Genomic DNA, 144,179 nt, shown 5'->3' with positions numbered 1-144,179 from the left:
TCTATGCCACCAGATAAAATCTTGAATGCACTAATTATCACATCAAACAAGAGGAAAACTTTCAACGCACAAATTCCACCCGTGCTTTCTACAATTTTGTAAACAACAAACTAAAAGACTCAAGGTCCATCCCACCCCTGAAAGGACCTAATGGCAAAGACTGCAACAATGACACTACCAAAGCAAACCTCTTTAACACATTCTTTGGCTCCGTATTTGTAAACAGCAATGGATCATGCCCAGTACTTCCTAGTCAACCACAGAAAACTACAATGATCTAATATATACTGATTTTACAGAAGACATTGTTGAAAAAGCACTGCGCAATCTAAAACTATCCCTATCTATTGGACCGGATGGAATATGTGCCTACTTTTTAAAAAAGCTATCCACTGCCATAGCCGAACCTTGAGGCATAATCTTTGAAAAATCTTTCCGGACCAGTTCCTTGCCTAACCTATGGTCACAAGCCACAGTCATCCCCATCTTCAAAAAGGGAGACCCCAGCCTAGTTGAAAATTACAGACCAATCTCCTTATGCTGCATCACCTGTAAAGTTATGGAATCAATTATTAATCAATCCATTATCCTCCACTTAGAGACAAACAACCTACTCTCTAATAAACAATTTGGTTTCAGATAAAAACTATCCTGTAATCTGCAACTCTTACACTGCAAAAACATATGGACTACACAACTCGATCAGGGCAAAGCAATAGACGCAATCTACATAGACTTCTGTAAAGCCTTTGATTCAGTGGTACACAACAAACTACTACTAAAATTAAAATTGTATGGTATCTCTGGACACCTACATAACTGGATAGAAGCATTGCTGTCAAACAGACAACAAATGGTCAAAATTGGGAGCATCCTATCAAATTCTGTACCTGTCAACAGTGGTGTCCCCCAAGGCAGTGTTTTTGGACCAACTCTCTTCATACTCTACATAAATGACCTCTGTGATCATATTAAGAGCAACTGTGTTCTCTTTGCTGATTCAACACCACAGACAATACTACTACCCTTCAAAAAGACCTTGACTATGTATCAGAATGGTCAATCAAATGGCAACTTCAAATCTCAACAAATGAATGCTGTCTTACATATTGGCAGAAAAAATCAGAAAATAAAATACAAGCTAAATAGTCAAGACCTTGTTGAGGATCCAAACTCTGTCAAGGACCTTGGAGTACTCATCTCTAATGATCTAAGTGCTAGAGCCCACTGTAACTACATAGCCAAAAAGGCATTAAGAGTTGTTAATCTAATCCTACGTAGCTTGTTTTCTGGTAATATCACACTATCAACTAGAGCATACAAAACATTTGCTAGACCTATACTTGAATACAGCTCATCAGTTTGGAACCCATACCATGTATCTGATATTAACACAATTGAAAAAGTCCAGAAATATTTCACAAGAAGAGTTGTCCGCTCCTCTACTCATTGCAGAATACCTTATCCACCAGACTTGAAACTCTAGACCTAGAAAACCTAGAACTACACCGCCTCCAGTCCAATCTAAATATAATATATAAAATCATACATTGCAATGTCCTACCTGCAAATGAATACTTCAGCTTCAATCATAACAATACAAGATCACACAAGAGATACAAACTCAAGGTTAACCGCACCAAACTTGACTGCAGAAAATACGACTTCAGCAACAGAGTGGTCAATGTTTGGAATACTCTACCTGACTCTGTGGTTTCTTCCCCAAACCCCAAAAACTTTAACCTTAGACTGTCTACTATTGACCTCACCCCCTTCCTAAGAGGCCTGTAGGGGGCGTGCATAAGCGTACCAATCGTGCCTACCGTCCCTGTCCTATTGCTTCTTTTTATTTTTCTTATAAGTATCTATCTCATGTATTCAAAACTATAGTTATTCTTATACCTGTATCTTGTAAGCGATTGACAAATCAAATAAATACTAAAAATACTAATACTAAACTTGCCAAGGCCAACTCGCTGCGGGACCAGAATTGCATTAATATCAAAGAAATGGTGGAATAGTATCATGAAAGAAAGGATGCAAAAGGAGGGACAGAATGAAATGTGAATGACAAAAATTAAAATATTTTTTTTATTTATTTTTAAAAATTAAATTGAATTGTTAAATTGTTCTGCAGCAAGTTTCTCCCATGGCAAGTTGGCCATGGTGAGTTTTCCCATTCCATTGAAGGAATCCCTTTTTCACTTTTTAGCCTAGTTACCTTTCATGTGGGTCTACTCAATAAAGCAAGCAGTGTTATATCACCTCTGTGAAATATCCCTGTCAAATAAGTTTGCTTGATACCTACATTATGGCATTTCCAACAGTTCCTTTTTGTCCTTTATTTTTTCAGGCTACACACAGGCTATTATATGTACCTTGTGGCTTCACCTTAACTTTATCATAGGCTGTTTTATTCATAAAATGGTAGATGACCTTCAACTGGGAGATAGACAAGGTATTATATTCAGCGGAAAAAAAATAATGGAGCATACCTACAAGATGAGGAATTCATGGCTATATCAGAGCAGGCATGGTTGTGGTCACTAACTACAAGTGGTCAACAGTGTGAGATAGTTCTAAAACACAAATATGGGATGCTTCAAGAAGAAATACTGTGTCAAAGACACATGAAATTCTCCCTTAGTAAGATTATTAGACTACAGTATGAGATTCTAAGTGCCACATTTCCATAAGAATATTGACAGTGAGAAGGTGCGGACAACTAAAGTGATACAGAAACTTAAAGTCTTACCCTATAAGGACAGATTGGCTGAGGGGCTAAAAAACCTGGAGAAAGGGAAGACTAATATAAGTGTTTGGTTGTATAAAAAAGGTCTTACTGGGAAGATTGTGAAGAACTATTTTCCATTGCCAGAGAAACTAGGACTGGAAGCAATAGGCAAACATTTTAGATACCTAGATTTCTTCCTTATTTAAACATAAGGGGGAACTTACTGATTATGAATCTGTACAACAGTGGAATAGTCTCCTAATAAAAATAATGGGTTTTCCATCTCTGGAGGGTTTTAGGAAGATGTCCAGTAAACATGAATTAATAACTTAAGTTCTCTGGATAATTACAGGTAAGTCAAAACACGATTTATTTAATTAATCTGATAAATAACAAAAAGGAGGAGGCATTGCAAGAATCATCTGGAAATATTGGTTATCGTTTTTTTCCTCTTAATTTGTGAATTTAAACCGTTGATGTTAATGGAAATCAATTTGATTTCTTCCGCCATCTTACTCTGTAGTTGTTTCTTGTTGAAGCTTATTTGCTCTCGTTTGGTGTCTCGTTCTTATGCCTTCTTTTTCCACTTCTTCCTGTTCTTTGGATTTGCATATCCTGCACTGCATGAGGACTGGGTGTTTTTTAATACAACACCCCTCAACTTGGACAGATTTATATTTTAATGTGAATGAATTTAATTTATATTTACATCCAACTGTTAAAACTCTGAGAACTATAGAACCTTATGTTTCGTTTAATGTGTGTCTTAGGAGAGATGTATATAAAAGGGCAGATTTGTTTTCACCAAAATAAATATCAAAAGTGGATGAAGAAATAGGTTATAAAAAAACAATTTGCTTATTCATTGTGCAACTCTGCAAAATGCAAGGAGTTAATCTTCATGCTGTCTACACTTCCAAACAACTCTTTTGATTCAGTGAATCAAAAAAATAAATGTGAACACATTCACATCCTGATGCAATTGCATTTGAAATTATCTATAATGTAGGAAAAGCTTCAGATATTCAACTAATAGATGATTTTGTTCAAGTGTTTCTTTTAGTATCTCGGAGATTAAAATATCCCTAGATGGAGGCAGAAGAAAGCCAGCAAGCTTTAAAATATATTTAAGTACTATCTCTACAACCCTGATCGGATCTGTAGTTTCTGTTTTCAGGCACCACTTAGAGACAGGAAGAGTTATGAGCTTAGAGATTTCATCTCAATATAAGTTTATACTGTGACTTCATAAATCACACAGTGACATGCGTCTTTTCCACCTCAATTGCACATTTATTTGCCTGAAATGATATGATGATGAAATGCCTAAGGAATGGAATGATACAATGAAGTACATTTCTTAGAGTAATGATCACAGCATGTAGGGGAATCATACCTGTATTAACTCAATGATCAAATACCAATCTCTGTATTTTTAGGGGGAGATGAGAAACATTCAGACTTACTGTACCTTTATGCAAGGCCTGCCAAGCCTTACACATAGCCCATCACTGGATTTACTGTAGTGCGTGACAAAAGCATTCAAAGTGTGAAATGTTGCCCTCCGTGTCATAAAAAAATCACCGTTGTCCATTCGTTTGATTCGGTAGTGCTTCACAGTTGCTCCATCCCGAACTAAGAAAATAAAAGGATACAAAAATGCCATCCCTTGTTTTTCCAATGCCTACAAAGAAATCAGAGAAGGCTGTTGTGTAGTCCCCCTCCACGATGGCTTATAAAAACTGAGTCCTTCAAGTGAGCTTCTACATCAGGGGTGTCTAACTCGATTTCATTGAAGGCCGCATCAGGGTTATGTTTGACCTCAGGGGACCGAGGTGGGCATGGCCAGAGTGGGCATGGTCAGCTTGACATCACTTGTGTCGGGGGCACCTGTGGCAGCCCAAGCGCTCTCAGAGCGAAAATGGGCTCCCGAGCTCCGTTTTTGGCTGCAACGGCCTACTGCAACCCTCTGCCAGTGAAAACAGGGTAATTGGATTTTAATAGCTCTAATGCTCTAAATCTAAGTAGCCAGATAAAAAGGCCAGGTATACAGGTAATAAATATAACTAAATAAAGTAAATAAGTACAAATGTGTTTATGTTTTTAAAAGTCCACCCAAAAGTTAGAGAAAGGGTTAAAATGGCACTGCTCTTCTCTCTAGAGCACAAAAGCTGATCCCCTACTTAGCATGGGTTAAGCTCTTCTAAGGGTTTTCTTATAGACCTTGTTTCAGGTTGGTCATTAACCAAAATAAAGTTATCACTCACTGCATAACTGCCTTGTTCCACAAAAAATTGAAAAGAAAGAAGCCAAATGTGGCATCATGGTGCAGAGAAAAAGAAGAGATCAATAGTATGTCACTGTGTATAAATAATTTTATTCATATAGGATATTATTCACAGATATAAATATAAATGTATCAATTGCTACACATTATCCTTACAATTTTCACTGACTGATGTGGAGAACAGCATCCCTGTTTTTTAACTCAGATTGGATGCATAAGTTATATATTTAACATATGCAGGGTTTCACAATAATTCTACATTAATTGAATTCTTAACCCTGCTTTCTTTAAACTGATTATTTTATCAGGAAAGCCTTGATTATCTACTATTGTTTCTAATTATCAATATATATGTTTTAAAAGAAAGTCAGGAGTAATTTCTTTGTATTTCTTTATCTTTTCATTCTGCACCTTTGGCTTTGCTTTCTCTTTAATTCTTTACTTTTTTTCTCTTTTCCATCTTATTAATTTGTGTTCGTTTTTGTCTTTAGTTTCAAAAATCTAATAAAGTTATCTGAAAACTGAAACTGAAAACAAGGGAAAATATGCCTTGAACGTGCAACTTCCATCATCTGCCACAAGAGGGTGCATGTCATGAAAAGCTATTTTTGTACTTTTAAAGTTTATTTCCAGTTTTCAAATGCACATTCTACATCAATAAAATAGGGTTAGTGAAAAGCATTGAATTATAGCGTCTTTTATTGCATATCACACTTACATAGACTTCATGCTGCTAGAATCAGGATAAGCAATATTATACAAAGCACAGAAAAAGGATAATAGTAAGCCAAAGAAATTAAAGAGATGACGTCAGAAAACAAAAGAAAATATACTTAAGCTGAGTGTTTATTGTATATTATTTCTCTCCAAAGAGCCAGTTAAGGTGTTGGTTAAGGCATTAGGCTAGAAACAAAGAATCTGTAAATTCTAATCCCATGAAAACAATTGGGTGTAGGCCAGTCATTCTTTCTCAACCTTAGGAAGCGGTTAAGGGATAACCATTTTCAAAACACCTAGCTAAAGAAATCTGCCAGGAATTGTCCAGGAAGTCTCCAAGAGTCAACAGTGACTTGAAGGTATTCTCACCAAAGATCTTCCTAACCTTGCAAACCATCCTTGTTTCCATACACTTCTTCCTATCTTCTATTTTTTTTTCTTAAACTTGTTACTTCTGTTATTTGTCATTTTAGCCACACCAAGCCCAACTAGGATCTCTAATCCATACATAGGCTGTCTTGCAAGCCAACATAAGTGACCTGCATTCTGTCTAATATAGGCAATAAACTAACAAAAACTCATGATGTATTATCCATATTCCCTATATTCTATAGGTTTGGAAAGAAACTATAAATATTTTAAACATATTGATTTTATTCAGAGTAATTTCAAAGCAACTGTTGTTACTATTTTATGGTGAGGGTGATGTTAGAGAAAAGCATCAAATTTGCCAATAAAAATATATTCCTGGTTTTTTTTACATTTTTATTGGACTGATTATTTATTAAAGTCTTGAGTCAAGACTGATTCCTGGTGAATAAATGTGGACACAACTGTTGTTTTCTTTCTGTTTTGCTGTTTCTGCTGTACGGAAATAGTTTACCATTGCCTTTTTCATAGATTAAAAAAACAATCTAACCTTCAGCAACAATTACATGTAGATTAAAAGGTTCCTGAGATGAATCAATTTATAAAGCTTCACTTGCAAGGGTGTCAAGAGGGAAGAAGTCTTGCTGGAATGGAAATATTTTCATCAAGAAAGCAGGGCTACAATACCTGGGCTGTAATCTTATGGACAACCACTAGATGTCAGTAAATCTTAACCCTCTGCTGCCATATAATGATTATCTGGATTTGGGGGACAAAAATCCTTGTAGAAAGGAAAGCAAAGGGTTGGGATATATTTTGGGAAAATATTTTGGGTTAAGGTTGGGATAAACAAACTTTTCTGTAATTTGGCTTCCCTGTCCCAAATGATTCTAGGAAGGATCACAAAGCTTATGAGGTAACCTTTTTTTTTCTTTAAAAGAACCCAAAAGCAGTTCTGCTAAAAGCACCCTCTGCTAAAAACCTAAGGAATAGCAATAGCACTTAGACTTATATACTGCTTTACAGTGTTTTACAGCCCTCTCTAAGCAGTTTATAGAGTCAGCCTATTGCCCCCAACATTCTGGCTCCTCATTTTACCGACCTCAGAAGGATGAAAGGCTGAGTCAACCTTGAACCTGGTGAGATTTGAACTGCCAAATTGTAGGCAGCCAGCAGGCAGCAGAAGTAGCCTGCAGTACTGCACTCTAACCATTGTGCCACCGAATAACAATCTTCAAATGCTTCTCAAAAGTATTCATTCCTAGGCATTCAAATCTGTATGCATGTTTGCTTCTAAAGAATGACCCCCTCACCAGATAAAAAATGTGTATGATCATCAACAACAGCTGCCAGTTTATTTAAACCAAACTAAGGAAAATTTAATTTAATTTAATTTAACAACATTTCTAGGACAGAAAAAGTGGAGGGTACCTGAAAGGGAAAATTCACCCTTTTGACTTTCACTCTCTCGGATTAGGAAGGCTCCTGTCTCATTCTCATGATAAAGGAGGTGTTTCTCGGCATCTGCTCGTTTAATAGCCCCAAAAAACCACCTAAAAGAGAAAGAAGTGGGTACAACTAAATTAGTAGTTAGAACTAGATTTACAAGAATAATCATATGTTAAAGCAAAGGACCAGATCTGAACAAATTATTTATCTATAAAGAATCATCTTAATAGTAATGATACAGACAGGAGGTCCTTCCTCGTACAGGCTGGGAACAGCACAAATGAATATGCAGCAGTATTTTAGAAACACATCTGATCCCAGTTTTTCTCAGCCTCGGGAAGTTTAAGATAAGTGGATTTCAAATCCTCAGCCAGCCTCAACTTGTTCAAGACCCATATCTTAAATGTTGCCAAAGTTGAGAAACACCGTGGAACACTGTCTTATTCGGTGTGCATCAGTGTCACATCAGCTATATAAAAATTACTCTTCCTCCAAAATACAAATTAACTAATGAGTAAAAGAGCCTAGAAGTAGACACTCATGCCCTACAAGCTCCTTGATCTAATTTCAAAAACTAATGCCAGATATTCACGCCTCAAAAAAAAAAAAAAAAAAAACACCTTTCCCTTCACAGTATTTTGGACATTTTTGAAACTTTTTCTAGGGTCAGGATATTATAAGAAAGGCATACTGAGCTCTTGCTTTAATAATCCGTGTTGTTCTGCTGTTTTCCCAGTTTATGGATGCTGACTGAACTATAAGTAGGTTAGTGAAAATTCTCTTGGAAAGTAAATCACTGCAATAAAGCTGATAAAATGATCAATCCCTCTGTAGCTTCAAGAGATCACGAAAGCTAGTTATTTTGTTGAAAGATAACTTTAAATTAAAATAAGGAATTAAAGGAATTAAAGGTGGAAAAGAAGACAACTTAACTCTGCGTTATCCTAGTCTGGTTATAGAACAATGCATGCCTAAACAGAATTACTTTTAATTAAAAGAAATTAGTAGAAAGGATTACAAGAAGATTTTTAATTGTTTTAGAGTAAATATATTTAGTTTTGCACAAGTTTTTTTTTAAATGAGTTTTCTCACCGAGCTATGCTAAAATTTAACATTTATGATAGCCTTTATTCACAAAAGAACATTGGGATTTCCAACAGTATCTAACCTTTGTAATTTTGTAAAGTACAATTTCCTTTGCTATGCTAAATAACAATCCAATGAAATAGCATCAGTCTAAAGCTGAAGTTTTAAAGCTCCAATGAATAGGAAAAAACACCAATGAAAATTAAAGAAATTGGAGGAAGGGGAGTTGACCAGAAGGGAAAAAATGATGGACCGATTTATGGCTTTTGCTTATTGGAATAGAATAATGGGTAAGATGGGGCAATTAAGGGAGGACAGAGGATAAAGGAATTATGATTTATTGTTCCAGCTGTTAACGAAGATGGTGTCAATTTTGAGAGAAACTGATCCAATTCACAAGTAGCAACTGAACAGATTACCAAAATATTTTGGCAAGTTACTAGGAATAATGAGGTCTGCATGTGAGATATTCCTTGTCAAAAAATAATTAGACTCTTAACAATAGTCTCTGTTGTTGGATTTTAGTTTCTGGCATCTCAAGATGGAGAGACAGGCAATTTTATTTTTGAAGTATCTTGAATAATTATTTTGTCCTGTGCTACAACTTTCCTTCTCTTTTGACCTCCTTAAAAATAAACTCTTTTTGTGCTGATCTTTTCTATTTTTTGTAGGGCTATTGCTTGGGGAAGTTTTTAATTCTTTTAGACACTTTCTGTGTGTTTTAATAATGATCTCAAAAGACTGATTTTTTTCATTGGAATTTTTCATGGAACATTAATTTTAATATATTTTAAATTGGCTTTCCTTATCGTATGGTTCTGGTTTAATGATCAGTTTCCATAAGTTATCAGAAAAAAATAAGAATTTAAGTCCTCTTTTCAGTTAATAAGGAATCCGAAGGAGGGGGATTGAGAGAGGGGGGAGGGGAAGGGAGAGGGGGGAGGAGTAGATGGGAAAGGGAGGGAGAAAGGCATGGGGGGGGCAGAAAACAAGTGTCCATGTACGTTTCTGGATTTTTCTCATTTTATTTTAGTCCTGCCTATCTTGAGATCCCAATGTACTAACCTTGTGAGAAGGAAGACCTATCAAAAAAGTAATTGGCCACCCAGCCTAGAGGGGAAAAAAGGATGATTAGCTTTTTAAAAGATTAAAACATACTAGCGGGAGCCAATCTAGTTTTACATTGTTTCCTTATGCACATAATTATAGGATTGTGTGTGTTGTATATGCTTCTCTTTCAACACACACATTCACGCACACATTTTTGATGTTCCATCATACAACTGTGTCTCCCCTGCTCCAATGTAGACAAAATATGCATATTTTTCAGGACTTTGAGTTCCTGTACATTGAGTCTCTATATCCATAATGGCAAACCTATGGCACAAGTGCCAGAAGTGGCACACAGAGTGAAAGGTCACCTGGAAGAGCCCCACTGCGCATGTGCGTGCACCACCCGCCTGACAGCTGATTGTTGGGTATCTGGCATGCATGGGGGGGTGGAGGTGCACAGGAGATGCGTGCGCATGCACAGAGTTGCACGGGGCACGTGCGGAGGATCTTGTGTACATGCGCAGAGATGCTCTGTGCACATGGGGGGCTCACACACACATGTGCAGGGGGCGTAGGGGGCGCATGCATTGCCTTCTGGGTGCTGGCGTGTGAGCACGTGTGCAATTTTTAGCAAGGAAGCCCCAAAAGGTTAGCCACCACTGCTATGTATGCCTGACAAAGAAGACATAATAGAAGTATTCTATGATATGACATTGAATTTCTTCTACTGTTGTAAGTTGGCTGCCTTTAGAATGGGAGGAGTCATTGAAAGCCTTAGATTAGGTACCATTGTTCTGCTTTGAAACTAACTTTAGGAAAAGAGCAGCTGATTATTTTGACCGAAACTTGAGTGTGTAGGAATTCAGGTATTTGGGGGGGGGGGAAGAGTTCCAGGTTCCAGTCCTTCCCTAGAGATGCTCACAGGATGACTTTGGGCTAGTCAGTCTCTCTTAGCTAAACCCACCTCATGGGCATACAAATGCAAGGGAAAATAGAAGTTGGGAATGTTTTGTATATTTCTTGAGGCCCTGAACAAAAGAAAGGCAGAATATAAATCTAACATATAAACAACCATCTGGCTTGGTTACCATGTAGTGTATTCTTAAGGAATGTTCAGAACTATGGACTTGTGTAAAACCAACAAAAAAGTAGTGGACAGGAGTGAACAGGTTCAAATTAAATCAAGACAAGACAGAGGTGTTATTGGTAAAAGGAAAATTGACAAACTGGAATTGTAGTTCCATCTGATTTGGTTGCTGTGTAGTGTGTTCTTAAGGAATGTTCAGAACTGTTCACTCACGTAAAACCAACTGACAATGCCAAATAGTGAACAATACAAAGATTTTATTCTATTGATGAAAGAGTTGCCCTGGTTGTCAATTGTTTTTTAGACTTTTTTTTTCAAGAGGGGGTGCTGATTTTTACTCTTACCAAACTAAATAGCTTGTGGTCTAGTGTCTGAGGGACTACCTATCTTGATATGAACCAGCCTGGATGTTAAAATGAGCAAGAGAGTCTCTTTATATATAGTCGGACTTTCTCAAGTCCATTTGTTATGATCATGCTTTCAAACTATGCTTTCTTTGTCCTTTTAGTGAAAAAGTCCAGACTTTCCTCATAAGCTAGGTTCTTATGATTTAAGAGAATTAGTACCATGCTTTCTGAAAATAACCTATGTTTTGCCTAAATAATCATTGACACAGGGCAGGTCAGTTGCATTCATTGAGAAAAATAGAAGGCTATTGAAAATGAACAGCTAGGCAGGAGGTTCAAATGGCTGTTGCTAGGAATATAAGTCACCTAACAGTTGGGTTGGAAATATATAAACCAGGATAGACATTTTAATACTGTCTCTTTAAGGGAATGCTAAAATTGTAATTGGGTGTGGTTCCTCAAACGGCCATAAGATGGAGCCAGAAACCTGGGTTGTTAGTTCTGGAGAGTATTGCCGTTCCTGCATTTCCCTATTGACTGTTGCTGATCATCATTATTCTTGGATTGATGTGAGTCTGTTACTGAACTGTTTTTGATACTGGACTTTGTTATTGGATTATCCCTGGACTAAAAACTGACTGCTATAACCGTGTATGACTTGGACTGCTTGTTGGACTTTGCTTAACTGTTTACTGGAAGTAAAAACCTACATTTTACTATACAGTGTAGCTGTGTGCTGGTTGTGTGTTATTCCTCACCACTCTCACTACGTCTCCCTGTGTGCACTCATTCGCCTAACGGGGAATTACCTCAACAGCTGTAGACTTCATTGCTGATAAGCATGGATGCCTTTGAGGACAAGCTCAGCCTTAGCAGATGTTTACCTACTGAATTTCAAACCATTTTGTAAAACCAGGATGATTAGGAGACTGGAGGCTAAAACATATAAAGAACGTTGCTGGAACTGGGCATGGCTAGTCTAGTGAAGAAGATGACCAGGGGAGACATGATAGCAGTGTTTCAATATCTGAGGGACTGCCACAGAGAGGAGGGGGTTCAAGCTATTTTCCAAAGCACCTGAATGCCAGACAAGAAATAATGGATGGAAACTGAACAAGGACAGATTCAACCTTGAAATAAAAAGAAATTTTATGACAGTGGGAGCAATCAGCCAATGGAACAGCTTGCCTTCAAAAGTTGTGGAAACTTTCACTGGAAGCTTTTAAGAAGAGGCTGGACTGCCCTCTGTCAAAAATGGTGTAGGGTCTCCTGCTTGGGTGGTGGGGTTAGATTAGATGACCTATGAAGTCCCTTCCAACTTTGTAAATTTGTCAACCTGTTAATTTCTCTCTTTCCTCTCTTTACTGTGCAACAGCTACTCCTTTTCCTCACCACAAAAATTCTAATTCCTTCTTCTTGATTTCTTCTTCTTGTTCACTATTTGTGCCTGAAGAAGAGAAAGGAACATATTTGTGTAATATATTTTCATGCTTTTGTTCATTGTGTATGGCTGGTATATGGGGATGGGAATCAGTTCACTTTATAAATTGAGTTCGTACAGGCAACTTGTTTTAATCAGTTAGGAATTCATAGGATTAATGTTTGGGGAGTATGATTTCCTTCCAGCACATAACTTGTACATAAATGCATAGATACCCTCACATTTATTGGGTAGAATTATTTTCAGATGGAATTTGCAATGTTAGATTGACAAGGTTGAAACGCTGGGAATTGCAAGTGACTTTTTCTGTCTTCTTTCTTTATACTCATCTTAAATGCTTAAAGGTTGCTGTCCTCCATTGTTGTTTTATTACATTGCAATGTAATTGTTTATGTTTATGTTTTTCTGGTTAACTCCCTTGAGGGTCCTCTGAAGAGGAAAATGGGCTACAAATCTGGTCAAATTAATAAAATAGTTAATCAATAAAACTCTATATAGTGCTAGGTGGACTGTACTAAATATGTCTGCAATCCAAGTCATGAGGTAATCCATGTTTCACAGATAGGAATAATGAGGTCAAAATGTTAATTCTATGAGTCAAACCTTCCTGAGAGTAACCTATGAAAAAGCCAAAGGGGCATCAACAAATTTAGATTATAGCAGAAACATGAACACAAATCTGATTCCAAGGTGAAGCCCTTGCGATAACAATGATAAACCCTTGCAATAACAATGATTTGTTTCTTTAATCAAGCAGTTGAGTGAGTACTGTTGATGGGGTGAGGTGAGGAATGAGGAAATACTAAAGGATTAAATGAAAATAGAAGATTACTGGTTTCATCCTTAGTACAGTAAGTGGTTTCTAACTTCCTGTCATCTTATGATTTAAAGATACTTTGTGGTGAACAAACTGCAACACACCTTTTTGTTTTATTTATAATATTATAAAGCTGACATTTAGAAAAGGGAAGATGTATCATAATCTTGACAGAGAAAGGAATGTTTAGGATTCTTTAGCTTAAAAAAAATAAAACTTGGAGGGACACAATTGAGGTATACAACATGGTCAGGGAAATACTTTTCTCCTTCTCTCAAAACACTAAGACTTGAAGTCATTCAGTGAAGCTGACTGAAAAGAGAAACCCTTCTTCAGACAACACATAGCTAGCCTGTTGAATTCATTCTTGTGACAGCCACAAACCTGGATAGTTGTAGTAGCAGACTTGATATATTCAAGGGGAATAGGTCTATCAAGAACAATTAGAGTGTGTGGTCTTCTGGATGGAAGAAGCTTCTCTCTAAAGGCCAGTTGCAGGAAAACTACAGAAGGAAAGGATGTCCTGTATGGAAGGATCCCAGAAACATCTGGTAGGCCACTGTGAGAAACAAAAGGCTGAACTCTAAATGGAACTTGACTTGCAGTGTGACTCTTGTGTTCTCATCACAGGCCAGCCTCATTCTACACAGTAAATGGAATAATACTATAGATAGATTATGCTAGTCTATGATAACAGATAACAGATAATCAGAGTTGGAAGGGATCTTGTAGGTCATCTTGTCCAACCCCCTGCCCAAGCGGGAGACCCTACACCATTTCTGACAAATGGCAGTCCAATCTCTTCTTGAAAGTCTCAATTGATGGCGCTCCCACAACTTCCGAAGGCAAGGTGTTCCGTTGGTTGATTGTTCTCACTGTCAGAAAGTTTCTCCTTATTTCCAGGTTAAATCTCTCCTTGTTCAGTTTCCATCCATTATTCCTTGTCTGGCCTACACGGGCTTTAGAAAATAGCTTGACCCCTTCTTCTCTGTGGCAGCCCCTCAAATATTGGAAGACTGCTATCATGTCTCCCCTGGTCCTTCTCTTTACTAGACTAGCCAAGCCCAGTTCCTGTAACCGTTCTTCATATGTTTTAGTCTCCAGTCCCCTAATCATCCTGGTTGCTCTTCTCTGTACTTTTTCTGGAGTCTCAACATTTTTTTTTTGTAATGTGGTGAACAAAACTGGATGCAGTACTCTAGGTGTGGTCTTACTAAGGCTTTATAGAGTGGTATTAGTACCTCCCTTGATCTTGATTGTATCCCTCTGTTGATACAATTTAGGATTGCATTAGCTTTTTTGGCTGCTACTGCACACTGCTGGCTCATATTTAGCTGGTTGTCCACTTAGACTCCAACATCCTTCTCACAGTTACTGCTATTGAGCCTGGTTTCACCCAGTCTATATGTGTACTTTTGGTTTTTCTTGCCTAAGTGTAGGACTTTACTTTTCTCTACATTGAATTTCATTTTGTTAGATAAGGCCCAGTGTTCTAGACTGTCACGATCCATCATAATACATATTTGATTTGGCTTGATTTAGGATCAAAAGAGAGAAGTTGGGTAATTGAAACATCTGCAAGCAAACAACCAAGCTCAGAAGGCACCAAGGACTTCACAGTTCAACCCTGAGCTACAAGTATTCTCTTCTATTGATAGAAGAGTCTAAATAGTTGCATTCTAATAAAATGAATGGCAAAATGAATGGCGGAAGATTGAGGGGACATCTACATTTATACTGAACATTGAACTGACTTTAAAGGTAACAGCAGGGTATGGAAAGAAAATCAGAACCAAACTATATATTTCATTTATTGTTGAGCAAGACAGAAATCTGTTTCAAAGAGTCAGCCACCAAACTAGCTGAATATAGTAAGATTATTTTGTTTTCATTATTCATAAAAGTAATGAAAAAGGGGTTCTTTTAAAATCTTTAAGACCAATTCAAAAGCTATTATATAGTAACCAAACTTACAAAATTTAGAAAGGGGGAGACCTTATCTCAGAACTCAGCAGAACTCTCTCTTCCTCCAGCCAATTACAGACTGAAATAATGCTCAGTGTAAATATTTCCAGGTTATGAAAGAACAGGTTGTAATTGTATTCTTCTTTTTCCTCTTTTCATCAGCTCTGTTAATATATAAACACCACATATTTCCCTCAATAAATCTTTGAATAGGATTCCACCCAAGAACTGTATTTTTAATGCTACGCTCTTTTATTTATTTATTTTTAGCTGAACCCATTCTTCTGACTCATCTTTTGTGCTTCTTTCAGATAAATACTTAACCAATTTAATGCAACTATTTGCCTCCTAAATAGTCAGTGATGCCAAGTGAAATGAGATGAGGGTTTTTTGGCATCTGGAAATTGACAAACAGGCACAGGAAAATGGGTATCTGCAGCTCCAGCTGCTTTGTTTAAATGATTAAAACTATATGATACTGTAATCTCAGTCCAGTTGGGGTGTATAATGATACACAACAAAAAAGGCAGGGGTTGCGTCACAGTGGCATGACATTGCTTTTGTACTGGCAGTTTGCCATGACTCTGCCTGGCAAAAATTGCTATGTGTCAAACAGGCCAATATTTGTTATTGATAAAACAGTCATTGCTGAACGACTACTCGTTCAATGACTGTTCAGAGTTAAAATGGTGCTGAATGAATGGGTCTTATGATGGAGCCTTGTAGTTGTGGCTATCACAATATCTACAATCACACAATCATGATTCAGGTGTTTGGCAGCCAGCTCACAATTGCAATGGTTGGAGCATTCTAGAGTCACACAATCACCATTTGCAATCTTCACTGCCACTTCTGAGAAGCAAAGTCAATGAAGAAGACAGCAGAAGATCACAAATAGCAATCATGTGTTAGTGGTATATATTCTCTAACTGTGACAATGGCAACTGGGAGTACCATAACTGCCTTAAGTCAATGCATTCTTCATGATTTACAATTATGTTGCTTAGCAATGGAGTTGCTAGTCCAGTTACCATCATGAAGTGAGGTCTGGCTGTACATAGAACAAGTAAGGAAAGTATGCAGTGTTTCTTCACTTCCTTAAGAACAGTTTCATGCAGGATCACATGACAATGAAGGAAGGAGAAGGGGGAGATTTGGAATGGAGCAATCAGCTGTATTCTAGGTCAATGATCCATTGATATCTTTTTCTGGATCTTTTTCCTCCACAGTCCCAAAATGAATCTCGCCTACATTTTTAATCTCTATCTTTCTTTTGCTTGTTTCTCCTTTCTCACCAAATGATGGACATATGGATGGAGAGACAAGAGTCCAAAACTTCAATACAATTTTGCTTAACCATCCCATTGTGATGAACAAAAATGCTAAATTAAATGATGCTGAATATGGAAAGAACATGGACCAATTATATCCTCATTCATGTGTCTAGCTCATCTCATATTTGTCAAAGGAGACAAATGTCTCCATAGTTACAGGCTTGGCACTGCAGGATCCTTTTCTGGAATAACAATTTGCACTTTGAATGGCTGAAGTTTCCAGATAGGCTATTGGTTCCTTGCATCATTTGTTTGTTCGTTCATTCATTCAGTTTTTATAGCCACTGGTCTTAGTCCAATTGACTCTGGGCTGCAAGCAATATCACAATGGGCTTCCCTTGAGAACTGAGTTTGTTTTGGTACTTGCATGGTATCTGGACACTGAAGCTTTCCAGCTGAAATCCTGCACCTGCATCCAGGTGATACAGCTGCTGACCTTCCTGTTCCAAATTAGTACAATAGCTTGGACCTAGGCTTCATTCCTCTCTGCCATTTGCCCTTGACCTTCAAATTGCATCCTCAATCTATTTCTAAGCTGCTTATTTTGACTCACCCAATTGTGACCTGATAATGCATTCCATTGGGATTGTGCCTTCTGGAAATAGCCATGCCTTCTACATGTTCTGCAACATGTAAAGGAGCAGACAAACCTGCATTCAAAAAGTTCTATGGATGCAGATTGTTATGAGAGTTCAGAACATGCTAAGATGGATACAGCTGATTACAAAATATCCACAAACAAAACACTAGCCACAGCTATCCAAAGTTTTATTTTCTAAGGATGCCTCTTGAATCTGTGTGGTGGTCCCAGAGACATTGCTGAAAATATAGATTAGGCTGAATGGTGAGTCTTTGCTTTGTATCATGATAAGTTTCCTTTTTTAAAAACACAATATATATTTAAAAATTAGCTAGAAGAAGGAGCAAGATAGGCATCAAGGAACATAATTGTTAGAGGTATCCCACGTTGTGCATGCTTTCCCTACCTTCTTCTGTGGACATCATCAAAACTGTAGGCATCATTCTCATTCTTATTTTTATCAGATAGCAACATCTGGTCTATTTCAACCAGCATTTCTTAACCATTTGGAAGAAAACTATACTGTATATATGAGCTACTGCAATATAGATATTCAGCTGAAAGAATCACAAAAGATATGAGTCGGAAGAATGTAAATAACTAACACAAAACCAAGAGCATAACACATATCTTTTTAGGTGGATTCATGCTGGGTTCACAGGGTATATTGACTTTGTATAGAAGTGACGAATAATGTTACTGGGCATATGGGAAATTGTACAATCCCAACTGCCAGTGCACATTTAGATTTTTATTGGCAATGGATTTTGGCTAATATTGTGATGTTTAATCTGTACTTATTGAATCTAAGTTTGCTGGTAATATCTAACACCTAATTTTCACTTATTATATGCCCATGCCCCAAAAATATTGACTTAGCATCTGAAATTTGATAAAGATTTGAGACAAAAGATCATCTGCATAAATTGACTAATATGGGAGCTAAGCTCCCATACCTCTGGTTTTATGCATTTCTGATTTTTGGATAATGTTGCATTTTGAGCAGGGGTGGGATTCAAATTTTGTAACAACTGGTTCTGTGGGTATGGTTGGGTAGGCTTGGCTAGGTGGGCATGGTCATGTGACTGGGTGGGCATGGCTTTTTTTCTTTTATTTTCTTTGTGGCAGAACACCCTCCCCCCATTTTCCCTCAGGGAAGCTTCCAGGGAGGGCAATTTTGCTCCCAGAAGGCTTCCCTGGGGCTCAGGAAGGAAAACAATGGAGCATCGAGGGGCACGCACAGCAACCCCCACACACTTTGTTTTGGGGCTTCCTGGGCCTCAGGGAAGCCTCCGGGGGGGGGCGTTTTTGCTTCCAGGAAGCTTCCCTGGGTCCCAGGAAGGAAAAAAAATGCAGGGGGCAGGGGGGAGCTGTGCCCCCCCTCCATTTTTGGCCTTCCTGGGCCTCAGGGAAGCCTCCTGAGAAAAGCAGTAAGTAAGCCAGGAGAATCCTGGCACAGCTGATCATAAGAACAGCTAATCATCAGGAGGGGAAAAAAGAAATACCTTAAGAAGTGACTAGGTGGGGAAGAAGGCAGTCAGCGATGTCGCGCATGCGTACAATGTTGTGCATGTGCGATAAGGACTGACTGGGCGGGGAGGAGAGGGGCAGGCAGAGAGGGGTGGGGCCAGCCAGGGGCACGATTTGCCAGTTGTCCGAACTGCGCAGAATCATAACAACCGGCTCTGTAGAACCAGTCCAAACCGGTAGAATCCCAACCCTGATTTTGAGTGAACCAGTTGTTGAACAAGGTAATGTAAATAACAGTGATCCTACAGTCTATATGGCTATCACCAGCATACACTTCAGCAAACATATGAAAAGGCTGAGTTCAGGTTCAAAGGGAAGATTAAATTTTTTACCCGAATTGTGATCTCAACCATTTTCTCCTGTATTTCCTAGATTGGACTGTTCCTCATTCTCAAGAGCTTTTTATAATAAATGATGATAATGTGAATGGTTGTATGGAGCAATATGATAACTAATAATAATGCACTCATAAAAACTTTATCCCTTTTCCCATAGTTTACGCCATTATTCTTATCTGTATGCTTTGGCAGTATCTTAATTTATTAATGACTAACTTGCAGCTAATTTACGCTCTTTGATTTGTGGACTTTGTTCTTTCATGGCCTGTAGCTGATAACAAGAAAGGACCCAGAGAAGCCCAGAGAAATGTGTTTCAAAATGTATTCTGAAGACTCAAAGTTTAAGAACTGGCTAAGAGGAGGTCAGAGTGGAAAAAAGCTGATCTCTCAAAAAAATTAACTAAGCCTTTTCCAGGAAAAGCATAAAGAGCTATTAAAGGAAGAAACTTTAAAACTGCCAAATGGATCATTTTGATTATTTAAATCAGGGGTCCCCAAACTTGGCAACTTTAAGACTTGTGGACTTCAACTCCCAGGATTCTCCAGGTAGCTATGAAGCTTAAAGTTACCAAGTTTGGAGACCTCTGATTTAAAAGCACGCTCAAAGCAGAAATTTTGATATTAAAAAACACTTCAAGTATTCAGACATAGGTAAGTCATGACTTCACCTTTTTTCATATCAAGTGCACTAGCTAGCTAGATAAAATTGTGAACCACAGAATTACAAGATCATGACTCATTCAGTTGAAGCAGCCAAATAAGAATTGCAAAAAAATAATTCTGTGCTTCTCAAGCAAGGGATCTAGAGAAAATTAATCATTACCACCCACCCAAGAGAACTATTTTTATCACAAAGTGGGTGAAGGCAGAAAACAAAAGGAAGAGAGTGGGAAGAGTAACACTGAGCAATTCCAAAAAAGAAGCAAAAAGAAAACCAACGTCTCTATTATTTTCATCTCCCATTCGCTATACTAAAAGTTTAATTTCTCTCTAAAAACACCAGTAAAAACAGATTGAATAGAAAGTCAATTCAAGATCTAAATGAGATGGTTTCATCTCAGAGCAAAAGTATTGACTGCACTGGGTCTTCTTGGAAAAAACACGCAATTATGCAGGTCACACAGAAGTTGCAAAAAAAAAAATCTAATAGATTCTTTGTCCTGTTATCCCATGTTATTTTCCTAGTGAATAGGAAGCACAGTGGCTCATGTGATTAGAGATTAGAGATTATGCTGGGTTTGAGATTAGCAAACCCACATTCAAGACCCATGTGCTGCCATGCGGGGGGAGGGGTGTGACCTCCCATCCTTCACTCCAGTTCCTGCTGGGGACATGAAAAAAGCCCCCAACTCAGCATCTCCCAGGCAACAGTGATGTCATTGACTAATCCTTTCAACCCTGGAGCACCTCAGTGTTCCACACACAAGTGCTCCACACACAAGTGCCCTAGTGAATACACATAGAATAGCAGCCTGACTGTGCTATACAAACTTTATTCTTTATATTCAAACAGTATTAACCACAGTTTACAGAATCATGGTTTATTGACTCAGTCATAGGCTAGGCCTAAATTAAGAATCAGTATTGTTCTCCAAGATGTTGCAGTTTAGTTACATTTATATCTCCTAAGAGTTGTAGGAGCACACTCACCGAATCAGTTGTTATACTGGTTGAATTGCATCCCTGATTAAGACCTTGGAAAAGGTAGTCAAATAGCAGTAGCACTTAGACTAAAATACTGCTTCATAGTGCTTTACAGCCTTCTCTAAGCAGTTTAGAGAGTCAGAATATGCCATGATGTGTGCATGTGTGTGTGTGTGTTGTACCTACAAAGATCAGAAATGTGTAAGACATGGTACTCCCTGTGATCCTCTATGGAAGCAAAAGTTGACATTTGAAGAAGCAGGATATTGTAAGCAGCTTTTGAACTTTGGAGTTGGAGAAGACTCCTAAGAATACTGTGGACAGCCAAGAAAAGAAACAAATGTATCATTAAACAAATAAACCCAAAGTTCCCAGTTGAGCCACAAATGATGAGGTTCAAATGATCCTACTTCAGACCTATTATGTGAAGACCTAGATCTCTGGAGAAGTCTCTAATGCAGAAAAGGATGACCAGCCACAAGGGGGATGGACTCAGTTACAGTAGTAATGGAGGTATTGTTGGAATTGCTGAAGGACCAAGTTAGGGATAAATCATCATGGAGGAGAAAAAAAAAACCTATGTGGTCAGTAAGAGTCAACATTTTTTGATGGCACATAATCAACAGAATTTACAATAAACTTATAGAAAACCTCCCATAGCTTCTGAGCTGAATCAATCATGGAATGCAACTGAATATAAGTGAGCATTTCAGTGACCATTCTTTCTTCAGAATAAGGTACAGATTTACTGCAAATTAAATAACATTATCTTATGGTGCCCCCTAACCTCTCTGTTGTAATCAGTGGTGTAATTCTGTGAAGTCTGCCTAATCATAATGAAGTCATTATTCTACCATGAGTCATTATCTTAATCTGAATTCACATGTTGCTCATTTTAATCAGTCAATTACATTCTTAATTCCTTGCTTACAATAATCAGATTTAGATTCTTAAATTTTTTAAAAGAGTCATCTCTCCTGTTATTTCATTTGATAGAAAAGCTTTTAGGCTAGTTTAAAATATCCAATTTGCAATGTGAGGTAAAGTACTCTGGGATAAATTGCTGATATCTTAAAGTAAAAGTTGACACTGTCTGCTATTGAAGAATTTAAACCAGCTTCTTTTTCTTTCTGACATTATGATGTAACCTTCCCTATGTTAGCATTCATGAGACATATACACACAAAAATTCTGCCTGATTAGCAAATTAAAGATCATAGGTGATTATTATTAGTTAATATGTGTTTGATTATGCTACTAATCAATCAACTCACCTGTTTATTAAAAGGTTAAAATTTACTACTATCTTCCAATATTTGATCTTTAGCCATAGCTATGTATTTGAATATTCTACTTTTCACTTTGCTCAGTTTTTAGAATATTTCATTTTCTCCAGGCACAGATAATTTAGCAATAGTTATTATACAGCTGAACAACTCTTGACACTATCTAGTTTTTGTATATGTCACCACAAACTGAATGAAAAAGTATTTTCCAGTAAGTCTTTTAATTGTCAGGTTAATATTAAACCACAAAGTTTAGTTTACTTTCTTTTAGAATTTAAGCTTGAACTGACATATTCAGTCTGATTCCAGTGGAGCCCATGGACTCCCTCTTTCCATTATCAATTGACATTTATAAACAGAATAGAACAGGAGATGTTAGCATGTTGTGAAGTAATTTCAAAGGATTACTTTTACTACTAAGACTAATTTTGGGCCTTTCATGGTACAATGGGCATCTTTGGAAATTAAAAGCAGGTTTGTGGTTTGGAAGTGATGTCCCAACCTAGGTAAAAATCATATAAAGAAAACAAGGAAACTGTAGCATAAGATTATCAAAGGGAATTGCTGAGACCTGATCCTTATCAACATTTTGGTTCTGGTATATTGGATTTGGTCACTGGCCACCACCACCATAGTGGCCATTTTATGAATGGAGAACTACAACTCTTAGTTTATAAAAGAGTAAGAAAAGAACCCAGAGGATGTTCTTAAAATTCCAGCTGCGCTCAAAAGTCTTCAAAAAATGAGGGCACTTGGAGAGATTTTGATTACTGTAATTCTATTTTGACAACTACCCCACCAGATCAAAATTAGATCTTAAGGCAAAAGTAATATAAAATATTTATGCTCTTTCCACATACCATTTTCCCAAACTTCAACATTTAATAATATTTAAACACTATATCCAGGCAAACCATGACACCCTTACCCCGCTGCTTTGCGATGATGCTTCAGAAATATTTTATCATCTTTTTTTTTACATATCTGTTTATATCTATACATTTTTCAGCTATCTTTCTTTCTGAAATTGAATTATGAATTCAATTCTAGTATTCCAGATACTCGTACTAGAATGATTTTTTACTTCCCGTATCATGACTAAAATCTTAATAAGAACTTAACTGATTCAAATAAGGTAAAATTGCTCATTCAAGTTGAAAGCATTGCTTGGTAGATAAAATATACATTGGATATCCAGCTGTATACTGTAGCATTCATTTTCCATATAGTAACTACCTGAGAAGTAGATTTCCAATTAGTGGTATTTGTTTCAAGTTGCTGAATTTTTATTGTTTTATAATGTTTGTTCAGTAGATTATGTTACTGCTGTTATCACCATGAGCCACTTTGGGGAAATGTAAATGTAAATTTGCATTAAAAACTTATGCAGTTATCCAAATTAAAATTGCTAGAATTTTATTTCACAAATGAAAAGAAAACACAACTTTAAAAGCGCCTCTGAAAATATGCAGAATGTTGTTGTTATTTTATCATCATCATCATCATCATCATCATCATCATCATCATCATCATAGCCCTCCATCTCAAATAAAAGTGACTTCTGGTGATATACAACAAAAGAATGCTTTTCCTTTGCTCAGAAACATTCTCACATTCACATATGTGATTGCATATCTCTGAAGTTACAAGTTTCAGCATTCCCTTTTTAAGAATCTGCCTGGGGCAACAATCCCATCACTCCATAAATTAATTTCAAACTTACCATTCCTTGTTTCCCATCTGCAGGTAGTCCTCCCTTAACAACCATTTGTTCAGCCACCGTTTGAAATTACAATGGCACTGAATGAATGGTATTTATGATCCGTCCTCAAAGTTACACACTTCAATGCTCCATGGTCACATGATTAAAACCTGGTTGCTTGGTAGCCTACCCGCACAACCACAGGGTGCAATTCAGCTCCACCCATTCCCCTGTCTCTCTGCATCTCTGCCATTTTGGATGCCCTGCCCTTGACTACCACAGCTGCTCTGTACACTGCCCCCCTTTGCCCTGCCCCCTGCTCTTCACCATCCCTGCCATCTCCCCCCATTGCTCCAGATGACTTTTTCTGTCTTCCTTGTCCTGCTGCTGACAACACTGTTGTGTAGGATAGCAGAGTAGTGGGGTACGGGCTGACTGAAAAGGCAGAAGACAGGCAGTGGGGAGTTGAAGCAGAGATGAGTGCAGCAAGACAGAAGAAATGTAAGATCCTGGCCTAATGACCGCAATCTACTGAAACTGGGTCCATGAATCAGAACAGAGCTGGAAGGGACCTTTCAGGTCTTCTAGTCCAACCCATTGCTCAAGCAGGAAACCTTATACCAGGTCAGATATGTGGTGTCCAGTCTTTTCTTAAAAACCTCCAGTGATGAGGCACCTACAACTTCTGAAGACAAGCTGTTACACTTAATAATTGTTCTCACAGTTAGGAAGTTTCTCCTTAATTCCAGGTTGCATCTCTCCTTGATTAGTTTCCCATCCATTGTTTCTTATCTATACCTGTACCTTTGGTTTTTCCTGCCTAGGTGTGAAACCTTGCTTTTCTCCACATTAAATTTCATGTTGTTGGATAGGGCTCATTGTTCAAGTCTGTCAAGATCTTTTTGGATCCTGAGCTATTCTTCTGGGGTGTTGGCTATTCCTGCCAGCTTAGTGCCATCTGCAAATTTGATGTGTTTCCTTTCTATTCCCTCTTCTAAGTCATTTATGAAGATATTGAAGAATGCTGGGCTTAAGTTGGAACCTGGTGGTACCCCACTGCTTACTTCCCTCCATGTAGATGAAACTGCCAACACTAAACAGTGAAGTCATGTTGATGTTTTAATTAATGATTACATCACTTAACAATAGAAATTCTAGTCCCAATTAGGGTTGTTAATTGAGAACTATCTGTACAAACTGATAATTAATGTAATTTTGATTTGGGCAGACTGTTTTTTTTCTGAGTTTGTATACTACTAGAATACTGTCAAGCATGAAAGACCAGGACCACAAGCAAAGTGCCAGTTAAACTGATTTATTATTACTCATACCTATGCACAAGAATCTACTCAACTAACAGATAGCACTATTTTATGCTAGATAAGGATCAACAGAATTCAAGAAGGATTGGGCTGTTTGTGGCTACATAGTGACTCTAAGCTGATTCATCTTTTGATTCCACCTCAGGTTCTGACACTACTTCTCCTCCACCTCCAATATAACCATCTCTATACAGTCTTTTATCTATAATTATCTCCGCTTGTACAGCTATGCTCTTCAAACAATTAATATTTCCTTTAATAATTGCATGCTTATTTTCTCTTTTCCCCTAAGTAGTCTATTCCCAAGTCTCAAAATTCTCTCCAGATAATAGCCCTTATAGCATTGAAATATTCTTTTCAATATGGTAGTTCTTTCCATGGGTAGACAAACAATTGTTATTATGGTTTTTCTTTTTCCTCCTGAAAGGAGAGGAAAGGAGACACGATTGATGCAGAAATGAAGTCTTATTTTTGCCTCACTAAAGCATGCTTGCAATATATTAAATTTCTTAAGAATGCTTACTTTCACAGATACCCCTTGTCACAATATAACATCAGTTTCCTTTCAACCTAACCGCTCAAATGTACTTGCAAAAAAAAAAAAAAAAATCAAATACCCACAGTATGCCCTGAAAATCATGGAGGGTGAAGGGAGGGAGGCTAGCAAATATGTAAGAAAATATATTAAGCCTTTTTTTCTCCTTCATCTTTTAGAAAACAAAGGAGGATTTGTTGTGAACCAGAATCCCTACCTGGACTCGGTTATTACCGCAGTCCAGCTGGACAGTATTTGTTGTCTATAATACATTGGCAGAGGGTTATTATCATGTTTAGGTAAAACAATTGTCACTAATACATCAATGGAAGGTGGTTTATTGTTTCTCTGATACTTGTTTTGTAGTACAGATTATTATAAAAAGAAATGAAGGATGAAGAAGGAGGGTCAAAGTTTTAATTTGGATTTTGATTAGGACTTTGATACCCCGAAGTGCTAATTTACATGCATTGTTAAAATAAATCTATTGCTAGAAAATTCAGGCTTTCCTTCCTTTCTGAGGACTACAGATAGTTATGATACTTAAAGTAAATATTACTGATGGGCTTGAAATAATATATACATTAAATCTATATCCATACCAATCTTATTTGGGTCATTAAAATAAGTCACATCACACAGCAAGAACCTATCTCTAGATAAGTTCATTGAAATATTAGCTGAGTGAGTGAGTGAGTGAGTAAAAAAAGGAAGGAATGAAGGAAGTTAGCTAGTTGCTGGGAAATGACACAACCCATCCATTTCAGAAGACTGAGATCATGAGGATGTGTTGTGATCTTGTTTTTTAACCAACTTTATTAAATTTCAAAAAGCGACAAATCCAAAATAACCACAAAGGGTATTAGGAAGGGAGGCGGAAATCAGGAGGAAAGATGTTAAAAAGTGACAAAAAATAGAATAAGATGATATTTTATGATATAGTTGTAGAGCTGTTTTCATTGTCATAATTGTATATTTTGTATTATATTTTTGTGTTTTTGTTTTACTGTAGCAATAGCACTTGGACTTATATCTTGCTTCACAGAGCTTTACAGCCCACTCTAAGCAGTTTATAGAGTTAGCATATTGCCCCCAACAATCTGGGTCCTCATTTTACTGACTTTGGAAGGAAGGCTGAGACAACCTTGAGCAGGTGAAAATTGAACTTTCAAACTGCTGGCAGCCAGCAGTCAGCAGAAGTAACCTGCAGTATTTCATTCTAACCACTGTGCCACCACAGCTATGTAGAGTAATTGGTTATATTATTATATACAGATTTATATCTTTACTGAATAAAATCTGAATAATATATGATCTTGTGAACCAGGTTGTGTAAAATAATCTTCCCTGGAAAAAAATGCATTCAGACATATTTAAAAAGAATCAAAAATATATTTTTAAAATATGTCCTTTGTGTTATTTTAAATTTGTAGATAAGTACCGGTAATTGAAAGCCATTACTTAAGAATAGCCCTGCTCTTTGCCTCAACTGGCCAAGTACTTTATAAGGCAATTCTACTTTTGACTGTACAATAAAACTTTACTTTTATAATAAGCTGAGTTAAAACTGAAAAATCATCATACTCTTTAAAAACTCTTATTAGTTATAATAATATTTCATGGTTCCAGTAGGTAGTTTTGAAAATTACATATAATAAATTACTTATGTTAGTAAAATCTTCAATCTCTGAATTGGCTAATATAGACAAAGATCTCCAAATCCCTAATAACTTGTCACTCAACCCTTGGAAAAATGGCATTCTTTCACCCTTCCTGTATTTTGGTACATGTTTCTACCTACAATAAAAACAGTGGAAGTTATTACTAGATTTCTAAAGCAGCAGGGTGGAAATTGCTTTTTTCTTGATGAAATGGCTAGATACACCCGGATCCCCAATCTACCCACATGAGGATAATACACAGAGCTAATATATAAATGCTAAACAAATGTGAAAGAAAATAATCCCTATTTTTTTCAACTTTTCAAGCCTGGTCAGGGTTTGTTTTCCAGTTGCAAATAATAGAAGACAATGGCATCAATAGCAGGATGCAAATACAGATGGTAACAGAGCTTTCTCTAGATTTGTCCTTGTCAATCTATTGAATAAAGTTCCCATATCCCCAGCCAATTCAAAGGAGAAGCTCCTAGAGGTCACCCACCTCAGCTACTGATATATTCAACATACAGCTAATAAAGTGTTTCTCTCTGTGAAATAAAGATCAGGGGCGATGAGAAGGAAGTGTTCCTTTCATGGAGAACAATTTTATAAATGCATAGTTCCCTTTCATATTGATTAAATGAATGAGAGTCTGAGATCCAAGAATGAGAGAGGGAGTGTCAAGGGCAAAGAACTATTTTCACATCGAAACACTTTGAAATTACTAATTTATTGCTCAAGCCTACGCACTAGTCAAACTAATGGTTTGCACCTGTGTAAAAATAAGGTTCAACATTGTTAAGTTTGGAGAATAATGGAGACCAGACATCTGACCAGTGACTTCAACTCTTTAATAACAGTAGATAGAACAGAACAGAGCAAGGCTATGGGCAGCAGTAACCCTTTTATAGGGTTGGCTGCTACCCTATTAACCAATAATATGTGCAACAAGTTCAACTAATACCCAATAAGAAGTGTCCTAATATTGGCCAATCAGGGACTTGTTATGGACCAATCCTTGTTCGTTGTTTAAGGACCAATCAGGTGTGCAGGCTTTCAAAACCCGCTTTGCATTTGGGCTTAGTTACTTTTTATTGATTCACAACAAACATAATGGTGAGATTCAATTTTTTTTTTACTACCAGTTCTGTGGGCATGGCTTGGTGGGCGTGGCAGGGGAAGGATACTGTAAATCTCCAGTCGGAGGTGGTATTTGCCAGTTCTTTAAACCAGCAGTTACCAACCGATGGGCTGTGGCCCACTAGTGGGCCATGAGAAAATTTTGGTGGGCCGCAGAGAAATCTCACTCCCAGAGTACCCCCACAAAGCAATTAATCCAGGCTGCGCAGAAACACAAGGCTGCGCCGCCCACATGGCCTGCGGGAACCCTCCCCACCCACTTGCTCCTTACCGGGTAAACTTGCCTGCTAAATTGCTATTTTTCCTTTTTCCGACCATCATCTGTTCTGCTGTGCTGGGAGGTTTCGATTAGCTAGGAAGCAGGAAATGGTTGGATTTCTTGCTTTCTAGCTAGTCTTTAGATCTTCGGCTCAGCACAGCCGAACCTCCCTTAGGACTGAAGGTTTGCTTGCAAGCAAATTCAGTGCAGACTCATGGCAAGCACATTTGAGAGACTGAGCTAGACAATGGCAGATAGATAGGTCACTGAATGATTCTGTGAGCAACTCAATCTGCCTGCTTTGCCTGATTTTGGGTAAAAGTTGCTCTTTTTTACAAAAAAAATCAATATTTATATCAATATTTATAATATTTACATACAAGCCATGCCCAGCCAGTCACATGACCACCAAGCCACACCCACAAATTAGACCACAGAACTGTTTAGTGGTCCCTGGGATCTAAAATTATGAGTTTGGTGGTCCCTGAGGTCCAAAAGGTTGTCGACCCCTGCTTTAAACTATTCAAAATTTCTGCTACCGGTTCTCCAGAACTGGTCAGAGCCTGCTGAATACCACTTCTGGTTCAATAGCATTCAAGAGGGGTTGTAACTTAGCTCTCTTGTGACTGTGTAGAGATTCTAAGCTGATTCCCCTTTGGACCCCTTCTCCTGCCTCTGCCAATCTCTCTCCTATGGGGAAAGACAGAAGATATACTGTAGTGGTAGATCCTACATAGACTACTCATGAATGACATAGTTTAATCAACTTCTTGGGTATGGGCTCTCTCATTCCTACATTTCATATTGCATGGAGTGATTCTTCAGCAGTATTTCTATCTCTAGCCAAGTAGCTGATTCTACACAGCTCTTGTTAGGAACATATACAGGTAATCCACAACTTGCAATCATGCGTTTAGCAATCATTCAAAGTTAGAACAGCACTGAAAAAGGTGGCTTATGAGTGGTTTTCACACGTACAATGATTATATCTTCTCCATGGTCACGTGATCAAAATTCAGCTGCTTGGCAACTGGCATGTACTTATGACAGTTGCAGTCTCCTGGGTCATGTGACCATCACTTGTAACCTTCCCAGCTGGCTTCCGACAAGCAAAGTCAATGATGGAAATCAGATTTGCTTAACTGTATAATTTACTACTGGGGAAAAAGGTCATAAATTGGGGTGCAACTCACTTAACAATCTTGCTGAGCAAGAGAAATGTTGGCCTCACTTGTGAGTGTAAGTTGAGAACTATCTGCACTGATGTAGGTACAGGTCTATAATTAGAATATTAAAATATTCTTTATTGGCCAAGTGTGATTGGAATTTGTCTCCAGTTCATAAGCTTTCAGTGTACCCACAAACAACATAAGGTTGACATATGATAAGACATAGATCATAAATCATAAGGTCATCATACATACATCGATGCAATCATACATTGTAAGATACAAACAACAAGTGATAACTACTCAATGCAAGAAGTCTCGCAAACAAAATGCATGAAATCCTCATCTTATTAGGCATGACCACATTCAACATTATATTTTTCTGTGAGACATGATTAAACGCATCTTTTCCAGACTCCGTTACCACAGTCAGAGAATATCGCGTTTATCGGTCAGATTGTGAAATCTGTAGAGGAGCTGGAGTTGTTATCTTCTACAAAAAATCCTTAAATCTAAAAACAATTCAAATTACACAGAAACTTGCTCTTCCAGAGGCCATTGTCTGTGAACTGTCATCAAATACCACAATTCGCGTCTTACTATGCTACTGAGCCCCTGATTATGACATAATTCATGCAAACACTGTGCTGCCTCTTGCCCACACCCTCTTATATTCCTTGGTTACCTCGATCTACCTCTTATAAATTGGACCCTAAATGAATGTACATTCGGACCCATACATGCAACTCTGTACAATGCTGTTACTACACTGGGACTGGATCAATTATAACTAACCATACTAGACTCAACAACCTCATCTTCTGCAACAGCTCAAACTCAATAGATGGCCTACAAATACAAGAATCCTTTTCAAACAATTTACGCCCTCACAAAGAAGATCATAATGATGGATCTTCAAAATACAACTTCAAAAAAGCCAACTATGATCTCATAGAAGCCAACCTATCATCTCTTGATTGGCACATTCTGTTCTCTAGCTGTAATACTACAGAAGACCATTATAATGCATTCTTATTTGAACTTCAAAGAGTCATTAAACTATATGTACCATTAGTAACCCCCCAAAACAAAACAAAAACAAATTACCCAATCAAAAAAAGAGATCGCTATGGCGTAAAAACAAAACTAGCTACATAACAAACTTTAAAAACCAATACAACACTTTATGCCAACAGATAAAGGAAGAATGCACAAATTACCACTGCAAGCAAGAGGAAAATCTCTTATGTACAAAATCCACCCGTGCCTTCTACAATTTTGTAAACACCAAACTTAAAGACTCAAGAACCATTCCACCCCTAAAAGGACCAAATGGGAAAGACTGCAAAGATGAAGCCATTAAGGCCAACCTCTTCAACACATTTTTCAGTTTAGTCTTTCAAACAGCAATGGCTCATGCCCCACATTTCCTAGTCGTACCACAACTAGCTGTAATGATCAACTACATATTGACTTTACAGAAGATAACGTGGAAAAGGCACTACATAACCTAAAATCATCCTTATCTATTGGCCCCGACGGATTATGTGCATACTTCTTCAAAAAGCTCTCCTCTGCCATAGCGGAACCCCTAAGCATTATATATGAGATATCATTCAGAACCAGCTCCTTACCGAACTTAGGGTCCTTAGCTACGGTCATCCCTATCTTCAAAAAAGGTGTCCCCAGCCTGGCTGAAAACTATAGACCAATCTCACTGTGTTGTGTCACGTACAAAGTCATGGAATCAATCATTAACCAATTCATCATCCTTACTTAGAGTCAAACAACCTAGCCTCCCAAAAACAATTTGGTTTCAGGAAAAAATTGTCCTACAATCTTCAATTCCTACACTGCAAAAAACATATGGACTACTCTACTTGACCAGGGTAAAGCTATAGATGCAATTTACATAGATTTCTGCAAAGCCTTTGATTCAGTGGTACATGAAAAACTACTGTTAAAACTATACTCTTACGGCATTTCCGGATCCCTTCATAAGTGGATTACTGCATTCCTGTCAAACAGGCAATAAATAGTAAAAATAGGTAGCACTATATTAAACCCTGCTCCAGTTAACAGCAGTGTCCCTCAAGGACCCACACTCTTTATATAAATGACCTTTGCGATCACCTTATAAGCAACTGTGTCCTCTTTGCGGATGACGTAAAACTATTCAACACCACCAACAATGCTACTGTCCTTCAAAGTGACCTTGATTATGTGTCTGAATGGTCAAACAATTGGCAACTCCAAATCTCGACCAACAAATGCTCTGTCCTACACATTGGTAAAAAAAATCAGTACACCAAATACAAACTAGGTGGATATGACCTCGTTGATGATCCTATCTCTATGAAGGACCTTGGAGTACTCATATCAAATGACCTAAGCACCAGAACTCATTGTAACAGCATTGCCAAAAAGGCATTAAGAGTTGTAAATTTAATCTTACGAAGCTTCTCCTCTGGAAATATCGAATTGCTAATTAGAGCATACAAAACTTTTACTAGACCAATACTCAAATACAGCTCATCAGTCTGGAATCCGCACTGTATATCAAACATTAATATAATTGAGCGAGTCCAGAAGTATTTCACAAGAAGAGTACTACACTCCTCTTCTTGCAACAGAATACCCTATATCACCAGGCTTGAGATTTTAGGCTTGGATAACCTTGAACTATGCTGCCTACGATTGAACTTAAGCGTAGCACACAAAATTATCTGCTACAATGTCCTACCAGTCAATGACTACTTCAGCTTCAACCACAACAATACAAGAGCATACAACAGATACAAACTCAATGTAAACCGCTCCAAACTTGATTGCAGAAAGTACGACTTCAGCAACAGAGTGGTCAATGCCTGGAATGCACTACCTGACTCTGTTGTTACATCCTCTAACCCTCACTCCTTTGACCTCACCCCATTCAAAAGAGGTCTGTAAGGAGTGTGCATAAATTCACAATCGTGCCTACCGTCCCTGTCTTATTGTCCCCATTTATTCGTACCTATTTCCTGTATTCCTACTCATATTTATACTTATACCTGTTAGCTTATAAGTGAGTGACAAATCAAAATAAATAAATAAAATAAATCATAAAATACCAATAGGAGAAGGTAGTAGGAAGGATAAGAAGATGAGAAAAACAATAGCAATACAGGCCTGGGTAAATATCTTTAGGCATAAGGCAGTGCTGTGGGAGTTAGTTGTTAAGCAGAGTTGTTTACCACGGGGAAACCAGAGATCATGAGTTCTAGTCTCATCTTAGGTATGAAAGTTAGTTGGGTGACTTTGGGCCAGTCATTCTTTCTCAGCCCAACCCACCTCACAGGGAAAACCAAAAGAGAAAGGAATATTATGTATGTTCACAGCCTTGACTTACTTATAAAGTAATAAAGACAGGATAAAAATCTAATAAATAAATCTGTTTGGGCTCTTGGCAGAAATTGCCTTGCTTAAGAGAGAAACAACACTGCACATATACTATCTCACAATATTGTATAGATATTATAAGCTAGGAAAGATACAACAGCTGTCCTTAAATAACATGATTTACTTTGTAACTTAATCATAAACATATCAAACAGTAATTTTATGTTTTTTAATTGCTGAGAACTCCTAAATCTCTGGAGCATTAGAAAAGATTTGTTTGGATATGAAATTCATCCATAAGCCCATCCTTCCTGTGAATTGCATGTCTTCGTTAACAGCTCTGAATAGCACTCATGAAATTGTGTGACTCCCCAGGTTTGCCCCTCAAGTTTAGATAAAGACAATAGCAAAGGAACTGTGTAAATAGGATGTTATGAGCTCCCTCAGCTACACAGGGGAATGAAAATCCGATGTTAGTGAAAAATATAGTCACACAATTTCATGAGTGCTACAGCTACTTCTGTAGCATTTTGTGAAAAAGAAGCACTTTATTGTTTAGCTACTCTGATGTGTGAAAAGACTAAGATACAGCCTTCTCCAGCTAGGCATTTGAGGTGCATGTTGCTTTACACCTCCCATAAAAACATCCATATTTTTTTTACATCCACATTGTGGTCCTCTTTATTACAAATGACAAGAGATGAATGAGTTTCAGATGTATCTTATTTATTATTCTGTAATTTTCTTGTCATGGATCAATTGCAATCGGTGCTAAGTTTTAAAGGGTCGTTTCTGAGATACATATGTGCTTGCATCAAACTCAAATCCTGATGGATGCATGGGGACCTCACATCCTTTATCTAACCAAAAATAACAAAGAGGTTTGCCATTGCCTTTGCTCAGGATTTTTTTTAACCTTCCCAGTCTCACCCAAAGTAGGACCCAGGGAATTCTCTGGACCAATACTGCTTAACCTCTGAACTGAGGTAAGATTGGACTGATAAGCCCATATCTGAGAGCTGGCAACATGCAGAAATGGTCATTATGTAAAGAGTATTACTTCCTTTCCAGGAATAAAAGACTGTGCTAAGAATAAAAAGTCATTATAAGCATTTTTTCCTAATGCATTTGTCTGCAGATGCTTCCATTGGCAGCAAACATTCCTGGAACAGCCTAGCAACACACACCTGGTATGTTTCTGATAACAGCAAGAACACCTAGCAGACTACTGATATCAACAAAATCTTGTTTATGTGAGGCACAGAACAGGTGTGTTGAATTAACTTCAGCCAAGTAGTTAAGCAAGAAGGCATTATTTCATATAATAATAATTAAAAACATTTATTTCTCATTTATTTTATTTTTAAAATGTACTAAAGTTGAACATACTTGCAAACAAATATTTTCCCAGGGAATCTTACAAAATCCTTAGAAACCAACATGTGGAGAACAAAAAAGGAAGGGGAGAAGAAGAGGAGGAAGAAAAAGAGCAAGAAAGATAGCATATACAAAAAGCAGTAAGTAATCTTTTGAAAAGCATTCAAATATATGCCAGGAGGAAACACATTAAAAAGTACAATTGTAGCATAGATTAAAAATTGGTATGAAAATCCCTGTTTTAACAGCGGCTAGAATTGTATTTGCTAAGAACTGGAAAAATGAAAAAATACCTATGCAGGAGGAAATTATTAAGAAAACCATGGACTGTGCCGAAATGAGTAAATTGACATTTGAAATTAGAGAACAAGAGGATAAACAATTTTATATGATATGGAATTTATTTTATCAATGGTTAGATAAAAAGACATGGTAAAGAAATAGACTAGTAAGCCTTACAATAAAAGTTAATAGATTGATATAGAATACAATATAAAATATATAACCATTGGATGAATGTATAAGATTAAATCATAATGAAAATTAGAATATCTCGTATAAAATGATGGAAAAATAGTCAAATGAATGTTTAATAATTGATATTATATAAGCACAAGCTAGATCGATAGGGTGAGAATTTATATAACTTGTGAGTAATGGTAAAAAAAGGATAGCACAAAAGATTGTAACCAACTGACACACTGTATGTATATAATTGAAAGATGGTTTTATGTTTTTATGTTTTGTTCGTATGTTTGTTGTAAAAAATAAAAACTTTGTTTAAAAAGAAAGTTGGTATGAAAATCCCTCAGAGATAGAATGTCTTTTCCTCAGAACATCAATTCTCAAAGTAAATTCCAATCCATCTCTCTAAGATAGTGTATATCAAACTTAGCTGGCAACATTAAGATGTATGGACTTCAACTCCCAGAATTCTGAGAGTCAACATCTACACACCCTATATTTGCCAATGTTCAGAAATGCTGCTCTAGAAAAGAATTCCAGAAACAAAGGAGCAACACTGAGAAGGCTCATTCGTGGATATCCATGACTTATGGCTTACATAACAGGAAGCCATAATAATCACAGGTTGCTGAAGATTGAGGCATGACCAATGAGCAGGATTTATGAAGTCTTAAAGCTCCAGACCTCCATTTGGCTTAGGGCTCACACATAGTATTGAAACATGTACTGTATAATGACAACAAATTATATTTATTTCCTTAAGATTTCAGTCTACCCATCTTTTTCTTTAGAAGGTAGCTTAAACTCAAGCAGCTAAACAGCTCCATATCTTTGTTCCAATGAAAATAGTAGAAACTCATAACTTCTAGTGGCTGGGGTTTTTTTGTTGTTAACTGATTGTATAAATGATTTTAATCCCAATTAAAAGCTGGGGAGTAATATGCTGCTCAAATTTAGCAGACTGGAGATAGTTCTTGACTTATGACTGCTCATGAATTTTAAAGCAAGAAGTTAATCTATTTCGTTTCTGTAACTCTATTGAAGAAAATTGGAAATTACTTTTCCCCTTTCTCTATGACTTTAGTTCTTATGCCACGACTTATGATACAATGCATTACTTTTTAATAATATTAAAAGACATTTGTTTTTATTTTAGTGTATAAAGTTGACTACACAGACATGCACAGCACCTAAATCCTCAAATGCCCTTAAAATCAGAGGAGACATGCACCAGTGAATCATATCCACTTCTTAAAACTCCCTGTAGTAAGACAATTTTGTTCAGCACATATTTCTTCATTCAATAATGAATGCAAATTGCAATAAGGAACTTAGAGCCCTGATTTATCTATGCATGCAAATAAAACCTCAAACTTTGTGGACTAAGGTAAACAAGGAGCAATCAAGCTGCAATTAAGTCTCACCAGTCTTCATTGCCAAACTAGTTTTCTAAATATTTGAATAATTAAAATAGCAATCCTAAAACTGAGGAGATCTGGAATGTTTCACTTTCTAAATGGCCTAGATATTGTATTCCCGCTTTAAAAGCCACTCAGTTTCGGCAGTATGCCTCCAAGTCACAGCTAAATAGAAAATTGCTCTGTTCATGCCTTTGGGTGATCCCGGGGCGACAATTAACTTTTTCAAGTTATGATGGCAGGAAAACAAAAACCAAAGAGTTTTGCAGCCCAGAAAGTCTGTTCAAGGAAGGAAAAATCCACACCTTCCAGAAGGGGTTCTCTTTATTGCTATCTAGGTACCTCAGTAGCTACTGTTAAATGAGGTGTGTAAGAGATTCCATTTGTCCTGTTTACTCCGTATTTCATCTCTAAAGCAGCAAAGAGTACATCTGCACATACCTATCCACACATAGTAATTCATTAAGAAATAAATTCTTTCTGAGAAAGGGAAACATTAATATTTAAAAAAAAACAAACCCAAAATCAATTTGTATATACGATTAATATAATACCAGTCCCAATCTCTGTTGAAAATAATGGATGAATTAGGTCTACACAAATGTCATGTTAGCCAAAAGCCCCACAACAACATTTGGCTGCTTCTGGTTTCTCAAAAGGGCATTCTCCATATATTTAGCTTCACATACATATGGCCATTTCCCCAAGACTATTTGTCTGTTTGGTGATTGCAATACAGTACATTATCTAGAAATCTACAGGCAATCCTCGACTTAGAACGGTTTGCTTAGTGACTGTTCAAAGTTACAATGGCACCGAAAAAAAGGACTTATGACCATTTCTCACACTTATGTCCATTGAAGCATGCTATAGTCACATGATCAAAATTCAGTCGCTTGGCAACCGACTCACGTCTATGACGGTTGCAGTGTCCCACCTTTTGCAACTTTCTGACAAGCAAAGCCAATGGGGAAGCCAGATTCACTTAACGATCGTGGCAAGAAAAGTCATAATATGGGGCAAAGCTCACTTCACAATGTTCTCACTTAGCAACATAAATTTTGGGCTCAATTGTGGTCGTAAGCTGAGGACTGCCTGTATTTCCTCTAGCTCCAGCTCTACCTCTATATCGGAACTTACGGTTCAGCTTCAATACTCTGGTCAGGAGCGACATAGTTAGCTGGGATATAGCCTTGCAGTTTTTGTCCAGGCCTGGCAAGACCATTCTCCACAAGCAGGTTTGCAAACCACCAGCCCTCCTGAGAGGTATCCAGCACTTCAAGCTTATCTCCAGGTTGAAAACTCAGATCATCCTCAGTCCGGGCTTGGTAAGGAAACAAGGCAATAAATCTGCAGCTCTGTTCTACCATTCTGAGTGGAGGTGTTATCACTGGTCCTACCGAAGAGCCATTTGTATCATCGCCTGTCGCCGTCTTACCTCCTGACCTGCAATCACAAACTTTGAAAAGCCAAAGCACGTAGGACTCCAGACTTGCACAATTCTTCTGGCAGCAGTTCCCCATGCTGTGGCTCCTCTTACTTGCTAGCTTCAATTTCTTCAATTTCTTTCTTTTTTCCCCCTCTCTCTCTCTTTCTCTGGTCCTCCCCGTTAAGCATTCACAAATCCTTGAAAGCTTTTTCTTTCATTATCTGTCATTTCCAAACTCATCCTTCGATCCCTTTGAACAAGATAAAAGCCAAGAGGCTTTGCTGGGATTGGGGAAGATCTTTTACTTGGACTTCTTTCCTCTCAATTTCTAAAAATAAGAAGTCTTCCCCAAGAGTTTCTTCCTCGTCTTGTGGCTACTCACTCAAGATTGAAACCTGAGTAATGAAAAGCAAATCTTCATCTTCGTGTCAGGGGAATTTTTCACTTCCTCTTCTGATCATTCAGAGAGACCTGAGCCATTCTCTTGGGAGCCAAAAAAAAAGCTAAAATAAGCAAACAGAAGCAGAACAGATTTTTTTTTCCAGCTAAATCTCCCTACCTTTCTTCCGCCTAATAACTCAAAGATATACTGTAGCTTACTGCAGAGAGACCAAAACCGTGTCACTCCTGGTAATGAATAACCAATCAGACTGCCCTTTTGTGTTAATAAGCTGAAATGTGGACAAACTTCTTTTGTACGAACTTCCTGGTTTCTCCTCTTTCTGCCTCTCTTTTATTACACAGAGAGTGGCGTATTTTCCCTTCTGTTCTGCATACCACAAATAAAACAATCTGCAAAATCATAGTACCATATAAATAAATGTGCTGTTATTATCATATTTGGAATGAATTCTCTTTTATATGATTGTATTGAATGTTTTAAAAACAAAATAAAAACTAATGCAAACTAACATAGAGTAAAAAAAAGAAAAAGAAATAAAAAAGAAAACTAAAAGTAGGAAAAAGTAAAAGAAAATATAAAAGAAAAAAGATACAAAGAAGTAGCTTTCAATTTTCTTTATAACAGGCATAAAATTACTTCTTACTCTCTGGTTACAGTGTACCCTTCTTCTTTCTATTCTAATTATCAAAACCATAAATCATACAGTATGTTCATTTTATAATAGGCTTCTAGTCAGCAATAAATGTGGTTTATTGGGGTTTTTTTTTCCTGACCAGGTAAGTCAGTTTAAACATCTTAGCAAGATCCAGCTCTCATTTTAACTAACCATTCCTCCTCTGTGGTCAATGCCCATTTTTTCTGTCCAGATCCATACAATAATCTCACTACAGTTATCATGTACAAAAACAAAGTTCCATGATATGCTTGCAATTGTTTGTCTGTCAATCACAAAAGAAAAAACTCTGGTTTTCAATTCTATAGTAATCTTTAAAATCCTCTGAATCAGTATATGTACTTGAATCCAGAATTTTCTAACTTTTTTACAAGTCCACCAAACATGGCAAAACATCTCTCTCTATTTCCAAAATAAATTTTAAGCACCTTTATACATTCTACTCAATTTCTCTGGTGACATATGCCATATTTCATTTTATAAAAATTCTATTTAAGATGATAACATAGTGTAAATTTCAATTCTTTCAGTCACATATTTTCCATTGTTTCATCTGTATATTATAACCAAAATTTTAGCCTACTTTATCAGACATTCATTTGCATACTTCTGTTTCAACTTTCAATATCCTCTGCCACCAGTTATTCTCTTGATTTTATTTTACATTCCCCCTTGACAAATTTCTAGTTCACAAATTAGCCAGTTGTACTTTCCTATTATTTCTCATCTACAATATGCTTTTTGTGCTGAGAGGCACAAAGGGGTTTTCAGGCACAATCTGGAGTTATATCTATTCCATATTCTCAATATGGCATGCCTAACATAATGGTTTTTAAAAAATAAACATTGACTTTGTTTTTGTTGTACCACAAATACCCATGCCACCCAAATCTCGGATCATATCTTTCTAACTATAGAAGTCTTTTGTTTCTCAGCAACACTTACTGTTTCATCCAAACTAACAGCAAACTGCAAAACACACATTGAAATCTGGTGAACCCTCTCTTTCTTTTGCTTCTTGTAGTACATTATACTGTATTTAACTCATGCTTTTTTCCCCTACAAACTTTAGATATAACTTCTGCCACTCTTTAAATGGTGTACCAGTTGTCAAAACAGTAACTTTTGAAATAAAAAGTCATACTATTCAAGACATTCATTTTTCATTACAAAAATTCTCCCCAGCGATGAAAATTGTTGTTCCTCCCATATTAACATATGTTTTTAACTTCATTCCATGTCTTAACATATTTTGAATTAACATACAATTTATATTTATCCTAAGGATACCCTCATATTTTACATTCTTTTCAAACTTAAAACTTAATTTGCTTATCAATTCTGTTTGATCTTCCATTTACATATTTTAGTTAGTATCTTCATCTTCTGTTTATTAATCTTAAAACTTGCTAAACACCATATTCCTTTAATGTGTCCATTCATATTTCAATTCATTTTAAGGAATCTTCTAGAACCAACACCATCATCTGCAATGTTTCTTTTTTAATCTTTACTCCCTCAGTTTTCTCATCTGTCCTATATCTGTATTCTATATAAACCAGAAAAGAACAGTCAGTATTCCTGTCTTGTTCCTTTTTGTATCTCACAAGCTTTGTTAGATCTCCATTAACAATCATTTGTGCTTTCTGTGAGGTAGATTGATCTCATCCATTTTATGAAGTTCTGTCCAAAATTCATATCTTCCAGAATCTTAAACAAGAAATCCCAGCTCAAATTGTCAAAGGCTTTTTCTACATCTAAGAAGATCAATACAGTTTGTTTTTTATTATGTACCAGAAGTGCTTGCATGATAGTCTTATTGATATTTCTTTCAAAATGATACTTGGAGGCTACATTCAGCATCTCATGACATACCTTTTCCAAAGTCACAGAGCCATTGTGCAGCTCATGGAAACCTCTTGCATTCTTGAAAGGCTTCATTTAGTATAACCTTCTTAAACTTTCTGCCACCAGGATAATAATAGAACTTAGACTTATATACCGCTTTACAGTACTTTACAGCCCGCTCTATGCTATTTAAAGTATCAGCCTATTGCCCCCAACAATTCCTTCCATCCACTCCTGTTCTAAATAATGACAGATATGGTTGGCAATGATAAAAGAAAACTCAGAAAACAAGTTAATTGAAAACAGAATTCAAGACAACATTAGTATCAAGCAGCAGAAAAAGGAGAAGAGACAAGATAATTTCTGCATGCCCACAATTACATCTATTATCTAAGAATATAGATCACTCAATGCCAGATATATGATGTAGTACACCTTAAGTAAGATCATAATATGGCTCTAATATCACAATTGTGGAGTATCCATTTATGTCAATTTTCCTGTAAAAATATCACTGCCCTGTTAAAATACATTTTAGCATCTAAATTATTTGCAGGTCAAAATTCCTCTACAGAATGATGGGCCTTTGGACTGAAAAGTGTCGCATTTTTAATAAATAATTGTGTCCACATCAAAATGTCCCATATTTTAGACATAGGTTGGTACTTAACAGAACTGGGATTTGTTCAATTTTCTATGTACGTAACCCACCGAGCAATTCATACATATGTGGTTGAAAAGGCGAAATATATATTTAAATGAAGATATGTGAGTTCCAAAATCTCCTCTACTGAATGCTGTTATAAACTGTATAAGTAGTTTTAGGATGCTTACACATAGTGGCTTTAAGACAGTTTGAAATCTCCTCTAGACCTCCCTATTTCCCTGAACCTCCCTATTCCCTTGACATTGACAGAAATTAGAAGCTGAATTGTTTTATGATCAACTCCAGAGTTGTGAACATAAACTCACTGCAAAACTAGTCTTTTTTTCTTGAAATACTTCCACTCTGAAGAACTTCAGAACAGTCTCTTCCTTCTTTGCTGGAAACTTTGATCTTTCTGATTCATTCTGCTTACTCTTTCAGAATCATGCCAACTTTAATGAATCGATTCTTTAAACAGTAGTTGATGTTTTAATGAGGTGGCAGGAAAGTGCTGTGTGCATGCAAGGTCCAAAGCATTTCTTTCAAATTATTTTTGAATTATATACAACCATACTACATATGTTTTATTTATGAAAAAACCAAGCATAGTAGACAGCAAAAAAAAAAAAAAGCCCTGTGCAGTCAAATCAACTGTGACTGCATAATATCTTTAGAAAGAACAAAGACTGAACTCTCTCTGAAACGTTTTTCTATCCTCATCAATAAAAAGCAGAAATCTTATTTTCAAAGACGAGAAGGAGGAATTGCAGTCTTTAGGGGACATTATTCTTTGTTAGTTAATTTGCTAAGCAGACCTCTCATTAGTTTACTGGAGTATACAATCCTTTCATAGTAACTAGAGCATCCAAATTCATAGCATTGTAAATACTCTTTCATTGTAGGGCATCAAAAAATCTGAGTCATTTTTTTTTTCACTCTGAAAACTTATTCCCCAAATCCTTATTAACATAATGAATAGATGTGATAAATCCTGTTTTCTGCTACTTGCATTGTGAATATGTTTCGAGATCAGTAGCAAGGCTAACAATACACATTACAATACACATGGAATTCCAGCTTATAATTGTTCAGAATCTTCAGACTCAAACACTAGAGACAGTTTTTTTCTCATCTAAAATCAGAAATATTTTATACCTATTCTTTTATTCAGCTAATAACTTGATTGTCTAAGATGCTTACATTACAACAGCATGTTTTCAGTGCTCTGAGAGGTTCATTTACAAGCAAGTATAAATTAATGAAATCATAGCAATAGCCTGGCTTTACAATATAATGAGATCTAGAACTGTTAACATGGTGTAAAACTTCAAAGCTATAGTTATACAATATTAGCTGCCACACTGTGTTGCCTTAAGGCTCGGCTACCCATTTGGTAATATTGGCAGAGTCGATGGCACTCCCACTAAGGTTCCTGCTGTTTACCTAGTTTAGTTTTTATCTCAGCCACTCTCTAATGAGCTGCACTTTTTGTTCCTCTTTCACTTTCCGAAAAGAAAAAAGAAAGAAAGAAAAATGTGCACTGAGCATCTATGTATCTCCAGATGGCCTTTGGAGAAGAGAAGGCCAGATAATTTTTGTACATTGGAGTACTATAGTTCTAATGTCTATGGAGATGCTCAGTCATCTGGGTCGTGGTTATCTCAAAGATGTTTTTTTCAAAAGGCAACTTGGCTTTCTTTGTTTTTCCTTGAAGAGTTCACTTCTCATCCAAGAAGCTTCTTCAGTTCTGAACAGTAAAGAATGAAAGGATGTATAGTCCTTGCAGTCATCTGGTTGTTAGCACTCTGAGAATCATTGAGAACACTTGGGGGTGTATCTGTGCCCTCAGGGTCACTTGAACAGCACAAATGGGTGTGGAACTTGCTTGGAACTATTGAAATAATTCATTCATTCAATTCAATTCAATTCTACTCTACTCCATTCCATGCCATTCCATTTTTCTGATTCAATTCTATTTGATTCTATCTAGCTACCATGTTTCTCCAACAATACGCCCCCCCATAGGAAGACCCAGTATGTTTTCTAGGCATAAAATGAAATTAAGCCCCTCCCCCCAAATTTAGGCCTATTTTAAAACATGTGAAATTGGGGGGGAAGGCGGGGGGAGAACTTGCCATTAGGAGTGCCCCGTGGGCAGCTACGCTTGCCATCAGTCGCTCCTAACAGCCATTCATGGCAGAGAGCAGAGGGCTCCCTACCCCCACCAAGCACCTTTGCTGGGTCAGCAGGCGGGTGGTGGGGATGTCTGTCAGCAGCGTTTCAGCCGCTTCTCAGGCCTCCATAGCTTCCACAGTTCCCACTGGTGCTGGCGCCTCTCTCGCCAGTGCTGCCTCGAACAACAGCGTCTGAGTCGCTCCCGCTTTCCCCCCATCCCCGTTACAACAGGAAAAAAAATATTTTGAGGTACCTGGGAGTGCCGCGCACTGTGTTTTGGTTTAATCCCGAGCAGCTGAGTGGGCGTGAGAAGAGCCGAGCGAGCGTCTCTGCTGCTGCTACCCTTGGTGCTCCAGCCTCAGGCTCTGCAAGCTTCCAAAAGTCCCAGTGTGCAGTCCGTTCCTGCATTTCAAGAGCACCCAGGCTGAGCTGCAGCTGTCCCTCTCTCGCCAGCGCCATCTCCAACAACAGTGGCAGCAGCGGCAGGAACCATAGAAGTTACGGAGACGGCTCCCCCATCCGAGAAGCAGCTGAAATGCTTCCATGGTTCCCACCGCTGCTGCCGCTGTTGTTGGAGACAGCGCTGGTGAGAGAGGGACAGCTGCAGCTCGGCCTGGGCGTGCTTGAAATGCAGGAACGGGCTGTGCACCGGGACTTTTGGAAACTTGCAGAGCTCGAGGCTGGAGCACCAAGGGTAGCAGCAGCAGAGACGCTCGCTTGGCTCTTCTCACGCCCACCCAGCCACTCGGGATTAAACCAAAACGCGGTGCACGGTGCTCCCAGGTACCTCAAAATGATTTTTTTTCCTGTTGTTATGGGTACGGGGGAAAAACGGAAGCAACTCAGATGCTATTGTTGGAGACGGCACTGGCGAGAGAGGTGCCAGCACCGGCGGGAACCGTGGAAGCTATGGAGGCCTGAGAAGCAGCTGAAACGCTGCCGGCGGACATCCCCACCTCCCACCTGCTGACCCAGGTCTGCAGCAAAGGCGCTTGGCGGGGATAGGGAGCCCTCCACACTCAGCCATGATTGGCCGTTAGGAGTGGCTGGTGGTGAAGATCTCTGATTGCGGGGCACCCTAGGCCAGGGTGCGCGGAGGGGAGAAATTAATTCACCCCCAAAAGATGCCCTAGCCATTTTTTCGGGGCTCAAAAAAAAATAAGACGCGGCCTTATTATATAAGAAACGTGGTAATATCATTCTAATGAGTGGTTCTACCTTTTGGGCAGTGGGGGAGCACCAGTACTTACAAGGATGTTGAATTGTGCCAAAATACGTATTTATTTATTTTATTTTATTTTAGATTTTTAACCCTGCCTTGAGTTATTTTTATAAATAACTCAAGGCAGGGAACATATAGGAAAAAATAGAAAAACCAAAATAGGAAAACCTCCTATTTTCCCCTGACTAGGGAAGGTCCATACATCTTAGAGTTGCCTTGTTGAGAAATACTGCTCTACTCAATTTGAAACTCCTTGTACAATTGCATTATCTATTGTTCATATGGAAGGCTTTCCCATTTGCCTTATATGTTGACATGGGATTATAGTTCTTTGATTATTCTTCTTGAACATAAGAACTGGGTGGCCTGAATTGCTACTTTAAACGAAACATAATTAAATGGATTATGCAAAAATGTAATAACTGTTAGCAATTCAAGAGTTCAGATTTCTATGTAGTGTTTACTGCTGTTAGCATTGTGCATATACTCTGCTGAAAATTATAGCATTTTAAGTTGTTTTAAATGCACAGTTTGTGGCTTATCGGTGTGCATTCTTTACAAACATTTTCCTGATAAAAGCCTGACATTACCTCTAATTCCAATAAACCCTATTCCATTTAACACAATATCAGCTTAGGTTGTTTACTTATACAAAATAACTATAATAATTAACACAGCTCTAAAACATGCTTTTCTTGACTAAGCAAGGGACAACAATTGCATAAACAAATTAGACGTTGGTTTAATGGAGGAAAAACCTTGAATGCATTTTTTAAATGTGTTGTCTGTATATGTGTGCCTAATTAAATCACAGTTCTAATATAGCTGAAACAGTTGCATTTCAGGAATATATAACACTTATTTGCACATTAATTGGCGCCATACTTTACAATAGTATTTGGGAAAGCAGTAATAAAATGGCTTCCTTTGCTATGTGAGACTCTTTTTAATTTGCATTTACTTTTTGAAATATCCTTGAGTAAATATCCATTATTATCAGGTTTACTTTTAGATGATGTTACGGAGAACACCGAACTGCATTTGCAAAATGAATACTAACCAATGCTACCAATTACCTAAGCCGGTTTGTATGTTCTGCATTTAAATCATTTAACCCACTGCCATTATAATGTAGCTGTAGAGAAGAGGGGAAAAGCAGAAGCAAGGCTATTTTATCATTTCTGCCAGCTGCCTTGGGCACTTTCCTAAATCTGACTTTGCCAGCAGCCATTCCATCATGAAACCTGTATAAGAATCATAACGTTCAGAACTGGGATTTCTTTTACTGTTCTTCTTTCTCCATCATCTTCTCCTTTGTGGACCAAATATTTCAGATTGTAATCCTATTGCAGAGACCACCTTTTCAAAATGTGTACACAGTGCTGGTATATAATAGAAATACTTTTAATTAATACATTCAAATTGCCTGGTTTGAAGGGTTCCGTCTTATGCCTCATTAAAAAAATCATTTATTTTCTCCAAGGCTAGAGAGGAACAAATCTGAATCTTCTTCTACTGGAATTGAGGGAGGCTACAGTTTACAAGGTGTATCGAATTAGTCCAGGTTAGGAAATCAACTTGGAATGGATCTAGGATTAGCTGTTCAAAGTTATGACAGAATATCCCCACCCCCACCCCAGAAAAGGTGCTTATGACCTCTTTCAAAGTAATGGCTGCTGCAGTTCCCCCGCCATTGTTCATCTTTACATTTGACTACAGGGATTCTGAAGTAAAAAAAAAAAAAACATCTTCCCCATCCATCCCACCGTGGTGGCACAGTGGTTAGAATGCAGTATTGCGGGCTACTTCTTCTGACTGCTATTTGACAGTTCCAATCTCACCAGGTTCAAGACTGACTGAGCTTTTCATCCTTCCAAGGTTGGTAAAATGAGGAGCCAGATTGTTGGGGGCAATAGGCTGAATCTGTAAACCACTTAGGGCTGTAAAAGCACCGTGAAGCAGCGTATAAGGTTAAGTGCTTTTGCTATTGCTATCCCTTAGGTTTTTAGCAGAGGGTGTTAAGGCAAGGGAGCCTAAAGTCAATCAGCAGAAATGACCAGCAAATGGAGGGGTGAGGACTATTTCTCATCTGGCCATCCAAAGGACTTCAAGGACTTGGCGTCCTCCTCACCCAGCTCCAGAGCCCAGCAACACCCAACTTGCCTTTTTGTTTTTGCAGAAGAACCCGGGTAATGCAATATGAGGTAATATGAAGCTCAGCTGCTGGCCTCTCCTAGCAGGTAGTACTTCTCATGAGACTCTCTAGGGAACTCTGTTTTTTAAAGGAGTCTCCAGAAACTCCACAAACATCTCATTTTGGGAGCCAGCTGACCCTGGGGAACCCTGAGGTACAAGGGAGCAGAGCACCAAGTGCCTCGGGGGGGGGGGGGATGGGCCTGGACCTGTGCTAATCCTCCATTGACCTCCCCCATCTCTGAAGCTCTCCATGCTTCACTTAATGATCCAATAACAATTGGATCAAGGAGATTAGAGATGGGGAAATATTAAGGGAGAAGTTTCACTTAATGGTCATCACCATATGCAACCATAATGAACAGACTCCATTATAAGTCAAAAGTAAAAGACCACCTGCATGTCCTTCTTGGAAAGCATCTAAAAACAAAACAAAGAATGAATGTAGGTGTTTCCTATTAATTTTAACTTTATAGGCAAACCGTATCAGGTGCAGCAACAAAGGGGGTGGTGACATTGTCCACACACTGCAGCAAGCAATGACTTGCTTAATCACTGTTTGTGGGTGCTATAAAGGAAATTGTGTTGTGCAAGGGTTAAGGGGATGCAGTGGCTCAGTGGCTAAGACACTGAGCTAGTCAATCAGAAAGGTCAGCAGTTTGGCGGTTCGAATCCGTAGCACCGCGAAACGGAGTGAGCTCCTGTTACTTATCCCAGCTTCTGCCAACCTAGCAGTTCAAAAGCATGTAAAAATGCAAGTAGAAAAATAGGGACCACTTTGGTGGGAAGGTAACAGCATTCTGTGCGCCTTCGGTGTTTAGTCATGCCAGACACATGACCATGGAGACATCTTTGGACAGTGCTGGTTCTTCAGCTTTGTAATGGAGATGAGTACTGGTCCCTAGAGCCAGAAACGACTAACACGTATGTGGGATGTGGGAACCTTTACCTTTATTATAGCTTGCTATTTTATTGCAGGAATTCCTCAGAACAGTTATTTGACTCCTATACTAATGTTACCTAGATTTGTTGTTTTAGTTACAAAATGGATTTCCTTCAGAGAGCTTGTTTAATTTAATGGATAAAAATGTAAGCTGCTGGATAAAAGGCTAGGCTATTGGAGGCCAGAAATTCCCCAAATTCAATTTTTGCCTAAGGCCTGAGTTGCTGATTATATATAAAGGTTCTGCATTTGTCCATGTAATTTTGCTTTTGACCTTTGAGATGACATAAATTATGGCTGTAGCGCAAACATAGAGTATATATTTCCCTCTTGCCATCCTCAATTCAGGTGTGTGTGTGTTTGTGTGTACACACACACACACACACACACACACACACAGAATCTTTCATGATTGTAAGCCATCCAGAGATACCTTGTGCTAAGATCCCAAATGTGCTTTTTCAAGAGGCAACTGGACTTCCTGATTTCCGGAAAGTCCAGTTGCTTCTTGAAAAAGCACCTTTGGGACAACCATGACTAAGAATCTGTATAGACACTTGTGGTAACATGGGTGGCCAATAAACTTTATAAATAAAATAAAAGAAACTAAAGTTTTGGCATCATAAGCAAAATAAGCTAGCTCATTTGAGTGTTCTAATATTCTTTTGAAGAAATTGGCTTTTTTTAGTTCTTTTTGTTCAGTTTCCAACAAACATTTATCACATCACAGAAGAAATACATCCCATTATCAGTCTTAAGGGTATTTAAGCTTTTGTCATTTATTCATTCATTCATTCAAATAATAATAATAACCTATTATATAAAGGTCTGTAATTGAAAACATATAATTAAGTATGTCATTGAATATATGACTCATAATTATATCTTTATCTCTGCCTCAAGTGAAATGTCAGAGGATTGGGGTTTTAATGTTTCATTAATTAGCCTAAAATGCATTTGCTGGATTTTATCCTGCAAAAAGTAGAGCGTAGCTAAAGTATGTAAACTATTTACAAAATGGTATTTGACCACTGATCTGTTTCTGAGTATCTGACTACTGTATCTGATCTGCAAAATCCAATCATTCTTTGCTGCCATCAAGTGGTAATCTGGGTTTTTGTAGCCCAGTTATGGTAGAGCTATTTAAATGCTGGGCTCAAGCTATTCCAGCAAGATTCATGTCCAGTTAGCGGCTGCCTGGCATGGAGTAATCAACAGAAGCATTATTCCTCATTGCATATGTTATTCTGACCAAGGCTTATGGAGACACTAATAAACACGTTAGTCCCAAAACCTTTTTCTTTATTTCAACGGCTGTGAATTTTAGTCATTCACAGCCTACGAGTCCCAAACAGTTTGTAAATAGTCCCATGGAAGTCTGCCAAAGTACTTCAAGATAAGTCTGACAAGCATGCACTTTTATTTTCCTTGAAATGCTGCCAACAACTAAATGTCCAATTAGTTATAGAAGGCCAAAATGGAACGAAAATTCAACATTGAGCTTCAGGTTTCAAACCGACCAGTACGAACAATGTTGCTTTCTGCAAAGATTCATGTCCTTTTGCTCCTCCTTTATGTCTTGTGGGAGGGCCAATTACCTCCAAGCCTTACTCCTGAGTCACCCCATTTATCTTAACTACTTGCCTTCTGGCAGCTCTGCGTATATGCAAACTGGGAACAGGCTCCCCTTGTTCCTCTGCCTCGCTGCTATCAGATTCTGGAGGCTATAGAGTCAGCACATAACTCCCAGATAGCCCTGGCCCCAGCTCTATATCAGACGCAGGATCCTCGTCCGATTCCTCCCCAGACTCCTGGACTGGCCTATGTTCCTCCCCACTATCCGACTCTGCTGCCGTCTCCGCAGGCTGCCTATGGACCACAACATATGTATTCTGCAGCTGAATAGCAGCAATATGAAGTTACTGTTGTATCGTAGATGTTTATTGTCCCATGTGGAGTTGCACTTCCCATGAAGGAAATGGTGTGCAATCTTGAGTTTCTCCTGGACCCTTGGCTCCTATTAGAATAGTGGTGGAAACCATGGTGGGGAGACCCTTTGATGTTTCAGGAGATTCCTCCAATTGCTTCCTTTCCTGGACCAGAATACGTTGAAGAGATCATGGCCATTTCTAAATTTATTTTCATCAATAATCAAGTACTATCAAATCATTTTATCCTGGATAAGGTTTATGGATAAGGTTTATCCAGGATAAAATGACTTGATAGTACTTAATTGATTACCAGGATTAATGAAAATAAATTTAGAAATGACATGGTTAAGATTTATCCAGGATGCTTCCAAACTGGCTCTTAAATATACCAACGACACAGCTATCACCATTGTAATTGAGCCTGGAGCTGCTGCCTATTTCTTCTACTCCTTTTCCCAGCATGATGGAATTCTCAGGGGAGATAGATCTTCACCTGATACCCAAATATAGTAATTTGAGCTTCATTGTTTGTACTTTTAACTCTGGATAGATTTGTTTGATGATCCATCCGTTTCTTGGCTGTCCATGGTATTATTAGGAGTCTTTTTTTCAATACTATAGTTCAAAAAGGTTGATATATTCTTGGTCCTGCTGCTTTAAAGTCCAACTATCCTTCCTTCCAATAATTACCCACAAGGAGCACCAGTGCCTACATGAATCTGATCTTTGTAGGTACAAGCACATCGCAATATTTGAGTATTTTTTCCAAGGCCTGCATTGCTACTCTAAAAAAAATAGCCAAGTGTTATTTTGTAGCATATTTCTTGACTGCTGGTTCCTTTGCTGTTGATAGTAAATTGTAAAAGGCAGAAGCTATTTAGCACTTAATTGTCAGTTCTAAAGGTGGTTGCTGCACTTGTTATCATTAATCTGGTTCAGTTTATATTTTAGACTGAATACTATTTTTACTGCACTTCTTGACTTTTATTATGACAGCTTGTGAATAATTTGCATTTTCAGCTATCAGACTAGTGTCATCACCATGGCAGAGGCTAACAACATTTCTTCCTCCAATTTTAATTTCCAGTTTCCCTCAATATATATTCAACACATAAACTGAACAAAGAGAATATACAGCTTTGTCTTACTCATTTGCCAAACTGGAGCCAGTCTGTTTCACCATAGTGAACTATGACTCTCTGACATGTGTACAGGTGTCAAATGAGAACAAGAAAATATTCCAAAGTTTCCACTTTCCAAAGGAGATTCTGAAGTTTGACTTGGTCAACACAACTGAAGAACTTTGTATAATCAGTAGATCTTTTTCTCTTTTTTTATTCGTTCTTTTTTTCTTTCTTTTTCTTTCTTCTTTTTTGCTTCTTCAGTTGTCTGGGCATCCTTCAGCAATATCTCGTGTACTTCTGGCTTTTCTAAAATCACTTTGAACTTCTGCCATTTCTTTTTCCATGTAGGGCCCTAATCTGTTAGATAACCCTAAAAATTATGTTGCTATGTGAAATTAAGGAAAATATGTGATAGATTGAACAATCTGCTAAATCTCTTTCTCTCTTTCTGAATTGATATATAGGCTAAGCTCTTCCACTTAGCCACTACTGTTCTCCAGATTTACTGGAAGTTTGGTTAGCTTTACTGATTCTTCTTCCATTGCTTGCCATATTTCTATGGATATTCCATCAATTCCTGTAGCCATTTAATTCATAATGATCAGAATGCTGATCTATCATCATCTTCTTAACACATTAATTCCTTAGAAAATCTAAGATACTTTAGAAGATATTCCCTATTTACAAGAATAAAGGTTCTTCTAAATATCTTCTGAAGTATCTTAGATTTTCTAGGAAGTTAAGATATTGACATCTCTACTGGACAGAATTTTAGTACTCTCATCATTTTTCTTTCAACTGCTTTGAATCAGTCACTACTGTCCACTGATGTTCCTTTAGAACACCAATTTAAGGTTGGAACCTATTTCTTAGACTGGAAATCATTTGGAATATTTTTCTGGTCCTGCTTCTATCTTTAATGTCTTTACAGGCATTAAAATCAGTTAAGATTTCTGTGGGCTCTGCCTGGTGATAGCCATGTATATAGCCATTGTTTTGGTTGTTTGAAAATTATGATGGCAATGAAGCACTAATAACTGAATTGACCAGGAACTAGTAAGCGGTTATATCTCATTTGTATTTCCTAGACCACACAGTCCAAGTACATTTTTCTGTTTCCTATTTCCAGTTTTAGCATTTCAGTCTCCAAATGCAAGAAGCACAACTTGTTGGATGTTTCTGTCAATTCCATTGTACACACAGTTGACATTGAAGACAACTTGGCACAAAATGCAGCTGCCTATCTGACTGCCAATATTAGTTGGTTAACTCAAGATCTGTTCTATAGCAGCTGCACTGCTTACCGATAGATTCTGGCCCCATTCAAGGTCCTGGTGGCCAACGTTACCTTCAAGTTATCTTCTGCAGGTAAAATTTACATTATATAATTTAGCAGAAAGTGTTCTGGGTGCCCAAAAGATTAGACTGTGTGACTGGACCCAGAAAACAATATTCTTAATGGCAGACCCCTCTCTGAACTTGAAGCATAGTTTTCTTGAAGTCTGTGTGGTCCCATCCTTCTGCCCTTCACAAATATGGCAGACAATCCTTTTCCAGAGGGCATTTAGACAATAAGATCTTACTTGGGGTAATGGTGTTTAATAGTTGACTGTTAACTGTTCTGTTGCAGAATGCATTTTATATATTGTAAGTCATTTACTCATATGAGTAACCGAGTAAATGTTTTGAGTTACTCATTAAATATGTGTCAATAAAAAATTAAATTTTAAATCTTCTACTCGCAACACGCAAGTCAAATAGCAAAATAAAAAGTTCATTCTAAGTGTACATCTTCATTTTTATTACTGTTGGATGATAGTATACTTCTGAATTTTGGTTGTGAATACGAACAAGAAGACACCAGTGGTCTACTTGGGTAAATTTGGCAGATAGGAACAAGCTAAGCTTCAAGGGTCTTGTTCCAATTTTCAACTACTCTGAAGTGGAAAAATGTGAGGTATAGCTTATCTGAAAGGTCTGTCATGAATAGAGGGCTATGCATCCCGCCCAATGCACCGTTTACTCCAGCAATGAACATTTAAATCCGGTTCTGCTTGCAAATGAAACCCTGACCAGCGTTTCAGCTACTTTCTCTTCCAGAACTCGCGGAGTTCGTGCTAGTTGGAAGTAATACGATCAGCTCAACTCTAGCTCTGAATGCCATCGCCGGATCTCTAGCTTCCAGGCCTTGGAGGAAAGGAAAGGTGAGGCGAAGCAAGACGAGAGATCAGCCTCTGCAGGAAACGGCCGCTGCCGTCGCATCACCAGTTATTCACGCAGAGCCGGAGCTGCAGTTTCCTCGCGGAACGCGGGAAGGAAACCGCGCGCTTGCTAGTTCCCGCCGCCACTGCCGCTGCCGCCATGGCCCAGTTCTTCTCGCTGGCCGATTGCGAAGTGATCGGCTTCGATCTGGATCACACGCTGTGTCGCTACAACCTGGTGGAGAGCGCCCGGGTGAGTGGCGCAGTTGGAAGGCAGGCCGCCCGGATTTAGCTCCGGCTAGGTTTTTTCGAATGGCTGCCACAGTCCAGCAACCCCTCCAACCCCGCGCAAGGCCATTGAGAAATAACCTTGGGGAAAGCCCGTACGATGATCGCTTGGTTGCAGGGGTTCGCAGAGGAAGCCTCGGACTGGCTCTGTGGCTACTCCAGGTTAGGAGGAGGAGGAGGAGGAGATCTAGGGTTCTAGCGAGCGTGGCCCAGCCCAAGGTTTGTACTGCGAGTAGCCCTGCCCGCTGCGAGCGGCGCTCTGACATCTTTTTGAGCGGCTGTGGTAAAGCCCGCAGCGGAGGAGGGGGGCCGACTAGCGTTATTTCAGGAAGCGGAAAAGGACGAAAGAGTTTTTGCCCGGCTTGAAAGCGGCCTTTCCAGGAGACCCAATAATTTGGGGGTGGGACACCTCCACTCCGGCTGCGTTCTGTCCAAAACGCATATTATGCCCGGAATTAAACTGCACCGTATGAAAAAGCAACGAGCTTAACTTCGGAATGCCTAGGATTGTGCTATTTATATTGCAAGCTTCTATGTACTTTCACCAAATAGTAACTCCTACCAAACCCGGTGGGATTTTTGTTGTTGGGAGTAGATACGCGTAGGCTTTTGATAATAGTCTTTCAAAATTGATGTTCTCTCGGAAATTGCATTATAGTTTATGACGTTTACTCCCAAGACAACATTGGCCTTCTACCAATGTCTCCAAACTGGTTTCTGAGTGTTACTACTGTACCTTGATTGGAAATTGTATATTCTTTTTTTTTTTACTTTTTATTTATGTTAGGGTAATAGGTTTTTATTTTTAATGCAAGATATTTAATGCAATGAATTACAGACACACTGCAAGTGTGGCAATGTTTTATATATAAAATTTTGGAAAAGAAGTTTAATTCGGTAAAATGGAAAACTTGTCTTTTTGCCAGTCTCTTCCTTCCTCTTTTTGTTAAGTTGGTACATAAATGTCCAGACAAGCTGAACTATATCTTTCTTCATGTAGTGCTCAAGTGTCTCTCTGCAATAGAAGTTCAACCCCTCTTCTGTTCTTAGATAAGGCTAAGGATGGGTAGCTTTTTCTGCAGATTGCAGGAGCGGCAGCAGTTCCAGAAATCTAATGAAAATTAGAGTGCCATCACCCATATGCAATTCAAGTGCACCTATATCAAGAAACTCATCACAACCAAAATCTAATAAATAAAGAGAATAAAATCTGCCCTTATGCCAGTACTAATATATTTTTCTAGCTATTCAGATTTCATGACTTCCTAAAAGAGAAACTCTGGTAAAGATAATGCCGAGAGTTCCCTTTTCAGAGATAGAACTTCTGTAATCTAACTTCTACAGTTCTTTTAGATGATGGCATAATTCTTAAATCAGCCATCGGATTTTATGCAGTCTTACACAAGAATAAGTCCTAGGTTGGGCTTGATTTCACATACAGTACACATTCCTGGGTTTGTCAAAAGTAATGAAACAAATAACCGTACATGGACTTTACATTCATGGTTATTTAATGAGCCCTGGCTCATGTATTTTAACCAGTTTGCTATGTATATATAATACTCCATTTTAAACTGTGAACTGATTTCAGCTGCCATTAGGATTAGAACACCCTGAGGGTAGAATCCTGACATTTCTGAATATGTTGCTAAGAATCAGATCATTAAAAGCTCATCTACATTGCTCATGTTTTTACATACAGAACATTATTTCTGTTGCTCATAAGGTCCTGAATGTGATCCTGAATAGTGTCTCAATATAATTTTGCACAGCATTAAACTTCTTTTCTTAATTTGTAGCTTATATATGACAGCTTCGCTCAGTACATGGTGAAACAAAAAGGATACGATAAGGAACTTCTGGATGTGATGCCTGAAAACTGGGATTTCTGGTCAGTGATTTTTCTTAATTACCTTCAGTTTCCTTTGTAGTTGCTTCTGGAAGAGGAGATGATCGCCTGTATTTAAAAGGTATTAAACTGAGCAGTCTCTCAGAAGCAAGTATAACCAATTAAGTTTGATATAATTTATTCCAAGTAAGAATAAATAGGATTGCAGCTGTAGGGAGATATTGTTGGGTATATCCTGCTTCCCTATTTTCTCCAGCCAAAATTTACCTTGACTTCCTGGGTGTTTCTCTGATTTTGCTATACTAAAAATTCAGCATGTACAATGGATTTCTAATGAGCATGGATTCTCATCCCATCCTTTGAGTAGCTGGGATTTTCTTCACCTTCATTCTCTGCCTGCCTTGCAATAAATAAATAAGCCTTTCTCTGCAGCCTTTAAACAAGGCTGAATGAGAGCACCCTTCCTTTCCATTGTGTTGTTGTAGGAATAGAGTGAACAGGAGGGTATTCCAGTCAACCATCCTTTTCTTGTTTTCTTTCTCTTTCTGACATTTATTTTTAATCTTACTCTCCACCTAGTTGGATTTAGCGGTTAAAGTGTTGGACAAGCAACCAGGAGACTTGTATGCTTTTAGTTCTCTCTTACCATGAAAGCCAGCTGGTGACTTTAAGTCATCTACTCTCTCTCAGCCCAATCCATTTTTTATGGAGAAAATTGGAGGTAGGAGCATATACACAATTTAGGTGAATTGATGATGATGATGACGGTAGTGGTACACAGCAGACTGGAGATTGGAAGGGATACATCAGTTTGGCAGAGGTCTAATTTGATGGCTTGCAAAAGGTTTTGTCAACAAGTCAAAGGCCATAGGTTTTCTTTGACCTGTCCATGTATTTTCCAAAATATCCAGTTTCTTGATTGTATTGATTAGAAACCTGCACTTTTCTCACATTGTACAAGTTATGCTAAGCTCATCTAACACTAAAGTGCCCTGATTATCTCTATGGCCCCTGTGGCATTTAAGACCACAGTCTGTACCATAGTTTACAGCATCTCTGTGTATTTTGAAGCTTGCTCATAATGTGCCTCTTTTTCCTCTTCCACTGATGAACCTGAACTCACACAGCTGCAAGGGCTTGGTGCTGGACCTGGAAGAAGGGAACTTTCTTAAACTTGCAGATAATGGAACCATTCTGAGGTAACATTTAAATCCTTGGTAAAAGTTTATGTTATACAGCTTATTAACTTTCTCACAATATTCTGTTTTCAAAGTACAATCACATCATTCCTCTGCTGTATATTGAGGCCACAGGACTTGAATTTCTATTTCATATCAATCATGTCCTGATTCTAGTATTGTTTTTGTAATTCTGAGCAATCTAGAGATCACCAGGTTGGGGAGGCTGACTCCCACTTAACTGATCATAATAATAACGACTTACTTCTAATAGAAGCAGTCCTTGGGTTACAACAGCAGTTGGGACCAGGAGTGCTGTCACTAAGTAGACAAAGCAATTATCAAAATAACAGCAAGTATCATTGAAAGCAAAGAGTGATATGCAGTGGTAGTATACTATCGGTTCAGACTGGTTCAGATGAACTGGTAGTAAATAAAAAGCCTCTGATGATCAGCTGAGAAGATGAAAACATCAGCTGAGAAAGAAGAGAAAAGTACAGGATTGGTCCTCCCACTTGCCCCTGCGCTTTTCTCTTCTTTATCCTCTCAGCTGATTGGCAATGCAGGCCTCAGCTGGTGCGTGGAAAGCTGTGCGCATGTGTTAGGTGTGTGTGCGTTAGGTGTACGCACAATCACCGAACCTGTAGTAGAACAGGTAGGATCCCATACTGGTGATATGAATTGTGAATGATGGCAAACATCACTATTAAAGATCATTGATGTTTTTTAAAGAGCAGCCATTCCTTGAGAAGGTTGTTTTGCCTAATATAGTTAAATCTTTCAAAATTCTTAAATAAATCCTCTTACTTTTCTTTCCTTGCCTATTCAATTCCACCTTCCCGTCAGTTTATCTCCAGCCCATGCTTCTTTTCCCTTTCTTATCCAGCCCAACTACCTTTTATTAATCCATATCTTGCTTTCTTCTTCTCTGCTAGTACTACTGGAAGGAGGAAGGGTGCATGTGTTTCTATGATGAAAATTTTGTGTGAGAAGGAGACAATAATTGGTATATGTAAATAAGAGACATACTTTTACAAATAAGTTTCATTTATTTTATAGGCGGTCAATTTTAATCTGTAAACGATCCTTTTTTAACATTTACGTTATAATGTTGAAAGAAAGAAATCAAAGAACATAAAAGATAATAACATATCTGATTCTTCCCTCAAACAGGGCAAGTCATGGCACAAAACATATGACCTCTGGAGAGATCTTGGAGAAGTATGAAAGGAGGGAGTGGAAACACTTTAAGACAATGAGTGGAATGGTTTCTCGTTCAGGTATTACATGGACATGGCCTATAAAAGAGGTTGATGCTATAGTGTTGTATTTGTGGCATCCCTGGTGCTCTACTAACTTAATAGTTTCCTTGTAGACATTTCATTACCAAACTAGGTAACATCATAGTGCTGATGAAGAGTAAAGTTTCCTCTCATTTTATATTCTAGTGAGTTGCCCTGTCAGTGTTGATAGGAGTGGTCTTGGTGGTTCTTAACTGGGCTATTGTTAGCTTGTTTGGCAGTTCCTTGATCAGAATATTGTTTGCTTCTTGATTATTGGTCTAATGTTAATCTTGATATAACTTTGTTCATCTGAGTCTTCATGGCAGGTGAGGTGGTGTTTTGGTCTTCTTTCTTCCTTTTTGGTTTTTGATTGCCTCGTTTTAAATTGCCTCACATAGATTTTGTTTATGTGCCTGTTGATGGCTGATTTGTCTCATTTCCAGGTTTCCAGGAATTCTCTAATGTTTGTTGGCTTGGCTTGGTCTAGGACAGGTGTTGGCAACCTGTGGCTCTGGAGCCACATGTGGCTCTTTCAGCCCTCTGCTGCGACTTCTGACGTTGCTGCTGTTGCTTTCCATGGCCTTCCTGCTTCTCTCGCTGTGCCTTGTGCAGCATCGTGAAAGTTAGTACACTTCACAATGGGGGAGAGAGGGTCCCCTTCTCCTCCTGGACCCCATTATGACACAGAGCCACAATGCGACTCTGGCCCACTCGCCCCTGGCAAAGCAGCAGCATTGGCCACGGGGCATGCCATTGTCTCAGGGCGGAGAGTAGGTCGCACGTCCAGCATCAACCAAGGCCGGAAGTAGCCATCTGCTGTTTCCTGCTGCAGTCGGGCAGCGAGAGAGAGAGAGACAGAGAAAAAGAGACAGATTCAGCTTGATTCGGCTCTGTCTACTCCCCTCTCTTCACCTTTGCCCAGTTTTGCAAAGAATCAGCGGACGCTGCCTTGGTGATGGGGGTTGTCCTGTACTTTACCTGCCAAGCATCTTTATAGCCCAGGGATTATATTTTCTGACCACTTTGGACCAAGTTGTAGGATGCACATGCGTGTCTGTGTGAGTGTGCTGCTGCTTGAGATGATGCTTCTCTGAAGTGCGCTCAGCGATCTAAGGCAGCAACCTCGTGGCGCTGTGATGTAACAGCCTGACAGTCATTCTTTTTGCAACGCAAGGTTTATTTTTGTATCTTTACAGAGACAGAGACAACATGGCCGAATTTCCTTAGTTATTTTCTGGGTGTGGGGTTGGGGAGTGGGGGAGAGGGAGGAGGGAGGGAGAGAGAGAGAGAAAGAAAAAGAAAAGAGAGGTAGGGAGGGAGAAAGAGAAAAAAAGAGAAAGAGAGACAATGACACACACACACAGAGATACAAAAGAGAGAGAAAGAAAATGAGAGAGAGAGAGAGAGCAGCTGGGTAGGCATGGCTAGGGAGGTGTCATGTGTCTGGATGGGAGTGAGTGACGTCGAGTTGGCCACATCCACGCAGTCACACCGGTTGTTAAATTATTTGTTCCCTGTGTTTTCTTTTCTGTGGGAAACTGGTCCAAATGGCTCTTTGAGTGTTGAAAGTTGCAGACCCCTGATCTAGGATGCTCACAGTGTCCCACTTAAAACTATAGTTAAGTCTATCCATGTGTTGTGGAATTAAGGAGTTTTCATCATGGCTTCTGATACTAGTTAATGTTCATAGATGTGCTCTGCCAGTTTTCTTATCTATTTGCCCTACATAGTGGCTTTTGCACTGTAAGTTGTAGATTAGTCTGTTTTTTCTTCTGGGGATGGGGGTATTTTGGTTTACTTAGGATGTTTTGGAGGCTTTAGTTTATTCATTGTGTACGGTCAGACAATGTAGTTGTAATAGTCTGTTGGTGGTTTCTGAGATTTTTTATGTAGGGCAGCATTATTTTTTTCACAACTTGTGTTGATAGTGCTGTATTGGTCAGGCACTTTTTGATGAAGTTGCATGGATATCTTTTTGGTTGGAAGATGTTGTATAGGTGACCTGTTTCCTTTTCTGATGTTCAAGGTTGCTGAAATATGTTTGTGTTCATATAAATAGTGTTCTTGCACAGCTTATTTTGTGGGAGGTTGGGTTGTTACTTTGGTAGTGGAGCACCTGGTTGGTATGGGTTGTTTTACAATGGACTTGTGTTTCTAATTTGCTGCCAGTGCCAGGAAGGTTACCATGTTGTTTTCTTTTTCCCTAGTTTTATTCCTTTGAAGATGTTGATGGTTTTGTATATTTTCTCTAGTTGGAATTATACATTAGACCAACAATCTAGAATCAAACAAAACCCCAATCAAGGAGCTGTCAAACAAGCTAACAGTAAACAACAGCCTAGTCAAGGAACCACCAAGACCACTATGACCAACATTGACAGGGCAAACCACTAGTATGCAAAATAAGAGCAAACCCCACTCTTTACTAGCACTGATGATGTTACTTAGTTTGGTAATGAAAGGTCTTTGAGAAAAGAACAAAGTCAGAGAGCACCAAGGACCCCTATAATATAATTATAGGTTTTTCCTATAATTAATGTGTCACAACATTAAAACTAAGAAGTTTTCTTTTTATGAAGATTTATTGAAACTTCACAATATATAAGTAAGAGTCTGAAAGCTTATTCTCAAAGCTGATGAAGAAGTCAGGCTGAAGTTTGCTCTGTACATAGTCTGAAATGATCTGATGAGTGGGAGAGCCTGAGATGGATAAAAGTTGTAAGGGTTTTTTTTCTTTCTAAAAAAAAAGAGGGGAACAGCCTTCAGAAAAGCTCCAGCTGTTTTGGAAGCAGACATTGTGGGAGACTGACAAATCTTTAATAGGAGTTTATTCCAGAAGTCTAGTTCCATCACTAAAAAACAGTGTTTCCAGACTTTTCCCTCACTTAACCTCCTAGAAATAGATAACACATCCCAGAAGTCATATATAAATTTTGATTTCCTACCGTGATATTGGAAGGCAATTCTAATTGTATGATTCTCCAACATTTTGATGTATCGAGCAATATCCTACTTGTGATACAAAGGGAAATTTTGCAGATATCAGTATTGTTATAGTAAATAGTAATTCATTCTCACAAAAATGTTGATTTGTCCACTAGGTATCTAATACGGAATTCAATTTCTTGTCTTTGCAGCTAAATATTATGCCTATGACAATTACTTTGATCTGCCTGGATCACTTCTTTGTGGACGGATTGTGGATGGTTTAGACAAAGTAAGTACTAATCAGGTTTGGAGCTCATGGGAGATACATTTCAATTAATGTTCCTCCTGCTTCTGCTCCTCCTACTCCTCACATGTTACATGAAGCTTGAACATTTTTTCAGGGATCAAATTCTTTACCCTTGCTTTACGGCAGTGAGTCACAGCAATTAGCTAGAACTGAATCACATATCTACAGAATTCTGAAAGAATTCATTTCTTTTCTTAGGGAGGTAAATAGTGTCCATGCTTGTCTCTGTTTCCGTTTCAGACAGCCCTACCTATAAATAGGGCACTGATTCTGTTTATTGGCTTATCCCTGAAACTCGGTTGTCATTTCTAGGTTCAGCCCTAATGAATCTCCTGTTACGAAGCTTTTTGGACTAAGCAGGCAAATTCTTTTTTTAGTGTGTTTATTACTGTGTATGTTCTACTAACTTGTCATTATTGCTTCAAATGTATTCTTCCTCCTCCCCCCACCCCTCCTCCTCCTCCTCCTCCTTTTGTATAAAACCTGAAAAGACGGATAAAAATGTAGGTCCGATAAGGGGAAGCAAGCAAGAAATGAAATGATTTTATTTTTTTGATCAAGTCTCAAAATTTATTAAACCTATTCCTTGTTTATATTGGCTTCCATATTCTTTTTGGGGCCAGTGGGCCCATGTTGCTTCATCCAGAGACCCCCATGAAAAGCAAGGCTTTTATGTTCATGTTAGGCATCATTAAGAAGAGAGTTTCCCAAAACAAACCATCTGTAAACAGATATGATTCGTTGTAATGATCAGCAGCCATCATTTATGTACTTGTAGTGTTGCCTGTGAGGAATCAGTTTTACATAAGATTCCCTTCCTGTGATGGGAATAGTGTTTTTGCTTTTGTGTTTTTAAATATTAAAATGACTATTTCATGCAGGGAATTGGTAGTTCAAGAGGAAGAGAAGAGTAAAAAAAAAATCAAGTCAATAATGCAATAATGAAAGAGCATCATCACATCATTGCATCACATGGGTGAATCCAGTCCTACATAATAATTAGCAAAGTCATTTTTTAAATGTGTGTTCAAAGGGAGGCATTCCCAAACATGTCATTGATAACCATGCATGTTCAGTTAGTTGGGGGAAGAACAGAAACAGGGCGATGGAATAAATAAAAAAGGAATTGGCTGGAATCCTGAATGAGGGAACCCTACGTGGCTGCATTGTATTTCAGACTGTGCTTGTGGTTGTCTTGCCTTATTTTCTCACTGCTTGCTGGAAAAACTGCTTACGATGAAAAAGGCAATGGGGTTTCTTTATGCTTGCAGCACAGCCCTAGGAGAAAATATGACTTCTGGAAGGATATGGTTGGTGCCATACAGCATAATTATAAAACGTCAGCTTTTAAAGGTGAGTGGTTTCCCTGTCTTTCAAGGGCTGTTTCTTTGTTGAAGGTGCTGTTCATGTACCTGTCAAAATGGAACTGGCCCTTCATAATGGGCGTGCATTTTCACAATTAAAAATACATTGATGTGGACTGCATTGGAATTATAGCAATCAAGCAGCAAACAATACCCCAGTCAAGGAACTGCCAAGTAAGCTAACAGTAAGCCCAACTAAAGAACCTCAAAGACCCTGCCCCCACCAACACTGACAGGGCAAGCCACTTGTAGCTAATAGAGGAGCAATTTCTGGCTTATCCTGTGGGAGGGGTCCCTTAGAGGGGAAGTCAGACATAAACAAGACGAGTTCTGTGGGTGCCTAGAATATGAAACTACTCAAACCTTCCTACATCTACAAAGAACTGGGTGTATTGTTTTGTGGGAATGGGAGTCAGGAGGCAGAGCTACAGCCTAGACCAGGGGTCTTCAAACTTGACAGCTTTAAGACTTGTGGACTTCAACTCCCAGAATTCCTCCTCCAGTCATGTTAACTCAGGAATTCTGGGAGTTGAAGTCCACAAGTCTTATACTTGCCAAGTTTGAAGAGCCTTGGCCTAGCTAGACAATGGTCTGATAAGAGAACCCTTGAGCCTGAAAAAGAAAAGGTGATGAAAGCATCTCAGAAGGGACCTTCCCTAGTCTTGGAGAAAATGTAAACATGAATGAAAGGAAGGATATTTTCAGATTGCAAGATTTTGTTAATGTAATATTACAATAAAAATGGAACTAGTTAGTACTCATGGTTCTTATCTGGACTACTTTGCAAGGCTAATACTAGAAATTTGGTTTATGTGTTAGGTAGAGAAAAAGAAATGTTTTCGCGGGCATTATGGGATGAGCCACATGAAAAATTTGCAGCATCAAATTGTTACACATTTTCACTTTTTCCCTGCTTTTGTAAATATCCTCCTGCCTTTCCTTGACATAATAGGAATCCAGCACAAGATTGAACTCTTCTGTATCCAAATGTATATATTCAACCTGTTAAAACCTGTATTCAGAAATTCCCAGGGTAATGTAAACACCACAATGCAGTAAAAACAATTGACAGAATTATTTGTATCAATACCTTTTGAAAGAAATTAAATTCTATTTTGATAAAAATTAGATAGATAACAATTATTTCTATCACTGTCTTTTCACTAAATTCACTAAATGATCAGAGAAATTGAAAGAAATGTTTCATTTTTTATTTATAATTTTTTTTTAAATCAAAATGGACAGATACAACTAGAAGTTTTTAGAACAAACTGTAAAATGCTGGCTTTAGAACACAGTACAAGCCATTTATATTGATTTCATACAAATGGTTTGGAATCAAGATGTTGCTGTGGGATGAAATGTAGACCGCACAGTGGTACATTTAGTTATTAATAACTATTCACGCTCCATAAGGTTTAACATTTTAAACATTATCTTAGCTGTAGTTGTATCATTCTCTGAATGTTGTACGTAAACAGACATTCTGTAAAGGGTAATATTGAAATATTTTATGAGGATTATAATACTGTCAATTTAGCATTAAATATACCTACAGTACTCATGATCAGCCATTACTAGTACCTGCACATTTGGATATGATTACCACTTTAGATGCTCACCTGGGATACCACGGAACCAAATGGATTCATTTTGTGATGCAAATATTTCATTGAAAATGTTGAGAGTTATAGAATTAACACAACATATTGCACTTCTTGCCTTTTCTGATTCTGATTTTTAAAACTATGCACATTTGTTTGTTTTGGTGGCATTACCACCTACACATCTATGAAAAGAGTTTTTGATAGTGATGCCCTTTTGGGGGGAATAATCATGGTAGAAATAATCTTAATTAGCTTTTCAGTATGTGGGCCAGTAAAATGCATGTCTCAGTGTTTCCATACAGTACGATTGTACCTTGTGAATATTTTTTTTTAAAAAAAATCCTATGCATTATGAACTTTAGAAATGTAATGTTGTATGCGGGTGTAATTTTGTTAATTCCATTGTATATGTAGAAGTACATACACATATACCTGGATGCGTTTTTCTCTTATGCTGAGTATTACACTTGTGCAAATAAGAAACCTGAGAAGGAGGAATTGACATACTCTGAAGAGTAAAGGCCATTTGTGTCATTGTTGGGCAGCTGTAACCAGACTTGATCATTTTCCATGAGATCCACAACAGCACTTCCAGAAGCCTGATCAAGGTATCCTTTCTTGTACTCATCAAATGTGTACATGATGGGTGAGCCGTTCTTGTACAGGCCAACCCAAACGTGTGTGCCTTTGACATGGACATGATAAGCAAAGTAGTACAGCCCCGGTATCCTGCAGGTGAAGATGCCTGATCTGGGGTCATAGTGTTGTTGCTTGTTGTACAAAATTATGTCAAATTGGATAGGAGTAGCAGAGGCAGGATAAGCTTTGGAGAGAATGGCAGTGAAAGCGGACACCGGCCTGCCAGTGAGACCTTGAGTTACACCAGATTTTATAACTGGCATCCCTGCCAGGGCTTGCCCTGGAAGACCAGGTGGGCCTGGAGGGCCTGGCAGTCCAGGCTCTCCAGGATACCCTTTGGGACCTGGTGGTCCAGGTGGTCCCATCGGTCCATCTGTGCCTTTCGATGAAATGCCAGCTGGACCTGGTAATCCCGGTGCACCTGGGTCCCCTTTGCCACCAGGGAGTCCTGGAATACCTGGAGGACCAACTGGTCCCTTTAAACCAGGTATACCAGGTGATCCCCTAGAGCCTGGCCCACCACTGATTCCTGCTGCACCTTTGGGTCCTGGTGAGCCCATTGGTCCAGGTAAACCATTTGGCCCAGTGGGGCCTAGATCTCCTTTAGATCCTGCCACACCTGGATGGCCTTTGGATCCAGGAAACCCTGGCTTCCCTGATTTGCCTTCCAATCCTGGCAAGCCTCTTTCTCCCTTTATCCCTGGGAATCCTGATGGACCAGTTGCGCCTCTTTCCCCTTTGAGCCCAGGTCTGCCACTGCCACCAGTGGCCCCTCTTAGCCCTCGAGGACCTGTTTCCCCAGGTGACCCGATTGGTCCAGGCCTTCCAGGAATACCAGCTGGGCCTTGTTCTCCCTTAGCTCCTGGACCGCCAGGGAGTCCTTCAGGCCCCCTGTTTCCCTTCATCCCTGGCAATCCTGGTTTTCCAAACCCTGGGAGACCAGAGGGCCCAGTTGAGCCCGGTGGACCTGGAGGTCCTTTTGCCCCAGGGGTTCCTGGGAGGCCAGGTGACCCACTTGAGCCAGGGAGTCCTTTTCCAGGCATTCCAGGTTTCCCGGGAGAGCCTTGGGGACCTGGAAGTCCAACTGGGCCTGGTAAGCCGGGTAAACCCTTGTCCCCTTTAACACCTGGTTGCCCTGGAAACCCCCTTTCCCCAGGCCTTCCTATCCCTGCTTGTCCTGGAGGCCCCTGTGGGCCTGGCAGGCCTTTCTCCCCTGGGCGACCTGGAACCCCGTGCCCGTTTTCTCCCCTTTGCCCTTTAATACCAGGAAGGCCTGGAACACCTTTTTCCCCAGGGATGCCTCTTAGTCCTTGGGGTCCTGTGAGTCCTTGCTTCCCCACCATAGAAATTCCTGCAGGACCAGGAGCTCCAGGGGGACCTTTTGGCCCTGGAAGACCAGCAGGCCCCATGCTTCCTTTTTCACCAGGGAATCCTTTGTCTCCCGGTCTTCCTGGCAAGCCTGCGGTTCCTGGCTTTCCCGCCGCTGAAAATCCTGGGGGTCCTGGAGGTCCTGGAGGCCCTTGGCTGCCATAGCTTGATTTTCCTGGTTCTCCTGGAGGTCCTGGGAAGCCTCTGGGGCCAGGGGGGCCTGCCGGGCCTTGTGGGCCTTGTTCTCCCCTTGCCTGTGAAACTAAACCAACATTAAGACAGTTAACATCCTGTAGGAATTAAATAATTCAGAAGGGCAAGTAACAACAGCACTTAGACTTTATATATCGCTTCACAGTGCTTTACAGCCCTCTCTAAAGTGGTTTACAGAGTCAGCACATTGGCCCCAACAATATGGGTCCTCATTTTGCCGACTTCAAACTTTTTACACATTTTTAACAATGTCTATTAAAAAAAACCTATCCCACTTAAGATACAGTTCAGTTACAGTCATAACATCATGGTAGTTTATTTACATTTCATTTTGAGTCATTTGGTGAGGGAAGGAAGGAAGGAAGGAAGGAAGGAAGGAAGGAAGGAAGGAAGGAAGGAAGGAAGGAAACTTGAATAATTTTTGACCTTAGAAAACAAAAGCGCAGTTGTACTAATAGCAAAAAAAAACCCAAGCTAAATAGTGAAGGTTTAATGACAGTTCCATGAAAATAAACTGAAAGCAGTTCATTGGCTTCAATGTGCATGAAATTTCAAAATGTTTAGATATGGCTGCGGGTTGCTCCCTGTTCATGATTTTAATGGACTATTTGTATTTTGGAGCCTGCAGTACTTTCTCATAGGAAAGAAAATCACCACAGTAAAGTTCATCTTTGTGATAAAACAACACAGATCTGTTGGTAAAGCATTTGTCGGCCACAAATGTTGTGTTCCTTAGATGCTTGGTGAGCACTTCTTTTCTTTTCTTTTTTTTGCACTTGAGACTCTTGGAGTCTGATTCATTGAAGCAGAGAAAGTGTAAGAACCTCAATCTCTGTTTCTTTTAAACTTGTCTACATTTTTCTGATGTAGAGCAGGAAGGCAAGTTTCACAAGCACCTTGATTGTGTGAATGATTGTGATCTCTTTAATTGAAGAAGTTAAATCGTACAAAGCCTGGGTGGGCACAACAAATAAGTGTTTTTCATGTCTCAGGAGAATTAATTACCTGATGTGATTGATTGATTTAATGGATGGAACCTGATATGAAAAGATAATCTTCATTCCCACATAGGTAGTCCTCAAATTACGACTGGTCGCCTAGCAATTGTTTGAATTTCACAAACCTACCGGGGGGGGGGGTGTACTTACAATCTGGATTCAAAAATCTGATAGTCACCCTCCTGTGCAGTGATGTGACTGTACTTCAGACACCTGCCAACCAGGCTGCATTTACGGCCGTTTGCAGCATCCTGCTACCACATGACCAAATTTTAACAATGGTTTTGCCCAAAACTGGCCTTTATTTATTAAATTTATTTACTTCTGGCTTTCAGCAATAATCGCACCCCTAGTGAACTGTTGATTTGCTTAATGCCGGTGGTGATTCACATAAAGACTGCCACACAAAGGTCATAAAATTGACCGTCGCAAGTTGCAACTGTGATGGGCAGGCTCCTTTACAGTCATAATTCAAGGACTACCTGTACCTGGTCCACCATGATATTTCCACCAGGAAGAAAGGAAGGAGGTGTGGTTCAGTCAGAATAAGGACAGGGACAGACTGGTTAATGTGTTGGTTGACCAAGAATTTCTGAGAACCAATCCACCATCCTTTCTTCTCCAGCAATAAGAACATCCTGCGGAAGGGCAAGGCCCTTCAGGGAGCAGTCTTGTTCAAATTCACTGGCAACTCAGTTGAAAGTAAAAGTACATATTATTTTATTTGTTTGTTTGATTTTTTATGAGATGCATATTCAATCAGGTTGTGGATGTAATGTTCTCTACGTCCCTTGTCCTATTTTTATGACAAGAACCCTGTGAACCCTATTTTTCCAACAAGAACCCTATCGGCTGGGCAGATAGAGAGAATAAGTGACCCAAAATCATAGGTCACCTTTCCTGAAAATGGTATTCAGTGAGTTGAACATGATCCTTATGTTTTAATGCAGCCCCTGAAAAATAATTTATTCTATTATTTAAAAGACAGAAGAATATTCAGAATGGACTACTCTTATGTGGTTTTAGAACAGGAACTTCAATATTTTTAATATGTTTATGTTTAAAGCTTCTAATATTAATGCAGGTTTTTTTTGTATGTTTAAACCAGTAGAGGGAGCCATGCAACCATGTATAAACCAGAGGGGGGAAAAGGAGTGTGTCTATGCAGAGAGAAATACAGAATCTGTAGACAGAAATGCAAACTTAATCAGCGTATATACATGCATGCATGTATGTATGTATGTATCAAGGTTGTGTGTGTGTGTATTAATTAGATTTGATCTCAAGATTATTTTTTTTCATAATTTAAACCAGCTTTCCCAACCAGATGCCTTCTGTGTTATTGGATAACTGTACCCAAAATTCATAGTCACTAGAATTCTGCAAGTTGTCATCTTAACAGACATAGAAAGTTTCAGGTTAAGTATGAAACTATGTTTTGCCAGTGCACAATTCCAAATGTTAACAAAAAGAACTACTAAAAGAACTTTTTAGTAGTTAATGAAGGCATCTGTTTGGATACCATGGAAAGTTTTGAGCAAATGTTTTGCCGGAGACCACTTCAGAGTATTGGAATCATGTTTGGCAAACCTAACATAAGGGAACATCAATAATAAACCAAGTAAGTGAAATGATTTATGTTGTAAAAGTTTGTAGATGTCTTAGGGGTTGTTTGTGTAATTCCTTCATTATTTATGTTGGGAAGAGCATAGCCTTACAATGATTAAGATGTATTCTCTTGATAAATCTTTGAGCTTACTACAAAATAGCAAAGCCACATACACATTTTTCACATCTTTGTCAGTTGGGCATCGGGAAGAGCTAATCCATTCTTGCTAGTCTTACGTGTTTTTAAGGAGATAGGTTTACCTTTTTGGGCATTTAGTAAATCTACTTAGTCTTATTTTAATTTGAATCTAAATATGCCTTGTCAAAATTCTTTCCAGGAACTACACAAAAAATAATTCCCATGAATCTATGAACATTATAATGTGGCTGCCAATAGTTCATTGAACATTAAAAAATGTCCTGCATCCAAATTTAGCATATCCACAAATACTTAAAAGCCATTAAGCTCAGTAGGAAACCTAGCATCTAGAACAGGGTTAACTAATTTTGGAAGCTTTAAAACCTGTGGACTTCAATTCCCAGAATTCCCTAGCCAGTCATGCTGGGAAATTCTGGGAATTGAAATCCACAATCTTAAAGTTGCCAAGGTTGAATACCTCTGATTTAGAACTTGAAAACTGATTTTAACATTACTTACATTACATTGCTGGGAATGTTGTTTCAGGATGCAACCAATTCCTCAGTATCAGACCTGTTCACATAGCTTGTATTAATATAATATTGGATGCTTGGGCATTAAAAGTCGTTACTTCCTTGAAAAAGGAACGGAGCATCTGTGTTGGAAGCATCCCAAAGAATATTAAACTAAAATTTGTGCTCCTTTAACTTAAGCTCACGTCAAGTCCTGCTGTCTCTAGCAAGTCCTGCTGTCTCTAGCAGACAGGAGCAAATCTTTGCCAGCAGAGGAGAAACACACCTCTGTGGGAGGAGTCACTGTTGGCTCCTCCCGATTTGAGAAATCAAGGCTTGCTTGAGATTGGTGCTATGCTCAGAGGAGCTGCAATGGGAGATCCTCACTCTCCTCATCATGGTGTAGTTCATGTTTTTCAAACTTGGCGACATTAAGAATTCCTTAGCCAGCATTCTGGTGTAATGTGTTCTCATTTCCCCCTGCCATTGGGGATGACAATTATTAAATCAAATAAGGCATAGTTTTCAGCCCAAGGATTGTCCATCACTTTCTCAACCTTCATACTTTCAAAGTAGACTCCTGCCTAACCACATTAGAAATTTATATGTTTAAACCTTATTTTGTTTTAAGCTTTAATTCCCTTAAAATGGCAAAAGTATGGAAGAGTCATCATGGAATTGAAGTTTAAGAATCTGAACAAAAATCTTCATAGCATCCTACAAAGAAATCTGAGAATTGCCTGTATTATTATAATTATTGCCTAATTAAAAATCTTTTTAGATACCTGGTGTTCTGTAATTTCACTACTAGGTATTTCAGAATAGTTCCTTTCTTGTAAGTCTGCCATATTATCTAGCATCTTCTAGACACTACAATTCTTAGTGCCCTCAGTTAACATGGTATAATGGCAACAAAGGATAAAAATTGTAAGGGATGTACCAGAGAGCTACAATTACCCCACCTGTGGTGGTGGTAATGATTGTGATGATGGAACTATTTATTTGATTTATGCAATTCCTTCCTACCCTGATTGTTAACAAAACCTTAAAAACAAAAATGGAATATATAGTATATAAAAAAGAAAAATATAGCTTTCATCAATTAATAATACATAGCTTAAATTTGAAGCATATATTATCATTTCAAAATCCATCTAAAAAATGAATTTCTGCATCAAAGTTAGACCATATGATAAAACCTGAAGTTAGAACTTTTTCAGAGAAAAAAATAAGAAAGATTTCATGCCTAATATTCCTGTTACTATGGTGAAATGTGAAATTTCAGCATTACCATTACCTCTCATTAACGGAATTATATTTCCATTGAACTGAATGAAGTGCTTGGATTTTGCATTCAAAATAAATCCTCTTGGATTCCTTTGTAAATTCACTTCCTAAATAGTATTACCTAAATTAATGGAAAGCTAAATCCATGCATGAATGGCAGAACAGGACAATAGAGAAGTCTGTATGGTAGCTTGCCAAATATTGTTGACCTTCAGTTTCCATTAAATCCAGAGACTTGCAATTCACCATCCTTTGAAGTTCCACAAGCTGTCTATTGGTTTCCTACAAGGTTGATCACCTGGTGGTCAGATTAGATATTCTGTAGCTGTCAATGTCTTACAGAGGAGAAAATATATATATTTAATTTTTGTTTAAAACCTTAGTATTATGCTAAGAAAATTATCTTATTTTTCATTTCATTGTTGGCTATTCTTTTGAAATGGGATGGATAACAAATCCGTTGTGACAAATCTCAGAGCTCAGTTTTAGTGATAGGTCCTACTGATAATATTTTCATGCACTTTTTGCTATTAGTACATATTTTATATTGTAATCATTATGTTTTGAGAAAGAAAGGAAGTGAAAAAATGTTTTCAGTTTGCATTTCTCCTGTTGTGCCCTGAGCTTTTGGGACATTAGACCGTAAATGTGTCTTGTGTCTTAAAATCACAATTAGAATGCCTTAGAATACATTCTATGTTGCTTTCTAGTCCTTCATCAGTGCATCAGTTGAACATCTGATCATAAAACTGAAGAGCCAGTTTTGTGCAGTGATAAAGCTGCTGGCCTAGAAACCATCATACTGGGAGTTCTAGTTCTTTAGGCATGAAAGCTGGCTAGGTGTTTTTGAGCCAGTTTCTCTCTCTAAGCTCAGTCGACCTCAGAGGGTTGTTGTGGAAAAATGAGGAGGAGGAAGGAATATTAGGTATGTTCACTGCCTTAAAAGAGTTACTTATAAAGTAATAAAGATGGGTGAAAGTCTAATCAATAGTGAGCTTTGAAAAACCACACAATCTACCCTTTCTGGGATGAACTCCTTTAAAATATTTGGTGGCATGTATATTTAAACAGTTACTTATAATTGAAATTATTCTCATGGAAAAATAATGTATCAAAGTGATTTTCTTAACAACCTAGTTTTCTATGCATGGTCCTGAAAAGTTTATAGACAGTTCAATATCCTATATGTTATTTCCCTGCAGTTATTCCTCTATATTCAATTTTATAGTGAAAATTGAGGTATCTTAAAAAGAACAAGTGTAGTTTACCTTTTACAAAACCGGTATCTTTTGTCTCACAAAACAACACTTATGGAATAGCAAGTATCTTGATCAACACTTACCACGAACATTCTTAACAAATTCACTTTAAGAAGTAAATATCACTTACCAGGATTTTTTACGTTGAAAGGCAGAAAAGGTGGCCCCTTGATTGGTGCACTTGGTTGTTTCTGATGTCGTTCAGGATAAAAGTGTTCATCACCCCAGACTATATTCATGGAAAGCAGCATCAACAGAAAGGATAGGTGTAACTTCATATTCCTAAATCCACTCTTCATCGAAAGAAGTAAAAAAATACTATTTGTGTACATATTTGGCGAATTGAGCTTTGGATTCTTTCTATCCCTACAAAGTTGAAGTAAATATGTAAACATTCTGCCTCAATGCAACTCATTGGAGTACAGGGTTTAATTTTTTTTTTAAATGTAGGAGCAGTAAGCATCAGAAAACTAGTTATATTTTGTTTGCGTGTTCAGCATGAACTGCATAATACCCCGATGGTATGGAAATACATTCAGAAAGAAAAAGAGGAGAAAATTACAAAGCTGCCACTCCTGTCTCCAGATAATCCCCCTGAAATTTTCAAAAGCAGGCTCTGGCTCCCCCTGTTTCAGAAAACAAACCCAGTTAACAACTTAGGCAGATGTAAGCCTTCTGCACTAACTTTAATTAAGTGCCATTAGTGAGCACATGAAAAGCCTCTGTCCCACTGAGAGGTCTTGGAAGCCAAGCCAGATAGAATTGTAGCATACCAGCATGTTGCAGAACTACAAATGTGCAGTGGAGCAGTCTTGGCTCATGAGTCCTCCTACTACAGGTGTGCAGAGCAGAAGTTGTTATTTCAAGGAACATCCTGAGTCATTTATACTGTTTGTGCATTCAGTGATGAAGTTGCACTGCGTGGTAGCTCCACCTTCAAACCAAGAAAATGCTAATTATGGTGGAAAGTTTTCTTGGTCAAACATGTTGTGTCAGGTAGGGTTTCTATTATTATTATTTGGGATGCCAATCTCCATTCATGAATTTACTTCAATTGTACTAAAATTGAGAAGAGTTTGGTAGCTTTTCGTCAGCACGTGCCTGAGCCTTAAAAAGACTTAGGGTTAGTTTTGATTGAAATTTCTCCTTCTTCTACCACAAAAGAAGAAAAGAGTGGGTAAACCATGCCAGGAGGAGATTATTATCTTGAGGGAGGGGAATTGGCAGATAATCCCAGCAAATAAAGTATGATAAAGGTTAGACCAATATTTAAAGATTAGTATGTTTTCCTTAATGCAGTTTGTCTAAGCCAGGCGTGTCAAACTCGATTTCATTGAAGGCTGCATCAAGGGTGGGGGGCATGGCCAGCGTGGGCATGGCCAGCTCGATGTCACTCATGTTGGGGGCAGCTATGGAAGCCAAGTGCTAAGGCAGGACTTCCCTCAAACCCTCCCTCCCTCTCATTATAATCTCCTTCCTTTTCTTCTTTTTTCTTCCCTCTTCATCCTGCTTTCTTCTTCCTTCCTTTTCTTCCTTTTCCTTCCTTGCTCTCTTCCCATCTTTCCCTCATTTTCTTTGTCTTTCCTCTTTCCCTTTCTCGTTTCGTGTCCCTTCTTGGATGCTCAAATGCAAAAGGGGAAACATTTCTCCTTTTGTTTTGTTTTTAGTTTGGTTTGCTAGCCCTCTGCCAGCGAAAAAGAATCCGGGGGGGAGGGGGCTCCTAAGCTCCGTTTTCGCTGACAGAGGCACCACAGGCCATTCCTTCATTGTTTCCAGGGTGGCCCTGTGGGCCAGATGTAAGCACCCCTTGGGGCTTGAGTTTGACACCTCTGGTCTAAGCCTAACTCATCCATTTTCAGAGTTGCTTTCGTCAAAGTTTTGAGAAAAAGGTTTCTTCTGTTTCTCCATTCTCCTATTAGTAATTCATTCAAAAAAATGATATTTCTTGAATTAAAAAGGGAGCATTGCAAAAACTTAGCATTGAATTGTGGGAATACAAGGACTCGTTTATCCTATTGAAATAGGCAGTTTCTTGCTTTTCTGTTAGAGGAATTTATTTTGCTCTGTATATCTTTTTAAATAAGAAGGAACACATTCCATCAGAATAAATTCTCCAAGCCCCAAATTCCCAGTGATCGAAACAAGAAAAACTTAATCAGAAGGGTGCAGCTATGAGACATTTTATTATTTATTTATCAAATAAAGTATTTGGAAGAGGTGCAGTAGTTCAGAAACTCTGCTGGCACCAGTGAATCACTCCTTTTTGATGCATTTAACTAGCAGTACTCTTTTAAAACGCTTACACAGCCTCTTTCAAACTGTCCTTGGCTGTCAGTGCAGGTGTGCATAGGCATAGATAATACTGACTCTGAGACTCAGCAAAGCATTGTACATTCTTATAGAAATGGAGCCAACAAAGGAGAGGCTTTAAAGTAGCCATGTAGCAGGGAGGCCAATGAGAAGAGCACCACACTGATATGTCACAAACTCTGCACTATTTGACAAAGCATCCATGCATTTTGTACATGTGTTGGGATGTCATATCCCCATATGAAAGAAGCAGCAGATTCTTTAATGCTTTGAGAAGGAAGGATATGGCTTTGCTTATAGGTTTTAAAGAGCCCCTTTTTCATATGCTGCCCTAGTAACTATATCCTACACTCAAGTAACTGTGTCCTACCCTAAGGCATATGAAGATGTATCCATGCCTGATAAAGCAGCCTCCTTCATTTCCATGGAGAAAACGGGCTCGTGTTCCTTTGAATATTTGCATTTCCGTAACTCAATAGAGTACTTTTAAGGTTGTGTTCCAGATTTGAATGTACAGTAATGGAGGTATAATTTGAAAGCCCTTGTTTTCAGAGCATAGAAAAGTATATTCATCTCTGTCCAAGAGGCTTTGTGTATTGATTGTTCAACTATGAGTCATTTTATCATAGACATTTATTTTTTCCTCAGTGCAATTACATTATAGATTAACTGTATTTATTTCTTTAATACATTTATAGGCTGTCTATCCAATTTCTATAACTTTGGACAGCACACAATCAAAAAACAATAAAAAAAATATTAAAAACAACAAAAATGACATAAAAATAGCAGCCGAGAAGATTCATAAACACTCAAATAAGCCATGACAAAGGGTCACCTGTGTTATTAGGACCCCAGGTTCAACGGCAAAACCAGGTTTTTAGAGCCCTGCAAAAGGCCAGCAGGGTCAGGGCAGGTCTAATTTCTGAGGAGAAGATGTGCCAGAAGATGGCACTATAGCAGAACAGGTTCTGCTCCTTGGAGCCCAGAGATGGCAAAGACAGACTCAGAACATGTCTCTGCTGCAAAATCTAACAAAGGGGTCCCCAAACTTGGCAATTTTAAAACTTGTGGACTTCAACTCCCAGAATTCTCCAACCAGCTATGCTGGCTGGAGAATTCTGGGAGTTGAAGTCTACAAGTCTGTTCTAACAGGATAGGTAAACAGCTATGAAGGGCTTTAGAGAAAACCACCAGTATCTTGAATTGTTCCCAGAAGCATACTAAGAGCCAATACTATTCATGGAACAGAGATACCATATATACCAAATGACCAGCACCATAACATCCCATACCACCACATTTTGTACCTGCTGAAGTCTCAAAATACTCTTTAGTGACAGCTCCATGTAAAGCACATTGCAGTGATCCATTTAGGAGGTGACTTAAGGCATGAATTCTGAGCAGGGCTTCCTCAGTCCAGGAATAAGTCCCACTACATCACCACACAATGCCAGGCAAAGTATATGAGCAAATATATGAGTATATGAGCAAAGTATATCAGCCTATGAAAGGACAGGAATTCTGCTTACTCTACTTGAAACAGCTTCCTTATCTGGAAGCCTTATTTGTAGTTTTGCTCTGTGCTTTAATGCAACTATAATCTCCATATTCCATTCACTGAATATTAGGTGCATGGATCTAAGTAGGTAGAAGTTCCATTTATCATCATGAGTGGAGGCCTGTTGAAGGATCAATCATTTTGATCTGTGATTTATTGTTTATGATACATTGGAACCATCATGCCATAAGTGCAGAAACCACACTCCACACTTGGCCTCTGTACCCACAGCAGCTGAAGGGACTGTCTGTCAATGCTTCATGTGTTTCTGCTTTTTATTTTCAAAAATTTCTGACAGATTTCTCACAGCAAACAAAACAGGAAAAAAGTTTAATAGTTTCTGTGTACATGCATTCAGTCAAGACAAAAGTACACAGACCCATGTTGACTTCATTTCTTCCCCTCCTATCCTGAAGTGTGTCTTGTACCTGACACAAATGTAGTTCTTTTGTAGGTTTGTACGTGAATTATGAGACTATTTGTATTACTGCTTGTGATTGGTAATAACTGTTTTAGAAAATGCACTCCCTTTCCTCTTTTTCTTATTTGAATACTTGACAAAAAATACCCTTTTTTAAAAAAAAAATCCTAACCTGACAAACCTATATTTAGGAAGCAGGGCAAGATTCTATTCTTAAATCATCTTTTATTTCTTAATTATGTCAAGCTTAGCCCTTTCCCTGCCCGTATTAGTTTGAAAAGTCTTAGTACAACCTGATGCTTTCTGGATGTCTTGGATTAAAACTTCTCCAATTCCCAGTAATAGTTGCAGGAAACAGTATGGAATACGAGACATCGGGCTTAAGGAAAATGGAGGTAAAATGGATGAGATTTGGGTGCTCTCATCGTTTATCCCAGTGATCCCCAACCTTTTTTATGCCGTGGCCCGGTACCGGCATCAGCTGGGCGCCGCGGCCCGGTACCGGCATCAGCTAGGCGCTGCCATCTTTTTTTGATGAAAAAGTGCTTCCGGTGACCTCACGGAAGCACTTTTCATCAAAAAGATGAGCGGACCAGCTTCCGGTGAGCTTTTCTGGGTAGAAATGGCTTTCTACCTGGAAAAGCTCACCGAGCGCTAGCGCCATCTTTTATAATGAAAAAGTGCTTCCGGTGAGCTTTCTACCCGAAAAGCTCACCGGAAGCACTTTTCATCAAAAGATGGCGGCGCCCAGCAAACCAGCAGCCTGGTAGGACTTGTTCCACGGACCGGTACCAGTCCGCGGACCCGTGGTTGGGGACCCCTGGTTTATCCCATTGTTAGGATCTGTCGTGATACACCATATGCTTGAGAGCTAAGGAGCACAAAACCTCAGGAATGGAATTTCACAATTGAGGCCAGATTGATGTCCTCAAGGCCTCTGATTAAACATAGTTATTACCAGTTTGGATGACCTCAGAATCTGACTCATCCAGCATTTTTGTTTCATAGTGGCTCATTAGTTAGGACATGAATGTGAGTGGACCTTTTGGTTGTGTTTCTTGGCAGCTGTATTCAGAGGGGAAAGTGGCCATCCAATACTTCTTCCTTTATTCACAAGTGACAACTGAACTTCCATCATTGCAGCAACATACTCTATTATCTATTTAAGTAATTTGGAAGTCATGTTTTATGGTTTTATTTAAATAATCAGCATTTATTGTCCTATTTTAATAAAGTACATCATTTATATTAATAGCATTATCTATACATATTTCTATTTCTGTTTATATTCATTTATGATAATTTAGATTTAAATAATTTATGGGCTGCTTTTCAGAACAGTTTGTCTAATTTAGACATGATGTGGTAGCTATGCAAAATATTATGTGACGGAAGAACATTTTAAAGGTCCTTTAGTTGAACATCGTAAAGAGCCAGGTTGAGTAAAGAAAAAAAAAAGATACCGGTAGATGGTATGTTGATAATATATTTCATTCATTAACCCCTTCAGCACTGAAAAGAAATTGGATAGTTTTAAAAGCTTCCCAACAATGTTAACTTGCCAGGTCTGCCTGCGTGCGTGTGTGCGTGTTGTGTATTGACCATTCACAGTTACAGTGATGATGAAAAAAATTAACTTTATAACCAGTTCTCATATATAACAACCTTCACAGATCCATAAAGCAAAGGAAAGCTAAAGTAAGATCATAAGCTCAGTTGTGGTTTCACTTGGTGACCATTTTGTTTAACGATTGGATTGCCAATCTCAATTGCGGTTGCTAAACAAGGACTTCTGTGAGCGCCTGATAATCAGTATTTTTTTGCTAGCCATAGCATAGCCATAAGGCCCCATAGGGAATCCCAGCTGGCAGAGATGTCACCTAGAGCAGAGGTCTCCAACCTTAGCAACTTTAAGACTTGTGGACTTCAACTCCCAGAATTCCTCAGCCAGCAAAGCTGTTCACAAGTCTTAAACCAAAGCTGGCTGAGAAATTCTGGGAGTTGAAGTCCACAAGTCTTAAAGTTGCCAAGGTTGGAGACCCCTGACCTAGAGAGAAAGTTCCCTACACCCAGCTAATATAGCAGCCTTGTCCTATGTTGATTAATAACTTGCTTTTATGGATAAAGTGAAGTCTGTCAAGTATCTCATTTTAAATTGCAGCTGTTGTGCTTTTGCTGGGTGATCATGCAATCCCATCTAGTTTTACTTCATCAGTTCTAATGTATTGAGGTCTTTTTGGATTGGTTTATTGAATACCCTACAAGGCTGCAATCCTGAAAATTAAATTCATGATATAGTAACTTCAGTGGGATTTCTGAGAAAAATAACTACTCTGCAATACTTATTAAAAGAGGTATAATTATTGTTCAAAGCTCTTACCAGACATCAGCAAAGAAAGAGAGGCTTGTTAATTTTTGGCATTAAATACATAACTTGAGTGGTCATTTAGGTTGATTCCTTATCATAGCACTTTATGTAGAGTAAGGATATTTTTATCACATCCAGCCAACTTCTAATAGCATAGTTGTTTTTCTAGAATCTGTTTACCTGCAACCAGTTATGAAGTTGAGGCTTAGTTTAAATAACATATGCACTACATTTCTATATTTAAAAAGTAAATAGTGCCCTTAGTTTCCCAAATATACACAAAACTGCTTAATTAAAACACATATTTTTATCAGTTTATGTGAATAGAAGAGCTGGTGGGTTTAACCCTGGTAGACAGGTTCTTTTGGATGTTGGTTCTTCCTGTGATGCCATCATAAGCCAAAATAGGATGTGCCAAATTCTGCTCCTAGAATAGGAAAGATGACCTCGTTAGGAGTTCTGCCTTACTGGACCCATTTCTGCTTTGATATTTTCATTGCTACTCATTTGTTACTCCATTCCCATAGGAATTCACACAGTTGCTCAGGCTGAGAACATCAGGTAAGCAGGAGAGAATATAGTAAAAAGATATCACAATAGAAAGCTTTAATCCTAGCCTTGATCCCTAAATCTCCAAGACCAATAATATGTCTTCCATCAACTGCCTTATGGCCAGACTACAATTAATCATAGAAATTTTATTCAATCACAATTAGATTACTTTCTAGTATCCTTTCTTGCGATAGGCTTAATTGATAGTTATCCTGCTACAGGTAATTTTTGTTTGTATTAAGATATTTTTTTACCGTACTTGATTTTTCAGGTTAAGGTCTGGTTATGACTTGGTGCCACTGATGCCAACTGAATTTTAGCTTAACTCTTCACAACACTGATAGACCCTGGCAGTAATTTAACAACACTGTTAGACCCTGGCTTGTATATCTTTTCATTTAAAATATTTTGACCTCTTTATCTTGACCTCTAAACCCCTGGAAAATGACCAACATTTGTATCATTATGTTTTCCATGTGGAAAAGTTAAATTGGGATGAAAAGTCCACATACTGAGTTTATACACACAACCTGTGTTGATACAAAGTGAATGAGTTTTAATACTCTCCATAATTTCACTCAATCTTTCAGCAGAATATTAAACATGCAGTTATAGGCACCACATACAGGAGGAAGACAAGGCCACTTGTTTCTTCATGGGCAAATCTACACAACCATTTTGCCATACAGTAAGGACACTGCTTTAATGGTTCCTTGAGCACATGCCTTATACTCTGTCTCAATGTCTTCCTGAAGTGCCACACTTTGGAAGTGATGTTTCCCCCCCACCTTAAGATATTGCATGTAGGCAATATAGGGCACATTGATGTGCATCAGAGAGGGGTCCTAAAAACATGCTCTGAGCAGGAGTTTTAAGACTACAGTAGGTTTTGAAGGTTTTCTGTGGGACTTCACCCTTTTTGCCCATACTTTTGTCTACAGAAAAGACCCTAACCCTAACCTTTTGTGTTTCTTGTTTAAATGGCTTGATCAACTTTGAGACAAGCCTTGACCAGGCACTCAAGGCATGTGATCGAAAGGACTCAATTTTTGTATTTCTGTAGCCTGCATGGTGGGGAATTCCTTTCTCATTGGCTGCTGCTTCCACAGAAGCCCTGAGTTCTCACTTCCACTCCTTATATTATGTTCTTAGGTAGTGTAAAGGTCTCACATAGATTTCCACAGCTAAATCCCGTTTTTAAACTCCAGCTCTTCAGGAATAGTTGTCTAATGGCTATATCTTTGCTGCCCAAATCCTGACTTAGATGGCAGCCAAGAGATGGAAAAGTCCTCTTCTATGGTCATTAGGGTAGACAGTTCATCGATTGACCATCATCATAGATAAATCTGTTGTTGGGACAACAGAAAACAAAGACACAAATTGTAGATTACTATCTTTCTTCCTTTACTTCCATTTCTCTTTATCTGCACCACAGTTGAGATAGAAGAAGAGCACAATCTGTGAAAACCCTTCGTTTCTCTTCTTACGAAGAGCAAAGAAGGCGAGTGGAAGATGGAGATTTGTAGAAACTGCAATCCTTGAAAATTTTCCAGCATAAAAAGAAAGACTCCTTTGAGTCACATAATAATAAATATTGGAAAGACTGTTTTTGAAACACAAATGGTCAAGTAGGTTGTCTTTGTTTTTCAAGGGAATAAGCAGATAGTGAATATTAATTTTCTTCTTACTTTTAAACATCCTAATTTCCCTAGTTTTATTTTTGTCACTGAAATCTATGTACATACATCCAAGTGGTAAAATAAGTATTTGGTTACTTTGGTTTATGACTATGCTGATCCACAAACAAAAAGTAGCCTTTCCCCCCTTATTTCTAAACGAGGATCTTGCTTTCCTTCTATGTGTGTTCTCCAGTGACATCCTGAGTACGAGCTATAGGAGAGGTCATGGCTAATTCCAGTCTCCTTGGAGGTAAAAAGGTTCAAGGTATTTCCTCAAAAACCACATAATTAAGAGAAATCTTCCATCACTGTTGCAGAGCTATTTCTCAAAGTGCACTTTTTCAGCAGGTAGCAAAGTTCATGAATAGAAACATTCATGTCTTTCAACCTTGTCCCCAGCAAACATCTGATTCATGAAGAACACCCCCTGTGTAAACAGGTACTCAGGTATTTTAACAAAATGTTTTAGCTCCTTTCTTTTCTAGCCTAATAAATCACTGTTTGAATGTGTTTTTTTAAAAAACAGGATAGATTTTGAATATCTGTGTATTTTTAAAACCAGGATCTGTGTTTATTGAATGCCCTGTATCTTCCTCCCTGCTTCTCAAGAACACCCTTGTATTATAGAAAATTCTATTTCCCCTGTAAAATTCGTATTACTGTTATATTTTGTAAGATGGATGCATATTTTGTTTGCATCTGCATATATGGGAATGAATTGGACTTGACATCTGAAGTAATTATTTCATGTCTGCTGTCTGATGAGCTTCAATTACTAATTTATTTCATTTTCATTTCATATTTCATATTTATTTCATATTTTATTTCATATTTCAGAGTACACTAGCACTCTGTCTATAACCTCTTAGGCTGAGTACCTGATCAGGATGCAGTATTATTCTCAATGGAACTGTGGTTTCTAAGTAACTAGAGATACAACAGTGATAATCCACAAAATACATGTGGAAGGCCATCTTTAAACCTTTTCTATTACATAGCAATTTTCAATGCCAAACAATTTTTTTCCAGCTATATCTGTTAAGAACTTTAGGTGAATTACTTTTCAAACATATACTTACATCTCTTTGTAAGATGGAGGCAAAAAAAAAAAGTTATGTTCCTAACAGAGTAAACTTTTAATTTACACTCTGTAATTTTCATTCTGTAGCTTTTGCTGACATGCACAAAATGCTAAAAGCATCTTTGATACTACCATTTTCACTCAAATAACATCCTTATCTATCCCAAGATGGTAGCTTTCATAAGTATCTTTCAAAACTACATGCCTCTTTCTTTAAATGAGATACCAATATTGTTCCTTTTTATTTTTGGTTAACACAATAGAGTTTCTCAGTACAACTGTTACTCTTCCTGACATTTTAGTATATTTTAACCACTCTGAAACTTGTTTCTTTCTTTATTTGTCGTGTTTACATTGTATCCACTTTTTTGAATGAAAATAATGTTTTCTTTGGATATATTGAATTATCTTTCCTCCCTTAAATATTATTTTAAAAAAACTTTAAATGAACTACAGAACGTTCTGAATTAGTTCAGTTTTGCACGGACAAATCCTTGCTTCCAATTCTTTATTTTTATACTTTCTGCTAAATCTCAGTATTTTCCCTCTTTCCATGTAGTCCATCAAAAGTGGAAACAACATGGAAAGTGCAAAGTACAAGATTAGGTTTTCTAGTTTGTCTAACCAAGAGTTTACTTTCTCACCATAGTGGTTGTCCACCACTTACGCAACTGTCAAGAGGTAATAGAAATGCAGTGGAAATACATGTGCCAAACTTTATTTATATATCAACACTTGGCATTGACGTACCATGTTTAAAAGCCCATGAAAAGCTGCTCGCACTATTATTATGTCTCTGGTATTTGAAAATCAGGTTAGATTTATTCCTGATGCTGTATTTGTTTACTTTGCTAAAAGTTTTTTTTTAAAGTTAAGCTAAGCTAAGCTAAAAATGACAATGTTTTTTTGAACACTGGTATTTTGCCAGAAACTGACTTAGGCTTTTTTTTCAGTGCATCCAAGATGCTGTTCAGAATAAAGGTTTCTCTTTAGCAAAACATATTCCCTTACAATAGAAGAAATTTTACATGACCAGCTATTGGCTGCAAACAAAATGTCATCATTAGAATGCCATTGCTTATTTTCCCTTTGTATCTGCCAGAATTTGGGCCTTACTTCATAAATATTATTGAGATAGGTTTTATCTTGCAAGAATGATTTTGCAAGTAGGTACATAAGTCCTCGATTTATTGTCATAATTAAGCACAAATTGCTTGCTTCTTTCATTGTAATTACACCTGAGTGTTATAAAAGGCAATAATTGTCTTGAATCAAACAATGCATATGTGATTTAGCCCTATGTACATAGGTGCATTTTTAAACTATCTAACTTACTATATGTTTTAGATAGGTTTTAGACTAGATTTTTAATTATTATTATTATTTTTATTATTTTTATTTTTAAACACTGTAGTGTGATTGTGATGTGGTGTTTGGGGCACTGTGCTTGAGTAGCTTTCAAATTTCATTGTATTTGTAGAATGCAATGACAATAAAGGTATTCTATTCTAATGAGGTAAGGAATAGCAATAGCACTTACACTTATATACCACTTCAGAGTGCTTTTGCAGCCCTCTCTAAGTGGTTTACAGAGTCAGCCTCTTGCCCCCAACAATTTGGGTCCTCATTTTACCCACCTCGGAAGGATGAAAGGCTGAGTCAACCTTGAGCCTGGTGAGATTCGATCTGCCAAATTGCAGGCAGCTGGCTGCAGCATAAGTAGCTTGCAGTACTGCCCTCTAACCACTGCATCACCAAGGTTTTAATATAACAACGTTCCAGTTTTTTTCCAAGTTCCTTGTCCAGTAGTCCTAAAAGAAAAACTTCTGCTTTTAATGTTCTATTCATTTTAAGAATCTTCTGCATTAAAATATGAATCTGGCCCCAATATATCTTTGCTTTATCACAAATTCACCAAGGATTATAAAAATTTCCTTCTTTATAATTAAATTTCCAACATACACTTGAAATACCTTTATATATCTTTGACAATTTATCAGATACTACCAGTAAATACATCATTTTGTAGAAATTTTCTTTTAAATTATAGTTCAGTGTAAATTTTCCTGATGTCACACCAGGAAGCATTTTTTAGAAAAGAAATGATGGTCAGACCAGACTGGTGTATTGATCTGGTACTCATATAATATCTTTGAATCAAGATGAACATAATCTCAAGTCAAAAGAGGTGGAATCAGAAAGGTGTGTTTGTCACTGGCCTACATACTTAGAGGTGGAAGAAAGTTTTAATTTAGATTAAACAATGTTTGAGGTTTGAAAATGCAAAAAGTGAATTTGAAATTGTACTTTGTCTTATGAGGAACACATTATTGCCAAGGTCTATAAAATGTTGTTGAAACTGAATTTGGAAAATGAATACATGAAACATTGTATGATTCAATGGGCAAGGAACTTTGGGTATAATATAATGTTTGAGTAATAGGAAAACATGCAGACGAGAAGTTTAAAAAACAAAAACACGACATTCTCTCTAAACATTATCAGGATTATCACATAGTCAGCCCATAGGTTGTACATCTCTAGAGATGAAAGAAGTTTGAAATCTCCCTTGTTCAAGAATCTTCTTTGAAAAGGATAATTGCTGCTTGCACACCAAGCATATCAAATGCTTCCCAGAATATTTAGGAGAGAGTCTTTAAACTTCTCTGAGGACTAGGGATTAAAATAAATGTTTTTGATTTGTAAATATTTATCAAAAAGTAAAATTGCAGAGTATTTATTTTGTACAGAAGTACAAAAAAATAAAAGATTAATAGAGAGGAGAGAAGTTCAAAAGATGTATGTACAAGGAGAAAGCTGTTCAGTGAAATACTTGAAACCAGTACCTATAAATAGTATTATTGTTCAGTCACCATGTATGTTCAATGGCATGAATGTGCTTATTTATCCATATTCACATGCCATAAAGTTACTGCCAGGGATTGAAAAAGTAATTTGAACACTACATAAAATAGGAAGTATATTTGTGAACTACTTAAACTGAACTACTTAAAATTCTTTACCCACAAACATTAAACTCCCTTGAACTCAGTTGGATTGGTTTTTAAATAAGTATATATAGAGGAAATGAAAAAGTATAGGTACTTTTATAAATTCCTTTTGATCTGTAGTGTAAGGCAATCCTTAGAGAAACAGTGCCATTCACTTTTCCTGAAATGGTGCTTTCATATATTTTTAAAGACTTTTAAGTGTTTTATGTGTGGTAATAGAATTTTGTATCACCTTAATTATATACTTAATTTGATATTCTGAAACAGAGAAAACACTTGTAGCAAATTCTACACATTTTAAAGAAAGAATAGCAGAAATGTGTTAGGAAGAGTTTTGTATTGTGTTATTAACTGCTTCCTATTTTATTTGTGTGTGTGTGTGTGTGTGTAAGGGGAGATATATTTTATTCTTTTTCACTTAAAGGAGTGTTGGAAAAGTAGATAGATATAGATAGATGATAGATAGATAGATAGATAGATAGATAGATAGATAGAGCCTGTCTCTCTGCTTATCAGTGTGATAATTCACCAAAGTAGAAGAGAATGGGACCAAGTTGCTGGGGGAAGGGGCCAGCAAAAACTCCAGATATAAAAATGGGTCAGATCTATCCAAAGGCTATAGAGAAAAAAATCATAAGAATTTAAATTCAAAGCCTTTATTGTCATTGTACATCATGTATACAACGAAATTGGTTATTCTATCAGTGGATCCCTGTAGGAGAAAAAGTTGGGCAGTGTGTTCAAATGCCACATTCCAATAAAGAGAAGTTCCCTGAAAATGGGCTCCAGCACCAATCCAAAAGCTCAAGACTAAATCTCTGGTTCTGGTGACTGACCCAGATTGAATCCTGCGACATTATCCTGAGACCTGTGTATTTGCTTTCATGTGTTAGAATGGTACCATCTGCTCCATGCTTAAGCCCTCTGGTCTCTTGATCATATGATCCTAAGTGAAGTTGGAAGGAATTCCCGAAGCAATGGACTGCATGCTTTCCTTAACATGTGCCCAAGGAACCTTGATTATAAGATGGATGGATGGATGGATGGATGGATGGATGGATGGATGGATGGATGGATGAGCAAGCGGGCAGGCAGGCAGGCCAACATAGTAGATAGACAGATAAACATGCTTGATTGGAAGTAAGTCCCCAATAAGTGTTGAGATGTTCCAACACCATATAAGTGTTCTGTTTCTACAAGTGGAAGAAAGTATTGTGCTTTCCAATCCTGATGTCTAGACTGAATTCATTTTTTAGAACAGGTTCAAAGCAACTATTCCTTGGCTGTGCCTATATTGACTTAAAGCCACCCATAATCAAACACTTCTCATAGGTGTAAATAAGCAAACCCTTCAACTGTTGCTTTCAGAATAGGCAACACCTCCAAACAGTCATCTGTGTAGAGGTGCTTGGAGAAACAGTAAGCCTGAAAACCAACCTATATTCAATGCCAGACACTGCTTCTATTCATGGTCCTGGCAACCTCTGGACTATTTTTTCCCTCCCTAAAATGGGCAACAACAAAATAGCATTTCAAAATTAGAAAACAAAATACCTGTTGTGAGAGTGCTAGCCAGGTACAGAAAGAAACTCAGGATGGAAGATTTATTTGTAAGTGCAAATATATCCTCCCACTCTGACCTCCTGCATAACCTCAATCAGGTTTTCATGCCAGAACAGCAAATCTAAAAAATTTTTATCAAGGAAACTGAAAGGCAGAAGAGGTCATGGCGCAACTACATATTAGTGTGGGAGCCTGAATACAACTTGTGTGCTTCAGCTAGTCCCATAATCAGATCTTGAAATAACTTTAAAGCTAGTAAAAGCTTGTATTTCACATTTTTCTTGATTTCCTTCATTTTTCAAAAATCAGTATACAGGTAGTTCTTGATGTATAAATGAGCTCTGGACTTATGGTCAATCATAGGTTGAGACATCGTGTGACCAGACTCAATTTTTTTTCCATTTTTTTGCGACAGTTGTTAATCAAATACCACAGTCATTAAGTAAATGCCATGGTTGTGATAACTTAGAAAATTGTTGCAAGTAGCTTTTTTGGGGGGTGGGGGGTGTCTGTCGTAACTTCAAAGTTAAAGTACCAAAGATGCTTTTTGGACTTTCTTTGTTTTTTTATTGAAGACGTTTTGCTTCTCATCTAAGAGGTTTGCACCTTTGGGACAACATGACTTGAATGATTGAGAATCTCCGTAGACATTCAAAGTTAAAGCTAAATTCAGATAATTTTATACAAGTACTTTGCTAGTGTTTTAGCTGGATTTAAAACAAATCCAAATATATGACAAGTTCATAATATGTCGTCATATGTGGTTTGCTGACTGGAGATTCTTTGATCTGGCCAAAGTTTGCATGCTAGAAAATAAGGAGCAGGTATGATGGCGATTCCTCCTAATTTACCTTTCTTTTGGCAGCTCTATGTACTTTTTTTTCCAAACTTCCTCCAAAGGATTGGGAGCCTATGTGGAGACTTGAAAAAAAGAGGCACTTTTGACAATCACCTTTCTGAAAATTTCTGTTCTGCTAATTAAACAGAGAGAAACTATTAGATAACACTTACCGATTTTCATATGGGTTTAATAAGGATAACATAAATTTTATATCTTAGGCCATCATCCCTCAACTTGGTGCCCTGCCAATATATTAGAGTTCCCAGACTTCTCAACAAACATATTCATAATGACTGGGAATTCTAGGACTTTGTTTCAACAAGCCTAGAGTACATCAGACTGGGCAAAGTAGCTTAGGTATGCGTGTATATACATATATATTTATTATGTATCTAACAATGCTTACATACCATCAAATCTGGAAAGCAGAGTAGAGAGCCACCAATTCTGGAGGGCATAAAGATTAGCAACACAATTGTCAAAAACATACAGTTACAATTATGAAATAATATAAAATCCAACACAAACCTAAACGTTAAAGTCAGATAATCAGTTGCATCAGCTCTATCTGTGTAAAACAGCTAACTCCATTTTTAAAAATCCATCTTGACAGCCTTATGAAATAACACCAGGGTAGATGCAGTTTGGACCTCCAAGTGGAAGAAGCACCATGGACAATTTTGCTTCCAAGTCCCCTCTCCTCTTTCTTTTAGTTACAAGCAAAAAACATCCAGGTCAAAGACATAGGATGGGCCAATTTGACATAGAGGAGATAGTCTTAGGGATATCTAGGAGCCCAACCACTTTGGTCTTTGTAATTAAAACGAGAACCTGAAACTGTACCCAGAAACTTGAATTGTACCTAGACCCGCCAATAATGATGGCTGAAGTAGCTGTCAGCCACCAACATGTGAGCTGCTGCATTTTGTACCAATTGCATTTTGAGAGTTGTCTTTAAAGGCAGCCCCTTTATAAAGCTCATTGGAATAGCAGTGAGAGCATGAGGCTGGGCAACCGCTGGTGCATCAGCCAAAACTAAACTTAGGTGCTTCTTGCTGCCATATCCAACCAAAAGGGCCTAGCAGGAATCTGAAGCAGACAGAGAACCAGGTAGTTTCATGACAAACAAGAACTCCTTATTTGGATTCAGTTTCAGTCTGCTTTGTTCCATCCTGATCTCCACAGCCTAGCTAGGACTTACCCAGTGTTTGCAGGCTGCCTAGTATTTACCTTTAAATTGTTCAAAATGGGATAATTAAATGGAGTCTAAATATAAATCATGTTCTGTATGTGTACAAGAAGAGGCAATATTTAGGAGAAAAAATGTTTAACTAAAATGGTTATAAAGACAGGGCTATTATTTACATTGCTTATGCTTCCTTCATTTTAATAATTTAAACTCTTATACTCAGTTTTTAAAAGTGGTTCCAAGCTTAAAAAATAGCACTACTTTGCAGCTTTTGAATAATGCAGTATTATGCATATGTTCCCGTGATTTATTGCAGAGTTCCCCAACATTTCTGGCTTTGTGGGGCATGGGGGAGGGATGTTTCCACGCAAGTGGTCAGCAAGCACATCATACGCACGTAGCTCCATTTGCACTAATGGCGTGCATTTGTGCCTGTCGCTCATGCAAATGGCGCCTGCGCGCTCGCCCATTGCCCAATACTCATCAGCTGTTTCTGTGACCCAGTTGCAATCCCCTCATGACCCACAGGTTGGGGACCCCTGATTTTATAGAGTTGCTTTTTTATTTATTTATTTACTTTTATCCTGCCTTTATTTTTATAATTAATCTGAAGCTAGTGATCCTATCTAATATTTTTCCTCGTCCTATTTTCCCCCCAACAACAGTCCTGTGAGATGGGTTGAGCTGAGAGAGTGACTGGCCCAAAGTCACCCAGCTGGATTTTGTTTTTGTTTTTTGGAACAAATTTTATTGATTTTAAAGACAAACAAACCATCATTAACCATTGAATACATAAAACCTCTTTCCATTATTAATTTTACAAGTCAAGTAAAATATTATTTTATATAGCATAATTCTGTTTTACACCATTTCGATATGGACATATAAATATCTCTTAGTAAATTTCTCATTATTTCTCTTTTCGTATTCAATTTCATTATTATTATTATTTTCTATATTTATCCAGTTTATAATCATCATCTACATTTCTCTCTGACTTAATTACCATTATTCTCATCCAACATTCCTCCGAGGTTTTATTAATTCTCAAACAAACGTAAACACACAAAACACAAAAATATAAAACTTCTTTTAAGAAAGTAATTTGGCCCCAGATTACCTCTCTTTATATGGACTTCAATTAAATTCGTGCTCATCTTATATACCATTACCTATCTTATTTACCATTCTATATCTTCTATATAACTTCTCACCGCTTTCCATTCTTCTTAATTCTATTTTATTTAATTCATTTTAATTTAAATCATTATATTTGTATTTTTTGTCCATTCTTTCCAAATTATCCATTTATCTCATTTCCTACAGTAAGAAAAAAAAAAAAAGATTTCTCCTGAAATCACTGATCAGAGTATGATGCCTTTCTATCCTCCCCCTAAGTTAATATTTGAAATAACGCCTAGTACCCAATCTGATTCTGCTTAGTACATTCTACCTGCTAACCTTTAAAAGAGAAAAAAATAATAAGTCCATACTAATTAATATAATTAGGTAATAAATCTAAATGTTGAATCTTATAACATTTCAATTATCTATTTCAAAGAACAAATGCTACAATAATAAGTTTATAGTAGAATCAAGACAATAGTCAATTAAACCTTTTAATTAAACTCAATATTTTAAACATTCCTTTTAATATTTTGTTAGATTTTAAAATCTGTCATTACTAAACATTTCAATATTTTAGCCTTTTATTAATTCTTATAACATTCTAGTTTTCTATTTCTAATACAAATACTACAATACCATCTTATGTACCTCGCAGAATCTTCTTTTTTAAAGAAGTTATACATTACCCTTTATCCTTAAAAAAAATTCCTTTTTCCCATCTTGTTTCATACCTTTGTGGCTTTTTCCTCCCTTTTCCCTTTCTTTCTTATCCCACCTGGCCTTTTTACCCCCTCCTCTACTAACCTCCGCCTTTTTAGCTTCCCCTCTCTGTTGTATTCCTTTTTCCTTTTGCTTAATAACATTGTGTTGATTTTGCATCTTATTTTTCTCTTTCTTGAATGTTTTTTTTAAGTCTTAAGTCCTTCATTTTCCTTCCTCTCTTTCTCCTTTCTCTCTTGATTAAATTTTTAGATTCATTGAAGATGGCGTCTTCTTCTTCTTCTTCTTCTTCTTCTTCTTCTTCTTCTTCTTCTTCTTCTTCTTCTTCTTCTTCTTCTTCTTCTTCTCTTCTCTTTCCTTCTCTCTTCTTCTTCTTTCTTCTTCTTCTTCTTCTTCTTCTATTTCCTCCATCTGTTGTTGTGTTTGCTGATAAATAGCAAGCGCCATTTCTAAAAAAAGGAAGGCTTCTTTCACAGCGTCCTTGCTTTCTTTCTTTATTTTCTCATATTCCTTTCTAAGTTCATCAACAGGTAAAACCATTATAAATCTTTTCTTTGTTCTTCTTCTTAAAGCAACCAAGATATTTCAAAAGTTAAAACAATTCCCCAAAGTCCCAGAGACATCAATCAGTCCAGACAAAACACAAAGTTCTCACTTTCTCTTTGGGGTGGTATCAGTAAAAAGGAAAAGAAAAAAAAGCCCAATCTGTATTTTAGAGCCTTGTTGCAATTAATTCTTAGTCTCAAAATCTTCAAGACATCTCCTCCAGCAAAATCTTAATATATATATTTTTTTGTCCTCTCCCTTCCCACTTATAACAAGAAGCCAAGTTTTTACCTTTTATAAAAAACAACAGGTTTCTCAATAGCAATTTGTTGATTCCATAGGGAAGGAGAGTAAACTTTCCTTTCAGCACCTCAGTTTTGCCGCTTGAAATTCTTCTCTGGAAACAAAGTATCATTCAAGGAGTCATAGTTTTCAGGATTAGACGTCTCTTAAAGTCCTGGGTCAGCCAAAAAACTTTCTCTTAGAAACTTTCTCCCTCTTCCTCCTGCTCAGTCTTACCCAGCTGCCGGCTTCTTTGTGACGGCCATTACAGACCGCCGCTCGACCGCCTTGAGAAAAGGGGTTTTGCCGGCTGGGGAGGGGGTCTGCAACACCCCCAAACCCCTCACCAGCTCCCCCCTGTCTTCGGCTGCCTCTGTGGGGCAGCCTTAGCCTCCAGATCCGTCAGGATCGGAGGCACCAAGACGGCTAGCGCCGCAGGGATCGCGCAGGATCGCGAATCCCTACCGCTGGCGAAGCCGACAAACCGGAAGTCTCACCCAGCTGCCTTTTGTGTCCAAGACAGTACTATAACTTAGGGTCACTCAGTTTCTAGCTTGACGCCTTAACCAATAGACAAAATTGGCTCTCTTTATAAATGTAAATATACATATAAATGTACATTTATATTTATACATTGTAAACTTGTAATTTCCTCTGTCCAAATGAAATTTGACTACAGAGTGTAGCAGATTTATTTAGCTTCACCTGCTTTATAAAGAGGTATATTTGTATATAAAGTGCTCAATACATTAAGCAAAGTACTGCATTTCTTTTTTTTCCTTGGTCAGTATTAAAAAATAAACATAATTAAAATATTCAAATAAAAACTTGGTTTATTGGATAATTTTCCTTAGACTGTTATATAGATGATAGATTTAAATCCAGTTCATCTACTTCACAAATGTAGCCTTAGACTTATGACCATTTGTTTAATGACTGTTCAAAATTTACAACTGGTCCTCATACTTATTACCATACTTATTCGCATGCATACTCATACTTATTAGCATGCATTTATGATAGTTGCATTGTTCTAGAATAATATACTCACCACTTACAACCTTCTCAGCAGCTTTGGACAATCCAAGTCAATGGGGAAACTGGATTTGCTTCATGACCATATGATTCATTTAATGACTGTGGCAAAAAGGATTGTACCAAGGATGGTACCACTGGTTGTACCAAAGACCTTGGATGGAAGTGAAGTGGATTTGTATATCTCACCATCAGTTACATCTGTTCTTTATTTGTGCATAGCCTACCTAATCTTTTCTCAGAAAATTTTAAGTTTTCACCTCCTCTAATGTGAAACAGGTTGCTCATTTTAATACTCCCCTCCAAATGTATGTTATTGTATATGTCTTGCTTTCACATTCTAATCCAAGTTTGCTGAATAATACTTATCGCTCACATTACATTCATTTTATGGGTGATTCTAGATTAACAAAAGGTGCAATGCAATTTACAAGCATCACGGTTTCCAGGTTAAGCTATTTTGCTGATTTTTTAAAACGTATTTGTAAATGCTTACTAAAAATGGAGATGAGAGAAGATTGAGTGTTCATCAGTTGACATAAATTCCCATAAGTTCAACCTGTGGCAGGTTGAAAAAATATTATTTAAACTGTAAGTGATAAATAATGGTGCGAGGAAATCAAAAGATTAGAAAACAAGCAAGCTATGTGTCCCATGCTTACATAGTCTTTAGCTGAAGCAATAGAAAGCGTTGAAAAGAGTTCCCTGAGTAAACAAGGATGCTGCTTGTATCAAAGATGCTTTTTCAAAAAAGGCAACTGGACTTGTTTTTTCCTTGAGGAGGAAGAAGAAAACATTTCGCTTCTCATCCAAGAAGCTTCATCAGTTGTGATGGTGGCAGGATGGAAGGATAGGTATCTATCCACCATCACAACTGATGAAGCTTTTTGGATGAGAAGTGAAATGTGTTCTTCCTCAAAGAAAAAACAAGAACAGTCCAGTTACCTTTTTTGAAAAAGCACCTTTGAGACAAGCAGCATCCTTGTTTACTCAGAGCACTCTTTTCAATGCTTCCTATTGCTTCAGCTAAAGACAATGTAAGCATGGGACAAAATAACTTGTTTGTTTTCTAATTTTTTTTACTTCAGTCTAAGATGGTTTGCAATTAGCATTACATATGTGCCTAAACTGATTAACTTGGGGAATATTCTTTGTTGGGACAGCTTTATAACCCATCATTTGAAAGTGGCTAGTTGTATTATTAAAACTAACAATTGGATATAATGATGTAATGTGTTCTTGCTAATTAAAGCAGAAACAAATACTTTCAAATTCATCACGGAAGAGAGAGTACAGTTTCCAACTTATTAAACATCACTTGCTTCATAGTGAATTTGGATAATGTGTTCTAATTTACAGACAAATTTCCACTTAATTTTGCTTATTAATCTTTTTGGAATCATGAGCATAATAGGGATTAATTGTAATATTGAGAAAATGGCCTTGAGATCACTCTTTTCTTTACCTCAGATCATTAAAAGTCAGAATATTTTTAAACATCAAATCAAAAATGAAAATCTGGTATAAAAGAATATAAGATTTAAATGATATTGAGACTCCAGTCCAAATGAGGACTACGCTCCCACCAATCAATTAATTTTGGAGGAATGAGATTTTTTTTTTGTAGTTCATGACAAAAGAAGAACGAAGAGTTGTAACTAAAAATTGTTTTAGACAACAGCAGCTGTCACTCACCTGATAGTTGGTAGATCAGTCTTTCCACGTCTATAAAATTCTATATTAAAACGTAAGTGTTTTTTCATTCTAGTTGTTTCAAAATAAATATTAGGTCATCCTGGAGCCAAATTAGAGAAAGGGTAATTCTCTTTCTGAGGGAATGAGTCGAAGGCTGTACATAATGGTTACTGGTGTGATAATTGCTTTTTCCTCAAAACAGGTGGAGGGAGCAGTAGGAGAAATTATAATGGTTTTATGAAGCATTACTTCCTCTCCAGAACACCTACTCCTAAAAGAAAATATTTTAGCTAGCAAAGTCCAGAATATGGAATTTGTCTTGTCGTCCTTTTATCTTCCTCCTCCTTTGTAGATTTTCCTATATCAAATATTTACTTTTATGCTTCAGATATGTATGAAAAATGTATACAAATGATACATTTTAGGCTTTTCAGGCAGAGATTTATCTCCTTGATTTTTTTTTAAAGTACCATTCCCACTTAGAAATGCATACACCTCACTGCAATCCACAATAACTAATGCATTACCCTGTTTATTTCTGTTGAGTTTACCACATCTTTTGGGCATGCAGTTATATTTTTGATCCTGTGTTTATTGATGGGCAGCCCTGTTTGTGACTGTATACATATACCTTACTGCAAAAAATCCATCAAAATTTAGTGGTGTGTGTCCCCTACCACTGGCTGATAACAACCACTCAATCATAGTCCATTCTGACTCTGTAAAACCAGTTAGAGAGGGCTGTAAAGCAAATGTGAAGCAGTATGTAAGTTAAAGTGCTATTGCTATATGTTGCAGTGTTGAGTCAGAAAAAGAATGTCTAGAAATTGTGTGTGTGTGTGAGAGAGAGGGGGGGGGATGGGAGAGAGAGAGAGAATAGATTTACATGCTTAATTGCAAGTCTTATCAAGTGTTAAGATGTTCAACACACCATAGAAGTGTATTCAATTGATTCATACACATTTTCTTATATGTGGCTTGCTCCCTCTGGTGGTACACAGAATTCATAACTGCAAATAGTTGGACTGATTTGCAAGTAACTTAGAAGGGACACAAATCTGAGTGCTAATACCGTATTCAATGTAAAAATGAAGCCTGACACATACTAAACAGTGCTTTTCTCTGTTAAAATTGTAAGATTACATAGATTCTGAGACAAGTAGCCTCAGGAGCCTTCCTTAAAAGTTCTAAAGTAATATTTTATATATCCCAAATATATATTGCAATAAGGTCTGCTGACTTGAGTAGAGGGAGGGAGTTGGACTTCCCAGGTCCCTTCTAGCCCTATATTTCTATAATTCTATACAAACCTTTTTTAAAATATATATATATAAAGTTACCGAAAGGCTTCCATCATTTGTCTACAACTTCAGATTGTACTTTTTGATATCCTACAAGAGTCATAAATAAATTCCAATTTAGAACATGCAATAACAGCATATCTAAACAGAGTGAGTAGAATATTTTACTTAGATAGCATATAGTCATTATTATCACCAACATAATCAATAATTAATAGCAATACTATCAACAAACTGCATCAATGTTTAATGTATTATTTTATTTATTGTTGAAGTCTATGTGGAGTGGTTCTAATAATTAGAGTCTAATTAAAGCAGAAAACAGTATTTATTCATTTAAAACCATGAATTCTACAAATTGAACTCCAACTTCCATCATCAACTTCCAACTTTCAGCATGAATGAGATAATAGTAATGAATAAGTAGATGGGTCTTCAAAAGAGTCAATTTAGTCATCTAATTGTTAAGGCAATGGATTAGAAGCCAGAAGACTGAGTTCTGGTCCTACCATAGGCATCAGATGACTCTGGGGCAGTCACTCTCTGAAGGCTATCAAGCTTTACAGTGGTTCTGCAGATTTCCATGTTGAAAGCTAGATAGCTTGAAAATGCCACCCCTTTGTATAAGAATTAATGTAGTCTAGGATGGTGTAACTCTCTTCTATTCTATTCTGTTTGATCTTATGGAAGTATGTGTTTTGTTTTGTTTCACTTTGTTGCCAAAGAGACTGTCAGTGGAACACAATAAACAATGTTTTTCTTAACTATATGGGCACAATGAACAATCATGCTTAAATGATTGTGCGCTTAATACTAAAACAAATTACTTTTCTATTTTCCAATTTCTTTTTTTCCAAATGGCTCCTTAGATTAAATGGATGCTTTCCTTTCTCATCCACAGAGGTCATGTTACCCTTTCTGGCTTGATAAGTTAAATAACCTTCAATGTATGGAAAGTCAGTTGCAATTTTGCTTATGGCAGTGAACTGTTAACATCAATCCAGACTAGTATACTTAGGCTTCAGCAAGGCATTCGACAAAGTAGCCCACATCCTACTTTTTGGTGAGCTAGAAAAATGTGGGGTAGACAGCATCACCAACAGATGTATTTGTAATTGTCTGACATACTAGTCAACAAATAGTCCTTAATGGTACTACATCTATATGGAGGGAAGTAAGCAATGGGGTGCCACAGAGTTCCATCTTAGGCTCAATACCTTTCAATATCTTCATAAATGACTTAGATGCAGGAATAGAAGGAGAACTCATTAAATTTGCAGATCACACAAAGCTGGCGGGAATAGCCAACTCCCCAGTCTTGAACAATGGGTCCTATCCAACAACCTGAAATTTAATGTAGAGAAATCAAGGTTTTATGCTTGTGGATGATCATTTAAATATGAGGCAGCACTGTGCAGCCGCCGCCAAAAATGTTAGTACAATCCTTGGTTGTATAAACAGGCATAGAATCAATATCACATGAAGCATTTCATTAGTACCACTTTATAAAGCGTAAGTAAGGCAACATCTGGGATATTGCATCAAGTTTTGGTCACCAGACTACAAAAAGATGTTGAGACTTTGGAAAAAGTGCAAAAGTGCAACTAAGATGATTAAAGGCCTGGAGACTAAAACATGAAGAACATTTGCAGGATTTGTGTTTGGCTACTAGGGGGTGACATGATAGCAGTATTCTAATATTTGAGAGGTTGCCACAAGGAGGAGGGGGCCACTTATTTACCAAAGCCCCTGTAGGCAGGAGAAGAAACAATGGATGGGCACTGATCAAGGAGAGAAGCAACCTGGAATTAAGGAGAAACTTCCTAACTGTAAGGAGAATTAATTAGTGGAACAGATTGCCCTCAGAAGTTGTAGATGCTTCATCACTGGGGTTTTTTAAAAAGAGACTGGACAGTCACTTGCCTGAAATGGTATAGGGTTTCCTGCATGAGCTTGGACTAAAAGACCTCTAAGATATCCTCCAGCTCTATTCTGATTGAGAACATTGACTCAAAATATTTAGTAAATTCAGAACACTGTCACAAGATGGCAGTAAAATACATATTTTAGTGGAAGAATAAAATTGTAAAGGAATGCATTTTTTTTTCTTAATGATTTTCAAGTTTCCTTTTCTCAACCTTGTGCCATAAACAGGCTCAACAGCCTAAGAGATTTAGCTCCCTTTTCCATCTCCGCTGATGTTATTAAAAGGCAAACCTTCAAACAGAAGTAGAAGGGGGGGGGGGAAATCCCCTTGAAAATGGGGCCAAATGGATTATGCAGGAAGTACAATGAAGAACATCAGCAACAGTTTGAAATGCAGATGAGTGTTGCAAAAAGCAGCCTTTTTGTTCCGCTTTTGATAATAAGCATTTCATTTTGTTTTCATTTGAAACCGTTTTGCATTTACAGTACATTAAGCTAGCAGTATCATGCAACATCCTGGGAATTCAGTGAGTTGCAGTTTTTTTTTTAATATTTTGTATCCGTTTGCTATCCTTACATTTCAACAAGGCTACAATTGCTCAACTTCTTCACCAGGCAAAAAGTGTATTGCCATAAATCCTTTCCTGAAAAAAAGAAGACAAATAAAGCTCTGTTTTCCTTAACTGTGTTATTATGAGATGTGTATAATCAGCAGCGGTTTGTAAGCTTCTTCAGCATTTAAAATCCCATTTTTCAGTAGAGACATACAGTAGACAGTATCCTCAATTTACGATGGCAGTTGAGATATGAATTTCCATCACTAAGCAATCCCAGTTGCCTTTGTTAACTGAATCCCGTGATCGTTAAGTAAGGCAACTTCCTGCTGGCTTCCCACAATCAAGTCAGTGGGGAAGCTGGTAGGAAGTTGCAGGTGCCAGGCGAGTCACAAGCAGGCTGACAGATAGGTTGGTGGCTGCGGCCGAATGTGGGGTGCATAAGGATATGAGGGAGGTGTGACAATCCTTGGGGTGGTATGCAAGGAAGGTGCAGCAAGCCTTGGGGAGGGGGGGAGGAGGGTGCACAAGGGGTTGAGTAGGCCGTGGCAAGGCTCGGGGAGGGCACGCAGGACTGTATGAGGGTCTGAGGTGCAGCAACACCAAGGGAGGGCGAACAAGGGCACATGAGTGGTTGGCACAGCATATATGCAGAGAGGCTGGAGGAGGGTGCCTATCACACCAGTGATTTTTGACCTTTCCTACCAACTTTCCTATTGGCTTTCTAGGGAAGCCAGCAGGGAAAATGGTGAATATGTGATTACGGGCACTGTCACCAGTCATAAGCAGGGGTGGGATCCGACAGGGTTAACTACCAGTTTGCTCATTTACGAGGTTTGGTGATTTACGATGTGCTTCCCTGCACGCTGCTGTCGCGCGCCTGTAAATCGTCATCAGCATGCTGCATGCAGAGGAGCAGCCTTTCAAAAAGCCCCTTTTTCCTGATTTTTAAACTGCAGCTGTACCTCGCATGGCAGCTGAAGTTGAAAAAATCAGGAAATAAAGGTCAGGTAAGAGCCCGGGAGGGTGGGTGGACGAAAACATCAGCAGATATAGAACCGGTTCTATGTCTGCTGCTCTTCAGAGCTACCGGTTCTACAGAGGTGGACAGAACCGGTAGAAACCCACCCCTGGTCATAAGTGCTCCTAAACTGCAATCATATGACGGCGGGGTTGCTGGAATAGCAGTTACAACCACCATTCATTCAGTACCATCATATCTTCAAACAATCACTGATCAAATGATTGCAAATCAAGGACTACCTGTGCTGATTGCAATGCTCCTTTAATAGTTGTTAAGAAACTATTGGAAATGGGTTTTACTGTTATAGCATTGGTCTTGCTGGCACAGGGATGCTTGTGATGCTATTAGAAAATAATTAATCCTTTACAGAACTGCATTTTAACTCCGGCCTTAGGATCCAGTAGCATTGCCAGAGTCATTCCATAGCAGCAGCATGACATGGTCCCAAAAGAGGACAGTCCATGAATGCACTGGCAGTTTTGCAGATGCAACCAGTGTGGCCTAGGCATGTGTAGTAAGTTACAACAGTGTTAAAACATTTGACGTATGCATCCTGATACCATTGTGAAAATGATGTGCCCATATAATTGAAGCCATTGATTTGCATTCTAACATCCGATCCAACAATTTGAATTACGTTATTAAGTTGCATTATGATGCAAACATGTTAAAATTTACCCTGCATCACCACCAACATTACCACCCAATGGTCACCCATGCTGGCTAAGAGTTTACATTGCTGGGCATCTCATGTCTCCAGGAATCTCCTTGACAGTTACTTTGGAGTCTATAGGAAAGTGGTTAAAAACATGGAGGAAGAAAAGTAAATTTGTCAAGGATGGTTGGACAGCCAGAATGCAAGATTAAGTGGGATAGCCTCCCACCTGAGATTGAAGAGATCCCTATTCTTTTAGCCTTCCAGAAGTCCACAAAGATCTGGCTCTTAACCCCATGCATTGTCTAGGATGAGGGCTAAGCTGGGAGTGGTTTGGTCAGGCATCTTTGGTGGTTTAGTTCTTATTCTTTTATCAATTGTGAGCTGCGTAGGCTCCTTATATGAGATAGGCAGCCATATTAAGATTGGACATAAGATTGCAGATCCCATCAGCCAAAGATTTCGACGGATGGAATTGGAAGATGGGTCTTCTCTGTTAATTGCCTCTGCTTTGTGCAATATTCTCTCTTTGGAGATTAGAAAGGCCCCAACGTTGTGGCCCTTTTGCAAGGCTCTAAAAACTTGGCTATGTACTCATAGTTAGGGCTATGGATGTGTTAAAGGCCCTGTTTCTTGATTTACTGTTAGTTGGTTGTCTGTTTCAGCTGCTTTATTTTCTGGCTGATTGTTTTTAATTGTTTTTAACAGTTTTATAGTTTTAGAATTGCAAGCCATCCAGAGTCACTTGGTTGAAGTCGGAGAAGACAATTTGAAATATCAATTAGCAGTTTGGGGCTAACCTCAGATTCATATTTGGCCTGAATACAAGACATTATTTGTGCAAACATTATAGACTATCCAAATGTGATCTGAGTTAGCATCATATCATTGTTTTATAGAAATCTCAAATTCCTCCACTTGTGTAAAGGAGGTAAAAAAGCAATCAGATACACTGAGGAATATTGTTATGCCTTAATGCAGCCAAAATATCTGGAAAGAAAACAATTATTATAAGTAAATCCTTGGAAAAAGTAGGTTACCCCAGTATCTCAGATCTCATGTTAAAAGTTGATAATTATAAAGTTCATTATAAGCATAATAAAAAAGTTAAAAATAATAGACTTGTTTCTGTTTAATATCCATTTTAAAAATGATTGTAAGTACAAATATACAATCATATAAATTAGTAATTGTTTAAAAATAATGAAGGTAAGCTGTAATATTTTACAGTATATATGATGGGTGGTATTTGTATTTCTGCTACATAATGTTTTTCAAATCTTGATCACTTACCAGATAAGCCAAGAAAAATTTGCAGAGAAAATTTAGTTTCTGATTTTGTTGCTGAAGATTTAAGTTCTCCACAGAAATCTTAGCCTCAAGAGATTAAAATATTTGGTGGACATTATGAAATATTTAAAAGTTATCAAATCGTAGTGGTAAATATTTCAACTTGGTGTATGAGTAACAGTTTTGCTTATATTTGGGGGGAAAAAATCTTTCCTTGAACTATTTTTCCTCTGACAAATCATTCAAATATTTAACGTCTTCCTTTAAATGTAACCAATATAACAAATGTAACCAAGTAGCAAAATCAGGCTAAAAGACCAAGTAGTAGACAAGTTCAAGTTAATTTTGCACCATTAACTGAAATATCTGAAAGCAATACAGGTAGTTAACAGTCATTTAAGAGGTACCATGCAAGTCAAGACAGTGTCTATGGGGGCAGGGTGGGTCAGAAAGACTGTGGAAGGGTGGCCAAGAGGTGCCACCTGGGATGGGGAAAGCTATGCAGGAGTGGAACAAGTTGGGAAGGGTGCAGGGGGGTGGGCCATAGGTCAAGAAGGGTGCACGGAGGCATGCAAAAAGGATATGCTATATCCCTGATCCTTCCTTCCTTCCTTCCTTCCTTCCTTCCTTCCTTCCTTCCTTCCTTCCTTCCTTCCTTCCATCTCTCCCCTCCCCTTCCCAGCAGGCAGGTAAGTGGTTACTGCAAGGCGTGCAAAGGATTGTGAGATTGGCTAGGTAGGTATTGCAGAACAGTGAAAATGAAGATCACATTACTGCATGATCAGCCAGTTGCACTGAAATAGCCACAACTTTCTCAGATATCATTCCCTTGGGAGTCCTGGCTCCCAGATTTGGGACGTATTCTGTAAGTCAGTCGGTCTGAAGTACCTTGGTTCAGAAATTGTTGCCCTGGGGTGCACTGTTTTGCTCAGTTAAAGGTCATGATGAGAGCTGTAATAATATATAGATAAGTTCCAGAAAGGGAAAGAGGTAAATGCCAAAGAAAGTATTTAAAGCCGTGAAGAATTTGAGTGGTTTTTTTGTTTTTTGCTGTTGTTATTTTATTGTTTGGTGGTGGTGGTTTGTTTGTTTTGTGCAACAAGTAGTGATAGTTTTGTAAAATTCCCATGGTAAAAAAAATCTCCTTGAATCATACTGAATACATCAAAATATTTGCAAAAGTATTGTCTCTGTCCCTGTCCCTCCTTTTCCTCCTCCTTTCTAGGATTTTATCTTTCTGAAACCATCCTAGTTCTTTGATTTGGGTTATGTCCCATTTACTATTAAATGTTTCCTGTAACTGCCAAATACCAAGGTTTTGTTGCTGCTCCTTGTTTTGTTGCATCTCCTAGTGTTGTGGTTCGCCAGCAGCAGGTGCGGACGGCTGAGGTCTCTGACAGCGAGGACTCAGATGAGGGGCCTGCATGTGATGCAGGGATGGGGCCAGGACTATCAGAGAGTGGGGTGCTGCTTTCAGAGGTCGTGAAGTCTGGCAGCAGTGACCCCGTGGAGCCTATGCTCAGTGCGCAGGCGCGCAGGGTTGCTCGAAGGAAAGAGCAGTTGAAGCAGCACAGGCGACTCAGGAGTAAGGCTGGAAGGTGATTGCCCCTCCCATAAGGGATAAAAACCAGCCCTCGGGGATGTGTTCTTTGCAGGAAGCAAAGAAGTTCTTTCTGCTCAGAGTCCTTGTTGAAGCCCTGCTTACTCCGATTTGTTTTTTGAAACTTCTGGCTTTCGATATTTATCTGCAATTAGTCTTTTGGTCAACCTTGAAAGGGCTTGCTCTTATCTGGGACAATTAGGTTTGAATGACTCTTGACTGTGAATGCACAGAATTCACTGCGCCAGATTAAAAAGGTTTGCTTTTATATATACTTTGTGTTTGTTTGATTTGAACAAGGTCTGGGTCAGAACACCTAGAAGGTATAAATAGTAGAGATAGAGTGAAAAAGTGAAATAGAGGGGGTGCATTAATTGGCATTTGGTTTTCAGGCCTAGAATGAAAACGGTATAAACGTCCACCCACCAGCAGAGGAAATTTTGCAACATCTCAGAGGCAGTCAGCCTTCAGTGCTTACTCAATTTTGCTGTGATTATGCAAGTGCCCAGTTTGAAGCATCTGCCAGATGGTCCCTATTTCCTATTGGAGCGCTATTGGCAACTGTTGTGGCTCTTGCAGCCAGCGCTGCCGAGAACTCTGGCTTTGCCTTTTGCATTTGTGCTTCTTCCTCCTCCTGTTGTGATAGTCAGACTCTTGGCCTGGCTGGTGCCTTTCAGACATGAGGTAACTTTTTCCAAAGGGAGCTGAATGATATGGAAAAGTCATGCTGAATGGTAAATAGGAATCATCTGTGGGTTTCGTTGGAATCAGATTTATAATGTTTCTTTCCAAAGCATTTTATAAATAGATAGATAGCTTTCCCCAAAAATAATGTAGTGTGTACATTCCTTTACAACACAAATCTTTTCTAACACAATTTTTTTCTATCAAAATTCCTGTGCAAGGTAGCTGAGGAATTCTGGGACTTAAGTCCACAGGTCTTAAAGTTGCGAAGTTTGAGAATAAATAAATATTGCATTTGAGTTTGTTTTTTTGGCTCCAGGCAACTGTCTGGATAAGTTCCTGCTGTTTTCAAGTGAAGGTTTCAGAATTTGTTTGCAATTGCTTTCTTCTTAGGTCTAAGAGAGTGACTAGCCCAAATGTCTTCAAATAGAATAGAGCTGGAAGGGACCTTGGTAGTCTTCTAGTCAAACCCCTTGCTAAAGTGGTACCATTTGCTCAAACCCTGTACCATTTCAGACAAGTAGCTGTCCAGTCCCTTCTTAAAAACCTCCAGTGATGAAGCACCTGTTAGGGATAACATTGTTTACCCTAACTGGTTTGGGTAAAAATAATAAATAAGTTATCATGGTTTGTTGGTTAAAGTGTGTGTAACTTTAACTACAAGAATGTAATTAAGGGTGTGGTTGTAAAAGCACCATAAAAGAAGCAAGTCAATTGCAGCTCTCTCTCTCTGGCTTAATGATCCCTAATTACTGGATGGATTGATGACTGCGTTTTTCCTTACTGGAACGGAGGAGAGAAAGGAGTGTTGATTTCTCAACGGAGAGAAGAGATAATACGGACTGATTTATTGTAAGTGAACTGACATTTGCTATTCAACACGGACTTTGCAAATTGAGTATCCTCGACTGAACTGACTGAAATGATACATGACTAATGGACCGTTTATTTTGACTATGCTATAATTCCTAATGGAATAAACTATATTTTTGATAGCACAAGCGTATCTGCTTTTTACTGCGTGTTAACTAAAATACAAACTTATCTCACACATTTACCTGTCTGCCTATCTGACTACGCTACACATTCTGTTTAGTTTGTTTTCCTTAACACTCGTTGGGGAATTCAGGCTTAACAGCACCCATAATTTCTGAAGGCAAGCTATTCCATTGGTTAATTGTTCTCACTTTTAGGAAGTTTCTTCTTAATTCCAGGTTGCTTCTCTCCTTGATTAGTTTCCATCTATTATTTCTGGTCCTCTGATGCTTTGGAAAATAAGTTGATCCCTCTTTTTGTGGCAGCCCATCAAGTATTGGAATATTGTAGGTCACCCAGCTGGCTTTGTATTTAAGTCAGGACTAAAAGTTACAGTATCCCAATTTGTACCATGGTGCCTTAACCATTAGACCAAACTGGCTATCAAGTTTGAAAAACACTGGTCTGAATGGATCAATCTTTCAAAAAAAAATGTTAGAAAAATGCAAGTAGTACTCAAAGATTGAGACAATCAATCAGGAATAATGTGGTTAACAGTACAGATAGTTTTTAAAAAGAAAAAGAAGGTCATATGGACATTTACAGTTCAGGGGAAAGGTTTTCCCAGTTTTATGACTCAGACAGATTTATGTGGAATAAAATGATTCCAAGCCTTTAGGAATGTAAAAGCTATAACCAGTGCTGTGATTTCCACCCAAAAGCAAACTTACTAGCAACTGATGCAATAACAGTGTTATATGCTCTATTTTCTTTCAAAGCTAGTCAAAATATTAGCATAATTTGGACTAGTTGCAGTTGCTTTAAAAAACAATCCTATATAGAATGTATGATTAATAAAATAAAATAAACCAAAAGTTGGCATGTTTCTTATTTGTTTGTTTTTAGCCGTGATGGCGAACCTATGGCCCGCGTGCCACAGGTGGCACGCAGAGCCATTTGTGTGGGCATGCGAGACCCAATCAAACAGGCCAGTTTCATCACTTCCTGTATTTCCAGAAATACTGGAAGTGATGAAAGAGGGCCATTTTTCGGCTTCCAAAGGCTGCAGAGGCTTCCCTCGAGCCTCTGGGAGGCCAAAAAAGGGGTCAAACAGGCCAAAAAATCAGCTGGGAGGCACGCGCATGTGCAGTGAGGTAAGGAAGCGGTGAGGGGATCACGTGCGCATGCGCAGGGGGCGTGGAGGGGCACGTGCATTGCCTTCTGCGGCACAGGAGCCCAAAAAGGTTAGCCACCACTGGTTTATAGTAATGTTTAATTTTTCATTAAATGTCACATCTTTTTCTACAATGTAAAGAACTTCTAATAGGGTCTCCCAATATTTAATTTGGATGCTTAATTTTAATTAAGAATTTTTCTAGGCCAGACTAACTAGGTTTTTGAAATAGTTCTTCATAGTATTATGCCCTTTATCTTAGGTTTCAATCTATTAGAAATACCAAATTAAAGGAAAGTTTAAAAAAATTACATCCCAGTACAAACATGTTAATTTACTTTCTGAGTAACTTACAAAAATCTCCAAAAAGAAGTTTTGAGACAAGTCTTTATTTCAAAAAGCATGCACATTTTAATACATTTGATTATTTTCATCAAGTTATAGGTTTCCAAAATAAATAGTAGACAGATTATACTAGACAGTAGTTTCTTTTCCAGATAAAACTATAACATCCTTTCTAGTAGAGAAAAAGTATGCTTTCATTGTTATTAAAACTCATAGACTATATTTGGATTTTTGAAAAACTGTGGCCTACCATTTTGCACAGTATTTGGATTAGAATTCACTCAATTAAAAAGTTTCCATCAATCAGGAAACTGGTAGGCTAACAAGAAAGATAAACTAGAAGAGGGAAGAGATTATTATTCATAAACATTTCATTTGCATATTCATAAACATTTCATTGTAAAGCCTAGCTTGCAATTTGAAGCTTGCAAGTACACCATCAATCAATCATTTCATCTATGAGTTGTAAACAAGACAGAACAAGTATCATAAAGTAAAACCACAAGCTTAATCTGCCACCCACTCCAAATCTTTTCCACTTGTGAAGTCATGATTCCTCTCTGGGGTTTTTTTAACTGAGGATTTTCTAGATTTCTCTCCCATAGTGTCCAATTCTTTCTATGTAGGAATGCTGAAAAAAAAACACCAATTACTACCAACCTGCCTTCAGTCGAGGACCTGTATACTGCATGAGTCAAAAAGAGGGCTGTGAAAGTACCGTGTTTCTCATATAATAAGGCCGGGTCTTATTTTTTTTTGAGCCCCGAAAAAATGGCTAAGCCGTCTTTTCGGGGGTGACTTAATTCCCCCCCCCCTTTGCATCTTTGGGCGGGCGGGCGGTGACGGCTTGGATGTTGACCTCGGCGTTGGTGAGGCACTTAGTATTGGGGTCAACGCAGGCAGCGCCATATCCAGGTGTGCAACAAAAGTACTTCCTAACAGCAAGGGACTTCCGGGTTTGTCGGCTTCGCGGCGGCAGGGATTTGCGGCTGCGCGATCCCTGCCGCTAGCTAGCCGTTTGGGGCTCCCGACCCAGCGGGTGCGAACTGAGGCTAGGCTGCCTGCAGGGGCAGCTGAAGGTAGGGGATCCGGAGAAGGGTTTGGGGTGCTGCAGACCCCCTCCCTGGCCGGCAGAACCCCCTTTTCCCAGGACGGTGCAGCGGCGGTCCGTAATGGCCGCCACAAAAGCTGGCAGCCGGGTAAGAATCGCAGGAGGAAGTGGAGAAAGTGATTGAGAGGAGAAAGTTTTTCTTGGCTCCTAGGACTCTAAGACATATTTAATAAAATTCCTGAAAAGTATGACTTTCTGAATAATACCTGCCAGAAGAGGAAAAAAGCGGCTGCTGGAAGGTGCTGAAAGGATAGCTTTCCCTCTTTTCCTACGGAATAAATAACTGGATATTAAGAAACCTATTTTTAGGTGGAAATTGGTTTTAAGCGATGAGTGGGAAGAGAGGATTAAAAAGAAAATATTTGTATGCTAAGATTTGTTGGAGCAGATGCCTTAAGGATTTGAAGACTAGAATATACTGTAACAAGACTTTAAACAGATTTGGACTTTCTTTCTCTTTGATTGATATCACCCCAGAAGGAGAAAGTGAGAACTCTGCCTTGGTTTGGACTGATTGATAACTTTGGGACTGTTTTATCTTTTTATTTTCTTTTGAATATTCTGGTTGTTGTAAGAAGAAAAGAAGGAGAAAAGAAAAGAAAAGATTTATAATGGCTCTTTCTGTTGAGGAACTAAGAAATGGTGTGGAAGAAGCTTTCCTTTTCTTAGAAATGGCGCTTACTAATTATCAACAAAAATTACAACAGATGATGACAGCAGAGGAACAAGAAAGAAAGGAAGGAGCCATCTTTAATGAATCTCAGAATTTGATCCAGAAAAAAGGAAGAGAGAAAAGAAAAGAAAAGAAGAGAAAAGAAGAAAACTAAAGGATTTAAGGACTTAAGATCTAAAAAAACATTTAAGAAAGGGAAAAATAAAGTGCAAAACCAATATGATGATTGTAAACAAAGGGAAAAGAAATACGACAGAGAAGGGAAGCCGGTAAGGCAGAGGCTAGAAGAAGGGGTAGAAAGGTTTGTTGGGAAAAGAAAGAAAGGGAAAAGGTGGAGAAAAGCTACAACGTTTTGAAATTAAATGGAAAAAAGGAATTTTTATGGATAATGGATAAAGTATAATTTAAAAAAAAAAAAAAGATTTTGCAAGGTACATAAGATGAGATGGTAGTATTGCAATGGTTTAAGAGTTGATAAGAGATTAAAATGTTAAAATGTTTAAAAATGATTGGTTTTAAAACTTAATAATAGGAGAGGTTTAGAATATTGTTTTAATTAAAGAGTTTAATAAAATTATGGTATTGATGTTATTATAAAATTTTATTATAGTATTTTTTTTAATATTTGGATTTATTGTCTAATTATGCACTTAATTGTGTTGGATGTATTAGTTAGATAGAATGTACCAAGCAAAATCTGATTGGGTATTAGATATTATTTTAAAGATTAATTTGATTAACTTAGGGGGAGATAGAAAGGCATCATACTCTGATTAATGATTTCAGGAGAAACTGATTTTCTTTTTTTTTTATAAAGAATAAGACAAAGGGATGATAAAAAATGGACAAAAGATACAAAAATAATGATTTAAACTAAGATGATTAATTAAGGTAGAATTAAGAAGTGTGAAATATGTGGAGAAGTTAATATAGAAGGCTTAGAATGGTAAATAAAATAAGTAATGATATGTAAGATGAGCATGAATATAATTGAAGTCCATGAAGAGAGAGACACCTGGGTCCAAGTTACTTTCCAAAAGATATTTTTTTTATGTTTTGTGTGTTGTGTGTATATGTCTTTTTGGGGGAGAATTGGTAAAAACTTGTAGAAATATAGAATGAGAATAATGGTAATTAAGTCAGAAAGAAACAGATGAAATAATAATAATGATATTGAATAAGAGTAAAGAGAAGTAAAGAGAAATTGAATAAGAGGTTTTGGTATATTATATGGAAATGGTTTAAAACAGAATCATAATTTATCTGACTTGTTAAATTTACAAGGGAAAAAGGTTTAAACATGTAATGAATAATGATAATTTGTGTGTTTTAAAAATTAATAAAACTTGTTTTTTTAAAAAAAAAAAAAAAGTACTTCCTAACAGCAAGCCCCCCCACCATTCCCCCCCCATTTTGCATGTTTTAATGTAGGCCTTAATTTGGGGGGAGGGGCTTAATTTCATTTCATGCCTATAAAACATGCTGGGACTTCCTATTGGGGGAGGCCGTATTGTTGGAGAAACAGGGTATTTACAGACCCCTCACATCCTGGACATAAACTGTTTCAACTCCTTCTCTCAAAATGATGCTATAGAGCACTGCACACCAGAACAAGGGCAGTTTTTTCCCCAAAAGCCATCACTCTGCTAAACAAATAATTCCCTCAACCCTGTTCAACTATTACAAAGTCTGCACTATTATTACTGTTAAATCTTGTCATCACTCTTTATCACCCATCCCCTTCCACTTGTGACTGTAGACTGTAACTTTGTCACTTGTATACTTACAATTTATATTGACTGTTTCCTAGTATGATTGATTGCTTATTGTACCCTATGACTCTCATTAAGTGTCGTACCTTATGATTCTCGACTCCTGGCGTATGTATCTTTTCTTTTATGTATACTGAGAGTATTTACACCAAGACAAATTCCTTGTGTGTCCAATCACACTTGGCCAATAAACTATTCTATTCTATTCTATTCTATTCTATTCTATTCTATTCTATTCTATTCTGAACTTTAATCAGGCTGAGGACTGGATTTAGAGTTTGAATAGTGCTGCAAATTCTATTCCTCAATAAATGGGGCTAATACAAGCCTTTCAACATTTCATTTAAATGTAACCTGACCACAGATGTTTAGTGGGAAAGATGAATATGTGTAGAAATATCAACTGATTTGGTTTGCAAGTTGCAGTCAGAAGTGTGCATCTTTAGTAGCCATTGGAAATTCTGCCAAGTGTAATTCAGGTACCTAATCAGACGATAGGAATTGCTGTATTCATTATCCTAGGTTTCATGTGAACCTTTGCTTGTTGGATACTGAAATTTTACTGTTCTGTACTGGACAGAGTCTGCCTTATGGAGTACTTAGATATGATGAAGTGAATCTCCCTGCGAGAGTCAGAATAAAAGAATTTGGAAAAAATGGAAGTAACAGTTTCATTTCAATTAAGAGATCCCTAGAACTCAAATTCAAAGGTTAATTCACATGGGGTTTCACACAGAAAAAGGAAGTAATATATCCTAGGAGACAGGCAGCAGGCCAATGAATAATCATTGTTCTAGTAACTAATTTTCTGAAATGGGGGAGTTTATATCTCAATTTCCTGTGTCCCATGAAGCATGTAAAATTCTGCTAATGATATGTTGATTTTCACTTACAATATAAGACATATAAACATTGCATAGTCTAGCCAGCAATAGAACTGGTAGAACCTACTGTTTATACTCTCTGGGATTCTGAAACATTTCTTTTAGAATTAGAATTGAGAATCTGCAGGTACAAGAACATACTTCTGACAGATTAGGGTCCCTGTTCACCTCAGGGCTTCCAGAAGTATAGTAGCTGGTTTCTCTTAGTTAAGAAATAGCTAAGGAAATTCCAGTTCTTGTTCTAATTAGAAGGTTTTTGAAGTAACAGAGAAATTATACAGGTAATGTTGAGGCTTTGTCTGTATTAACTTCAGTTTGCTAAGGAAAATATATTATTAATTTTATAGTTTTGACCAGCAATATAATTTTTCCAGGTATGAACTATGGATTGTAATTCCATTCCCTTGCTCTTTTTAGCATTCTTTAATAGATCACAAACCAGGAATGCTCAGTTATGCAAATTCCATCCGCCCACTAGAATATTTATGGCAGCTCCCTTTCAAATATCTTTCCCAAAGGAATTCTATCAGCTGCTTTATTAAAAACTTAAGCATTTTTAAAACCGAGTGGTGTTTGAATTCAATGAATGCTGAGACGAATGCTAAAAACAGATTCTTGGACATTGATAGGTCAAACATGTGGCATATTTGACCATAATCTTTACTTTCCACCTTTCAGAAAACTGTGGGATGTACTTTCCTGAAGTGAAAAGCAACCCAGGAAAATATATACGGTCTTGTCCTGATTCTGTCAAAAAATGGTTAAGAAGATTGAAGGAGAGTGGAAAGATTCTGCTATTAATTACTAGCTCTCATTCTGACTATTGCAGACTATTATGCGAGTACATTTTAGGGTAAGTGAATGTTGTGTTGCTTCAAACTTTTGTCTGCTAGTAGTGTAGCAGTTAAAAACAGTTCGTGATAGTGAAATCTTTCTTCTTGCATGCTCTGTTAGTTATTTGGAGCATTCCTCTAAATCTCTCAACCTGAGTAAGGATGGCTGCAAGCCACCAACAATATTACTTGAGGTTGCTACTTCTTCTTGAGAGAGAGGGTTAGAAACCTATCCAATAAATCCTTTTATTCCACATGTATGAACGAGTTAGAATGAGATGATTATTATAAATAGATTTCAAGTTCTATTATACCTCAATACTAAATACGAAGTTTGAAACCAAATTGCTTCTTTCTTTCTGTGTAAGTAGAATAAACTCCTCAGAAGGCTACACAGTACACTAGCTTGACTCCTGTCATATTAGTAATCTAAGTAATATTCAATACTAGGGCCTAGTTTGGTTGCTTTCATTACAATTTTGTTGAAATTCATGAGCAGATTCAGCAGAAATGTATCAGAATGGAAAGGCCTTACAGAACGCATTTTGCTTCCTTTTTCCACACTTCTGAATTTCTGTACACAGAATATTGGAAATCCCCCAGATCCCTTCCAGATGTTTCATTCTTTTCCCTTTTTTTTTTTTTTTGCAATGATTCTGCAAACATATTCTGCATATTGTACAATATTGTCAGGCATCCTCAGGACCAATCTAGAAAGTATGAATAACATGGGGGCTCAGATCCTGTGTGCAGTTATTTGGCTGGAATATCTATTGGCTTACTTCAGTGGGGTATATTATATATCTGTTTCGGTGGTTTGCTGCAGCACCTTGGTGGATGCATTAAGGCAGGGGTCCCCAACCCCTAGGCCATGTCAGTCTCTGGCCTGTTAGGAATCAGGCCGCAGAGCTAAAGTTGAGCAACAGGGGAGTGAGCAAAACCGAAACCATCTCCCCCTCCCCAGTCTGTGGAAATTGCCTTCCACGAAACCAGTCCCTGGTGCCAAAAAAGGTTGGGGAGGATGTTGCATTAAGATTATTCTTAATTGTATTTTTGTTTATTTATTTATTTATTCAATTTGCATGGCTGACTATCTCACCTAAGCAACTCTTTTAAGATCCTTTATGCATTTTTGTGGCTTGTCATTAACCTCCCAGAATTATGTATTTTAAGATGGGCAACCACATACAATTACTAAGTAAATAATGTAAGTATGTGGCCTTGTTATATGGTTGCTAGCAGCTAATTAATCTAGATTGCTTAGTATGTCGTTAACAGGAATAATTCATTGGAAAATGATATTTATTTCATGTTTTGTTGAATTTTTACTACTTCCCTGATGTGTTCCTTCAAAAAGGAGGCACAGTGGCTTAGTGGCTTTATGACACTGGAGATAATCTCTGTTCCAGCAGTTTGAGTCCTTGCACTGTGTAGCAGGGTGAACTTACGCCACTCGCTTCAGCTTCTGCCCACCTAGGCATTCAAAAGCATGTTCTGTGCAAGTAGATAATTAGGTACCACTTTGGTGGAGCAAAAAGCTGGAGCTTTGTGTAGCGGTTAGAATCCTGCCAGCACTGAACCTTCCTAGTTGTGATGCTCATTTACAAGGCAGCTTCAAGGAGGAAGAAAGGCCTTGGATGCTGCTGCAGGAAAAGCTGTTCATCTTTCTTTCTAGCATGAAACTAGCTTGCCTCTCCTATGGCGCACTGTAGGAAGCATGCAAACATGTACCTAACAGTTTTGCTAATCAAGCAGTGAAGTACTACTCTGCATTAGCATTGTAGTCTCCAGGGTACTGTTACAATGCCATACGCTGTTATTTTTAAAGTCCTTCAAAAGACTGAGTTACATGCAGATAACCCATATAAGATATACCTGCATATATCTAGTCTTTAGCTGAATATATTGTTTATATTATCTCAATTTTCACCAATAATTGAAATGTTGTTTGTGCTTACTCATACAGATGAAAATATCAATTTAATTTATTTTTGTTGTTGTAGGAATGATTTTGAAGATCTTTTTGACATTATAATCACAAATGCCCTGAAACCTGGTTTCTTTTCTCGGACACCAACTCAAAGACCTTTCCGGAGTCTGGGTAAGCTAGAATTAAACATATTAATATGGGGGTTAGCAAAGAAGTTGTAAGCAAATTTATTGGCCATCTGATAGTTGTCCTCCTTTTATCTTATCTTATTCCTTTTCACATTAAGCTGCCTAAATTCCTAAAATATCTGGAGAGCATCATGTTTCTAGTTTGAGTGGGGAAGGCATTTGTTTGGCTCACTGGTCTGTATTAAAATGGGAGGAGGGGTAACCCTGCAGTTCCTAAGCTATAGGTAAACTAAAATGCAGTGAGCCTTTGCCTTAACACTTCTCTGAATGTCAGACAAAATTGCATACCAAAATGGTTAAGTTTGGGAAGCAAAAATATAGAAAAGAGAAACACATTCAAACACATGTACAGACCTTTTACCAAAATACCTGCCAATAAATGCAGAATAAAAGATTAAATGAACTTGTGCTTCAAATTCAAATATTGAATAAAGCCAAAATAAGTGTGTATATATATTTAATCTATCCTGGTTAAGAAACTTCTGAGTAGACACACAAGATGACCTACACTGGAATTATATAATGTTTTTATGCATGCAAACAAGAACTTAATTCTGTTTATGTAGTTGAAGCAGAATAGTGAATCATACAAAGCAGATATTGAGAATGATGTGAAAGGCCTGACAGATTAAATTGTTCCACCAGAGACGTTAATAAACAATGTAATATTATATCAACATGGTTCAGACTCAATAAATTAATTTTTAAAAATGACTGCAGCATAATATTGAGTTAAATGTAACAGAAGAATACATTAATGAGGTGCATATTATAGCTTTTCCTAAGATCGTGCATACCTTTTATGTCAAAATTATTGATATTGTTCAACAGTTTGATAATTTATCACAGTATTTTATTAATTTGAGTTAGTCCCAGAGCTTCTGATAAGCTAATATTTCTCTGAAAATTAATATAATTGGAGTTTTAATTGGTTTTTCAACCTTACTTAGGCCTCTATAAATACAAAATATTTTATTGGCATAAACAGAAGTTTAAAAATTCCATCCATATTATATGAATGATCTTTTTGCTATCACTATGGATCAGATAATTAAGACTAGGAATTTTAGTCAAGTTTTAAATGCTTTATTGAATTGGATAATATCCCACCTACATCTGATTCTTGTGTGTGGAAAGCATAACAAGTTTATATGCTGGAGCTTAAATTTAAGTATGTGTGGTGACTTTGAAAACCTCAGCAACAACAATTCATTTTCTTTTCAGTAGGGCATGAAAGTTGCTCCTGAATAGATTTTTTTTTCTTTATACCTTTAAAAATTTTTTTCTATTATCCAACTTGCCTTAAAATAGACTCTGACTAGGAGTTTCAGTCTCTCCTACTGGAAATTCAAATAAAGCATAATATAAAACAGGGGTCCTCAACCCCTGGGCCGCAGCCACTACTGGCCTATTTTTAATTGGGTGCCATCCCACCTACCACTTGCACAGCCCAGTAGTTTAAAGAGAACATTGAAGGTTGAAAGCTCTTGTTTTAGTTGTAAGAAATGGAAGGACAGGTTTTATATTGACCACAGATACAGGGAACTTAGGGAATTCCAAATGTAATGCCTCTAGCAAGAATAGAATGCCATGTGTTGTCCGAACAATATTGTACATTTCTAAGGCTGAATAATGTATTTTAAGATGTTTACATTAAGGTAGTCAGGTGAGAAACACTATTTGCAGGGACATGCTTGATTGCCACATTAGAACATTATCAAAAATAAATTACTTTCTTTTTCAAGTTCACTTGTTCATATTATGATAATTATGTAATTATATCATTTCACATATAATGTATATAATCATGAGTTAGAATTATAATGATAATTATATATTATATAATTTTATATAATATATATATTATCATGGGTTAGAAAGTATACAATATCATCAAGAGAGTAAAAGAATTGAAATGGAAATGGGCTGATCACGCAGCAAGAAGGCAGGTGGACCAAGGCAGTCATAGAATGGATCTCACTTGATGAAATGGGTCCACGAAAGAAATCTAAAACAAGATGGAGTGACACCATCAGCAAGTATTGTGGATCCAATTGGCAAAAGAAAGCTCAGAATCGTATTGATTAGAAACATGTGGAAGAGGCCTTCATCCTGCAGTGGACAGACAATGGCTAAGATGATGATGATGATGATGATGATGATGATGATGATGATATTTATATTAGCAAATCCCTGAATGAAATGTGCAGCTAAAGGAGAGTATTTCATATACGTGCGCTTGCATTGGCAAGCTCAAGGGGATAGAAGAAAGTAATTATAACTGGATCACTGATCTTTCTAGAACTGAAATTCAAGTAAGCAAGGGTTAATACAATATTTTTTTCTTTTTATTCATAAAAAGTCAGTGTGGTATAGTAGTTAAGGTATTGGACTAAAACTAGAGACATTCAGGTTCAAGTCCCGCATTCAACCATGGGAACTCACTGGATGACTTTGGCCTAGTCACTATACCCCAACTCAGCATGCCCCAGACAGTTGTTTCTAGAAAGAAAAATTGAAGGAACAATTTGCCCTGAGGTCCTGGAGAAATAGTTCCATATAAATAACAAAAGAATAAGAGCTTCTTCTTACTTGTAAGAAGGACTGAAATCCAACAGAGACTCCCACTGGAGAAAGGGTGAATAAGTAAAGATCATTCTCTCTGAAGCTTTGCATTTCACACAGTTGTCAGATGACTTCTTAAGTTTTGGAATGGTTTCTAAGATAGTGCAAGAGCAGGAATTAGTAAACATCTCCTCCCTCTCTTAACAGGCCCATTCAAGGACAATGTTCTGGTAATTGAGCCAGAGATTCCAACATAATATATTTAATACTATAAATTTTTCTACCATATTCTGCCAGTGATTCCTCCATTAAATATAACTGCCCCTGCACAAACAAACACACACACACATGATATAAACAGCTGTGTTTCATATTAAATGTTACATTTGGCATTAGAGCAATAAGAAAGTTGTGCAAAATCCGTTAAATTGCTATTTCTTCCACAGGCACAATATTATTTCTTGAGGACAGTACATTTCTAGCTTATTCAACCAAGTGTTCCTAAAATAAATGTTCCATTAAGGACACAAAGGACCTCACTTGAGAAAGCTACAGTATCAAAAGTTGCTTATAATCAAATTATAATCCATTAGTGGAGTTCTTAAGCTGTCTAAGCTTAGTTATTTGCTTGTAAATAGTTCGTTGTCTGACTAGGTACCATCATCAATGCTAGGTTTGTTTCCTGTTATATACAGTAGCTTACCCTACCAGGGCCAGGGCAATAGTCAATAGAAGAAAAAATCAGGAGTCATGTACAATAGACAATGTAAGGGTTGTAACAGTATTATCTAGGATAGTCAGGCAGAAGACTGCAGAGTGCATTGACAGAGTGAAGATTCCTTAATCTCATAACACAGAGACAAACTTGACCATAGTCTCAGCTCAGAAACTGTGAGCATTCTATACCAAACTAAATCCAAAAAATCGCTAGGGAATCCAGGAGGGTTGGCATTTGAACAAATTAGCCCTCAGTAGACACACAGACATAAACACAACATTCAAAAGAGACAAAAAAAAACCACTAAGACGGAGACAAAAAAAACTTCATAACACATCCTCCCTAGCATTCGGATAAGTAGGGATTATCCCCAGACAAACAAGCAGAAAACAATAACTAATCCAGAAACTACCAGACAAAATAACACACATAACCCAACATTGGCAGGGCACACTACTGTATTAGCAAACCCTGACCCCCATTCACTGGCACTGATGATAAAACCTCAGCAATAAAACATCTCAGAGCTCACTAAGAACTCAGTTCAACCCAAAGCCACATGTATTCTCTTGTATTCAATTACAGCAGCGATCTGCAACCTTTGTAGCTAGGCAGAGGTGGGGAGAGGGGAACTGGGCCATGCAAGCAGTGGGATAACATGCATGCACACATGGCTATCCACGTAGTGGGCTGCAGCCTGGGAGTTGGGGACCCATGGATTACATGATTCTGATCATTAGTTTTGTGCGCATTAGAAGTCAGCTTCTTTCTTTCTATAGCCAACTACTTATTTCCATTTTCTAGAGTAGCCACATTTTCTTCAACTATATACAAATATAATTTTACAGTTTTATATAATTTTAGAGACCCAAGTTGACATTGTCCCCCACATTCAAACCTGTACATTACAAGATCATATTTAATTTATCTAGCTTATTTTATAAAGTAACTATGGGCAAGATGGGAGTGCAAATCATAATGATATTGTGAGTAGAAAATCTAATATTTTGGTTCACAACCTGAGAAAATTAGATTGCCCCATCATCTTTGAAAATTTTTTGTCCTGAGAATAAAGTTGCTGTTTCTTCTGACATAAAAAATGGTGTTGCATTAACAGAAGCAATGCATTTGGAGGAGGTGAAGTAACAGTTTGATTGAACTCTGCACTGATTGAAATAGACGTGGAGTTCGGCCATCAGTTCTAGATCCTATTCTTTAAAAGGGATGTGAAGTGGGTTCAGAAGACAGATACTGTGATGACCCGGGGCAGGGCATGGAAGCATGAAGGCTTAACTCCCCTTTATTGCTCCAACTTTCCCCCAAAAGTCCCATCATTCACTGCAAGTCCAGAAGCCAAGCTCTAAACATGCACCTCCTGGTATTAGTCCAGGGGAGCAGCACAGTTCTGAGAGCAGCCACAATTCATGGAATTGGTTCCAAGGAGTCCTCATCACAGGAAGAGTTCACTGGGACTGCAACACAACCCGGAGCAGAATTGCGTCACTGTGCACTCGTACGTAGCCAGGCCAGGCCAGGCAAGCAAGGCAAACAGGGCAAGGCAAGCAAAGTATCCAGACATCGGTAACAACATGTGAGACTGGAAAAAGGCAATGCTTGTTCCTGACAAGTGCCCCTCCCAACAGTGTCTCTTTAAATCTCATTCCCTAGGTGAACCTTGTGAAGAGGAGCAGGGCACCCGAGTCATCGGGTCACCCTGCGCTGTTCCCGCCTCCTCCATTCTCCGTGCTCGGGGAATCGGGCGGAGGTAATTGCTCATTGCTGGAGCTCCTCTGCTCCGCTGCCTGCCCTCTCCTCCCCCTCCCTTGCTTGGTCATCCTGTGCCCTCTCTTCTTCACTGGCGACCCTTCCCAGGCCCAAAGGACCTGGGACTGCTTCGTCCTGCTCCTCCTGTCATTCCTCCATTGGCCCTAGCTCCATCTCCTCCTCCTTGGACCCAGGCTCCAACGGGGTCATGACAGATATAAGGAAGATAAGGAGTCTGAATCCAAGCTCTGTGTGTCACAGTTAAAGAAGCTGGTATGGTTAGATTGCAACTAATCGATAAGAGAACCAAATTAGAACTAAGGAGAAATTTCCTGATAATGAGAACAATTAATCAGTGGAACAACTTGCCTCTAGAAGTTGTAGGTGCCCCAACATTGGAGGCTTTTAAGAAGAGATTGAACTACCATTTATCTGAAATGTTATAGGGTTTCCTGCTTGAGCCGGGGGTTAAATTAGAAGACCTCCAAGGTCCCTTGCAATTCTGTTATTCTGCAAAAGAGAAGGCTAAGGGGAGATGCATGTAATAGTCTACAAGCAATTAAAGTTCTATCATGCACTAATGAGGGCAGATCTGATAACTGCTGAAACTGATCAGTGGATTGACATTAAAAGTTGAAGCAGAATATTAGGAGGCGTGTTCTGGTGGTAGGAGTTGTTAAGCTGTGGAAGAATGCCCAACACAGTAATGGATTTTCCCTCAATAGAGGTTATTAACGGGGACCTAGATAGTCTACTGTTGGACATGATTTAATGAATGCCACTGAACTCAGTGGAGTATACTTTTAAGGACTGACTCCCTAATGTTCCAATGATTGTTTCACTTCTTGCTATAACAATTGTGTGTCAGACAAGATCTCATATGCTTTTTCATACAGATTTATCTGACCTTCATATTATTTACCTACACATAAATGCATACATACTCCAAGATCATAGCTATGTCTTGCTGTAGTTCGGAAATATAAATAAATTATGTCTTCCTATCATTTTTAAACAACAGTTTTCTTTAGCAATAAGCAGGATCATGAGATCAGTGCAGGACTCTTAAATTTTCTTTATACTGAGGTACTGCAAGAACTTTGGTTTATACAGATTCAAATCCTTCCGTGATATCCTTCCATGTCTTCCCGCATCAGTTCTCTTCTCAACTCTCATATCCCCAGAGCTACAACCACAGAGATAATTGCTGGGCAACTTTGAATTGTTGCTCCTTTGTGAAAGAGAATACTCTCTCTTGAACCTTGGAGTGCCCTGTAGCTGTGTGCTGTCCTTTGGAGTACTTGGTGATTTCCCCTTTTAGGATTACCCCTAAAAGTTATTTTTCTTCTTTCAATATTTTAATGTTTCCACAACAAACTAGTTTAAATAGCTCTGTTTGCAAAACAATGATATTAACTGTACTAATACCATGTTTCCCCGAAAATAACTCCATCTTTTTTTTTTGCCGTAAAAAAAGCACCAGGTCTTATTTTCCGGGGATGTCATCCACTGACTAACCTCACTCACCCCTGCCCTCCTTTTTGCTGCCAGAGACTTCAGGAATTTCTTCTTTTGCAGCCAGCAAGGCTTTCCTGAAGGCATCTGCAGTCAATAACAGAGCTCCGGATTGATCCGGAGCTTTGTTATCAGTTACAGAGACCTTCAGGAAAGCCTTGCCAGCCTTGCTGGCTGCAAAAGAAATGGGCCGGCAAGGCAGGTGTCAGGGTGTGCGAGGCCTGGCTATAAATGTCCAAAGGAAAGTAGTAGGACAGCTCCACTGTAGCTTAATTTTTACCTGTGCACTATGGAGTGGGCAGGATCTTAATTAGGGCTTATTTTGGGGGTAGGGCTTATATTGGGTGCACATGTAAAAAATTAAGCTAGGGCTTACTTTCAGGATAGGTCATATTTTTGGGGAAACAGGGTAGAAAAAAGATCTGATTGATGTTCCTGAATCAACACGCGAAATAAATGAGGAAATAATAAGAATAATGCGCCTTTGTCTATATTGCCAGTGGCTGCTTATAAAAAGAAAAAGAATGAAGTGAACGCAGTTTTCTGCTTATATTAAGAACGAGATGTGTTGTTTTTTAGGGCTTCTCCTTCCTTTTAACCATTTTATACAGAACTCCTAAAAACAACTGTTTTGTGTGGAACTACTCATTTTTCATGTTATAAAAAGTTTTAAAATTTTGATTGATTTGAGTTTTATTCCAGTAAAACCAGCCAACATACTCTGCATATTAGCAGCTTCATTCTTGGGATTCTAGACTGCATATCCATTTCATGACTGTAAGATGCATTTGGGCTATGTGAGATGCAAATAATGAATGTGAAGTGAAGCATTTGTATCAAAAATGTGCATTTTAAACTATTTTTGGCACAAGACCTGCAAAGAATTGTTTTAAAATTGCAGTGATAAATAAGTGATTTATTCTGATAGAATGTCAAACCTGTTTAAACTAGACCTGTTTAAAAATCTGTGTCTTTCTCTTTAACTCGATATCTGTCTTTTTATCCTTCTTAACTGCCTGTGCCTTTACCATCTGCCCCATATCTAATTTATTTCTCTACATAATGGTTCTGTGACATTAATTTCTAACATTGCTTTAAATTATATTGATACAGATATAAACCTCCATTTTGTTTTTTTATTAAATTATCCCAGCCCCAGTTCAGATCTTTATATATTCAATTTCCAGGACACAAAAATAATTTCTTATATAATTTTAAGACATCTTCCTTTAAAGGAGGTTGTAAATGTTATTGGTGACTCCACCAGAAGATGAAAAACAGTGATGCGAACTATAATTTGTGGGATATGTTGCAGGTATCATATCAGGTATCACTCTTTTTTTTCTTTAACATTTTTATTAAGTTATAAAGTATTATAAAATACAAAGTAAATAGAAAAGCAGTTAATGTTAATGTCTTATTTTACTGTAACAGAGAGTCGGAAATCAGTGCTTTTTTTTTCTTATCTTTCCTCACTTCTCTTTCCCCCATCTGGTATATTCTCAAAATTAATTTTGTTTAGTGTGTCTTTAGTTATTTCAGAGGGGTGCTTTGTTTCTTGCATTTTCAGTAAAATAGATAAATTTCCTTTATTACTTCAGAGAATGATGAAGAACAAGAAGCTCTCCCAACCCTGGACAAACCTGGCTGGTATTCCCAAGGTAACTCAACCCATTTGTGTGAGTTGCTGAAGAAGATGACTGGCAAAGTAGAACCAAAGGTACTTTAAAAAACAAAAGTGAAGGCATGATAGCAGAGCCTCCTCATAAGAAGGCATTCTCAACATCAACACAAATTCAACTTCTTAGAAACCAATTTTTTAGAGATCTAGAAGTAAGCCATTGTAATAACAATAATATAAACATCATCAGCTAACAGGAAATACAAGCAAGCTTCATATTAATTTTTAATACTGAATACAAGATGTGTGTAGCTTAATTTAATGCATGATTACCTTTCAAAGAAATTCCAAATGTGTTTTAATGTACTTTATTCTCAAGTCTGTGTCCATTACATTGCAAGCTTAATTATCATTATTAACATATTTTAAGTCAGGGGTAATATTAATTAATTTGGGATTCACTGGTAGATCCTAAGCGAATTGCAGATGATCAGCAAAGTCTCATAATGCGCTGGATGTTCAAATGCAGCTATTTATTTATTAGATGAAATTGCTATGTTTCCTTATTTCCAGGTCGTTTACTTTGGTGATAGCATGCACTCAGATATCTTCTCAGCTCATCACTATTGTAACTGGGAGACTGTCCTTGTTTTAGAAGAGCTTGGAGGAGATGGTGCTTTGGTACTTACAGAGTCAAGGTCCGAACCCTTAGAGAAGAAGGGAAAGTATGAGGTAAGGATAATCTGGTACAACTCAGCTCCTCCTCCATTATGGGAGAGGTTGACATAGCATTTGGAAAATCACTACAGGTAGTCCTTAACTTACAACAATTTGTTTAGTGACTGTCCAAAGTTATAATGTCACTGAAAAAAGTGACTTATGACTGTTTTTCACACTTACGACTGGTTGCAGAATTTCCATGGTCATGTGATCAAAATTCAGATTGTTGACAACTGGCTCATATTGATGATGGTTATAGAGCCTATCATTTTTATTGTAGTAATGATATAAGCATTACCAGATATTAGAAGGCAGGGAAACTTCTTGAAGTCTTAATTCTCAAAAGCTTTCAGCAGTAGGACTTACAATGGATGATCAGGATGCTGGCAGTTTTAATTCAGCAAATGTTTAAAAGGCCACAGATATGTGGTAGCCTTCCCTGAATGGCTTCGTATACAGATCTAACCATTATTTTTGTGCATTAAAAACAGAGTTTCAATGATTAAAATGTTTCCATTGGGTTATGTTTCAGACATATTTCCTTAACTAAAAAGAGAAACAAAATGATCATGGCTTGGCAAAAAAACAGTAAGAATAGGAGTGACTTCTGACTTCCTGCCAGTTTTCCCATTGAATTTCCTTGTGGGACATTGTCAGGGGGGATTAGAAATATTCCTTTCCTTCCTTCCCTTCCTTCCTTCCTTTCTTCCTTCCTTTCTTCCTTTAACCAGTTACAGGTCATGCGATTATCTTTTATGATCTTCTAACAAGCAAAGTCAATGGAGAAGCCAGATTCACTTGCTGCCTCCTCAGCAAATAAAGGATAATTGTCTACTTCACTTCAAGTCATAGAATAAATAAATAAAAGTCAAAAAGCATTATATGCCCTAAAATAATTAGAATTTTGCTTAACAATTCTCTTGTATTATTTACCTTTCATGTCATTATAAATGTATTTTTTCCTTTTTTTTTTCTGAAGACGTACATCAAAGTAGGAAGATAAATGAACTATGTTCAGCTGCAGCTTCCTTCCTGTGTTTTGCAAAACTAGGAAAGAAAAGAAACATACCCTTATTCTTATTAAAATAAACACTTGTAGCACAGGATAATAAGTATGCTTTATGTGTTTCAGGAAGAATGCCCTGGATGGTTCAAAGCCATTTTCTGTTGACTTCTATACAAAGTTTACTTTAAAAATTATCTCAATCTCCCTGGGTTTAATTGTACAGGAATCAGAGAAGAACACTTTTCCATTCTTAACTGTAAAAAGCCATTTGTTTCACAAGAGCCAGTTCTTCACATTAATTTACGTTTCTGTCAGCAGTATTGGTAGTAGTACATGATGCAGATTAATTGTAAGTCTCCCCTCAGTCAAAGATAGATGATTTTCACCCAGTCACTCTCTGACCCCAATTTATCCCACAAAATTATTGTTGCAAGGATGAAATGAAGGGTGACTTGAAGCTATGATCACCGATAAACTAAATCACCTTGAGCTATAGAACTTAATCTGTCGTGTGTGGTTCTATAGTTCATAATTGCATTATTAAATTCATTTTAACATTGACTTAAAATAGATTTTGTTCCAGTGTTTTGGTTTTGAGCTAGCTAAATTGGAAAATAACATGCGATAAATCATTAACTATTATATGGAAGCTCCTGTGCACACAAGTGGAGAGCTTTCATCATTCTGTTGAGTGTCCTCATGCCCAAAGACTTTTCATTTCTCTTCAGAGAATAAGCTCAGAGGGCAGGCAGGCAACAGAAAAAACATGTCAAAAGAAGAAGAAGCAAGAGTACCAGCCCTTTGGCAGGTCAAGAGGTTTGAACTCCATTTCTCTCCTGTTATTAACATTGACACAGGATTGACAGCTGGAACTGGAAAAAAGAGGAGAACCACCAGAACACCATGCCCGTGTTATAGTCAGTCCAAAGGGATAGCCTGATTGATGGTATCAAAGGCCACTGAGCGATCAAGGAGATTCGTTTGCTTGTCTGTATGTTTATTAAATTTAGAAACAACTCATCTCCCTCACTAGATAGTGCACAAATAAAATATTAAAAACATTAAAACTCAATATAAAAAATTAAAATAGAGCAGGCAAGATTCAGGATGATTGCACGATCCCTGTCCTACCTCTACTAGAGACCTTGGACCAGTACAGTCTGTCTGAAACCCAGCTGAAAAAGATTCAGCTAACTTATTTTCTACAAATCCCTCTGAATTTGCAACTCAGCCACCTTCTCCCTAGAAAATGGGAAAGATATAGACAAAACAAAAGTGGCCAAAAATTTTATGTCCAACAATGGTCTTTAAGGGACGGGGTACACCACCTCCTTCCCAATAGGTAGAACCATTCCATCCACTGCATGGATTCAACCATGCTTCTAGAAGGCCTTTAGTGGCCAGATTAACAAGGATCTTGTCCGTTACTTTAGGAGTTACCAGATGAAATTCTTCCCAGGTAACTAAACAAGACCATGCCTCAGCTCTTCAACCCAGATCTACCTCAAATCCAACTCTGAACAGATCTGAGTTGATTTGACAGATGCCTAGAATTATTTTTATTTATTTATTTATTTTGCAACAGCCCTCTAGATGTTCTTACGGTCCCTTCCTCCCTAGCAGGGAACAGTTTGCCTAAAAAAGAGCTGCTGGCTGTATAGGCAAAATAAATAAATTAATACATTTTACTCTTTTATTGTCACAGTGAAATCCCTAATATATACAGGTCATATAAGAAAAAATTGTTACAAGCAGAATTTCTTTAATTGACTGGAAGTGATTGAATTTGGAAATGTGATATTTTCTTATGCCTGGGGGAGGCTACAGAGTTTCTTGACTGACTTTGTTATTGGGACTTTCCTGAGCATTCACCAAGCTTCTTTTTGTGTGCCCGGTGCCTTGAATATTAGAGAGATGCTGTTTACATAGAAACCATATGAAATTATAAGAGCACATATGGATTTTATGTTTACCTTAGTGTTTGTTTATATTCCAGGGACGTCAACCCAAAGCACTCCATTCCATTTCTAAACAGTGGGGTTCTTTCTTTGTGGATACTATTTCAGGAAAAGAAAATGAAGAGGAAATCTTAGTAAATACGTGGTCTTGCAAATCTGTTCATACTTATAGCACAATTACAATCCCAAGTATTGAAGCCATAGCAGGTAAGAATAATGATCCTAAGCCAATCCCTGAAATTTTGAAACCATTAATAAGTCAAATTCATATTAGCATCAGATTAATATTGATGATTGGAATTCTAATATTGTCCTCAGAATCTTTTATTGATTGGCTGCTCCAAGCTTACATTTGAATAAATATTCATAGGTTTTCATTGTTCTATTAAAGCATGGTATGAGTTTGAGACAGGGAAAAGAAACCAGTGAAGAGAAATCATTTGTATCTTTATTAAAGCATATTGATTCACTCTTCACAAAAACGATTCCAATCGCAGACCCATAAACAAAATATTTAACCTTTTTTCCCCTAAAAGTAATGCTTTGTTATATAAAACATCAAGTGATATAGCATTGACAATCTCCATCTCCAATAATTAAGTTTTATTTCATAATCATAAACCATGTATTGACAAGAAGAAGGAATGGATATGGACTAAAATCTTTCGCATATATTTTCTCTACATGTATTGCTCCTTTCCATTTTAGCAGTTGTTGATAATATAATAATAATTATAATAATAATAATAATAATAATTGGTACATTTTTAAATGTTCAGTTGACTAAGTTTCATGTTTAATGAATATAATAATAATAATAATAATAATAATAATAATAATAATAATAATAACTAATTTATTAATTGATAATAGTTCAATGTTAGAATAACAAGAGCCCACCCAAAGGAGGGCCAACCTATCCCCAGTAGTGAATGAGAATAATGCAACAACAAGAGAGCAGTGGCTGAAACAACCTTTGGAGATACAGGCAGCTGCCATTGTAAGTCCAATGGCTGTAATAGTTGTGAAAATATTGTTGGTGCGCAGCTACTCCTTGACTTATAACCTTCCAACAGTCGCTTGAGGACTGTTGGAAGTGAAGACAAGATTTCAAAAAAGCTACTTATATTCCGTTTTCAAAGTTATGACTTCTGCATGCATGTGATCACATTTTGAGTTTTGGCAATAAGCTCATATTTTAAGACTGGTTGCAGCAAGTGACTGCAAATTGCAATGATTTTGCCATTTTCCAGCAGAAAAACATACACAAAAAATTCCATTGGATATATTGGATTTGTTTAACGACCACATGGACAGCTTGATAACCATGTGATTTGTTAACAACCATAGTGACTCACTTCACAATATTATAAAAACAGTTATAAAATCAAACCCAGTCACATATTGCCTTAACTTATGACTATAATAACTTATAAGTCTGAGTTCTGTTGGAGTCATAAAATCAAGGACTACCTGTAAAAGTCTGGTTGTGATCATGCTGAACTAATCCCAGTGGTGGGGTTGGGGGCTTGTCCAATAAGATCAGGTAGACTTTTTAAGTCCTCATAAAATTTCATCTGCACAAATTTTAAAAGGCAGTTTTTTTCAGTCACTGCTTTCTTTTCCCCTGAACTAGTAGGTAAGATTAGTATGATCTCAAAGTTTCTGGGTTTTAGAAAGCTATTAAAACCTGGCTTTTCCAACAGGCCTTTAGACAGAGTGATATGTTTTAGAGCTAATATATTATGAATGCAAAGACTCTTGCAGTCTTTGCTTTAAAAATTCTTATGTGGTTCTTCATTGAAGGTGGGAGGGAGGGGAGGAAGGAAGGAGTATGCTTCCATCTTCAAGAGTCCAATGGACCTTATCATTCAGCATAATGTTTAGCCAATATCCAATTTTTCCCAGTTAGGGAAAATTGTTGAAGAAAAGTAGCTTCAAACAATCTTGAGTACCTGACATCCTTCCATAAAAGAGTGTGGAGTGTGTGTGTGTGTGTGTCTGTTGTGTATGGGTGTAAGTGTATGGGGGAGAAAGGCTTCCAATATGTTACAAGTTTACCAGCAAATAGAAAGAAAAATGACCAAAGAAATGAAATAATTTCTATTGATTTATTTTCTGTGTCTTGTATCATTGAGGTGAATGATTAGAGAAATCACCCACCTCCCTTGGAAGTAAGATCTATTTTCAAAATATAAATGTTGTTTATTGTTAAAAAGATAAAATGCAAGTATTCCTTTTCATTTATGTCACATGTAAAACATACAGTATCAAAGACATAAAGAGTTATTCCAATTACATGTCCAGACTTAGAAGGATCTTCCATATAGAACATAAAAGGTAGTATAAATTTCTGGCCAGACACAAGTTAATGCTTGCCCCTAAATTATGAGAACTGTACTGTAAAGCGGTTCCAAGTAGCATTTATTTACTGCACACAAATTAAAAGTAATGTTGCACACAATATTTCTAACCACACTTTTTGACTTATCCTTTCAAAAAAGTTGTTTTTAACCAAAACAGACTTCCCTCTATCTCAGTACTTCCATAATCCCTTCTAGATTCCTAAGGTTTATAGATCATTTAATAAGTGAGGCTGCTAGGTTGACAAAAGGCGTCCCATTTTCTCTTCTCAGCCTCAGTTCTCAACCTCAGTCCCTTTATTTTAAAAAGACAAACCATTTTTCCTTCTAGTAGAAAAGTTAATCTCACTTTGTATATGACCCAAGGCATATAATTTTTCCTCCTACAGATAGATGTAGGTTGGGGAAATCAGCCTGCGAGGATATATACTAGAAATGTCTGTGCTTGACTCAAAAGAAAGGCTGGCCAAGCAATCTTGTAAAAACAGGTTCACAATACGCAGTTTGATTGTTATACTTAATGTTTAATTCATAAACTGCTCCGAGAGCCATGACTCACAGAGGTTTTCAATAAAATAAGTTTAGCAAATACAGGAAGGCGCAGTCTGATTAAAAAAAAGTGGGGAATGCCCTCAATGCACTACAGTTCTCATAATCCCCGACAAGCTTCTTTGATAGCCATGGCTGTCTGGGAAGGTAAGTAATCTGGAACATCTGGTGTACATCAGCTGCACAGTACAAAAAGTACACATGCAATGTTACCAATTTAGCTTTATTGATAAGAAATTAGACTGATGAACACAGGAATTAGCATTCCCACATAGAGTACCATTATGTCAGGTGATCCCTGAAGGCAACCTTTCCAGCTCAGCAGGCCGGCCGGAGGGGAGAGGGATAGTTTTGTGCATGTGCCACTTTCACAAATGCAGTTTCACTCACCCACTGCTTCCGTGGCCCAGTTTGGAATAGACTAAGTCCCGGCAATAGGCCACAGACTGGGAGTTGGGCATCCCTGATCTAAAGAATGGCTTCTTTATTGATTTGGCAGAGCAGAAGGAAAAGGCCTTAGATAGCTCTGTGCTTCTGGACTTACATTTAAGTCCAGAAGCACAGAGCTATCTAAGGAATTTTCTTTCCGTACAATGCTATGGACAAGTTTTATTTTCTTCATACTTCTCCACGATAAAAATGTTAAACTTGCTGAGTAATACTGGTGAGCATTCCATAGAATAAGCCAGTTCCTAAAGTAATTAAATCTCTAGAAAAATCATAGTTAACAGCCAAGCTTTTGTGAAGCCTGACCCTGTTTCAGTATTCTGCATGATCTTGAATGGTGGTGTTCAAATTGTTAAAACACCTGGTGTGTTCAGGCATGCATTATGATTAGGGGGGGAGATCAAAAAGGACTTGGAATTTTTACAGCGGGGAGCCTCTTTTGGATCTTCTGAATACCGGATCAGATATCTTTCAATCATAACAAAATTCTGAAAATAAGGAAGTACTCAAAAATAAAGCATTTCTTGTTCAATCTTATGAGGCAGTGATGAAGTTGGGCAGAACTTCCTTATCAACAAAATAGAAGGGTGGGGGGAGACACAGAAGATGTGAGACAAAAAAGCTTCCAAAAGAATTGTGTATGGTCTATTAAGACACACTAATGTTTACTGAGCAAAAAAAATTGCATGCAAAAAAATTCAGCATCATTCTGTAACAAGTTGATATATAAAAGGAGACAATCCTCTGTTGTCAAATTCCCCATTAACCTGTTTCTATGCAGTTTTCTGAAGTTCTTGGTACAACTGATCTATAATTCTTATTTTGTTTATTGTCATGAGGGTCATATCAGAGCAGGGGCGTCAAACTTGTGGCGTCACACATGATGTATCACAACTTTCTTCCCCTTCGCTAAATCCAGGAGTGGGCATGGCGCATCCAGCCCACGGGCCACGAGTTTGACATCCTTAATTAGAGCATTGATGATGTTACCTAGTTTGGGTATTGAAATGTCTGCAAGAAAACAACCAAGTTCAGAGAGACTCATTTCAACCCTGAGCTACAAATATTCTCCTTTATTGTTTATTGCCACTTGGCAACCCTAAGCCTTCTTTGAATTTTGTATATTTTTAAAGGGGAACCAAAGCACACCTTTACCATTCTACATTATAAGTCTGTTGGATGCCTAAATATTATTTCTCCTGGACTAACTCAGATTACTCCTGTGGTTGTTTCATCTTCATCTGCCAGTCAGTGAGTGCTTTTGTAAAAAGCCAGAACATACCTGCAGAAAAAAAAAAAAAAACATTTATTTAAGCTCTGAAAAAAGTAGATTATGTGGCTTCATCCTAATTTTACATTTACAGTATGCATTTGTATCCCACCTTTATTAATTTTACAAATAACTCAAGGCAGAAAACATCCAACACATCTGCCTCCTCCTATTTTCCCCAAAACAACAACCATGTAAAGTGAGTTGGGCTGAGAAAGAGTGACTGACCCAAAGTCACCCAACTGGCTTTCATGTCTAAGATGGGACTTGAACTGACAGTCGTTGGTTTCTAGCCTGCTGCCTTATCCATTAGACCAGGGGTCTGCAATCTTAAACACTCAAAGAGCCATTTGGACCCGTTTTCCACAGAAAAGAAAACCTTGGGAGCCAATAATTTGACAACCAGTGTGACTGGGTGGGCGTGGCCAACTCAACATCATTCACTTCCACCCAGTCACCTCCTGCTCTGGAATATGGAGCGAGTCTCCATCCCCTGCCATCACCCTTACCTTCTCAGGCCAGGTGAGGAGTGACAAGGAGGGGAGGGGCAGGGCCAGCCAGTGGTGGGATCAGCCAACAGGGAGCTGCAGCAGAGGGCCGAAAGAGCCACATGTGGCTCCAGAGCCACAGGTTTCAGACCACTGCACTAGACCAAACTGGCTCTCTGTTTTGCCTTTGGAATTCAGGTTTCCTGAAAATATTAGAAGAAATATGTTTTTGCTGATATTACTCTTTTTTCCAGACAATAGCTATGTAGCCATTAGAGTAACAACAACCATGGACACCTCAGATTAATGATGTATTTTTTTATTGTAAGAAAAGAATGTCCAAGGTTGTAGATATAATATGATTATGAGAAACATAATATTGGTCTTTTAAAATTAGGATTAAATAATTAATGCAAAGTATTATATACAATCTAAACTTAGTTTTCTTGGATATGCTAGCAATATTATTATTAGCTATATTATTTATTGTCATGGTTCATCCTTGCCTGTATAAGTGATACAATATGTTTAATTTGTTACTAAAAATACCTATTTCAAATTATCTAGAATCACCTTTTGGTTTATTTTAAACAATGATATTCGCACAGGAAAAGCAAAACATTCATTTTTATATGCTCAGACATGAAAACTCTAAACCAGGGGTGTCAAACTGGCAGCCCATGGGTCGGATGCAGACCATGTGCAGACCATGCCAACTCCAGTTCCGCAAAGGGAGCGTGAAACGTCACGTGACAGCAACGTGATGCCGCGAGTTTGACACCCATGCTCTAAACACAAAACATGTAAGCTTGGGGTGTGATTAAATTGTTGCAATATTAAGCAAACAAATTAAAAAGCTTAAGAAACAAATGTCTTTTTCTTTGGAGCTCCTGGGATTATTTAGATGTGATACAAGTATAATTCCTAATCATATGTGTTTCTTTCAGATTTACCACTGGATTATCAATTTTCTAGATTTTCTTCAAATAGCTCAATAACTACTGGTTTCTACCCCAAACCTCCAAAGTCTTTATCAGGTTTTGAGTGAATGGCAACCAAATAAAACATCTTTCAAGAAAAGCAAATCTGAATTTTCATCATGCTTAAGCAGAAATGTTAGAAGCTACTGAGAATCATGTAAATTAAATACCATATCAATTCAAAAGACATTTTGGAAAGGACCTAACCAGGCTGAAGAAAAAGAAGCTTCCTATTTTCCTATTGTTTGTGATACATCAATCTACTGTCTAAAACAGGGGTTCCCAACCTTTTCTATACCCTGCACCCCTAGAATGCTTCTGATATATTCTCACACCCCTTACAAAAGTAAATAATTATATGCATGTAATTATGCAAATATACTATAATTTTGAAACTTCTAAACCCAAGTTTTCGCACCCTCTAGAACAGGGGTGGGCAAACTTTTTGGCTCGGGGGCCTCATTGACTTTTAAAATTTGACAGACAGGCCGCCACCTGGTGTCAAAATGTCTGTCATTACAAGTCAAAATCAAATGAATGCAATCATTCAATCATTCACATCAAACCTTAATTCTGTACCAATCTTTGGCGGGCTGGATTAAAAAGACTAACGGGCCGGATGTGGCCCGCGGGCCGTAGTTTGCCCACCCCTGCTCTAGAATATCATCTCGCACCCCTGGTTGGGAACCCCTGGTCTAAAATGTTTTTTTTTTAATCCTGATTTCCAAAAATTTGCTGCAGACTTACATTCATATCCTGGGTACCTTTGCCACTTCATGCATTACATGGCCACTTTGTATCTGTAATAACACAAGGGGAGCATGTGCTGTTAACTGTGAGCAATATTCGAAGAAAGCTTTGTACATACTCGGTCCTGGGGCGTTTCTTCATACTGAAAAATGTGGTATATATGTGTGAATAGGTCTGATAGACTGAGGATTTTGAGGATTATGCAGAAAGGGCTGAATTCCTCCACAACTAGGAAGGATAATAATTAGCCTTTCATTTCAAAGTCTGATTAAATTTTGTAGCGTGAAATATATTTTTAATAATCTGAATTGGAATCCAAACCTGTCAAATTAAGAAAGTCTGTTCTGAGAAATATATTAGCATGTTTCCTGTTCAGGGAAAGCATAAAAGATTATATTTAGGCAGAACACTGAATGCTGAACACTGTTTCGCTGCTACACATTTACCTAATCTATAGAGTACCTTCACCACTGGTATTGAAAAAGCTTACATCCCCTTTTGTGAGATTACTTGCAGGACGGTATCTTCCTTTCTTACATCATCATTCTTTTTTATAAAAGGAAATCTGTGACTATTTAGAAGGAGGGCCTGGAATTCAAATTTGTAGAAAAAGAAAGAAGAGAGAAGAGAGAGAGAGAGAGAGAATATTGGGATTGTGAAATTATTCTGAATCTTCTAAGATTCAAAACTTAGTTTCTGCATTATTCTGATACTGGAATGTGCTTGTCTGTTCAGAAAAGATTGCTTTTCAAACCCATTGAGTTTACTTTCTTACAAGTTAACATAGGAGACTACAATCTTATGAGCATATAGGGAAAAATTTGACGTTCATGTCTAAGTAAATAAGTCTAGGATTATATCATAAGGAAGCCAATGTTTATGTCCATTCGTGTTTTCTCAGTAAGACAAATCTCGGTATGTTGGATTACATTCAACTTTTCTTGCATGTGGACTACTCCCTCAGAAAGCGTGAACTGTTAGGATAAATTACAGTTCAAGGATCTGGTAGTATAAACGTGAAATGTCATTATTTCTGAAGCCTTCCATCTGCTTTGGCAGTTCTCATATGTAAGAAGTTGAAAATAAAGGTTATTTATTCTTGAGCAGTTCTGGATTCCGTTACTTATAGAAGAAAAAGAAGAATCTGCTATGTGGAATGCAATAAATATAATTAATGACACTGATGTATTGTTAAACATTGACAGGTGCTTAGGAGGTACGAAAAGAAATTACTAAAAATACTAAAAGAAATTTTCTTCCATTTTAAGGACTGTTGTGGCCAGAAAGGGAGGGAATTAATGAAAAGTTAAACTGCCATCACACAGTCCACATCTCCCTCTTAATTCATTTTGCGGGGGTGGGGGAAAAGATACTGAAAAACAAGATCACTTATCTCTTGAATCTGTGTCATGTTATCTCCACTCAACTCATCTTACATTTAAGCATTCTGGCAAGCTGAAGACTGCCAAATTAAATAACTATTTAGGATGATGTAATCAAACGAGGTTCCCCTTAATACATATATTTTCCTCCAGAAAGACAGAAAACATAGTTTGACGGCAAACATTCATAGTATATTTTCCTGGAACAATGAAACATTAGACCCAAATAAAATTGGAATTTGTAAGGGAAAAACAAACAGGCAGTTCCTAGAATATTTTTCTGGTAAGGTGGCAGCACCCTAGTACACATCCAAATATAAGACAGGTTGAAACCTCATGGGAAGTAGGCAAGATTGCACATATATTTAATCTGTTCTTCCCTTTCAAAGCAACATGAAAAAGAGAGAAAAGTGAATTGAGCAAAAGAAAGATAAAGGATATCGAACTTTGCCTTGCATACACCTCAACATTATTCATTACAGTATCTCCATATCTCTATCCTTGCAAACCATCCTTCATTTTACCACATGTATACACTGATTCACCTATTGCCTTTTATATATTGGCTGTACTAGGAATTAAAAACTGGAAGAAGGCAAAGGCAGATCACTACCATAATATTTTGAAATAAATTTCATGGACATGTTGAGCATCTCTTAAAGTAGAAGACAATGCTGATGTTGATGATTAAAAATATTCCCTTTTGTTCTCTGGCAGATTTCTCTGCTATTGCTGGACAACACAACATCAAACAATACTTTTTTTTTCCAGGACAGAAAATCAGAACTATCAAATCATTTACAATGCACTTTTCTATTGTAAAATTATTCTGATTTTCTAGTTTAGCTGGTACAAAAATAGTGTCTCTTGGGCTAGTTTCTTCTATCATACCTACCAGGTAAACGTTAAACCCATTGGATTGCATACTGTGGTCAGTGACAAGATTATTCATCTGGGAAAAATTAAAATGTCTAAATTATATTTATGCAAAACGATGTAGTAAGTCTCTTTTTTTCCATTTGTGGCTATCAGAATTTGCCTCTACTATTGGTCTGGTATGTGACTTACATGTATTCTTCAAGCCAGAATGAAAAACTAGAATCAAACTAGCTTTCAATATGGTTTGCACAGAAAAAACATTCTACAGATAGTCCTCAACTTATAGAGCCCAATTTTTTGTTAAGTGAGACATGTTAAGAGAGTTTTGCACCACTTTACGACCTTCCTCGCCACAGTTCTTAAGTGAATCACAAGTTGATAAGTTAGTAACTCGGTTATTAAGTGAATTTGGCTTCCCCATTGACTGGGACAGAAAAAGGTGATCACATGACTGGGACAGAAAAATGGTCATAAGTATGAACCAGTTGCCAAGCATCTAAATTGATCACATGATCATGGGGATGCTACAAAGTTATAACTGAAAAGTGATCATAAGTCAGTTTTTTCAGTGCCGTAACTTTGGTCACTAAATGAACTGTTGTAAGTCTATGACTACCTATATTATTGGAATGCAATGGCAAATTAATTCATTAGAAGCAAGGAAGTAATGGATTAAATGAAATAGAAATGAGAATTGTAATATTCAAATTCATGTTGAAATTATGCAGTGGAAAATCAGATGAACTTAGTTTGTTGAGATCAGGAACTGGATACAGAACTGCAACAGTCATAGAAGTGGGCAGAGTATGATTTGTGCAGGCCTGTAAAGTTAGAATAAAATAGAATAGAATAGAAAATTAGAATAGAATAGAATAGAATAGAATAGAATAGAATAGAATAGAATAGAATTCTTTATTGGCCAAGTGTGATAGGACATACAAGAAATTTGTCTTGGTGCGAATGTTCTCGGTGTACATAAAAGAAAAGATACATTCATCAAGAGTCAAGAATCGTAAGGTACAGCATTTAATAATAGTCAGGGTACAATAAGCAATCAAATCATACTAGGAAACAGTCAATATAAACCTGATACAAGCAACAAAGTTACAGTCATACAGTCACAAGTGGGAGGGGATGGATGATAAGGAGTGATGAGAAGGAATGATGAGGAGATTATTAACAGTACAGACTGTAAATAGTTGGAGAGTGTTGAGGGAATTATTTGTTTAGCAGAATGATGGTGTTTGGGGAAAAAACTGCCCTTGTGTTTGGTTGTTCTGGTGTGCAGTGCTCTACAATGTTTTGAGGGTAGGAGTTGAAACAGTTAATGTTAGTTATGTTAGTCTATGTTAGTTAACAGTTTATGTTAGTTATTATGGAATTCAAATTTAATAGCAACTTTACAATTCATTAATTATTTTGACTGAGAAAGTCCTTGTATACATTGTACATCTAAATCTATACAGTACCTGCACTGGAACAAAATTAAGAGTTCCTTTAAAGTATCCTATTTTTCAGCCTTGAGCTTGGTAAATGATTTTATTCTTATCCTTTGAGACTGCCAATTGATGTCTTATTGAATCTTTTTTTTCCATTAAAAATTAAGCTAAGACACCCTCTGAGTAAGGAACAGGAAAGTGAAAGCTTCTTTATAAAGCATCAAGTTTCTGAGGCTTATTTGCCAATGGAACACAAATGTTAGATTTAGCAATCAAAAGTAAAAAACATGTGGGACTCTAAATGCTTGGTATGCTTATATATGACATTAAAAGGTGTTTCTTAATCATTAAAAAAGAGAACAGGGAGAGTACAGTAAAAAAAAAATTGATGAGCTCCCAGAAAACGAAGCCTCTATCCTTGTGAAACAAATGTTTTGCAAATAACAATTTCAGTGTTTATTATTAATATTTACCAGCTTTTTTTTACAAGCAGTGCAAAATATTCTGGTTCCAGCATGCCTAGAATACATGGTGAAGTTATATGGACATCTACTTAGAATTATATGGGTATTTCATAGGGTTAATTTGGTTTTTGACATGTGCTTTAGTACAAACCACAGAGATTTTTTTTTTTTTTTGAAGAACTGGTCAACAGATGTTATTCATACAGGCAAACTTCTGAAGTTTTTCAGTGCTATAACAAAAGCATTTTCAATGGAATCGGGATAAATCCCTTCCTTTCCCTCGTCTGAGTTCAATCGTGGGTCTCCCAACCCAACAAGTGAATTTCACATATACTTGTCACTGGAAAGATGAAAACCAGACTAACCACTTCTAAACATTTTAATGTTTAAGTTGCTTGGCCAAATTAAAGACTAGAACACCCAAAACGGCCATTATGCAACAGGGATATAAAAGCCAGTGCCATTCATGATTCCAATCTGTGTTAAACCAGACAACCTTTGAGTTTGAATAGTCAATCCAAAGCACTTCTAACATTTAAACATTGTGATTTGGGAAAATAAGTCAAGATTGAATTTATCTATTTGGGCAGGGAAGTCATCTGTTTCAAAGACTTTTGCATTTGTATGCATATGTGTTTAATTAATCCAGCTGTGCAGAGATAGACAAATAGAGGAACTTCATTTATAAAACAGATTTTAAAACTAATTTTAAGCAGGAAATTAAGTGATGTTACAGTTGGGTTGAAACATGTTAGTTTGATAGTTTTTGTTCCCTCACTTAATGTGAATGAACATACCACTGGGACATCTCTATTAGAATGAAAACCAGAGTTTGACATAAAAAGCTTTTGTGAAGCCAAAATGGATTTGAAGAATTATTTTACAAAATTCAGTCTAATGGTAGAGTAAAAATTAACCTTGAATAACAAGCATATTAGAACCATGCTATTTTAATTAGTGCATAGTTTGAGTGCCATTAATATGCATACATCTGGTGTATAAGCATGTTGACAATGTAAGTGTAGTATAATGGCTAAGATGCTGAGCCAGGTTAAAGTCCACTCTTCGACAGGGAAACTCTTTGAACTCAATGGGTAAATCACACACTCTCTCTGCTCTACCTAACTCACAAGGTCAGAGTTTTGGAGATAAAATAAAAGGTAGTCCCCATGCCTTGAGTTCTTAGATAGAGAGTGATAGGATAGAAGTCAAATAAATAGCTGGCATATAAGTGAATTTGTCAGAAATTTACAAAGCCAAGAAGCCTCTTTGCATGACAGAGGTGCGTGCATTCACTTTCTCCCCTTATATATCTAAAGTGGCATGGGAGATGTATCATTTCCCCTTCAAAAAAGGACAAAAAAATAAAATAAAAGTTTGTCAAAGTTACACAAATGCAGGAATGTATATAAATAGCAGTACAATAACAATAGCAGTATAGTAACATAGGCAGTAGTTCTTCTTTTGAGGAAATCTTATTTGACAAGCAAACAGTAAGTTAAAAGGAGATGGCTTCCTTTCCACATATATAGATCTGGATTGAAGCCATGGTTGAAGTGAATAATTTTAATTAGTCTCTAAACAACAGGAAGCCCTTCAGTGCCAAATCTGACAGTGTACTATTCTATGCCTCAACTCAAATCTTTCAAGTTGAGTGGATCCTCACTCAGACTATCACAAATGCACAAGAGCAATAGATATTTAGCAATTAGCCTCTAGAGTCTAGACAACCTTATGCAGAAGAAGAAAGGGGGGAAATGTGATACACTTAGACTACAACATATCCCTGCGTATTCAGCAGTCAGATCTGTAAAAGGTTTCTTAGAGTATTCAGATGGATATGCTAGCAGTGGAAATTCTAAGAAGACGTTAGCATAAAAAGTAATATTTCACTATAAATTCAGACTAACAAAACACATGATATAAGGTGTTGTGTTAATATACACTGCTCAAAAAAATAAAGGGAACACAAAAATAAGACATCCTAGATCTGAATGAATGAAATATTCTTATTAAATACTTTGTTCATTACATAGTTGAATGTGCTGACAACAAAATCACACAAAAATTATCAGTGGAAATCAAATTTAGCAACCCATGGAGGTCTGGATTTTGAGTTACACTCAAAATTAAAGTGGAAAAAAACACTATAGGCTGTTCCAACTTTGATGTAAAGTCCTTAAAACAAGTCAAAATGAGGCTCAGTAGTGTGTGTGGCCTCCATGTGCCTGTATGATCTCCCTACAACGCCCGGGCATGCTCCTGATGAGGTGGCGGATGGTCTCCCGAGGGATATCCTCCCACACCTGGACTAAAGCATCCCCCAACTCCTGGACAGTCTGTGGTGTAATGTGGCGTTGGTGGATGGAGCAAGACATGATGTCCCAGATATGCTCAATTGGATTCAGGTCTGGGGAACAGGCAGGCCAGTCCATAGCATCAATGCCTTCGTCTTGCAGGAACTGCTGACACACTCCAGCCACATGAGGTCTAGCATTGTCGTGCATTAGGAGGAACCCAGGGCCAACCGCACCAGCATATGGTCTCACAAGGGGTCTGAGGATCTCATCTCGGTACCTAATGGCAGTCACGCTACCTCTAGCGAGCACATGGAAGGCTGTGCGGCCCTCTAAAGAAATACCACCCCACACCATTACTGACCCACTGCCAAACCGGTCATGCTGGAGGATGTTGCAGGCAGCAGAACGTTCTCCATGGTGTCTCCAGACCCTGTCACATCTGCCACGTGCTCAGTGTGAACCAGCTTTCATCTGTGAAGAGCACAGGGTGCCAGTGGCGAATTTGCCAATCTTGGTGTTCTCTGGCAAATGCCAAATGTCCTGCACGGTGTTGGGCTGTAAGCACAACCCCCACCTGTGGATGTCGGGCCCTCACCACCCTCATGGAGTCTGTTTCTGACCGTTTGAGCAGCCACATGCACATTTGTGGCCCGCTGGAGGTCATTTTGCAGGGCTCTGGCAGTGCTCCTCCTGTCCCTCCTTGCACAAAGGCGGAGGTAGTGGTCCTGATGCTGGGTTGTTGCCCTCCTACGGCCTCCTCCATGTCTCCCGATGTACTGGCCCGTCTCCTGGTAGCGCCTCCATGCTCTGGACACTACGCTGACAGACACAGCAAACCTTCTTGCCACAGCTCGCATTGATGTGCCATCCTGGATGAGCTGCACTACCTGACCACTTGTGTGGGTTGTAGACTCCGTCTCATGCTACCACTAGAGTGAAAGCACTGCCAGCATTCCAAAGTGACCAAACCATCAGCCAGAAAGCATAGGAACTGAGAAGTGGTCTGTGGTCACCACCTGCAGAACCACTCCTTTATTGGGGATGTCTTGCTAACTGCCTATGCTTTCCACCTGTTGTCTATTCCATTTGCACAACAGCATGTGAAATTGATTGTCAATCAGTGTTGCTACCTAAGTGGACAGTTTGATTTCACAGAAGTATGATTGATTTGGAGTTACATTGTATTGTTTAAGTGTTCCCTTTATTTTTTTGAGCAGTGTATCAAATGTAATATGAAATTTAATATAATACAATATAATATAGATTCTGAGCTTGTCAGCTACAAAGCTGACAGCCAGGGTTTGAGACCAAGCACTGTGCAATGGTGTAAGCTCCTATTACCCCAGCTCCTGCCCATCTAGCAATTCGAAAGCATGCAAATGAGAGTAGATAAATAGGCACTTCAGCAAGAAGGTTACTGCGTTCCACATTTTCATGCTGGCCACAGGATGATGGAAGCATCTCTCAGACAATGCAGGCTCCCCCAGCTGAAATTTAGAAAAAAGCATACTCCCTTGAATCAGTCAAGACCAGATAGGGGGAAATCTTTAAACCTTTAGTAACATTTTATGTCCAGACCAATAAAGCATACTGTGGTTTAACATTATAGTAAGGGAGTGGATGGGTTCCTACACATATCAAATAACCAGCCACTCATAAGGAGATAGCCAGGAGCTACTTACATTGCAACTGTGCACAACAAGAAAATATTGCATGCATAAAAATTCATCTGCCTACTTCAAAGACTTCTAGCAATTGTAGCAAAAGCACAATCTTCCTCCATTTCTCCATAAAAAAGTGGGAGAGATTGTTTCAAGTGTCGGTAATATGGGAAAAATGTGTGAAAACCCAACAACATTCTAGAGCATTCCTTTATCAAAGGCAATACAAAAGAACATATAAACAATTTATCAGTTTCAAAAATGTCCATGGGTAAGCTAAAGACTCATGTTTAATGTACTATATTCTGTGGTAATAGTAACAGAAAAAACTGATTTAAAAACATTTAACATTTAATATTTATTTTAACTATATTATCTCTTTAATTCTAAAATCAAATGCTTTAAAACACTAAATAAACTTATTAGAGCTATGAAAAAATAAAGAACTATACTTTCAATAAATGCAACTTCAAAGGTTGAATGGTGAACAACAACTCTACCATCAACCTGAAAGTTTACAGCTCCAGATACATCAAAATTACAATCAGAAAATATTGTTGACAGAGGATGATACTGTTTAAAAAGTTCAAGCCAAATGTTTACTTACAGTCATGACTCATTCTTATATCACAAAGAGTTTGTTTTTAGTAGAGAACAAAATTCACTTCTATACACTCAATAAATGTACACTGCAATTTCCAAAAGCATTCATACATTGAGATTAAATAAGAAACCATAATTACACAGGGAATCTTTTCTTTCAGCATCTTTCCGTCTTTTGGTCACCTAAAATTAAGAGACCAAAGTGGGTTATTTCAGAAAATTAAGTTTTCAAAATTTCATTGATTACTGAATTTTATCCAAAAGAAATACTGTACCATTTTGATGGTAAATTATTGCAAACTGTATTCTAGCCAGTTGCAGTAATAAATGTAGCTGTCTTATCAGCAGCTAAACACTGTTAGGGATAATTGGTGATTTTCCCTAAAGCCATGCAGCCTCTTTATCAGCAAAACAAAAAGTACTTTTAAAAGTTGCTTTAAAACTTCTAAACTTTGCCAAAGCTACAATTCTCAGAGCAAAAATGCCAAAAATGACAAAAATGCAAGAATCCAGCTTGATTTTATTTCCCAACCTTTTAACTCTTTTAATCTCAGTCTCTATTTCCTTGTTTAAAATGTTCTTCCTGTAGAATAATTAGTTTCTTCCCTGGCCAAAGATTTGGGGAAATAAAATCCTGTTGGATCCCATTTATTTGTATAATTTGCCCCTGACAATTCCAAAACAGCAGCAGTAATAGCAGCTCTGCAGAGGCAACTTCTAATTCAAATATTTTTTAAGTAATATAATTAATGAATCTCCGGGAAATTTGCAAACTGTGGCCTGAATCACTTCAGATTGCAGGTGGGGATTCATTGGATAAATGAGATTCATTGCACTTCCATTTTAAAAGGGTTGGACACCACTATATTTACATTAAAGAAAAATAAAGTTTTCCCCCCCAGTAATAACTTTAGAATTGGACATCACATGAAAACGTTTATATTCACTGGCAAAACTGAAGATAGGATTGAATGATATACAATACGAATTTTATGATAACTAACCTTATAACAACAATTGAAATATGAAATCTTTAAAACCAGGTTGGATATTGTTTTCCAGAGATAATTTTATCTTCCTTCCATTGTATTGATCTTGCTGATGTGGCACTGTATTCCTGCCTGCAAAAATGAGCTGAGATATTTCCCTTCATCTGACTGATTATTGGCCTCAAGCTTAAAATTTGCTAAGGAAGAGGGGGAAGTAGGAAAGAAAGAAAAGGGAAATGAAATCAGTTAAATTTCACAAGATGAAGCATTTTCTTTGCATTTTCCACCATTTCAGTTTTTTATCAGGAAAAAAATGAAGCCAGAGGCAATGATAAAAATATGGAGGATATCTGTGAAGATGTATGCAGGATTTTGGAATGCATTCATGGCACAGCTACAGGAATGTATAAGCACATAAACAGAAGCATAAAAGACTGATTTAATTCCATTTATAGTTCTATAAACCGAGGTAGTGATTTTATGGACAAATAAATCAAAGGAAAATAGTTGGATATCAGACTGTGATAATTTCCAGGTGAAATTACAATGAGAAGCTATAAAGCCTTTGTAAGATATAAAAGAGTTCAGAACATGGCGTTGATATACAGTATCTGTGACAACCATCACGTATATCATGAACACTTTATATAAGTAATGGAAATATTACATTGGCCAACTCTTTGGCAATGGGTTGAATTCCAGATGCCAATCTGAGGTCACATTCACACACATGTTTTATCATGTTCCTTTACAATTTCATCTGGAATTGTTACCTTCACGGCAGACCTTTTTTGCAACCCAAAATGTTTTCATGCTGTATTGCTGTCCATACTGTTTTAATGTATGACATTCTGAGGGTTGTGATCGGTAGTCAATATTCAAGCCTCAGCTAGTGTTGCCCATTGTTAATGGGTCTTCTCCAACTGGACAATAAACTAGTTACTTGTGAAATGCATTTTTTTAAATTTCCCACTATACTATCAAGGGATCTCCCTTTATTCTTTGTAACTATGGGCACAACTGTTCAATCCTAGATTTAATCACTAGATGGGATTTGTAACTCTTGACTGCCATCTAGAAGACATCAGGTTTTCTGCAGCCTTAATATAGCCAGTGAATAAATGCTTCTAAAGAGCTGGATTTAGGTATGAGAATCAGTGTGGGAGCTGTAAAATTACTCTTAGAACATTAGGAAGAGTAATCTTTCCTGAGAACTATAGCCATCACCATGCAAACTGCAGATCGAGTTATTTCAAATACACTTTCTATTACATGTCTTAAGCCCCAGATGGGCTAGTCAATTTCAAGGCTTTGCATTCTCTCAATTGACAGCAGTGGTGATATTTGACCGGTTCGGCCCGGTTCTGCAGAGCCAGTAGGAGCGATGAGCAGCAGAGACCAAACCGGTTCTCTCCACTGCTCTGCTGTTGGGCCCACCCACCCGCCCGGGCTCCCATACTCACCTTTATCTGCTGAATTTGAAGCGCAGCTGCTTTGCGCGGCACAGAATAGTGCAGCGCGGCAGCTGCTGAAGTGACCAGGATTGTGCAGGCTTGCAGGAGGTGCACATTTGGCATGTGTGTGCACGCAAAGTGTGTGCACGCGCGTAAAGTGCACCCACCAAGCCACGCCCAGCGAACCGGTGGCAACAATATTTGAATCCCACCACTGATTGACAGGTGAATTTTCAAGTACTTCACAACTACAAATTTATATTTATATATCTCTTCACTACTTGTTCAATCATCTATTAGGTTTACAGGCTGACTACATGAAGACAAAGTGGGGGGAAAACAAACCAAAAGATCATGTTTTTTGTTACCCTTTCTATAGTGTTTGAAACTGGGCCCTGCATCATAAGGGCATGTGCTCTCCATATTGACCAGATAACTTTTCAATCAAGCACTTTACAAAGAAAAAACAGGTGTCAGGAATCTAGTGTCTATCACAACCAAAGAAGAAGGAGGATAATGGCATGACAACTTGCTAGCTCTAGCTTGGGGAGGAAGTGCAACAAAATGTTGATTTGTCTTTAGCCTTTAAAATCCATAAAATAAGAGAGAATTAGAATACCTCCTTATATATAAATAAGTGTGCCAGTTAATAATTTGAATATAATATGGTCTTTACATGCTTTCTAAAAGGAAGCAGGTTGCTCTGAATAGAGGGCCATTTCATGACCATTCCCAAATGTTTCTCTTCCTTCCTTTTGTAATATAGCCAGTGACTGCCTATATTACAAAAGGTATGTGGAGTGCTTGGGTGATTTTCTTGCAAACATTTCTTCATCAAGCTAGGTAACATTATTAGTGCTAGAAGGGAATGGGGTTCACTCTTATTTTTATATACTAGTGGCTTGTCCTGTCAGTGTTTGTGGGAGTGTTTTTGGTGGTTCCTTGATTAGACTATTGTTTACTGCTAGCTTATTTGTCTGCACTGGTTGTTCCGTCTTGATTGTTGTTGCTTGTTGCTTGTTGGTCTAATGCATGGGTGTCAATTTCACAGCATCACATTGCCATCACGTGATGTTTTGTGATGTGTTTTCCCTTCATGGAGTTGAGGTGGGCATGGTCTATGCATGATACATCCGGACGGGCTGACAGTTTCACACCCCTGGTCTAGTGTTTATTTTGACATTAATCTCTGCTCATATGAGTGTTGATGCTGGTGAGGAGATGTTTTGATCAAATAATCACTAAGAACAGTCCCACCAACAATGACAGGGCAAGCCACTAATACATAAAA

The 144,179-nt window shown here is 37.8% G+C and overlaps 3 protein-coding genes and 1 long non-coding RNA gene across 9 annotated transcripts in view; 1 reads left to right on the top strand and 3 right to left on the bottom strand.

Annotated features, from left to right (window-relative positions):
• FRK (fyn related Src family tyrosine kinase) overlaps window positions 1-38,550 on the bottom strand; it is a 61,140-nt gene extending 22,590 nt beyond the window's left edge. The window contains exons 1-3 of the mRNA XM_026666700.2: window positions 37,628-38,550; window positions 7,539-7,660; window positions 4,206-4,369 (exon numbers count right to left, since the gene is read on the bottom strand). Of these exons, the coding sequence (XP_026522485.2) occupies window positions 4,206-4,369; window positions 7,539-7,660; window positions 37,628-38,010 (669 nt within the window). The 5' untranslated portion in view covers window positions 38,011-38,550. The remainder of the gene's footprint in view (window positions 1-4,205; window positions 4,370-7,538; window positions 7,661-37,627) is intronic.
• A 14,320-nt stretch (window positions 38,551-52,870) lies between these two features.
• On the top strand, window positions 52,871-132,820 carry NT5DC1 (5'-nucleotidase domain containing 1). 5 transcript variants are annotated; one of them, XM_087972917.1, is made up of 12 exons: window positions 52,871-53,278; window positions 55,363-55,454; window positions 56,540-56,611; window positions 57,764-57,870; window positions 61,011-61,090; window positions 62,380-62,461; window positions 110,731-110,905; window positions 112,889-112,986; window positions 121,167-121,285; window positions 121,760-121,918; window positions 124,909-125,077; window positions 130,935-132,820. In XM_087972917.1, exons 2-12 carry the CDS (start codon window positions 55,390-55,392, stop codon window positions 131,033-131,035), a joined length of 1,227 nt encoding a protein of 408 aa, XP_087829043.1. In that variant the 5' UTR covers window positions 52,871-53,278; window positions 55,363-55,389; the 3' UTR covers window positions 131,036-132,820. The 5 variants fall into 5 exon arrangements, with proteins under 5 accessions (XP_087829043.1, XP_026522489.1, XP_087829018.1 ...); XM_026666704.2 differs by having other exon boundaries at window positions 52,871-53,528; XM_087972892.1 differs by lacking the exon at window positions 52,871-53,278 and adding an exon at window positions 53,522-53,782.
• On the bottom strand, window positions 63,718-72,973 carry COL10A1 (collagen type X alpha 1 chain). 2 transcript variants are annotated; one of them, XM_026666703.2, is made up of 3 exons: window positions 72,876-72,973; window positions 72,233-72,395; window positions 63,718-66,348 (listed from the first exon to the last, which is right to left on the bottom strand). In XM_026666703.2, the coding sequence occupies exons 1-3, from the start codon at window positions 72,879-72,881 to the stop codon at window positions 64,541-64,543; spliced, it is 1,977 nt and encodes a 658-aa protein (XP_026522488.2). In that variant the 5' UTR covers window positions 72,882-72,973; the 3' UTR covers window positions 63,718-64,540. The 2 variants fall into 2 exon arrangements, with proteins under 2 accessions (XP_026522488.2, XP_026522487.2); XM_026666702.2 differs by having other exon boundaries at window positions 72,233-72,468; window positions 72,876-72,951.
• LOC148132924 (uncharacterized) lies at window positions 78,410-94,138 on the bottom strand. Its single transcript, XR_015746984.1, has 4 exons — window positions 94,085-94,138; window positions 87,500-87,569; window positions 83,712-83,885; window positions 78,410-79,189 (listed from the first exon to the last, which is right to left on the bottom strand). It is a non-coding gene; the product is annotated as an uncharacterized LOC148132924 (long non-coding RNA).
• Window positions 132,821-144,179: the final 11,359 nt, after the last annotated feature.

Source organism: Notechis scutatus, chromosome 1 (assembly GCF_049901735.1).
Source record: "Notechis scutatus isolate UNSWTSFEM ecotype Mainland chromosome 1, rNotScu1.2, whole genome shotgun sequence".
Lineage (NCBI taxonomy): Eukaryota > Metazoa > Chordata > Lepidosauria > Squamata > Elapidae > Notechis > Notechis scutatus.
This window is presented reverse-complemented; position numbering and strand designations above follow the sequence as displayed.

Excerpts from the sequence above, each read along its gene's own strand:
- COL10A1 (XM_026666702.2), bottom strand. The coding sequence starts at position 72,434 with ATGTACACAAATAGTATTTTTTTACTTCTTTCGATGAAGAGTGGATTT. Across the intron at positions 66,349-72,232 it reads TTTCAACGTAAAAAATCCTG|TTTCACAGGCAAGGGGAGAA; the intron begins GTAAGTGATATT and ends ATGTTGGTTTAG.
- NT5DC1 (XM_087972892.1), top strand. The coding sequence starts at position 53,588 with ATGGCTGCCACAGTCCAGCAACCCCTCCAACCCCGCGCAAGGCCATTG. Across the intron at positions 121,286-121,759 it reads CTGGCAAAGTAGAACCAAAG|GTCGTTTACTTTGGTGATAG; the intron begins GTACTTTAAAAA and ends CCTTATTTCCAG. Across the intron at positions 121,919-124,908 it reads AGAAGAAGGGAAAGTATGAG|GGACGTCAACCCAAAGCACT; the intron begins GTAAGGATAATC and ends TTTATATTCCAG.